Source organism: Hibiscus syriacus, unplaced genomic scaffold (assembly GCF_006381635.1).
Source record: "Hibiscus syriacus cultivar Baekdansim isolate YM2019G1 unplaced genomic scaffold, ASM638163v2 tig00112000_pilon, whole genome shotgun sequence".
NCBI lineage: Eukaryota > Viridiplantae > Streptophyta > Magnoliopsida > Malvales > Malvaceae > Hibiscus > Hibiscus syriacus.
Genome location: NW_024063235.1, coordinates 1,941,523 through 2,080,250, shown reverse-complemented (window position 1 = coordinate 2,080,250; position 138,728 = coordinate 1,941,523). Strand labels below are relative to the sequence as shown.

The following is a 138,728-nucleotide window of genomic DNA, read 5'->3' as shown; positions in this document are numbered from 1 at the left end:
GATGATATAAAGAAACTGATCCTGTGTAAATGTATTGTACTATGACACATAATTCTGTGCAAGTATACACAATCGATGAAAATAATACAGTAGTGAGTGAGTATTGTCTCTATATGGATTTGAGGTATTTCAATGGCAAGCTATAGCAAATAAGGGTTGTCACGAACTAAATCTAAAACTAACTAAATCTAAGTATAAATGTACAGTGGTATAAACAAATGAAAGTTTAGTTATGGCAGATGGTATGTATAAAGGATAATAGAATGTTGTGGCAAGGATTGTGTGAAGTGAAGTGAAATTATTGTGGCAAAAATTGATGAAATTGTAAAAGTGTGATGAGACAAGAATTTAAATGAATTGCAAAAGTATGCTAAAGCAGGAAAAATAAATTGAACTATGGGAAATGAGATAAGACTGACAACCTCACATAATCAAGCTCTCTAGAGGTAAATGATATTGATTTACTATGGCAATAATATTTATATATTAAGGATGATCTCTGCTTCTAGAGTATGTTACGCAAACATGATTTGCTGAAAATGCTCCTAAACTTTTTCAAGAAAGGATACTGATAAAACTAATGCTACAACAATACCTCTCAGTGTGAACTGCAACACTAGCCTATCGATTGAGTCCTATCCCTTTTAGATGAATAAAACCCTCTCTTTATCTCTAAGGCAGGTTAGAACCTCCACATCTTGATTTGGATCCCTTGCTCACATAGATCTAACCTAGCTCTCTCGATACTAGGTATCTATACTTAGAAAATGGAAATCTCTTAAAAGCTCTTACAAGACTAAACATATTATGCTACAGCAAATGACAATCTCTCAAAAGCTCTTACAATGCTACAATGCATAAAGATAAAAACAGTGAGAAAAACAACATTCAAACATAAAAAACATCCAAACCATCCATTAACATAAAATAAAATCATCCAACATAAATCCAACACCAAATAATGTAATACATGGTATGGCTAAGTTCATCCAAGAATATTCAAGTTTAGTACAAGCCAAACTAGATAGAAAATAAAGCACAAGGAGAAGAAAAACTCCCAAATAAGTTGCTGACGTGACTTAGCTCCACCACCATACACCACCTTAGCAAGCTAGCCTCTCTCTAGGTCTAGCTGGTATCTCCTTGAAGCCCGGCTATGGAGGACACCACGAAAATGGATGAAAAAGGAAGAAGGAAATGGAAATGTGCAACTTCCTTTCTCTTAGGTCACCTCCCCAAAAGCTCTCTCCAAAGTTGCTCAAAATGTAGGGTACCTTGGTATTTATAGAGACAATATTTATAGGGTTTTGGGTCCAAAATTCCCTTTGTACCTAAGGTGACATCCTTCTCACATGAATAGGCAGTTATTGTGGCAGGTGGTCCTAAAAATTACAGCATAGGTGGTGAGTCACGTGCGGCTTGATAACTGGACAAAGATATTTTAGCTATTTTATCTTTTCTACTCCAGAGTCTGCTGTCCATCTTACACTACGACAAGTCTTTTAGCTTTTCATCTCCATAATGCTACAACATCCGTTTCTCCAGCATGCTACAACATCTCTTTCTCCAGAATGCCTCAACATCCACATCTTCTCCTTAAGCTTTCATCACCTGCACAACACCACAAAAGCAATACCTTTCCCTCAGCAACACCAGTTTTCAATAAATTTATGCCGCAACAAGACTTTACAACCAAATACAATCTACATTACCTAAATGCACTCTAAATGTTATGACAAGGGCTTTGAAATAAACAATAACCTAAGTAAAAAGACAAAAAATATAGTTTTTTTTACAGGAAAACAGAACCAAAACCTACACCTAACTCAGGGCGATATGATCATGCTAGAGTACAAGAAGGAGTTCCTTAGATTGAGCATATATACGCCAGAGCTCGTTTCAACTGAGGCTCATTGTTGTAGGAGGTTTAAGTAGGGCCTCCACTTGGATATCCTCACTTATTTGGCAACCGACCCTCATCGTGTCTTTTTAGTGCTGACTCGCTAGGCAAAAGCAGTTGATAGGATTATGTGTAGGAAGGCTTAGGCGACGAGCAACTTAGTGGGCCAGAGCCGGAGGCTTTGGAGACTGCTAGGCCATCTCAGTCATCAACAAAGTGGGCCAGTGCCCCTAGTTCAGGGAGACTGCCATTGGGATCATTTAGAGGAATGAATTAAAGTTCAGACTATGGAGGTAGGTCTGACTCTTATAGGATACCCTTATCATCAACTTTTGGATCGAGCACCAACATATCAGAGTGGGCACCAGCTCACCCAGTGTGCTCAAATTGTGAGCGGAGACACCCTAGAGAGTGTTATTGAGCGACTAAAGCTTGTTTTAGTTGTTGGTCCTTAGACCACTTTGTAAGAGACTGTCTTAGAGCTTAGAGTTCAGCCCCAACGTCATCGCAGAGATCTGTGCCATCTGTTCAGTGAAGTCGAGGGTCTTCGAGGGATGGCAGATTTGCCTTCGTGTAGTTCAGTAGGGGTACCTTCATATCAGAGAATGGCCAAAATCCTAGAGTAGCCTTACAGTAGTATGTCGTGCAAGCCCAACAGGGGTGTGATGCGACTGATGTGATATCAACTATATTCACAGTCTTATCAATTCCTGTTATTGCGTTAATAGATTCGGGTTCCACACACTCTTACGTTTTCTATGACTTTTTCTGAGAGAGAAAGATTCTAACTGAGGATTTAAGATAGGGGTCAGAGTGTCTATTTCCCTAGGATTAGACATTTTGGTCGACGAGGTTCACCGCCGTTGCCCTATGGAGCTTCCGGGTAAGGTATTCTTAACTTTCTTGATGGAACTACTATTTTGGGAGTTTAATGTGTTCTTTGGCATGGATTGAATTACAGAGCATGAAATGAGTTTAAGGTGCAATGTGAGACAACTTAAACTTTAAAAGGATGATACGATCAAAGTAATGATGACCAGTAAGAGATTGGGTTGCACTACCAAGGTTGTTTCCGCCATCAGGGCTCAGAGATTGTTGAATCAAAGATGCGAAGCCTTCTTGGATCATGTGGTGGACATGCGAGCTTTTGTTATGACGCTTGAGGATATTCGTACCGTGTGAGAGTTCTCTGATGTATTCCCAAAGGAATTACCGGGGTTGCCACCTGACTGCGAGGTTGAGTTCAATATAGATTGTCAGGTTCGACTCTGGTGTCCATTGCACCATATTGTATGGCACCAATGGAGTTAAATAATTAAAATCAAGAGTTATTAGAAAGGTTTTTATTTGACCGAGAATTTTACGTTAGGGAACATCGATCTTTTTTGTTAAGAAAAAAGATGGGTAGAGTTTAATCAACTATTGATAGCTGAATAAGTTGACCATCAAGAACCGCTACATTCTCTCTCGGATAAATGATATATTTGAAGAACTTAAGGGTATATGTGTGTTTTCTAAGATAGACTTGAGGTCAGGATATTATCAGTTAAAAGTCAAGGATGCCGACACAGCCAAAATAGCCTTTAGGATGACGTACAACCACTGCGAGTTTCTTGTGATGTCATTTGGACTTACCAATGCCTTGGCAACATTCATGGATTTGATGAATCATGTTTTCCATCACTATTTAGATCAGTTTATGGAGGTCTTCATCGATGACATTCTTGTGTACTCTCAGGCCAAAGAAGAGCATGATCAGTACATCCGTATTGTCTTGTAGACACTTCGAGAGCGTCAGTTATATGCTAAGTTCGGGAAGTAATAATTTTGGTTGACTGAGGTTGTATTTTTAGGTCATTTGGTAGCAGTTGATGGCATCTGAGTAGACCCCTAAAAGATTAAATCAGTGTTAGAATGAGAACCACCTAAGAATGTCACCGAGGTGTGCAGTTTCTTAGGCCTAGTAGGGTACTATCAACGTTTCATCCAAAGTTTCCCAATGATTATGGCACTATTGACCAAGTTACTTCAAAAGGTTGTTCCTTTCATATGAACGAGAAGCCCTAAGAGAGTTTTGATCGGTTGGAAGAAATCCTCATGCAAGCCCTCGTTTCGACTCAATCAGATTCAGGTAAAGACTTCACCATTTTTAGTGATGCGTCACTTAAAGGTTTGGGATGCGTTTTGATGCAAGAAGGGAAAGTAGTGGTTTTTGTAATGAAAATTTAGAGGCACTACTTGTTTGAGGAGAAGTGTCACATCTTTACAGATCACAAGAGCCTTAAGTATCAGTTTACTCAGAAGGAGTTGAACTTGAGGCAGCGAAGGTGGGTAGATCTACTGAAGGATATGATCAACTATCATCCGGGTAAAGCGAACGTTGTTGTAGATTCTTTGAGGATGAAGATTGTGGTAGAGTTGTGAGCTTTACTTACACATCTAAGTTTAACTGATTCAGGTTGTTTGTTAGCCGAGTTGCGAGTTGAACTAAAATTAGTTGGTGAAGTTAATAGATTACAAGGTTCAGATGACTGATTGAAGGCCCAAGTAGAATAAGTCTTCAGAGGTGAGGCCCCAGGTTATGAGTTGCACGATGAGAGCGTGATATAACTTAGAGAATGATTGTGAATGCCAGCGAACAGGCAGCTTCATGATAATATCCTTCATGAAGCGGGTTGTAACCCTATTTTCGTCTATCCAGGTAGCAACAAAATGTATCAAGAGCTCCTACCATTGTATTGGTGGCCCGACATGAAGAGGGAAGTATCCAAATTTGTTGCCAAGGCTTAGTATGCCAGCAAGTCAAGATGGAACACCAGGTTCCCTTAGGATTACTACAACCAGTTTAAATATTATAGTGGAAATAAGAGATAGTAACCATGGACTTTGTAATCAGTCTACTGATAACAAGATTCAGGAATGATGAAGTATGGGTTATCGTGGATCAATTGACGAAATCCACTCATTTTATTTCGGTTCGGATAGATTTCATATGAGAGAGATTGACTCAATTATGCATATGTAAGATTATGATGCCGCATGGTGTTTCTATCTCAATCGTATCTGACAAAGATCCATATTTCACCTCCTGATTTTGGAAAGCACTACATAAAGCCTTGGGTACTAAACTGCACTTTAGCACCACTTTGAATCCTCAGACAGACCGACAATCTGAGCATGTTATTAAGATATTAGAAGATATGCTTAGGTGTACTATTTTAGATTTAAAGAGTAGTTGGGAAGATCATTTACCCTTGGTGGAGTTCGCAGTGGGAGACAAGATATTTCTCAAGGTTTCCCCATGGAAAAAGGTCATCCAGTTTGGATACAAGGGTAAATTGACTCCATGATTCATCGAACCATACGAGGTATTAGAGAGAGTTGGACCATTTGATGCAAGCACATTTTCACCTACAAAGGGAGTACTCTTGAACATCTTTATATTGAATTTACTATATATAAGTTATATACTATATGTTTTTATAATACATTTCATGATAAGAATTCTTGTTATGTAGTTAAAGAATAACTTAGTATGAACACAACATGCACATTGATATTTAAGCATGTTAGGATAGTCTTATAATCATATTAAGCATGATTATCATATATACATCAAGGCAGCATCATTATAATTCATTTCATTAGTTCATATGCATTCATATTAGCTCTTAAGCTTCATGCATTATCTTACACATATTTTGAGATGATATAATTAGCTCATGACCTTCAAACATAGCTCAAATCACCATAATCATATATGACAGCAAGGTATTTAGCTCATAACATCCTAATATCATAGACTTACCTTGTTTTCTTGCACATATAGGTACATTGGAGTGTGATTAATGATGAGGTAGCTTGGTGGATGATTTGGACGTCATATGCAGCTCACAAATAGCTCACAAAGTACAAGGCAACTCATGGAACACTAAGGAAAGCTCGATTCAGCTGGAGGAGCTTAAGGCTAGCTAAACTCAGCTAGTTGGACTATTTGGAGCTGAGTTGCCAAAAGTGATGTCAAAGGTAGCTGAATGTAGTTGAACATGTTGTTATGGAGCTCATAAGGATTCGGCTAGGAAGCTTGTTCACAAACAGCCCATGCTTGCTAACTAGCTCCACACTCAAGCTAGCTTGGAAGGAGACACATGCACGCCCAAGATGGAGCACATTACCAGCCATAATTCCATGCACAAGGATTCACCACAAGGTTCCCTAGAACACCCATGTGCATGCCATATGACCAGCCCCCATATGCCTTGCATATGGTCTCATTTAGGCGGTAAGATGAAGAGTCCTCTCCCTATTCGGCCAAGTATCATCTCCCATCCAATTTGGCACATAAAGGCACACAAGAGCTATTCGACCAAGGGTTATTACCCTCCATTTAAACTGAAGCATCATCTCTATTTGTAATTAAATTATGTCTCTATAAAAAGGCACAAGGCTGGTCGAATTCCCTTGTAATCATTCGGCCATGCCTCTCCATTTCCTATAAATAGGAAAACATATATCATTTGTATTCAGACCTTTTTGATTAATATAAGTGAGATTATTCTCTTCCTTAAGTCCTGGTGACTTTTATCGACTTATCAAGTATTTTATACTTGTAGCGTCAACCCCTTTCTTTTCACCTTGATACTTATGGTTCCTAGTTCATATAACTAGTGAGTCAAAGTACTTAATAACACCCCTTGAAGAAGTAATATAAAGTATGGGTCTTTGCTCTCTATAGCATTGGTTCTTCTTTGAGTCTTCTTTAAGATATTATCCTCACAACCATCCTTTTGTTTCATCAGCCATAATAATAGCCATATCAACCATCTTCCGCTTCCATCTCTCATTTTAAACAGCCCACCTATTCACCATACGTCTACCACCCTTAACCCTCTCTTTTTGAGCCATTCACTTGTACAGGTTGTTTTGCTTCCTTCCTAGATCCACAATCAATTGTTAAGGTACAAATGCCTTATATCACCAGTGGTTACCGATTGGCTTTGCCTCCAAAGATTGAGCATATACACATTGTGTTTCACATGTCCAAGCTTAATAGATATTGATCCGATCAGTTTGACATTATACCCCTTGATTAAGTTGAAGTGAGGTAAGACCTGACTTATGAGGAAAAACCAATCAGAATCCTTGTCAAAGACGTCAAGGAACTGAGGAACAAGAGATACCATTAGTGAAGGTTTTTGGAGAAACCATGGCATACATGAGGCGATATGGGAACCCGAGGAAGATATGCAGCTTCAGTATCCGCACCTCTTTTATTCAGGTAAATTTCAAGGATGAAATTTCTTCTTAGGAGGGGAGGGTTGTAACGCTCCGAAATACATGTTAGGAGTTTTCGGCTTATTCAAATGGACCTTAGAATAAATTCCCCTTGGCTTTGTGTAGTGTGACCCAAGAAGATTTGATTTGGGCTTGAGATGAACCTAATAAGAATTACAACAAGTGTTTTTAATCTTGACCCAAATATGAAGGGACTAGGGGAATAATTCCCTCATTTTTTCAAAACTAAAGTTGAATTCCCAATTAATGGGATGATATCATATCTGCCACTTCTCCTCTTTTTCATCCTTTGTTTGTCTATTCTTCTCCATATCTTCATCTTTTTTCCTCTCCAAGATTCAAGCAAAAGCTTTGAACTTTAAGGATTCCAAGCACCCTTTGAAACTACTAAGGTAAGAACTGCAATTTTTATCTCTCAAGCTTCCATTCAAGGACCTATTTGTAAGATTTGGCTTAGTTTTTCCAAAGTTGGTTTTAGTGGGGTATGAACCTTGAGGTTTTAATCCATTTTTTGGGAGTTTTGACAAAGTTAATTTTTAGTTCTCCCTTAAGCTTTAAAATGAGTTAACAACTCATTATACTTGTTTTGATTATTGTAAGAGAAGGGTGAGAGCTATAAGATAAGAGGCAAGGAGAAACTAACTATTAGGTATTCAAGGTCATTTTCCAGTCACCTAGCATCAAAGTAACACAATTCTAACTTGAACATACCTCATGTAGGTTATTGTATGTGCATATATGGTTATTTAGTTCATGAAAGCATGCTAGAGTAAATTCATGGTAAATTTCGTATTTGATGTTTGTAAGCATGAAAGATGATGCATTTTCACCTTTAAGATATCAAATAAGATTTTAATAAGCTTTGGTAGTCTTAGGGGAGTAAATAGGTGAGATTTAGATGGAATTTTGTACCCAAAACAGGGCACTCCAAACCATCGGTATCGATATTGTAGGAACAATACCAAATATGTTCTTCGTATAGGTAAAAACAAGGTAATTTGTGAGGGTAAGTATCGATGTCCTTCAAGGATAATCGATACCTGAGGTTTAATATTGTTACTCAAAGGGTGGTATCGCTACCAGTGAAAATTTTAGGATTCCATAATACCATTTTTGTACCGATACTCATGCAAATATCGATATCAAGGGTAGAGTATGTATACTCCCCATAGAAGTATCGATACGAAGGTATTTTTCAGAACATCTAAGCTATTATTGGTATCAATACTTTGGGTGAGTATCGATACCCAATGGTCAGTATCGATACCGCTGACACAATATCGGTACCATCACTGATTTTTGGGCATTTTGGATTAATCAATTTGGGTGTATGGGTTTGGGTGTTTCAAGGTTAAACAAGCTTTATGTATCCGAATACAAGTAGGAACAAATAAAATAACTAATTACACACTTAGAAATCAAGTAAGTTAAGTGACATAAGATTTTTTTGTATGACACTCGGGAAACAGTCAAGACACCCGAGTTACCCTAGCATTATGATGATCATCCTCTATTTGTGAAATATCTGGATTTTATCTGATAAGTTATGCATCTGATGCACGTAAAATTCTGGATTGTACTACAATGCTCGTTTAGGTTTGATATGTGAGCTTTCGATGCACGTAAAATTTTAGTCCCCATCCAACCCCTTAGGTATTCGAGATAGACTAGGGCTCTAAGTTCCATTGCACGTAAAATCCCAGTTTTTACTAGTAGCTATCACGTTCTAGATAGGTTGGTATGTTGTCTGATATGCATACAAAATTCTTTTGACCACATCACTGGGTCTATCTCATGTTTGTTTGTACAGTTTACATGTTTATGACTTTACACACCGACATGTTCATGTAATGGATACATGTAGTATTGCATAGTTATTTTCATGGAACTGAGCTTGTGAGCTCAGCATATGGAATGTGTTTCTGTGCACAGGTCTGTAGAGGATTGACGAGGAGCCTATTGTACCAGTACATTCCAGATCAGTCATTTCAGAGTATGTCTTGAGTCTATTAGAGGGTATGTATTTATGTGGACATTGCATTATTTGAGTCATAACTCTATTTTGATTTAAACTCAGTGGATGTATTTGTACTACTTGGGAAACTCCCTTATTTTTGTAACTTGGATTATGATCTTTTGTTTAAGTCATGATGAACGATTATTGATGTTTTATAAATGTTTTTAAAGAAATTTTAGGGTTGACTATTTCGGTGGTTCCGTGTGGCATCATAATCCATGGATCTTCAGGTCAAACTGGAATAGGGTGTTACACCAAAACTAGTTAATTAAGTAACATAAAAAAGTAATATTTAAAAATTCTTTTCACATTCGATTTTAGGTAGCAACTGATAACCCCATAAAAGGATATATTTTTTGCATTTTTAATTAAGTTATTGGATGTCTGAAAGACCATTTCATTGCATATATTTACATTTAGAATCATGTTGTTGCATTTGGTGGTAATATTTTACTGCAACATTTTATTACTGAAACTGGTATTGCTTTAAGGAAAAGGTTGTGTTTTACTGATGATGTGCAGGTACTTGAAACTGATAGGAAAGTGGAGAACTATTGAGTTGTAAAAGAGTTGAAGAAATGCTACAACATTTCTAGAAGGCACCTAGGCGCAGAAAAGACAAAATGGTTGAAAATATTTTGTATCCAAGCTGTCTAGCCACACGTGAATGCTCTGTTTAGCTGTCCATAACCACATACCAGCCTAACATACCCCTCAAATGAATAGAATAATATCATAGGGTATAAATGGAATTTTGGGAACACAACCCTAAAAAGTCCCTTAGTCTAAATAGTTAAAGATACCCTAAATTTAAAAAGAGCTTTTTGGAAGAAAGAATTAAATAAGCAAAAGAGGAAGACGACTACACAAGTTTCCATTTTTATTCATTTTCCTTCCCTTTCATTGTGTCTTACATAGTCGAGTTCAAGGGGATAGCAGGTAGGCCTGCAAGAGAGGCCAAGTTGCTAAGGCAGTTCAAGGTGGTGGTTCAAGCACACAGCATCTACTCACGTGTTGGGAGTTCTCTTCTCCCTTTATACTTTTATTTATATATTTTGATTATGGGTTTGTAATGGAACAGATGATGATGAATTATTTGAGCCCCACCATGAACTAACTTATTTGGTGTGGGTTTGTTTGGATGATTTTATTTTGTTTATAATGAATGAGTTATGTTTTCTATGTTTACTTGCTTGCTTTGTTCATTGTGCAAAATTTTAAATAGTTAGACTTGTAAGAGCTTTCGAGAGTTAGCCATTTTCTAAGTTTTATACTTAATATCGAGAGAGTTAGGCTAGATCAACGTGAATAATAGATGTAAGTTGGGAAGCAAGGCTCTAACCTGCCTTAGAGATAAGGAAGAGTTTCAACAACTAAAAGGGGGTAAGACTTAGTCGACAAAAACTTGTTACAGCTAAAAACTTATTATAGCTTACCCTGAGAGGTATTGTTGTAGCATTTTCACTATCATGTTCCTTATTAGAGATAGCCTAGGAGCAATATAGCAAACCTTGTTGAGTAGTAAAATCATGGAAAATGTAAATCATTCTAGAGACAAGGTATAACACCCCATCCCCATATCTTACCCGAATCTGAGTCTGAGGTGTCACATTGACTTTTCAAATGCTTTTCTTTACAAAATGGCTAAAATTTAAGTCCATAATTCAAGAAAGTGGCTACTTTATATTAATTTAAAGAAAAATCATTCGATTTTGTAAAACATATCAGAGCATATTAAACTTAATTCTCTTAGTACATGCCAACTAAATATAACAAGGTACACATGATTAAAATTCTTTTCTGATCTGAACTTCGTAAAGTAGTGACTGGCCTGTCTTGCTCTTCTTAGCTTATCTTCTCGCTTTCCAACCTACGTGTGAAACATTCACATGCTAAGTCGATGACTTAGTGAGGCATGAAACATGTATAATCTGAAATCTCTAAATTCAATAATGCATAAACATTTCACAATTCCTATAAAAATATAATGCAACATCATATACCAATTTAGACAACCAATTTATACATGCACACATATAATCATATCATATAGCATAATATACCATTTCTTGTTCATATAATCATTTATTTTACCTCACTCCGCTTATATCACATTCTCTTGTTATCCTTTGAATCATGCCCTTTTACATAATTCTTAATTATATAATCTCTATACCATAGTCATCTATCTTATCTCTTATTTCCATATGATTTTTTTACCATATAACCCATATACTCTTATTACATATTCTAGTTCATATTCTTGTGTATTAATTCTTTATATTCTATTAGTTTATTTTTCACATAATTTGCCATATAAATACATTATCATAACTTATCACAACTAAATTCCTATAATATTCTCATATGACTTCATTTCCTAGATCATTGTACTATGTTTTATCTCACTTAAAATTAAACCAATTTTAGATCATCATTTCATTGAAACATATGGGATTTTGTATACAACTTATTCTGTACATATTTCCTATTTGATGTACTATTTATTTATCTCAATTAATTTATCTAAATTCTCATTTCCTAGGATAATTCTATTATACTAGTTCACCTACAAAGTATATTCTTACCATACGATCATAATTATTCTACTCATATAATCCTATAGTCCATCATTTTATTACATATACCTATACTTGTAGAATTCATAACATTTCACATGTAATTACTTGAAACATATCATATAAGTTCATTATAGTCTCTTATATTCCAACATATCAAACAATCATAATTTTTAACATAGATAATAACATATACAATACATGCAACCAATACACTCATAATCAAGTACACATTTGAGAATTGAGGTACGCGAGTACATTGAAGTTGTGCACGAATATTTTCACTACAGCTCAAATAAATTCCCACTAGGGGCACTGAAAATTTGTCCCGAAGGACCACTGATAATCCCTCGACTCTTGGCATGCCAATTATACCTACAACTTTCAATTCGCTTAACATGGGCATTATCTTTTATGATAATTCATTTCACTTATTTCACATAACATTTTCACATGCACCAGTAATCACTTAGCTTATTTTCGCATAACTCATGTCACATATTCATATCACATAAGCACATAGTTCATTTCCATTTAATTCATATTCCTTATATGATCACATAACCTAATTCGCATAATCTCTTATGTTCCTATCATATAACTTATATAACATTTTCTTAAATCTTATAGGTTATTTCACTTTCTTATGAAATCATTTATATCATATAGTTTATACTTTGTTCTCTTATTTTCACATATATCATGTATCATATATGATCACCTGTCACATGTTCCTTCCATTCCTTATATCTCTATTGTTATATATATATAATATCACATAAATTCAACACATTAACATGTATTAACACAATCATATAATATATATAATCATATATGTTCATATCAAACACATGCTCATATTCATGAATTCATGCATACTACTATAGGAAATAGACTCATCGCAGGTCTTATTTCCATTCATCATCATATAACAACTAATATGCACTCACCTTAACCTTGCTTGATTCTAGCACTCTCTCTCTCTCGATCATTTTTACTTCTCGATCATTTTTACTTCTTCGATTGCTCCGGAACAGGATTATATTCAGTATCTACATAATCATACATGGATCCATATCAGTATTCTAATTTATACTCTAATCTTTCATTCCCTAGACTAAAAGAAAGGCTACTTTCATCTCTTAATTAAGGTAGGTATCGGTACACTCTACGGTGTATCGATGCATGCCTTAACTTGTGTATCGATGCACTACCTATGCATCGGTACACAAATTACATTCATTGTTTTCATCTTAAGGGGGTGTATCGATGTACTCCCTATGTATCAATGCACTTATTGCATTCGATGTTTTTATTTCGTTTGAGAGTACATCGGTACCCATTTAATGTGTACCAATACACACAACCTAGAAATTACATTTTGGGCACGAAAATCACTTCACTTTCAGCTCAACACTTCATATTTCACCTCCTTTTATATTCCTAACTTTCATACACATACTTAAACTCATTTCTACTCAATAATCACTTCTTTAAACTCAAAATCCTATCCTTTATATGGCATTCAAGAATCACACTCAATTTCCAACATGTTCTAAATCCAATTATAACACTTCATATTCTTAATTCCACTAATGACAAGTCAAATTTGGTCTTGAAATCTAATTAATACATTTTTATCAAAATTTCACTTATTCCCCTCTTTTCTTTAATTCTATCTAACTCTCTTATCCTTGAATTTTAAGGTAACTTAAGCTTTTCTTAAGCTTAAGTATAATCTAAAGAACAAAACCCAACCTAAATTTCAACTAATAATAAACTAATAAGAAATCTCACATTTTCCTTAGACCTTCACGTATGAAGAAGAGAAGAGGAGAAGAGAACTCTGGAAGCTTAGATTTTTGCTTCCCACCATATCCACGTTGGTTAATATATAACGATAACATAATTAATTATTTCCTTACAAATGACCATCTTATCCCTCTATTCCTCCTTCCTTGCAATTCAATCTTACACAAAGAAATTACAATTAAAATCCTGAACTTTTTACTTATTTTAAAATTAAGCACCAAGTTTCCAAAATTTATATTTTAGTCACTGACCCGGTTATTGAGATTTTACAAATCTCTCCTCCTTTTAAGAAAATTCGTCCTCGAATTTTCAGTTTACCTTTGATAAGAACATATCTGCTAATGTTCTTATGTTGCTTTCTTCACTTTATCCCTTACACAATTGCAATTAATGATTTGCCTTCAATTTCTAAATAACTCAATCCATTTCTATATTTTCTCTTCTTTGATTATACACTTAGTTTTGACCGTTGAAAATCCATATCATGTCATTTATCATTTAGACAGTAACATCCGTTCTTATCACTCAAAATCATGAATCAATCAATCAATTTCCTCATCCATCTCTAATTACCAAACTTTTATTCTATCCTCAATTCCGACTATCTCTACTTGATCAAGAAACGCACCATAAACTTTTATCATAATGATTAAGATATATACCTTACTACAATCAAACAATCTTTTCTTATCACCTTACATATTTTTCTTACTTCTAATCAAACTTATAATCTACACGTCAATATAACTCTTATCTTACGTGATACTTTATACTCTATAATTTTTATTCTTTCTCCATTTTTACTTTCATAATCAAAATCTCCTTATAACATAACTAAACTATATCTTCCACCCGTGTTCTCATACTCTTTTCATTTCACTTATATTTATCTCTGATCACCAATCTTTATCATATTTTAAAACTTTGATAGTTAGCATTACTTGCATAAACCTTATTCTTTGCAAAATCCTTATTCAAATCATAATACACATATCCCTTTTTATCATCTTAAACTTTTCTATCAATCTTTAACTTCCTTCACTCTTCAAATCTTCTTACCATATAGATCATATCTTTTCTTCCTGTTTCAATACTCTTTTATACTCATCTCTGATTATCAATCTTTATCGCATCTTCATAACTTTGATATTTAACTTTACTTATATATAACCTCATTATTTATCGTCTCTTGTACTTGTAATTCCTTCCTTAAAGCTCCCTTTTAAACATATAAATACTTATTTCCTTGCTTACATCATATCAATATGATCATAATACACAACCACATCCAGACCTACATTATACTTAGTTAGCTTACCTGACATCATCTTCCAATCCTTTAACTTTAATACACTTACTATCATATAACTTTGTTAGTCAGTATCAATTCTTCTAGTCTAAAGCGTAAATCTTCATCGAACCATTCATATACACTATTTCCAGTCAAAATTAATCTGCCCATAATTTAATCAACTTATCAAACCCACATTCTTACTCATACACAATACATTTTTTTTAATTCAAATCAACTTTCCAACTTCTTTTGTCTTACCAACTGATCAAAGTTGTACCCATTCTTAAACTCTTCTATACCATATCTACATCATTTTTTCTCTCTTCAAATCAATTGACTACTATTCATTCAACTTATCAAACTGCACTCTTATCCATACACATTACAATTCACTTGTTTTAAATTCATAAGTTATGTATTCACATTTCTGATAAACTTAGCACCGAGATACTTATTATCAAACTTTTCCAAACTAATAACCACATCACTGAATCTTTTATCCTTCTCATGATAACACCTATTCATTATACTTCAACTCTTCCACATGGTAATTAATTAATTTCTCCACTTTAAAACAATGGAGACTCTTTAACGTTCTTATGGTGACACTTGTTCACCATATTCTATCTTATCCACGTAATAACAAAACTACTCCATATCACTTTTCTGATTCAAAACTGTGAAGACCTTCTATCACTATTCTGATATGATTTCAACTTTATGAAATCAATCTTTGATCTTACGAGGCACTTCTTGAGGTGTCCGCTCTTCATCCTTCTTGGACAGGGCATGTGAATTTCTATCACCATTAGGTTTATCACCTCTCATTATCATACTTCTATTATAACGTAATAATCTAATTTTATTAGCAAGACAACACACTCCTTACACTATCATATCAAAAAAATTTACTTTGAGTTGGTATGTACACATTTTAAAGCTCTTTTACCTTTGGTTTATGCCTAGAATCTGCTAAACCTTAGCTCTGATACCATTAAATATAACACCCATAACCCGTATCCGACCCGAATCCGAGTCCGAGGTTTCACATTGCCTTTTCAAACATTTTTCTTTACAAAATGGCTAAAATTTAAGTTCATAATTCAAGAAAGTGACTACTTTATATTAATTTAAAGAAAAATCATTCGATTTTATAAAACATATCAGATCATATTCAACTTAATTCTCTTAGTACATGCCAACTAAATATAACAAGGTACACATGATTAAAATTCTTTTATGATCTGAACTTCGTAAATGAGTGGTTGCTTAGCTTATCTTCTCGCTTTCCAACCTACGTGTGAAACATTCACATGCTAAGTCGATGACTTAGTGAGGCATGAAACATGTATAATCTGAACTCTCTAAATTCAATAATGCATAAACATTTCACAATTCCTATAAAAATATAATGCAACATCATATACCAATTTAGACAACCAATTTATACATGCACACATATAATCATATCATATAGCATAATATATTGTTTCATGTTCATATAATCATTTATTTTACCTCACTCAGCTTATATCACATTCTTCTGTTATCCTTTGAATCATCCCCTTTTACATAATTCTTAATCATATAATCTCTATACCATAGTCATCTATCTTATCTCTTATTTCCACATGCTTTTATTTACCATATAACCCATATACTCTTGTTACATATTCTAGTTCATATTCTTGTGTACTAATTCTTTCTATTCTATTAGTTCATTTTCACATAATTTGCCACATAAACACATTATCATAACTTATCACAACTAATTCCTATAATATTCTCATATGATTTCATTTCCTAGATCATTGTACTATATTTTATCTCACTTAAGAATTAAACCAGTTTTAGATCATCATTTCATTGAAACATATGGGATTTCCTATACAACTTATTTCTGTACATATTTCCTATTTGATGTACTATTTATTTATCTCAAATAATTTATCTAAATTCTCATTTCCTAGTATAATTTTATTATACTAGTTCACCTACAAAGTATATTCTCACCATACGATCATAATTATTCTATTCATATAATCCTATAGTCCATCATTTTATTACATATACATATACTTATGGAATTCATAACATTTCGCATGTAATTACTTGAAACATATCATATAAGTTCATTATAGTCTCTTATATTCCAACATATAAAACAATCATAATTTTTAACTTAGATAATAACATATACAATATATACAACTAATACACTCATATTCAAGTACACAATTACATAACAATCATATCAAGTTTATTTCTATTATCTCTTTATTAGCCCATGTACACATTTGATAATCTGAGGTACGCGAGTACACTGAGGTTGTACACGAATGCTATCACCACAACTCGAATAAATTCCCACTAGGGGCACTGAAAATTTGTCCCAAGGACCACTATGTCCCGATGGAGCACTATGTCCCGAAGGACCACTGATAATCCCTCGACTCTTGGCATGCTAATTATACCTACAACTCTCAATTCACATAACATGGGCATTATCTTTTATGATAATTCATTTCACTTATTTAACATAACATTTTCACATGCATTAGTAATCGCTTAGCTTATTTTCGCATAACTCATGTCACATATTCATATCACATAAACACATAGTTCATTTCCATTTAATTCATATTCCTCATATGATCATATAACTCAATTCGCATAATTGCTTATGTTCCTATCATATAACTTATATAACATTTTCATATGATCTCATAGCTTATTTCACTTTCTTATGAAATCATTTATATCATATAGTTTATACTTTGTTCTCATATTTTCACATATATCATGTATCATATATGATCGCCTGTCACATGTTCCTTCAATTCCTTATATCTCTATTGTTATATATATATATATATATATCACATAAATTCAACACATTAACATGTATTCACACAATCATATAACATATATAATCACATATGTTCATATCAAACACATGCTCATGTTCATGAATTCATGCATACTACTATAGGAAATAGACTCATTGCAAGTCTTATTTCCATTCATCATCATATAATAACTAATATGCACTCATCTTAACCTTGCTTGATTCTAGCACTTTCTCTCTCTCGATCGTTTCTACTTTTTTGGTTGCTTAGGAACAGGATTATATTCAATATCTACATAATCATACATGGATCGATATCAGTATTTTAATTGATATACTCTAATCTTTCATTCCCTAGACTAAAAAAAAGGCTACTTTCATCTCTTAATTAAGATATGTATCGGTACACTCTACAGTGTATTGATGCATCCCTTAACGTGTGTATCGATGCACTACCTATGCATCAGTACACAAATTACATTCGATGTTTTCATCTTAAGGGGGTGTATCGATGCACTCCATATGTATCGATGCACTTATTGCATTCGATGTTTTTATTTCGTTTGAGAGTGCATCGGTACCCTTGAATGTGTACCAATACACACAACCTAGAAATTACATTTTGAGCACGAAAATCACTTTACTTTCAGCTCAACACTTCATATTTCACCTCCTTTTATATTCCTATCTTTCATACACATACTTAAACTCATTTCTACTCAATAATCACTTCTTTAAACTCAAAATCTTATCATTTATATGGCATTCAAGAATCACACTCAATTTCCAACATGTTCTAAATCCAATTCTAACACTTCATACTTCTTAATTCCACTAATGACAAGTCAAATTTGGTCTTAAAATCTAATTAATACCTTTTTATGAAAATTTCACTTATTCCCCTCTTTTCTTTAATTCCATCTAACTATCTTATCCTTGAATTTTAAGGTAACTTAAGCTTTCCTTAAGCTTAAGTATAATCTAAAGAACAAAACCCAACTTAAATTTCAACTAATAAGAAATCTCATATTTGCCTTAGACCTTCACGTATCTAGAAGAGAAGAGGAGAAGAGAACTCTGGAAGCTTAGATTTTTGCTTCCCACCATATCCACGTTGGTTAATATATAACCATAACATAATTTAATTATTTCCTTACAAATGACCATCTTATCCCTATATTCCTCCTTCCTTGCAATCCAATCCTACACAAAGAAATTACAATTAAAACCTTGAACTTTTTACTTATTTCAAAATTAAGCACCAAGTTTCCAAAATTTACATTTTAGTCTCTGACCCGGTTATTGGGATGTTACACAAGGTATAAGATTCCTTAGCAAAACCATCCATTTATCCCCATTGTAGCTTGTTTGTGTGAGGTTGTCAAATTATCTTACTTCATACTCCAATGTTTAGTGTTACTTTGCTATTGCATTCTTACTGTTTTGTCATAACATTTTGCTTCATATTTCAATACTTTGCCATAACATTCTTTCTCAGTTGTTCATACCATTATATATTTATACTTAGTTAATTATAATTAAGTGCATAAGCTAACTTGAAGTCCGTGCAATCCATGTGTAGAAAATACTCACTCACTACTATGTTACTTGTTCGATTGTGTATGTTAGCACAGATTTATGTTCTATAGCATAGTACATTCACACAAGCAATGAGTTTTTGGCGATGTTGCCGGGGATTGACAATTGGTATTTTAAGTTTAGTGATGAGACTATTTTATTTTCTTTTTTGTATACACTAACTTGTTAATTTTGTTTACTTTTTGTAGGTGTTGTGTTATTGTATGCCCTGAAGAAAAGTTGAGGAACTATTATTTCCTTTGGTACCTGAAATCGAACACCTTTTTCGACAAATAAGACGTGCTCATAGCCGTGGACGGTGTTCCAAACCGAGGAGGGCAACAAGTTGAGAACCATGCAAATGAAAATACTGCAGCAAATTGAAATGGTGGAATTATACCTCGACCAAGAGCTTTTCGAGATCAATTAGCTCTTATATTGGATTATCTCAACTTTGGGATTATAGTGCCCAATATTCATGTAGCCCGGTTTGAGATTAAATAGGTCATGTTCAACATGTTAAATTCAATAGGACTGTTTAGTGGCATGCCTTATGAAGATGCAAGGTAACACAGTCGTACGTTGTTGGAGGTTTGAGACTATTTCAGGCACTAAGGAGTGTATGAGGATGTCTTGAAGCTCAAGCTATTTCCTTATTCATTGCGTGACCGAGAAAGGGTTTGTCTTAGTGGAGTTCCATCTTGCTCGATGTAATCTTGGCCAAACATGTATGAGTTCTTTTTAGTAGACTTCTTATCCTAGGTTTAGTTTGAACTTGAGTACTTTTAGGAGCATTTAGGATTATATTTGTTTATTTTTTGCATATTTTTCATATTGAGAATTTAGTGGGTTGTCTAGGGCTGAATTTGAATTTTATTGCTGTAAAACGATTACACTGATGTTGTAGCATTGTATGAGATGCTGAGTGGATACTACTACAACCGATGAATCACCAGACAGTTTGGAGAACCTTCTGGATGAGACAGCTGGCTCGGGCAGCTATTAATGGGCTGGAAACCACCTGAAACGTGGAGGCATTTCATTATAGAATGAAAATTTCCTCAGGCCTATAAATGTGAGTACTTTGCAAGCTGAAAAAGAGGATTTTTTGAACCATTACAAAGTACCATTCTTCACGTTATCCCGTCGTACCAGGGATTGCAGCATCTTTAGGAAAGATTGTTGAGTAGCATCGACAGTTAGTAGATCACCATTCGAAGTTTACTTGTAATACCCCAAATTTTGGTTAGTGATCAAAATATAAATTTTGAAAGTTTAGTGGTCAAAGCATAAAGTTTAGAAAAATTAAGGACCAAAAGGGTAATTTTCTAAAAGTTCATGGACCAAAAGTGTAATTTTAAAAAGTTAGGTGTTTTGAACCCATAAATGAATAGTTCAACCCCAAGAATGACGTTTTGGTAGGAATCAGATTTTTTATCCGAAATTTATGTTAAAAGCTATAAAGTGTTAAAGTTAGGTAAAAATTCGGTTAATCGGATCGAATAGAAATTTTGAGAAAATTTCAAGGATATTAAACTAAGCTTAGAAATATTATTTTTCACATTTTAAAATGATGGAAAATAATATGAACCATTAGATTTGAGAATTTATTTTCATGTTCAATTTGGACCGTTAGATGAAAATGGCAAGATTGAAATTCTTGGAAAGTTGCATGGATAAAGTTGTCAAGGGTATAATATTTTGTTCATACTTAACTTTGGAAGATGATAACCAACATATGGCTTGGTATGGATGTAATTATCAAGTTTCATTAAAGGTAAAATTGTCATTTCATAATTAAATGAATTTTAAATTCATTTAAGCTTAATAAATGACAAATTAACATGAAATTAACTATAAATTTCATGAAAATTAGGCCTTCTTCAACATCCATTTCGTGCTCCTCATAACCTAGGTAAGAGAAATTTTATTTTTCATTTTTGAGCAATTTCCTTTGGATTTTGGATCGAACCATGAAATAGAATATTGTTCTATTCCAAGAGCTCTATCATTTGGTACCATTATTGCATGCTAATCTTGCTTGAATGTTAAGTTCCCAAATTTTAGGGTTTATGTTCATGTTATGGTTTTATGAATTGTGGATGAATTTTGAGGATGTTGAGGTTATAGAATCATGTCCAAGCTTGTTTGATGATCAAAACACCTAGAAATGCTATATTTGATTTTTAGCCTAAACCCAAAATTAGGGGAAGTTTATGATTCAATGAAATTGAGTTAGGGGTTTGATTTTATAAGTTTTAAAATGTTGAATAGATGTTGATTTCATGCTCGAACCAAATTGAAATCAAGTGAAATAATGAAACCTTACCCTCTTAACATTCGGCCTAAGCTTTTGTAAGTGAGAAAAATTATGGAAAATTGTACAAGGGTTAGAAATGATGTAAGAATGATCTTACAAGCTTTAGAAAGATATTTGGACCAATTTGTAATTTTGAAAAGTTAGGGTACCTATTCAATAATTTTAAAATTTGATAATTATTCAATATATGAAGTACTATTCTGAAATTAATGTTAGAGTGATGAATTTAGTGTTAGAATGTGAAATTTGACTATTTTGGGAAGTTGTCAAAGTTTGAGTGATGAATGGAAAATATTGAGAAAGTTAGTAACTTAAGTGGTAATGCTGAAATTTTTGAGGTATTGGGCTGAAAATTAGATGTTGGAAATTTAATTAAGTTGTTTGAGACTTGAATTGAAATAAAAGGGAAAAGGACTATTTAGAATAAAATGGAAAAGTTAAGATGAATTCTAAAAGAATTCATAAGTAGTAGTTAAAATGGAAAGTTGAAAAAGGTTGTGTGAAGTATGGGTGAATTTGGATAAAAAGGGACTTGAATGGTTAACTTGAAAGTGTTAGAGTCAACATTTATGTTTTGACATGGAATTAATATCGAATAACCATCAAAAGATCTTTAGGAATTTATTTTCTTTTGTGTGTCTATGTTAGTGAGATTTTAATATGTGGTTTGAAATGAACATGTTTTGTAAATGAAGTTCATTTAGATTGTTTGCTTGAAATCAAGATCAAATAATGTTAAAGCTAAGGAGAGGTTAAGGATGAAAAGTGAATTTCTAAGGAAAGTTGCAAGCTAAGAACTCCAGATGAGTGCATATTTAATTTGTATTTATGATATCATGCAAACATTAGCTTACGATGAGCCAGTGACGGAGTTACTATGGTAAGAAGTGACTCCTAAATGTTATGAATTTTTTTTATTAATGCTGAAAATATAAGTTAGTGAAATATTCCCAGATTTGTATTCTGAATAGTAATTTTAGAAAATCACAATAAGTTATATAGAAATTATTAGGGGTTGATTTTTATGTCGTTGGATTTGTATATCAGTCTAGTTTTATTGAGTAGAAATAGATACTGATTTCAAGAAGTATAAAAAATATATGAATTTTTAATCGAGGATAGGTTAGAAAACAGGGCAACATATTCTGCTCAAAACAGCTTATGTAAGTCAATTTTGAAAATTCACTAAAATTGTACAAGATGAACTAAAAGGAGTACCTTATGTGGTAAGATTCATATTCGAGTATAGTTTCCAGTGTTATAAATGAAATAATTTTTAATCATGTAGATTAATACATAATAATATGTCTTTGAAGATAGTGCAAACTGCCAGAATATGAAATAAAATTTATATTGTGGTAAACTATGTATGTTATGATACTCTTATGATATATATTATCGTAGAATGTTTGAAATGAGTCAATGTTATTACATTTTCATGATAAATTATGATATTTATAAAACAAGAAAATATTATGTTTATATGTTTAAAAGAGAATGTAATAATAAGTAATTACAGTTATTTATTTAATTATTCTGATCATGGACGACTTATGATACGTCAACCTCATATTATTTTAAAGTATGTTTTTATTTTCATTATGGATTATTTCCATGATATTTCTATAAAGTTTTATGAATCATTTAGGGTATGAACTTCCCATCATGTTATGATATGAAAAGTTGGTTATGTTGAGATATAGATTTCTTTGATAATTCTATAACATATAATAATTAATGGAAAACCCCATTGTATGTTGCATTGAGAGTCGTAGGTACAATTGGCATGCCATGAGGTGGAGTGATTATGATTATGATATGGTACGTTTGTTTACATTATGTATAGAATCATTGGTGCAAGTGATATATGATTGCACTTGGAGTGCATAGTCTAATTTTGATGATAGGACTGAAGTGCTTATTGTGCACACTCGTCTGACTCAAGTACCTTGCATTCTCATAAAGTATAGAACTATCTATTTGATGCTTCTATCTATTTGATGCTTGAATCTATTATGGATTTGGATGTTTAAATATTATACGATGATTTTACATGATTATATTATTTTATTAAAGTGATTAAATTTGGATAAATTTTAAAAGTTCAAATTTGTACTAAGTTTTCAACCATTGAATATATGTAAAATTATGTGACATCTTTGACTCGTATCTGGGTACGTATTCATGTTAAAGGTGTTACATTACTATTTGAGAGAGGGGGTGACTTTGGATGTTTTTAAACTTTGTGGATGTTATTTTGGATTGATTACTTTATGTTTTGAATTGCTACTACTTTTATGTGCTATTTGCACCATGATTACTATTAGAAATAGTAGTGATTAAAAGTATGGTTTTTCAATTATTTTCTAGAAATAGAGTTGATTGATTTGCTATGCACTTTTGATAGCATTGGTATTGTTTAGTGGCAGTGTGTATGTTGAAGAGCATACATCCAATTATTTTGCTTTGTTAATACTTTGAATCCTTTAATTAATGAAAGTTGATTAGAGTAATTCAAAGGGTTTTAATCATTGTTGATTGTATAGAGGTAGTATGCTTTGCCTACTTAAAGTAAGATTTACATTATATCATTCCATGCAATTTAATTGTTGACTAGACGCTCTCTTCAGTGCTGTAGCATGACCTGGTTTCTCATACTTTGATTTTTACCTCATTTAAATATCATCTCTATATACCATAATTTCTTTGATACTTGAATCTAATGAAAAACATTTTGCTCCTTGTGGATATGATACTCATAACTTTTTAAGCTGCCACTTATTACCTGGGTATTGGTGTATTTAGCTATAGCATTTAGTACGCATCAAGTTTTTATGGGATTGAACTTTTTGATGTTTAGGGACTAGATTTTATGGGACCTTATCCATATTCTTGTGGCAACCATTTTATTTTTAGTTGTTGTCGATTGTGTCTCCAAGTGGGTGGAAGCTATAGCTTTACCAACCAGCAATACTAAAGAAGTGTTGTGATTCATGCACAAAAATATTTTCACTCACTTTTGAACATCCCGAGCATTTATCAGTAATGAATGATCTCAATTCATTGGAACACAGGTTGTTGGAGCATTGAACTGTTATAGCGTGAAGCATAAGATCTTTACAACATATTATCCTCAAACTAATGGCCAACCCGAAGTATCCAATCAGGAAATTAAACAAATCCTTGAGAAAGTTGTGAATTCTTCTAGAAATGATTGGTCACAACGCCTTGAAAAAGCACTATGGGCTTATAGGACCGCTTATAAGACTCTGTTGGGGATGTCTCCTTATCATCTTGTTTATGGAAAAGGTTTTCATTTGCTGGGGGAGCTGGAGCATAAGGCTATATGGGCAATGAAGAAGTTAAATTTTGAACTAGATGCTACAAGCGAAAAACGAATGCTAGAGCTTAATGAGCTAGAAGAGTTCCGAAACAACACCTATGAGAGTTCACGCATTTACAAAGATAAAAGTAAAAGGTAGTATGACTAACACATTTTTCCATAGTAATTTATCACTAGACAACAAGTTCTGTTATTTAATTCTCGATTGAAGCTATTTCTAGGGAAGTTGCGATCTCTTAGTCTGGTCCTTTTGAAGTACTAGAAGTTTTCCCTCATAGCGTTGTGTTAATAAAAAAACATGGTGGATAGGAACATATTTAAAGTTAATGGGCAGCGTTTAAATCATTAGTGCCAGCAATAAGGCCCTAATAATGTTTCAATCACACTAAGCGATCCTCAACTTTTTTAATTCCTTTTCATTTTAAATAAGTCACCTTCTTTGACATTTATTTTTCTTAGTTCTTTTAATTTTTTTGTTCATGATTTTCCTGTTGCATTCATAATCTCTCTCGCACTCTCAAATTGATCTTCGCTTAAACACTTGTTGAACTGGTGATCATTCAACGATGTTCTTGATGCTACAGCAGTAGTCAGCTTGGCACATTTCCTTTATGGTAAAAGTAATTGTGAGCTATACACCATTTCTACCCACTAATTTTTAACCATCCACCTTAGCTAATCATAGTCGTCTAATCAAAAATAATATCTCTCCACCCTTGAATTTTAAATTTTAAATCCTATCTTTATCCCATCTTTCATGATACTCATTTAAACATATTTAATCTACCTTTTTTACTTTCACTTACTTTCCTTTTCTATGACTCTTCGATAACTCCTCCCTCACCCAACCTCTGTCATGGTACCAAAGAAGAGAGCAAGCATGAAGCCATCTGGCCGCACACCCACACCACCACGGTCACCATCGACGCTAAAAGATGTTATTCAGCCTGAAGATGTGCTGAAATTTATGGTCGATGAGCAGCGACGATGGTATCAAGAGGATTTTTTCGACTGTGATTTTTATTTCAAGCAGGGTTTCGATTTCTCCAATGAGGAAGAGCCCCAAGTATTTTATTACCTTTCTCAAATGATTACAAAGAGGGGTTGATAAAAATTTTTGCAATCACCAAGATGATATAAACTAGCAGGTTGTTTGGGAGTTTTACAACAATCTCACTAATTGAACCAAATGGCTGGTGTTCGTTCATGAGAAAATGGTCCACTAGCTGGAAAAACCAATAAATGCTCTGTTGCAAATCGCTGATGAGTCGTGTGAGCATTCTGTATTCATTGAAAACTTGACTGAAGAAGCTTTAGAGCAATTTGGGAGAGAAGTGTGTTTGCCCGGGAAATCATGGACAAGATTAACTATCAGTGTTTGCACTATCAAGAGACTAGATCTCCATCGTGATGCTAGGGTATGGTTCATTTTTCTCCAAACTAGATTAATGCCCACTATGGATTTTTATTCCATTAATAATGATAGGATCTTACTACTTCATTCTATCTTGTCGAGTAGGAAATTTATGTTGGAAAGATTATATCTTCTGAAATGTTTGTGTGTGCTCAGAAGACATTAGGATATTTATATTTCCCCTCCTTAATCTCTGCACTGTGCTATCAAGCACAAGTGAGTCCATTGTCTTCTGATCAGATCATAGAGAATCGTAGCCCTATTACCCCTACTGATGTTATGTGAACATTGCTGAAGTAAGGGCTAGACCCTAATATAGCTCATGACGAGCCATCTGCTCTCATTGTTATAACATAATTCCCGCCTCTGAATGACCAAATACTTGTAGACTTGAATTGTGCTATAATATTTATTAGTGCGAAAAAGGATAACATTATGGAGTTACTAAGAAACACTCTTCAAAATCAATCCCAAATGCATAATACATAGGTCCAATATAGGGAATATGCAGAAGTAGGGATCTAGCAACTAAAATGATGTTTCCCAAGTTATTTACAGAAGTGAATGAATGTTCCTGACCTTTCTAACAAAGATTATAGAAGATTTGATACCTCCATCCATGCCTAATGCTGGGAATAGTTCGACGAGTATTGACAGTGCTGAAGTTACCCAACATGGTGGCGATAAAGTGGCGATGGCAACTGTCACTAAATCGTTTGAAGCCGAGGAAGAATTTGAGGGTGAAGATAATGAAAGAGAAAGTGAAAAAGAGGTTGAGTAAAAAAGTCTACTGAAGTTCTTACAGTGGTATTTGAAGATACATATATTGTTGAGGAAGAAGAGAATTTGAGCAGTCAATAGTCTAAAGAGAAATCCAGTAAGGAAGACGACGCTCCAGCGGAGCAAGCTGCTATACATTTGTTGGATTTGAATGAGGACAAAGTTGAGGAAGCTGCTACAACTTCTGAAGAATCTGAATTATACGCAACTAGGGTTATAAGAAAGGTAAATGCCACAGTAGAATAAAGAGCTGTTGGGAGTCTGCCTGAGAATATTTTTGGTACATTGGCCACCTCCACTAAGAGACAAGTGCAAGAAGTGAAAGTACCAACTTGTGCCTTTATAGCAAATGCCGAGTTAGATGATACATTATCCATCACTCCAGTCTCTGATGTTGCTATGGTGATAGCCACGTTAACGTCGGCCAATTAGAAAATGAAGAGTTTGGTGAAGGCCAAAACAATAACAAAGTGTCTCTGTCCCAACATTCTGAGCCTAAGAAAGAGCTCAAGGAAACCCACTTAGAGGAGTTTTACTTCCCTTTCTCATGTTTTAGTTTATTGTGTTAATTTTGTTTTTGTTTTTGTTATTCTATATTTCATTTGTGTTTTTTTGTTCCATGCATTAAGGATAATTGATCCCTTGGGGTATGTTGTTTGTTATGAATTTAAGCATTGTATTTAGGAATGTAGCTTTGCATATAGGAATTGCATTTGTAATGCCATAGGTTGACTTTGTAAAAATCAATGAAGCTTTTAAAGAATTTTAGTAATTCCCGATGATGAGAACTATTTAGTATGAAATGCCATAGGGATGCTGTAGAATCATATTGAAATTAGGATCCTTAGGAATAATCTTCATACTTTAGGTGTATGTCTTCAATATTTAGATAGGTTATAATTTTTTAAGCTGTAAATTTTTTATCTTTATTAGATTCTATAACAATTTTTTTAAAAGAAGAGAGCTTTAGGAAATAAGTTGGGTAATGCTGGTAATAGTTCCAACATAGTTTAGGGAATAAGTTGGGTGATATTGGTAATAGCTCCAACATAGTGTGAGAAATACGTTGGAAATCCAATATTGGTAGAGGAATATTGCTATAACATTGAACATCTTTAACAGAGTAGGTACAAATTTTTCTAACTTAACTAAGTATTGATTAGATACACTTAAATTGCACACACTAAACACTAGGGATTCTGATTTTGATTGGATGAAATTGAATTCCCTAATTCAAGAATATATCCATGCTATATAACATTGGTTGAGGATTGAAAAAGAAACATACATGTTGAGTTGATTTCATGAAGTCATTTTGTGGTGTTGCTGTCGGTTAGTATATTTCATGCATTTTTGCTTGAGGGTAAGCAAACATCTAGGTTTGGGGTTGTGAAAACTCTCCAAAAAAGGTTATCTTTAGTAGTCTTTTATCCTAGGTTTAGTTTGAACTTGAGTATTTTTAGGAGCATTTTAGGATTATATTTGTTTATTTTTGCATATTAAGAATTTAGTGGGTTGTCTAGGCCTGAATTTGAATTTTATTGCTGCAAAACGGTTACATTGATACTGTACCATTGCATGAGATGCTGAGGTGATGCTAGAACAACCAATAAATCACCAGACGGTTAGGAGAACCTTCTAGATGAGATAGATGGCTTGGGCAACTGCCAATGGGCTAGAAACTACCTAAAACGTGGAGGTATTTCATTGGAGAATTAAAATTTCCTCAAGCCTATAAATGGGAGTACTTTGCAAGCTAAAAAAGAGGATTTTCGTAACCATTACAAAGTACCATTCTTCATGTTATCCCATCGTACACCATGAAAGCTTAAACCCCTGTCAAAGATTGTTACAATTTCAGAGAGCTCACTGAGTAGCATCGACAGTCACCAAATCACCATTTGAAGCTTACAGATTGAGAGAGGGGTGAGTTTGGATGCTTTTAAACTTTGTGGATGATATTTTGGATTGATTACTATATGTTTTGTATTGCTACTACTTTTATGTGCTATTTTCTTCATGATTATTATTAGAAATAATATTGATTAAAAGTATGGGTTTTCAATTATTTTCTAGAAATAGAGGTCCTTGATTTGTTGTGCACTTTTGATAGCATTGGTATTGTTTAGTGGTAATTTGTATATTAAAGAGTATACTTCCAATTGTTTTGCTTTGTTAATACTTTGAATCCTTTAATTAATGAAATTTTATTACAGTAATTCAAAGGGTTTTAATCATTGTTGATCACATAGAGGTAGTATGCTTTGCCTACTTAAAGTAATATTTGCATTATATCATTCCATGCAATTTGATTGTTTATTAGACATTATCTTCAGTGTTGTAGCATGACCTAATTTCTAATACTTTGATTTCTACCTTATTTAAATAGCATATCTATCTACCCAAAATTTCGTTGATACTTAGACTCTAATGAAAAACTATTCACTCTATGTGGATACGATACTCATAGCTCTTTGAGCTACAACTTACTTGGGCTTTAGTGTATACTTGCACTTTTGCTACAACATTTAACACGTATCACTGATGACGAGTCAATGTATGAGTGTTGGGATTGATAGAAAGGATTTCTCCGCAAGGGTACCAACCATAGGTTCCAAAAATGGACACAAGTTGTGAAGTTTGATAATGGTGTGAATGCTCCTGCAAGGATGATGTTAGATGCTTCAGCAAGTGACACTTTGCTAGACAAGTCACCCGAAGAATCTGAGAACATTTAAGTTAGATGTTAAGGACTCCGTCTTAGCTTAATTGTCGACAATCACGAACATGTTGAAAAATCTCTAGTGTTATAGTGAGGTGAAAGAAGTAACGGTGGCTAGTTCTATATATATATTATGTTGTGGAATTCATTATGTGAGTGAATGTACTGATAATCATGAATCTGCCAATTATGTGGGAACTTCAATAAAAACAACAACACTACCCCTATTCAAACACCTACAATCTAGGATGGCGTCATCATCCAAATTTTTAATGGTGTATCAAGGATCAAACAATGCAAGAAATTTAACACGTCAACAAAATGTGTCTGAACCTCCAAGGTTTCAGTAAAATATGACGTGGAAAAATGCCAACAAGGGTTAAGCATCTTCCTCAACTATAAACTTGTTGGAAGCTACATTCCAAGATTTTATGGCAACTACAAAGGATCTGTTGCAAGACTATTCAACATCAATTAAGAACTAAGAAGCATTACTGTAAAGCCATAGCTTATCCTTGAGAGACTTAAAAACTCTAGTGGGCAAAATTGTTATAGTATTACATGCACACCTACAAGGTAGTCTCCTAAGTGATACTAAAGTCCCTGAGACTGATGGAAATGAGTAATGCAGTGCCCTCACGTTGAGGAGTGGTACCTAGCTTAATAGAGGAGATAAGTTTAGGGGGAAATAGGTAGACGACCCCAGCCCTAACTCTGTGTAAGAAGAATATGAGGTGCAAAAGAATAAACCTTCGGAGAATGAAGATAATGAAGGATCTGAGTGAACCTACTGATGAAAGAGAGAAAAATTCTACAACAAAGTTATACCCTCACTGGTAGAAGAAGAAGATAGACCCCTACCACCCTTCCCGCAAAGATTAAAGAAGAAAAATCAAGAACTTCAATTCAAGAAGTTTGTAGATATCCTTGATTAGCTATACACAATCTCCCCTTCTTGGAGGCTATTGATCAGATGCCCACCTATGCAAAAATTCTTTCAGGATATTGTTACGAAGAAGAGGAAGGTTGAGAAGTATGAAATAGTTTTTATAGCAAAAGAGTATTCCTTTGCGCTAAGCAAGCTGCCACCCAAGAGAAAAGATCCTGGAAGCTTCATCATTCCTAGTTCTATAGGTGATAATTGTATGGGGAGAGCCCTGTGTGATCTTGGATCAAGTGTGAACTTAATGCTCAGTATTTCTGAAGATTATAATGGAAAATGCAAGACCGACCACCATTATTTTACGACTAGTCGACCAATACCACGTCCGACCCAAAGGAAAATTTTATAATGTGGTGGTTAAGGTGACAGGTTTTTGTTCCTAGCTGATTACTTCATCCTTGATTGTGAAGTCGATGAAAATGCACCCATCATTTTTGGACGACCATTCCTAATCAATGGTCGAATTTTAATCCATAGTGAGAATGGTGTATTCACTATACGAGTGGCTGATCAAAGTGTGACTATTAATGCCTTCAATACACTTAGATATATGGATAATTTCGTTTAGTGTTAATGTGTATTAGACATGGACTTGATGGTAGAAAAGAAAGCTATAGAATTTTGCTAAAGAAATTTCATGCAAATTGAGGTATATGAGAAGATCAATGAAAAAGGTAGTAAGGAGCTCAATGAATTCCCAGTGGAGGTACAACAGTCTAGCTTACTCGTAGCTAGAACAAGTACATAATTTGAACCCTTAGATTTTGATGAATTTATTCCTCCACAACCTTTGCTACAGTATACACCCACTTTATAGTTAAAGCCTTTGCCGTTGTTCTTAAATATGTGTATTTGGGTAGTTATGAAACTTTGCATGTGATAATATCTTTAGTCTTAAATTTGAGGAAGAATATAGCTTGATAAATGTGTTATCTGATTATAAGAAAGCTTTAGATTGGACTATGGTTGACTTAGATGGTATAAGCCCTACTACTTACATGCAAAAAATTATGCTTGATGAAGCCCAAACAAAACTTAACATGGTCAAGAGGAAAGTGGTAATAAAGAAGATCATAAAATGGCTCGATGCAATGTGTGCCCAAGAAAATAGGCATGACCATGGTGAGCAACAAGGACAATGAACTCTTACCTACTAGAACCATCACAGGGTGGAGGATATGCATGGAATATCAAAAGCTCAACAAGGTAATTAAGAAGAATCATTTCCCCTTCATTTCATCAATCAAATGTTGGATCGATTTGCGGGCAAGTCCTTTTATTGCGCCCTTGATGGATACTCAGGGTATAACTAGATTGCTATAGCACCAGATGATCAAGAAAAGACAACATTCACTTGCCCATATAGTACTTATGCCTTTAGAAGGATGTCATTCGGGCTTTGCAATGCTCCAACAACTTTTCAAAGGTATATGTTGGTCATTTTCTCGAACACGGTAAAAGGCTTTTTAGGAATATTTATGGATGACTTTTCCATCTCGGGCGATGATTTCGAACAATGCCTTGGCAATTTAGCAAAGGTACTGAAGAGATGCTAAGAAGTCTACCTAGTATTGAACTAGGAGAAGTGTCACATCATGGTAACTGAAGACATTGTGCTACGCCACAAGTTCTCGTACAAAGGGATATAGGTAGATAGGGCTAAAATTAAACTGATAGAGAAACTACCTCCTCCTACCTCAGTGAATGGCATAAGAAGCTTCTTAGGGAATGTGGGGTTCTCTAGGATATTCATAAAAGACATCTCCAAAATCTCCAAGACTTTGTGTATTTTGCTATAACAGAATCAACCTTTAATTATTTACAAGGATTGCTACAATGCATTCAAAGAGCTGAAGGATATACTCATCTCAGCACACATAGTTGTTCCACTAGATTGGACAACTCCTTTCAAGATGATGTGCAATGTGAGGGACGGGACTATATTGTGGGAGAAGTGCTTGGGCAGAGGCGAGGTAAAATCTTTCATGTAATTTATTATGTTATCTGCACCTTAAATAAAGCACAATTTAACTACACAAACACTGAGAAAGAATTTCTTATTGTAGTATTTGTTTTTGATAAGTTTAGGGATACTTGATAGGCACTAAAGTTATTGTTCATACTGATTATTCAACTATCAAGTACTTAGCGACCAAGAAGGATGCCAAACCTGGACTTATTAGGTGGATACTTCTCTTGCATGAATTTAACTTAGAGGTTAAGGATAGGAAATGAATTGAAAACCAAGTTGTTAATCATCTCTCTAGGCTAGAAAACAAAGTTGCATATGACATAAATGTAGAAAACAAGAAGAATTCCCTGGCGAAAAAAACTTATTTTTCGCAGTAATTCCATGGTATGCTAACATAATTAAATTTCTTGTTAGTGGTGTTTCGCGAGCCTTGTTTGTTCAATCAATATATTGATCAAATGATTCAAAGTTGTATCCCCGAAGATGAGCAAAATGAGATCTTATTCCATTGCCAAAACGCCACATCTGAAGGCCATTTTAGAGGAGTTAGGACTGCTGCAAAGGTCTTTCAATATGGATTCTATTGGCCCGCACTTTTCAATTATGTGCACTAGTTCTGCAAAGCTTGTGATTGAAATGTCATTGGAAAATATCCTAGAAGTGAAACTCTTTGATGTATGGGAATAGATTTCATGGTACCTTTCCCAACTTCCTTTGGTGATCTTTACATCCTCCTAGTAGTGAACTATATAAAGACTAAGGAACGACTCCAAGGCTGTTTTTAAATTCCTTTATAAGAACATCTTCATGAGGTTTGGAGCACCTAGAGCCTTCATAAGTGATGAAGGCACCCATTTCAACAACAAGTTAATTGCTAAGGCATTGCAGTGATATAGGAGTGAAACACAAGATTGCTATAGATACCACCCATAAACCAACAAACATATTGAAGTCTCTGATCGAGAGATTAAGCAGAACCTTGAGAAGGTGGTGAACCACAAGAGAAAGGACTGGTTTCCAGACTTAGATGAAGCACTATGGGCGAATCGCACAACATTCAAGCGTGCCATTTTCCTGTGGAGCTAGAGTATAAAGCTTATTGGGCAATCAAAAAACTTAACTTTGATGCTCAGCTAGCAAGTGAGAAGATTGCTAGAGCTGAATGAGATAGAGGAATTTAGAGTTCAAGCCTACAAGAATGCTCGTTTTATACAAGGAGAAAATAAAGAGGTGGCACGACAGACGTCTTTTGCCATGACATTTTCATGAATACCAATAAGTCTTCCTCTACAATTCAAGGCTCAAGTTATTCACAGGCAAACTCAAGTCAAGATGATTCAGGCATTTTGAAGTACATCATGTTTACCCTCACGGAGCTGTTGACATCAAGAACCTCGACGATGGTATTTTTAAGGTCAACGGCCAAAGCTTGAAAGCCTATACTAGAGCCCCAATTCTACTAGACAAGTCCTCCCTCATCCTCCATGATGCTTGAGAGTTTTCACTCACCTATTCTTTCTATATTTTGCTACAACAATTTTATTTTACAAATATATTCATAAATAAATTATACATTTTCAATGTCTTTTTATTGATTTTTTATTTGTATAATTTTGTTTTATCTTTTTTTAGTTACTTGGACAGGTGGCGGCTTGGGGGCAAGGGATGAAGTAAAGCTTTCCCTCTTTTCAACTTTTAATTTTATTACCATAAATCAATCATCTTTTATTTTCTCTTTCCATCTTTTTACTTTATCATTAACTCACCATTATTTTTTTATCTTCCTAAAAACTACTCAAATATCACGTCGCCTTCTTTAAACCACTCACTCTTTTTCTTTAACTTCTCTTGCACCCTTTCTTTCCCATTATTTTGTTTATTCATTCATTTCTTTCTTTTCATTTTATTTTTCATACAACCGCCATAGCCACCACCTTAAAGTTTTCTTTCCTTATTATCTTAGAGCAGTCATGGTACATTTCAAGCAAGTCACTGATGTTTCTTCTTCTTCCCAAACGTCACAGTAAATCCGGATAGACAAATTTAAATATGAGGTTTCCAAGGAACGTTTCCCAAATATCATGACCCATAATATCTACTTCGAGCAAAGATTTGTCTTTTCGACGGCTAAAGAAGAGGGTTTTGCTCCAGAGGTGACAAACGTAGTGACTAAGCACGTGCGGCAATGGTTTGCCCAACACCCGGAAGAGGTCACTACAACATTGGTAACAGAATTTTATGCACATCTTGTTGATCCTTCTTAGCATGCTATCTTGGTGAGAGGGGAGAAGATACGATTTACTCCATCGACCATTAACATTTTCTTTAATTTAAAAAGGTCACGATCAATACTCCTCCTTCTTCAAGACTGTCGATGTCATAACCTATGAAGTAATTCTTGAAGATTTATGCTTTCAATGGTCCAAGTGGAAAAGAGACACCCCAAGAAACTAACTGTAGAGATTTGATGATAAAACCCCTAAGCCAAACTATGAAATCATTTCTTAAAGACGAGATTGATGCTAACCTCGCACCACACCACTATTTCACTGTATTACATGCTTCTTCTCCACTCGATTATTGTGGGCTGCTTAATTAACATTAGCAAGATCGTAATGGAATAAGTATATGCTTGTTTGAAGAGGAAAAAAAGCCCTCTAATTCTCCCAAGCCTCATCACAATATTGTGTAGAATGAAAAAGGTCTTTAAATACCCATTTTAGGAAATCGTCCTGGGAAAAAGTAGGCTCACCAATGATAAGATTCTGGAACTGATGAGATTTAACGAGGATGGCCCCAAGGAGACGCTTGAGAGGGGAATAAGATAATTATCGTAGCAAGAATGGTTGTCGTATTGGAATCCTCCCGGAAGACCAAGGAACAAGTGGAGAACCTGTCCAGCAATCTTCAAACCCTTCTTTATCTATGTGATAGTAGTTGTGATAGGCTGACTCCCCTTGTAGCAGTGAAAAAAAATTGAATCTTAAGGAAATGAGAGTAGTTTACTTGTGCTTAAAGGTTGAATAAATTGCTATGACAGGATAATGAACTTTCTTAGATTTTTTTCTAACTCTTCTAAGTATAGATTGGATACAATTATGCACACACATGTAAAAGATCTTGTCCTAAGGTAAAATTCTTGAAATCTCCACTTGTTTAGCATGTTGAAGCTAATATTTTCGAGGGCTGAATTTTAAAACATGCAACTATCTTGATCTAAAATTTGTTATAGCATTATTACTATTAGTTATTATTAATTGCTAGAGAATAAGTAACAACTTAAGTTTAGGGTTGTGATAACCCCATAAAAATACTATATTTTTTCCTTTTTACTTAATTCTGAAAACCCATTTTTATTGTATATAGTTGCATTTAGGTCCATGTAGTTGCATTTGGTGGTAATGTTTGGCTGCAACATTTTATTACTAAAACTGGTGATGCTTTAAGGGAAAGGTCATGTTTTGCTAACGATGTGCAAGTACTTAAAACTGAACGGAAAGTAGAGAACTATTGATTTGTAGAAGAGTTGAAGAAATGCTACATCATTTCTGGACGACTCCTAGGCGTAGAAAAGGACAAAAAGGCTGATGATATTTTTTCCAAGCAGTCCAGCCACACGTGAATACTCTGCCCAGCTGTCCTTGTGAGGACCACACGCTAGCCTAACTTACCCCTCACGTGAATGGAATGATATCATATGGTACAAATGGAATTTTGGGCACACAATCCTAAAAAAGTCCCTTATTATAAATAGTTAAAGATACTCTAAATTTGAGGATAATTTTTTTTGGAGGAAATAGTAAGATAAGAAAGTTAGGAAGATAGCTACACAAGTTTCCATTTTTTCTTTCTTTTCTTTTCCTTTCGTGGTGTCTTCCATAGCCGAGATCAAGGGGATAACAACTAGGCCTTCGAGAGAAGTCAAGTTGCTAAGGCAGTTCAAGCTCACGACAACAGCTCACCTATTGGGAGTTCTCTTCTCTCCCTTTTATGCTTTCATTTCTATATTTTGATTATGGGTTTGTAATGGAACAGATGATGATGATGGATGATTTGAGCCCCACCATGAACTAACTTATTTGGTGTAGGTTTGTTTGGATGATTTTATTTTATTTTTTGAATGAATGGGTTATGTTTTCTATGTTTACTTGCGTGCTTTGTTCATTGTGCAAATGTTTAAATACTTAGACTTGTAAGAGCTTTCAAGAGTTAGCCATTTTCTAAGTTTGATGCATAATATAGAGAGAGTTTGGCTGGATCAATGTGAGCAATAAAGTTAAGTAGTGGTTTCAACAACTAAAAAGGGTAAGACTTGGTTAATAGGAACTTGTTGTTGTTTACGCTGAGAGGTATTGTCATATCATTTTCAATATCATGTTACTTACTAGAGATAGCATAGGAACACTTTAGCATACCCTGTCAAGCAACAAAATCATGAAAATGTAAATCATTCTAGAGACAAGGTATAGGATCCCTTAGTAAACCCATCCATTTATCCCCATTGTAGCTTGTTTGTGAGAGGTTGTCAAGTTATTTTACTATAGCATTCTTACTATTTTGTCATAACATTTTGCTTCACGCTTCAATACTTTGCCACAACATTCTTCCTTAATTGTTCATATCGTTATATATCTATACTTAATTAATTATAATTAAGAGCATAAGCTAACTTGAAGTCCCTCCAATCTCTGTGTAGATGATACTCACTCACTACTATATTACTTGTTCGATTGTGTACTCTTGCATAGATTTATGTGCCATTACATAGTACATTCACACATGCAACATCAACCTAGCAATTCAATATTGTTTCATATAAAAGAATGAAACTACCTAATTTAAAATTTCATTTAGATAGCCAATAAATTATAAATTTAATAAATTACTTACCATACAAAGTACTATTTATATCTAGTATTACCCATTATAAGTTATCATGTTTAATTATACAACCCAATTTAAAACATATTTATACCAGAGCAAACATAATATATAAAATATACATGTCAGCTATAAATGACAAAAACATCGAATGATATCATACTGATACTGGGGTGCTGATCTAATCCTTAAAGATGATGTCGAGCCTGACTCCTTACTTCGTATGTTTTTTTTATCTACTCTTGAAACAATTACACGCTAAGTATTCACTTAGTGAGGCATATATAAACTAAAGTAAGACAATTAAATATATAAAAATATCATAAGAATCAAAGTACTATAATTATCATATAAAATATAAGAACATATAAAATTGACTTATTAAAGTCATTTTTTTCATCATATAACCTGGAAAAATAACATTTCATATATAGGGCATACAATGCCAAATCGAAGTACTTAGTTAAATATTTACTTTAATTTGAATCGTATAACATGTACTTTTTACATATTCAAATCATAGCCCAATGTATTATGAATCAGAATGCATGATATGTGAGTCTATGATGAGTGTACACATGTTGCACATTTAGTGCCATATAACCAATTTGCACATATAGTGCCATTTAGAATATACAAGTACTATAAAAACACAACATCATTGTATCAATAACAAGGAATACATTGCACCATATATTATTTTGTGCCATTAATGTATCTTGAAAGTACGTTATGCACCATGTACTATTTCGTGCTACGTACTAATACTCCACCTCATGGCATGTTAACTATACCAAGAATCTGAATATGCATACATTGGGATTTTCAAAACAATGTCATATACTGTTCATTTATCAAGTATCGACATATAAAACGTATCAAGATATCATATATGAGTGCATTGGGCAATTCACACCCAAAATCATCCACAATTTATTTAGTAAAATACCATATAAAACTACATTGGGCAATTCATGCCCAAAATCATTTGCATACCATTTTGTAAAATAGTATGAAAATAAATCAAAATACGATTTAAATTATTTTATTTCCAATTCATTCGAGGTTGACTCATCGCAAGTCTTCATCATATATAATAATAATAATAATAATAATAATAATAATAATAATAATAAAAAAAACATAAAACAAAAATGCACTCACCTGGTGCCTCACTAGTAAACCTTACTATCAATTTAAGCTTTACTCTTGACTTTTTCATTTGCTTTAATCTTCCTTGTATTTCGATCTCGATCACGATCTACACAAGCATAGCATACCAACACATATAATTCAAAGCATATGTTAATATCATTCTAACATAGGTAAATATTGGGAATAAAATTCCTAAAAATTATTTTGATACTAATCCGATACTAATTTCATATAACAACGTCAATGTTGACCTTAATACTTCAAAATGAAATTTCAAATCCTTTACTATTCATAACCTTCACATGGCATTTCCAAATCTCATATTTCAATTATTAAAATGAATTCTTTTATAAGTCATCTCAACATTTCCAAAATATTCAAAATGATCTCTTTCCATTTAACTTTAATTCAAGTTTCCAATAACATAATCACACAATCTAACATTTATTTCAAGCATAATACATCAGCTTTTGAATAGTTGTCATTTAAATACCAAATTTCCTATGTTATACGAAAAGGTCCCTGTAGCTTTACAAACTTCCTAATTGATCCAAACAACATTCTAAAGCTTGTAGAATCATTCACAAATCATTTATAGCATTAAGGAAAGTTTTCCATAATTTTCCCTATATTTCTCCTAATGGATGACTGTCAAGGATTAGGATTTCAATGATTTCGAACTTGATTCAAGCATGAATTCAACCTTTAAACATCATTCCCAAGCTTTTACAATCATTCCTATATCAAAATCAATCCAATTTCAATCTTCTGCATAAAACCCTAATATAGCCAAACCTTATAACTAATTACAAGTGTTTTCAATCATCATACAAGCATGGAAATGATTCTACAACATCAACTACATCAAAATCCATCCATAAAACGTCAAAATCAAACCTCACCTTCATCCACCCTATTCATGATATTAAGTTTCCAAGCAAGGAAAGCATGAATAAATTATACCAAATAATAGAGAATTTTATGTAGGTAAATTTTATGTTTCATGCTTTCATCCAAAAACCTAATAAATTGGCTTAAAAATGAGAAAGAAAAATTTTCTCCCCCACCTATTGAGGTCACGACAACTTGGAGAAGATGAAGAGAGATTTTTTTCTTAATTAAAAATCTAGGTACATTTTTCATTTAAGGACTAAAATAAATTAAAAATTTATTAAATGAGAAATGACAATTCTACCTTTAAAATTCCATGATAATTACCATGCCAGTTGTCCATATCATCATTCAAAGTCAAATATGAAGAAATATATTCATATTTTCCAACTTTGCCCTTGTACTTTTCCAAAAATTACAATCTTACCATTTTAATCTAACGATCCTGATTTAACATGGAAAATAATCTTAAATCCAATTATCCATGTTAAATGTTACTATTTTAAAATATGGAAATGACATTTTTAACCTGATATAAATGATCAATCATGTAGTTAATCATAATATTAAAGAGTACAAATCTTATAAAATTTAAAACCAAAGCCGATAAAAACTCATCGAAGCTTCAACCCAATAATTACCAACCCATATGATATATATGGTTATCCAATTTCTTTGTTACTGATTGTCGAGGGAGCCTAATTTCATCAAACCCATTAATTATTTAACCCATTACATGCTTTGTGAGCCCATTTTTTTGTTAAATTAAAATAAGGGTAAATTAGATTGTTCCTCATTGTATTTTATTCTCTCTCCTATTTTTTTATTCACTAGATTTTACTCTCTTTCTCCTATTTTACTCACTAAATTTTACAGATTGAATTATTCTGCTCACTCACATATTCTCTCTATAACATTGAGATGACATGTCATTTTTTATTATTTTTTGAATTGCCATATGGATTTTTATTATTTTTATTAATATAATTTTAATGTATTTTCATTAAATTTTCATTCCATCGGCCACCCTCTGTCGCCCGTTATCTCAAGCAGTTTTCATTGTTTTTTGTTCCAAAATCAACCATTTTTGTTTAAACTAGAAGCAAAGTAAAAGAAAAATCTCAACCCACAACCATCGTGACTATAAAACCACCACCCACCATTTCACTCATCTCACTCTCTCAACCACCTTCAATGCACTTCCACCAAACCAATAACACATCAAAATATCATTTTAATCCCTCGTTGTAAAATCAAACATTAACCCAAATATTGAACCAAACACACAATATCATAGCCATTAATAACAATAAAAAGAGTAAAAATGAAAAAAAATGAAGAACAAAAGAAAGAGAGATAGACAAAAGTGAGAACACCACCATATCTTGATTTGACGTTGATCTAATGGTAGAGGAAGACGTTGGGAAATAAAAAAAACTGAAGAACTTTAGCTTATCCATCGACTTTGAGATTTTTGTTGTTGATGAAAATGACATTGGATTCATTTTTGTGAGGTGAAAAATAGTTTGTACAAAAATTTTAGGATTTAACGGTCACTATCAACAATGGTGGCCATAATGAAAAATGATGTGGTGACTAGCAACAACAGCCAGTCAGATTATTTGCAAATTAGAAAGAAAATGAAAAGAAAAAGGAAAAAAAGAATTTTATAAAGGAGACACTTCGTTTTTGCAAAAAGAAGAATGCTAATCATGTTGTGATCACGATTTGAGTGATCAATCATTGGGTAAAGCAGAAGACAAACTGTTGTTATTATGATCTCTCTCTCTCTCTCAGGTTTCCTTGATAGCTTTCAAGAAATCGTTGATTTGCTTTCCTAGGTAGAAACCATTCTTCAATGTTGTTTTTATTTTAAGAAATTGCCAGTTTAAGGATTGGGTTGAATTTCATTAGTTTTCCTCGCTATTTATATTTTTCTTCTGCATCTAACCAAGCTGCAGTTTTTTCTTTTTTGGTCGAGTAATTTCCATTTCATATGAACCAAACACAGGATGATTACTAGGCGTTGCTTTTGTAGCTTTGCCCCACGGCCTTGGTTGTTTGTGGGTTTAGGCAACCCTGGCGATATATATAAAGGAACTAGACACAATGTACGACACATTTACTTAACCAGGTATCTCATGATCCTCTCTTAGCACTTTTAATTACATTTTAACTTCTTGGTTCACTTGAAACAGGTGGGTTTTGAAATGATCGATGCATTTGCTGAAACTCAAGGGATAGAAATGAATAGCCTTAACTACAAGGCTATCTTTGGGCAAGGCCCGTCATCTTCTTCATTTTTAAAGAAAATATTTTTTTTTATTTTTTATGTAGTTTAATGAATGTGCAATCTCATTGCTCTTTGGCGACCTTATTATTTCAGGTTTTGTGGGTGATGCACCTCTTCTTCTGGCTAAGCCTCAAACATATATGAACTTGAGTGGTGAATCTGTGAGTGATCTCGAAATTTTATTTCTTATTTTGCGTGTTTAAAGCTTTTCAGTTCATGCAATTATCCGTCTCTTGATATCATAATACATAACTGTTTAACATTGAATGAACTTATTGGTACTGTTGATTTCATTCTACTTGTTGCATAATTGATATATATGTATAAACAATAGAAAAATGCATTCATCCTATGGAAATAGTTCGTAACTTATAAAACATGGTCGGAATTGGGGATAACCCACTGAACAATCTTGATTTAGTATAGAGATGGAAGGCTTGCTGGTTGATTGGTTGTTGTTTGATTCATTTGGCATATTTAGCTTTCAACTTTGCATAAAATTTTTTTTTGGATATTTTCAGTCTTTCATGAATATCTAGTTCTTCTTTTTCTTCTTCCTCTTCCTCTTAAGGAGCGGCTATCTTATTGAGTTGTGGTCCTCACGTCTGGTGCAACACTATGCCCCTGGACCTGTGCCTCTTCTATAATCATTGAGCTTGATGAAACTAAAAATGATTCAACTAGTAAAATATCATTTGGAGGCATAGGAGTTATTCCATTATGTTGTTGAATAAATTAGAGTCCCTACAATCTAGACGTGGGCCCTAAAACTACTGATGTTAATCATTAGCAATACTCTAGAAGTTAAGCTGGAAAGGGCTAACAAGAAACATTCAACTCTTTCTAGAAGTGGTGCAACACTTATGGTTTAAACATTTAAAAGATGTAATTTGAGGGCTTAATTGTTTAGAAATATATATCCCCCGGCGCAGCAATGTTAGGGGAACTGAAATGTCTTATATTCCTTTTAAATCTGTGTGGCGAGGATGTCCGTTTCGTATCACTTTTTTAAGGATAAGTGTCATTATTTTGTGCTTAAATATTGAAATACATGTCTGAAGTTCCATCAATGGACATCACACTTGATATAACTTTATTTTTTGTCATTTAATTGTAGACTGGAGCCCTTGCAGCTTATTAAGCTACCTCTTAATCGAGTGATTGTGGTAATTTTTCCATTTCCTGACGTATCTCTCCAAGATTTTGATTGTTCTTTTCAGCTTTGTTTATCATGAAAAGAAATAAGTGATAGCATCTTATAGTTGCTCTTGTATAATGTTTTCTGTTTTAGTTTCATGATGACATGGACGTACCATGTGGAGTGCTTCGTCTTAAAGACAAAGGAGGTCGTGGAAGCCATAATGGGTATGGATGGAGAATATTATGCACTTTGCCTGAAGAAAACCTTTATATGAAGTTGCATTGAATTTGTTGAGTTTTCTTCTTACCGCTTTACAAAATGCTTTGCTACTGCATGAGCGAAGTTTCAACCTCGACTAATTTTGCAAAACGTTTGCTTCCCAGCACAAATGATTAAAAGAAAGGAACAAAAGGGGGAAAATAATTTGGTTTGCATTATATAGTAATAGCATTCGGTGGAATGTGAAGTTAAGAAAATAATAAAAAGAATATTTACTTTTTGAATGAAATAATCTCATCGTTTGAAATGTGATTAGAACATATGTTCCTGTTGGGGGTATTTATCTCCACTGCTGTTGCTTTTTGCATGCATTCCTTTTTATTTTGCTACTTGCTAAAATCTCCATAAGCATGACTCTTGAGGATTTGTTTCTAACATTCAATGCAATGATCATTATTAGAGTTTGCTAGTGAATCTAAACATTCTAAGTTTTTAACTAGTTTATTCACTAAGAAGTATCCATGTTTTTTTTTGCATCAAAAGGTTTATTAACCATAACAGCCAGTTTTTTATATTCCAAGAAAATAGAAATATCATAATTTCATTGTATGAACACAATGTTCTTGGATATTGGAACATTATTCTAGTAAACATGGAAGCATTTTGAAAAACTATATTGTTTGAGGAAAGAAAAATACAAAGGAAAAGAGAACTAGAATTCCTAGCGTGTATGCCACTTTATTGGTTTATGACTTCCAAAGATGTGGGTTACTCTTGTTTTTTGGATTACATATTTGAAGCTTGCTCTATTTTAAGCTATTTTCCATAATTATTCATTGTTGCTTATTTTAATAGGCTGAAGAGTGTAATCTATCATTTTCGGGGAAACAACGAGTTTGCACGGCTACGAATTGGTGGGCTTGAAGTCCAATATTATTTTATTGTATTCCTAGATGCTTCATTTCTTCGTTGAGTAGCTTAATCATATGGTATTTTGTTAGGTATTGGTAAGCCGACTGGCCAGATGGATCCTAAGGCATTTTTACTGCAAAAGTTTAATGCATCAGCTCCAGAACGAGTAAGATTTGGCATAGCATTCGTTCATGTTTGTTCGTAATTTTCATTTTCAATTCAGATCTTGTTTTTCAAAAGGTTTTGATATAATGCTTGATTTGCTTTAAAAATTTACCAAAATATAATCAACAGTCTAAATTTAGTACAATCAAGCCATGGGGGTTAAGGATAGAGAATATTTCCCTCAAAATTTTGTATAGCTGGAAAAATATTAAAGTCAAAAAATTATGAATAAAATTAAATGTCCTAGCTGCAGACAATGAACTAGTATAATTATATAAGCAAACATTTTTTTTCCGGTTTTCCCTTTGTTCGTGTATATCTTTCTTTTATCATTCCTTGTTCCCTGCGAGTCACCACAACCGGAGAGTACGAAGTAACTACCCAGATATCCCTTGTTGATGCCTTATTTGGCAGCATATACAAAATCGAGTCTTTTAGGCCAGCTTGCTCTTTATTTAATCCAGTTACAACGAGCCTAAGATGGCACGTTATGGCCATTTTTGGCCCTAGAAGGGTGGTTCTGAATATAATTGAGTGGTTCTCAACAATAAGCGGTAGGGCATTTAGGCCTCTGATTCAATGTTGTGGGCGTGGGGGCCATTTCATTCCCAATATATATATATATATATATAGATGAGGGAGAAGAAAAGAGCAAAATCATATAAAACTGCCTATATTCATTTTCCTTTTCTTACCCTCCTTCCCCCTTTATATCATGCCTGATGGCTATTCTAGAAATGTCATGTGGCTCCTAGGAAATCATGACTAACAATAAAAAACTTTTATGTCTAGTAGAGTCTATTGATAGTTTATTGAAATTGACCTGTGTTATTTAGACTTAAATCAAATGCTATAAATGTTGAAGGTATTTATAATTCTTGGTTAAGTTTGAAAGATTATAACAAAAGCTTTATTTTTTCGTTCGTGCTGTCAAGTATAGAACACTTTATGAAGAAACTATAACCAAATATCTTTCTTGATCAGATCCCTGACTTTGGCAGAAGGGAAAGAAAACTCTAAAAATATAGGTTCACTCCAAGAATTATGAACACCAGAACAAAAATCTAATAAGAGAAAATTCTATGTATGTGATTAACTTTTGAGCATCAATTTAAAGGGCAAGTATTTGATTATAATTTAAACAAGAATCAAGTATATTTAGTTGAAATACATCTCCAATACATACCAGTTGTATCAAGGAGCACTTAAGCACCTCACATATCAAACAAAGTGCCATGCATCCATTCAGGTGAGGCATTTTTTGTCAGGGCATATTTTTCTTGCGAGGTGAAAAGTTCAGAAAGGTTGTGTTGGAATAAACTCTTCAATGTTTATCAACTTGAATATTATGTTTTAGCTTATTAGACATGATACATGCAATTTTCTTTGTCCTGTATATGTGTTATTCGTCTTCTAAAGGTTATTGTCTTCATGTGTCTGAGCATTTTTCTTGCACCACATTCCTCATCTAGACAACGGCCCTAGTACCTAAAGTGCAGTTTGCATCCTTGAAAACACAATACTTCTTGATATTCAAGTGTTCTTTTCCTCGTTCATTGAGAAATGTATATCTGAAACTAATGAAGGAAAAAAGTAATAGCTTAATGACATTGCACCCTGTTAATTTGCAAGTATGTATTCCTTCTTGACATGTAGAAAGGGGAGAAACTGTTCACATACGCAGGATTCAAATGGATTTACATTAGCCTAGGTTTGTTCTAGTGTTGCTTCTAAATTTGTATTGTAACATATTTTAACATGTTTTAAGTTTGAATCGTTCCACCTGTTATTGCTCGACTTCCTAATCTTTTAATTTCCCATCCGGTTTCTTAAAGGTGCTACTTTTAGGAATATGGTATTGTTTAAAGTTGGGAACTGAACTCTATCTTCGAACTCTAGCATTTATAAGTGATATTACTTCCCCCCCCTTTTATACTGTTGAACAAGATTGATACCGCTTTGCGAGAGGGAGTTGAAGGATTGAAACTTCTTTTATTGAAAGGGTTGACAGAGGGTTCAAGACGGTTCAACACTGAACAAAAGTACAAGCATATAAGATTGCAAACTATGCCGAACTGAAGAATGTCGGAGCCTTCGTTGTATGATCATTTTAAGGGAGCCCTGGCCGTAGCTTTATGAAATATTTTAATTTTGGCTTGATTGTAAAGAGAAATGATTACAAAGATAGCAATGGGATGCAAGTGAAATGCGATTGTAAAGAATCGGACTGAATTTTGATCCATTATTCTCATTTCTTTCAATTTGATCTTGGATAACGTCTGTCGTCGGAGAGAACACCCATAATCCCTGCCTTGTAGGGAAAGTCATGTCCTACAAAACGCTAAGATTACCTTGCGTTGGGAGCAGAGAGTTGATTTTTATGTCGATTATTCTTATAATAAATTAAAATTTTAATTAAGATTATATTTTTTGAATTCCTTTAGTATACTTGATTTCACTATAAAATAAAATAGTTAAATTATATATATTTTTACAAATTTATGAGAATCGTATTGTATATATTTACTAAAATTTAGTGCTCTAATTTTTTTAATAATAAATTACAATTTGATATATACAGATGTCTTTTTCTCACTTGAAAGTATTTTATTTTTGAAACATCATTTTTGTTCCATCCCCATCCTGGATCTACATGTTTCTGGTTCTATACTAACCATAAAGTTTCTAATTGTGTCCGCGCTTCAAATAATAAGTGATATAGACTGAATTAATTGTGGGTTTTAGTGCGAGTTGGCTTGCAGTTGAAAGTTGACACCCGAAAGCGGAACCCTAGAAACCTTATTCCCTCGGTGTTCATCTGCAAAATTGCAGGTAATCTGAGGGGAAATCAATTTCAATTTCCCTAAACTGAAGAAGAAGAAGCTGAGCGAGAGAGACCTTCCTTGCAGTTATTATCAAATCATGTGGACGAATGTTTTTAGACTCGTACGTCGCTTCTTCGTTTCTCTTTTAATTTCCATGCTTTTTTTTAAATTTCTTTTCTCCTGATCGAACTAGGGTTTTTGTTTGTGCTGTTGAACTCAATAATTCATTTGCAAACTAGAGAATAATTCCTGATCGAACTAGTTTGAAGTTCGACTAACCTTGCACTGGTTAAGGATTGCATTCTAGCCAACTTATTTGCGGACTGGCAGTTAGGTTTTTTTCTCCTCTCTCAATTTTGTTTTACTTTATTTGTTTAATCATTTGTATTGAAAAATGCTTTGCAAAATTTTGAAGGTGATAAAGAAACTTTAAGTTACATTAAAGGATTGGTAATCCACCCGTCCCGCTAATCCCGCTAATATTAGGATTATATACTTCATTTAACAGGGATTGATCATGCTGCACCATTTTAGGCATTTTTATGATGTTGATGCGAATTTTGTATTTGCCAAAGATTCTGAATTTTAATACCCAGAAGATTAAATCATTTCTTTAACATTGAACATGGGCTCTTTCTACAGGGAGGTCTCAGTCAAGTGTCATGGTTCCAGTTTCTTCCGGTTGAATCTGATTTAAATTCGCTCCCTGATAAAAGGTTAGTACCCAGGGCGTCTATTTTCTCTTATCTTTCTATGCATCTCTTGGAGCTTTTAAGAAGTAAATTATCAGAGTTACTGTGTAACCAACCAGTTATTTATAATTTGCGAATTGAGGTTGCACAGAATAAAAGTAGAGCAGAAAGATGCTGCTACATTGTTAGTTCTCTCATCCCATCTGCAGCTACAGAAGGAGGGATTTCTTAGTGCATGGACCAATTCCTTTGTCGGTCCCTGGGATCCATCTCAAGGTCTGCATAATCCAGGTTAGGTCCAATCTTGCTTTTTCACAATGAACTTTTCTGTGGTTTAACTTTGAAAGAAAGATATAAGATTCACTGTTTTTTTATCTAATGGAGTTGTTTTGATGCATATAGATGAGAAAATTAAGCTATGGCTTTTCATTCCAGGACGTCATGCATCTGTTGTGGACTCTGCACAATCTGCAGTGTCCAGGTTAAGAGGTATCACATAGCCCTGAGTTTCTATTGTTGTTTGTTCTTTTCTTTTCTTTAGTTATATGTATTCAACACTTATCTATTAGGGAATTTGTAGACAGAACTAAGTTTCCTTTTTTGTCCACATGGCACTTTTGCTTATGCTGTATTTACAATATTTTTTTGATAACGAGGCCTCGTTAAAACCCCCTTCATAACCACTGTTGTACAAAAATACATCAGCGGACATTGGAAGGAGGAAAAGAGTGCCTCAAATGTTATTCCAGTTCATACGATAGCCGGCTATTAGAAACACCACTCCCACTACAACCACACAATACTGAACTACTACCCTATACCCGCCTTAGCCAAGCAGTCTGCCTCCCAATTCACATACCTTTTTACAAACCTTATAATAACACTATGCTTGAAAACAACACTTACAATTTTCTTAACTAGATGTGAAAATACGGTAGGACACACTTCTGGATTCTTAATCCAATTTACTGCATTTGTTGAGTCAATCTCTACAATTAGTCGACCCTTGCCACACCACTCTGAATCTAAAAACAAAACTAAACAGCTTGGATGGCCTTCAATTCAGCTAAAATAGGGGGACCTGGACCATCTGGACCCAAAAATGAGCCCAAAACCTTACTCACTTCATTTATTAGTATTCCCCCAATATCGTTGCTTTCCCAATCTATTTTTACTGCCCCATCCACATTAATTTTAAAGAAACCCATGGGAGGGGGACTCCACGAGACCGGTGAAAGATTAATCTTCATGGACAAGTTACTTGAATCAGCCAGCCTCGGGTCACCAACAAGGCAATCAAAGAGAAGTGGAAAATTAAGAAATTTCGCCAAAATCCACGCCACCACTCTATATCTAGATGAAAAGAACAAATGATTAAGATCAATGTTTCCGTTCTTGAAAATTACATGGTTCTAACACTTCCAAACTGCCTAAATGATAGCTCCCGGAATAAAATTCCAGATTATAGACTTTGGAACAAGGTTTTCCCAAGACGATAAGAAGATATTAGGATGCTCTGGAAGGACTGTGGATAGGTTCCACAATCTAAGAAACACCCCTAAAGGCCCCACACAATAGAACACGAAACAAAATAGGTGAGAAACTGTCTTTTGATGCAAACCACATAGCGAGCATAAAATGTTCTCTATCCCAGTAACACCACGCTTTAAAAGTTTAGATTTAATAGCCAATTTTTGATGCAAAACCTACCACATAAACGCCTCCACTCTTGGTGTGGCATAACCGATCCAAACCAACTTTGACCAAATCAGATATCCAATAGACCATTCTGACAGTAATTTAACACATGATTTTAACGAATAAACGCCTTCCCCATTCCCCGTCCATACACATTGATCATTCGCATCATTATGAATACTCACATTGCTTAAAAACGATAGTAATTCCCACCCACTGCTCTACTTCCCAGTCCAATAAATTTCTTCGAAACTGTATATCCCAACACCAACCCCCTGCATTATGAAAACCAAACTCGGATATTTTACCCTTTATTAAAGGAAAGGGAGAACAATCTCTGAAATTTCAACCTAAGCGAGACATTGCAATCCACCTATCAGACCAAAACATGAAATCATTCCCCTTTCCAACTTGTAATTGAAAATGATTCCTAAAACAATGACCAAAAGCATCATTCGCCCCGCAGTTATTAACCACTCCTCTCCAAATCCAAGATGACTTGTAAGATATCCCGTTGTCCATCAAACTTAATCTATTATCCAAATTATACTTACAGCGCACCAATTTCTTCTACCAAGACTCTTTTTTCGTAGCAAACTTCTATGCCCATTTTCCCAGGAGAGCCGTATTCATAGAGATTAGATCAATTATACCCAGACCCCCTTGACCTTTAGGTCTGCGCACAATCTGCCAATTCACCCAATGGATACGATTATTTTGAGATGAACCACCCCATAAGAAGTTTGCCATAATATAATTCAGTTTCCTCAGAATCTTATTCGGCATTCTAAACAACGACATAAAATAAATTGGCAAAGCGCTTAAAACCGACTTCACCAACATGCCCTCCCTGCCAGAGAAAGAGTATTTGCTTTCCAACCCGTCAATTTCTGGTAACATCTCTGGATTATTGGATCCCACAACGTAATCGAATTTTTTCGTCGAGCCAAGGGGAAGACCAAGGTATTCCGTTGGAAAGAATCTAACCGAGCATCCAATCGAGTCTGCCCACGCTTTGATGCACGATTCATCAACATTAATACAAAAAATTCTGCTCTTAGACAAATTTAGTTGAAGCCTCGAACACAATTAAAAAATGGTCAATACTCTCTTCACATTCTTCAGTTGCCCTTCCGAAGCACCACAGAAAATTAACATATCATCGCGAACTACAAATGAGACAACAGGAATGCCATATCCGTACCTCTGATCTGAAACCCACTGAAGAGACCCATCTTCACCGCTTTAGTCAGCATCAAACTAACATCTCACCCACTAAATTAAACAAAAGCGGTGATAACAGACACCCTTGGCGTAACCCCCTAAACATCTTAAATTTTTCAGTCGGGGAGCCGTTAACTAAGATGGAGATTAAAGCTGAAGATAAACACTTTAAAATCCAAGAACGCCATTGCTGCCCAAACCCCATATATTCCATAACCTTCAACAAAATCGACCTATCTATTGAATCGTAAGCTCTTTTTAAATCCACTTTAAAAGCAACACCTTTCAGCCCTTTTCTTCTCCAAAAATCAATCCCTTCATTTGCTATAAAGAAGCAATCAAGAATCTACCTTCCTGGTACAAATGCAAATTGAGTCGGACCTATAAGAGAATCTATGCAAGTCCTCAGTCTTCTTGAGAGCACCTTCGACAAAATTTTGTAAAGTCCGCCAAATAAACTAATAGGCCGATAATCTTCCAAACTCTCCGGATTCAATTTTTTGGGTATCAATGAAATAAATGAATGATTCACTTCTTTCAATGCACTATTTTTTACTTATCTGTTTATTTTGTTGAAGTTGTTGCTTCTGGACTTTGGTTGGCTCCTGGTGATTCAGAAGAGGTTGCTGCTGCCCTTTCTCAGGCTTTAAGGAATCGTATTGAAAGGTTTGTTTTATCCCTTGAATAAATCTTGGATAAGTTTTGACTAGACCTGCCCTCATCAAACTAGGATTTGGACGTGATTTTTGGGACCTTGGCCTAGTATTTAGTTAATAGATTTTTTATTTCAATTTAATTTGGATTTTTGGTTGGGTTATGTATTCTGGTGAGTATTATTTGTATTGTACTGGTTTTGTTATAAGTATTTCATTAATAAATTTTTGAGGCAATCTTTTCCTCCTTCCAATGTCCGTCAAGCTACATATGTAGTTTAAAGGTTATGAAAGGATTTTTTAACGAGGCCTCCCATATTTTTATAAAAAAATCGGAAAATGTGTTATTAATTAATGCCATAAAATATTTTTTTGATGTTTTTTAATAGTCAAACAAACTTTTGGGCCTGATGGATCAGGCTGAGCCTTGGGAAAGAAAATTTTCTAGTCAACTGTGATTGGCTTGCTTGGCCCAGTCCATGGACTGGTCTAGTCCTGATCATGTCTAATTTAAACTTTACAGGGCACTTTTGGGACTCTCCTACATGAGATTTGGTGATGTATTTTCAAGGTTTCATCCTCCACAAATTGAAGAATCTATCAGGTATGTTTATATCTATTGTCAATTGGTGGTACTGGTAATTTAATTTGAACAAGTAGATATTGTGCTGCTAAAAAGACCATTGTTATTGTTAATCTGTAGTACTTGAGGCCTATGATGTTTGCTCCCCCTCTTCCATGACTTAGAATGCATCCTTTTCTTGTGGTTGTTCTGGCTTTTGCACTACCGTTTTTAGGAATGTCATTGCCACCAATTAGAGGAAGAAGCGGACTGCCACTTGTTTGCTATTCTTCATGGAATCAGAATGGGGTTCTAAGGGGCGTTTGATTTTGGAAAGTGATTGTATTAATGCCTTGGAATAGTTAAAAAATTCTGGCTCTTGTCCTACCTCTTCGAGTGTATTGTGAAGGAAATTAGCTCTATTGTGTTGGATTGTAATGTGATTTTAGGGCACATCCAGGGAAGTGCTAAGTGGGAGGCGGATAAGCTAGCGAAATTAGTCATTAGTTAACTTGTTTCTCTCTTGTATTGTGGGTTTGATTTTGTATCTAGTTGTTTCTGTTTTTGGCTTGGTGTCTGTTCCTAGCTAGGTTATGTCTCTTCTTTGTTGTATTTGATTTGCTTCTCTAATAAAATTTGAGGTACTCTTTCCTCCTTCCAATGTTCGTTGTAATACTGTAATGTATTTCAATGGATATGAAGGGAGTTGTTAACGAGACCTCCCAGTCTTATAAAGAAAAGGCCCAGCGACAAAAGTGTCTTTAAAGAGATAAATCGAATAAAGTGAGTGAAAATATACAAGCCTCATTTAAATATGCTGAGTAGAAGTGTTTGAATACAACTACAATTACTCCTAGATAAGGTTCCATCCTATTTAGAAAATAAAAGATAAGAGTTATAGTTAATCTAAACTACTAAATCAAATAGGATGAGTTATAGTTAATCTAAACCGCTAAATCAAATAGGATGAGTTATAGTTAATCTAAACTACTAAATCAAATAGGATAGAGTTCTAGTTAATCTAGTCTACTAAATCAAATAATTTACTGCTATTTCCCACGGTAATATTCTACACTCCTCAAGCTGAGAATATGTTGAATATTCCCAGTTTGGATGAAAAATCATTTAGAACCGGTCTGGAAGAGCTTTAGTAAGGATATCGTCCAATTGATGCACTTTAGGAACATAGTTGTGTTGAACTACTCCATTGCTGACTTTTTCCGAGATAAAATGCCTATCTATCTCCAACCCTTGTTGTAAGGCTTAAAGTTATAAGAAGCCGCTGGACTTTTTTCGATAAATAAGTTGGGCCCCTTTTCCACATCCAATCTAGATCTCCAACCCAAGATTTTCATCAAGATTTCCCTTTGACCAACAGAAAATATTATTGACTGTTCAAATTTAACAGCCGTACACTTAATAATTAACCATCTTTTTCTTTAACCGTTTGGTGTAGTTGCCTTGCCACATGTTTTAGGATGTGGCGTGGTAATTCTGTTGTTGAATTGTGTTAATAAATGTAATCAAATTATCATATTTAAAAGTCAAATTATCATATTTTGTCTATCGAAGGATAATGGTGGGTTGGGAATTATCAATCTTTTTTTTATAAGAATTGGAGGTCTCATTAAAAACTCCCTTCATAATCGTCGAAATATTAATCAATATAACAACAAACATTGGAAGGAGGAAAAGAATACCTCATATTTTATTAGAGAATAAAACAAGTACAAATGGTGAAAATTACACCCAAGATAATGATATACATCAGCCCAAAAATCAGAAACCTAGAGTCGAGATTTATCACAGCAAAATAAGACCATTAACCATAAAGCTACCGTCTAAACTTAAACAACATATCAACCTATCCCTTTATTTGCTAACTCGTCTGCCTCCCAATTAGCACTTCTCTGACATAGTCGAAAGATCACCTCGTAGCCCATAGCCACGGACAAAATGTCCTTTACAAATGGCTCATAACATGTTGGACAAGAAACTGGGTTCTTTATCCACTCTATGGCGTTTTTACAATCATTCTCTAAAATCAAATGACCTTTAGCTCCCCATGTTGATGACCAGAAGAATGATTTTTTTTTTTGATAGAAGTTGGAGGTCTCATTAAAAACTCCCTTCGTATTCGTTCACATACTAAAAGTATGTTAACGAACATTGGAAGGAAGAAAAGAGTACCTCAAATTTTATTAATATAATACCCGATACAAAAGACACTACGGAATATCCTCTCATGGTGATGTACACCATTACAACAAAAACCTTAACCTCATAAAACCTCATCCAAAGCCAGTCAAATCACCTTACTACTAATTACACCACCAACAGTAGTAAGAAAACAACGCGACAGAACATAATACAAAATGAAAGCAACACCTACAACCATATAGACTAAAATAAAACCACAAATGAAGAGACGAGATCTAATGAGACTTGTATTCTTCAGGAGCCCAAGAGTTTGGTTTGAATGAAGGTTCTATCTCATGCACCATGACCTTGAAGAAATTGTCACCAACCTTCAATTCAACCATCGAATCAATTCTTGCATCAGCCTTTGTTAGGACTTGAATTTTAGCCCGATCAAAGGATGATGGAGATTGACAACTTTCGTCGATAGCCAATAAAAGACCCCACTTATCAGCAATGTTCTTGAAAGTATTCCAATTCCATGCGTGAAAAGGAACACCCTCGCAAACTAGCCATACTCGACGACACTCCATTACCAAACTCTCTGACCAAGCTTCTACTATGGAGAACCACTCTGCGAGAATCTTTGATTTGTCGTTCTTTAGACTTCTCAATGAAACATTGTCTTCGAAAATCATTAAAAGCGCATTACCAGCAGCTCTCATTAATGTGAAGCCAGTGAGACCCTTCGATTGCATTTGTCTAGCGAGATGACCAATTTTAACAAAGTCCTTGCACCACCCCACTAGACAATTGCTCAACACCTGGAGTTTTTCTTCATCTATAACACCTTCAACTTTATAATGATTCTTACTCGAAACATCTTCCATCCCAGACTTGCGAAGAATACTTGTCGATGACTTTCTCCAATATGAATGACGAGGTTTTAATTTAGCGAAAGAAACACCAATTTTGCTGCCCGTCGATACTAAAGCCATTCATTTTAGAGATCGTTCTCCTTGCTTCTTCGAATGATGCGAAGCGAATAAAACCAAAACAAACTCCTTTTGAATTCCTTTTATTTGGAATAAAAGCATCAAGTACCCGGCCATGAGAGCAAAATAAAGATCCAAACCTCTTCCAATGGTTCTTCTCTGGTAAATTATCAATAAATAACGTGAAACATCCAGACTTGTCATTGATGCAATCCTTTGTGGTGGACTCCCCAGATCCATCTTGGACAGCAACTGCGGTAGACTTTTCAACATAACACCCAGATTTATCATGCACATGAATACTTGGAGACGCTCCAGGAGCTGGATTTGGCGCAGGCAAAACCGGAGGAACAGGATGACAGCTATAAATGTCCACTGCAACAGAATCAGTACCCATTCCTTTTTTAACAACCAGATTTTTCTTTGCCATCTCAATGTGCAAAAGAGACTTCAACTTGGCATCAAAAACCATCTCCTGAAGGGTATCTTTGGCAGCAACAGCAAATTTTGCAATAGAGAATAGAGCGAAACCCTTGGGCTCTTTTCCCTTGAAGCTCACTTGCGAAGCTTCAAAACCTGGAAGCCATCTCAGCAAGTTTTGCAGCTCTCTCTCTTTGACATCTGTAGGCAGACCCGAAATGAAGATGGTACGAACCTTGTCATGATGAGAATGATGATTAGGCAAAGAAGGCGAGGCTGCAGAGGACGGAGGAGCTATGACCGGAGGTCTCTTCTGGTTACACGGGAGGATTCCTTCACCCGACATTAGAGGAAATCTCAGTTACTTAACTTAAAATCCCTGTCGCGCGCCCGGCGATGGGAATGTTTGACTGGCCGGCGAAGAAGAGAAGGATGGTAGGGATAAAGAGAGTCGGACAGGAAGGTCCTGAGCCTTCGAAAAGGAGGAACAACGTAAACTTCCTTCTACCAAACCCTCAGACTTAAACGGGATCGTGAAAATCAGATACTGCCTTCAACAAAACTCTCAGACGTGGATTAGATCGGGGGAATCGCTTAGCAGAACCTTGGCTTGTTCTTATAAGACGAACCGGTCAAAGGCAGACTCACGGGGAATGGCAGCAAGACTGAACGCCAGGACAGAAAAGGAAAAGATCGCAAGTGAAAGACGAGCCCGAAGGTCATACGATGAACTGACGACGGCCGACGGCAAAAACGGTAAATAACGGCGATCATATCTGCGCCAAAGAAAGACTTTCTCGAAAATCCAAACTCAAAAAAGAAAACAGAGTGAGGAGACGATCTTCCTGATGAAAAATGGCGGCGAACGGATGACGGAAAGTGGCGGTGGACGGCGGATGTCGGACGGCAGACGGCGGATGTCGAACGACAGACGGCGGTTGGAGGACAATGATGAAAGATGTGGGCGAGCGGCGATGGAAAAAGATGAGATGAAATGATGGATGAAAAATAAAAGACGCCTTGAACAGTTTTGATAGCTTTATCAATCCAGTTTTGATAGCTTTATCAATCTTAATCATATGAACCGAGCTCTACTAGTGAAATGGGATTGGAAATTTGCTAATGAGAAAGAGACATGGTGGAACAGGGTGGTGTGTAGCATATACAACATAGATTATAGGTCTATCTCGATGGACAATGTTCTGACCTCACAAGCCTTTTGGTTATGGAGAGGAGTGGTCAACAATTACCTTAAGAATGATGTTTTTGGATTATGTTTATGCAATCATCTTCTAGTACAAGTTTGTAATGGGGAGTTAATTCTCTTTTGGCATGATATTTGGTTATGTAGTATCCCTTTGAAAATTCAATTCCCTAGAATATTCGCTCTCTGTTAACGAAGGTGGGAAAATTGACTTTAAAAACCACTCCTTTCCTTCCTTTTTTCCTCCAATAATCAATAGATTCATTGGCCAAAAAAACACAATCCAGCAGTTGCCTACCTAGAATAAAGGCGAACTGCGATGGGCTAATCAAATCTTTAATCACCGAAACCAGTCTTCTCGATAAGATTTTGGAGATAATTTTGTACAGGCTACCAACTAGACTTATAGGTTTGTAATCTTCAATGCCTTTAGGATTTAATTTCTTAGGGATCAAAGTAATAAAAGCATGATTGACCCCATGCTTCCAACTCCTTCCTCTGTGAAAGTCATCCACAAACTTCAAAAGATGGTCCTTCATAATAGGCCATAATTTCTTAAAAAAACCCATCGTGAAACCGTCTGGACCCGGGGCTTTAGAACTGTCCGAATGAAACACTGCTTCCCAAACTTCCTGTTCTGAAAACTCCACCTCCAGACCACTCTTCTGTTCCTCTGATAATTTTACAAAATTAAGATTAATGTCCTCTACCTCTAGCGTAGCTTGTGAACTGTAATTTGCTTAAAATACTAAAAGAAGTTTTTCAGCCTATCCGGATCAGAAATCTCTTCATCAGACACTTTCAAAGCCAAAATTGCCTTCATTTTGTTCTCTTAGTAGCTGTTAAATGGAAAAACCTCGTATTCCTATCCCCTTCCATGTTCCACTTCAGTCTTGATCTTTGTAACAAAATACTCTCTTCCTTCCTATGCAACTTCCACAGCTCGTTCCTAGACAGAATCAACAGATCCCGTTCTTGGATGGAAATCCCTCCTCCTTGTAACTTCAGTTCCAGACCATTTATCTTGCTTTCTAGCTCAGAAATATCTTCAGAAATCCCTTGAGAGTCGAATTTGGCCTATTCCTGATATTTTGTTTAGTTCCTCGAAGTAAAGTAAATAAACCCCCTCGACCAATAGTATTCTTCACATTAGATAATGAATTTTCAACCAACTCCACAAACCCTTCTTCCTCTAACAAGTAGTTGAATAATCGAAAAGGCTTAGGTCCCCAATTGTTACATTCTTCTACTAACATTACGAGATTATGGTCCGAAAGGGATTTGGGAAGCATTTTCTAGACCACGTTAGGAAACTGATTTAGGAATGAACCACTAAAAATAAACCGATCCAACCTTACCCTAGTCGAGACTCTCTATTATTGCACCAAGTGTATCTTCCCCCAACTAACGGTAAATCCATAAGATTCAATTGTTGAACAAAGGATCTAAACTAATCCAAGGAATGCCAATTTTGTGCAACTCCACACTTCTCTGTATCCAAATAAGCATTAAAATCCCCCCTATGCAAACTGGCAGATTCAATCTCAGTACAAAACACAATAGCTCCCTAAAGAATTCCTCTTTATCCTCCTCTACTGTCGGACCATAAACATTAATTAGAACATAATCAAAGTTGTACAACTTTAACTTCCCTGTTAATGCTATGAATCTGCTCTGATTATATTCTGCACTAACCTCAAAAAAATCCTCATTCCACAAACTTATCAAACCACCTGTAGAACCCTCACTGGAATAAAGATATGACCTTTCAATAGATTACCCCCTAACCTCCTCCATAGACCACTATTACAAACATTCAGTTTTGATTCCTGTAGAAATAGGATGAACGGCTTCTCTCTATTAATAAGTCTGTCCACTGCTCTGATTTTTTCTCTCCTCCCAAGACCTCTAATATTCCATGTGATCACTTTTATCTTTGACATTTGAAATGAAAATTCTAAATTCCCGTACCAACCCGAAAAACCTTCAATATCTCCTTGAAGACCCCTTCATCTCCATCTTAAAAATCTCCTCTAATAATTTTTGCCCCTCTTTAAAGGTGATCCCCAATAGTTCACAAACCTCCCTAGTAGCAGCAGCTTCATTCCTTGCTTTAACTGAAGAATGGGATGACTGAGATACCTCCTTGACTTGTTCCAATGAATCTCTGACCAAACTTCTCCAAACCCTTCTATACACTCTATCATAAAAGTTGATAGACACTTCAGTATCCGAACATGCACTTCCTGAACTACGTGGAGCAATTCTCAACTTTCTCCGATTAACCAGACTTTTAGACCGAGGAATAGACTGATCCTGATGTTCAGTAGAAAGAAGATGAATCTCATTTGCTTTGAACTGATCAACCCTCACAGGATCTGCAATACATCCCTCTTGGTGCTCCTTACTCCTAATCCTTCCTCTCGAACTTGAGAAGCTTTCCTCAATGAAGTTACACAGATTGTCCTCCATGACCTTTTTCATCTTCTTTAAACCTTCCGATTGAATTACTGAAAATTTGCTCCTCTCTCCATCATTATGAATCTGTAAATTGGTAATGCTATCCCCTTCCAGACTTTTCGTGCCAACATACTTTTCTTTACTCATTGCAGCACCTGTGTGCTTGGAAGAACTTCCTTCTCCCCCTGTAAATTATCTTTCATCACCCTAACCTCCCTCTCCTTAGCAGCAAGCAACTGATTTTCAAAAATGGCATTGGGCTGTAAGATAAACTTATCCCCAACCCATTTTAAATTAAATGCAGGCCCATTAGGAACCAATTTTTTAATTGATGCTAAAGCAGCCTCATTGTCCTCAGATTGAACAAAGTCTATCGAGTCAATTTTATCTCTCAAACCTAGGCCCACGTGATTATCATTCTGACTTGTCCTAATTTCCAAGAAACCTGACAGCCCACAATCAGAATTATCTGTTGTTGACTTACCGGATTATTGGACATGTCCCCCACTGACTCCATTCACTCCACTGTTATGCCCATAATTCAGCCAAGAAATAACTTTACGCCTAGCATCCTCTGTGAACTCATCCCTATTTGCATCCAGAGTAGGACGACTGCCATCTCCCTCGTCAGACATGACATAACCACTGTTTCTTTTTTTTGAAAATTTCTCCATCTTCTTCCTTCCCGCTTCTACTACTGGTGTATTCAAAACAGACCCCAATGAGGTCTTAACCTTGAACGATCTTCCATATGAGCCTATCGTGACCATTTCAGGAACATCATAAGGACTTTCCATCCTGAGCAAAACTTTCGCCAACGAGAGGTCCGATCTGCTCTCTTGATCTTCATTAAAATATAAAAACTGACCCCACTTCTCAGTAAGTTTTCTTAAGAGGGCTGACGGAACACCCTCCTTATTCAAAACTGGAGCCAACTAGTCTAAGCACATGAACAACTCTTCCTTTTTATTCGTCCATACCTTAGAGAACTCCTCTACCGAATTGAAAGTAATGATGCATGCATTCCATGCGTAACCCCATCTCAACAACTGAACTTCCATGCCCGCTATCTCCAAAGCTTCCTTCAACAAATCATGGTTAAAAGAAGATTTCATAATCCCTGTTAGTGAACGTTTAACCCATTCCGAATTGGCTAATGGAATATGCATCTCCCAAACGTTCCTCACACCAGTTGCATTCTTCTTGTTAGCCTCCAATTTTGCTCTTCACCTTTTGATGCTTAGCAATTCCTACTGAGACTCTTCTCCCATCGATCCACTTCCCATTCACTAACTGGTTTGCCTTATTTCTACTTTCCTCACCAGCAAATTGGACAAATGCAAAAGTAGTGACTTATAATTTGGTTTTTCTAAAAAACGGGGGATGAAAATCCTCAGAATCTGACCAAAAGGACTAAAATAATTCCTTAACACCCCTTGTGTCACACTCTTACTAAGATTATCAATGAACATTGTCCATTCCTCATCGATTTTCATGTAGTTATTTAGGATTGTTCACTTTATTTTGCCACATTCATTAATATGGAACTTTATCCCTGCGGCAGTTTTATGGTCGTTATGGAAATGCATAAATCATTTAACTTTTGAGAAGCGGAAATTAGATCCAACTCAACTTTTTTTCCTAACAAGATATAGATTAGCAGCATGGTTATCTACAAAGTTTCTCAATCTTCCTATCTCGTTGGATTGTCTTATTGGGGATCCATCCTTTGTTGATTCTTGTAAGAGTTGCAAGAAAATAGCTTAGTCATCCCCCTCTTAGACTCCCCCTCCCTCGAGTTTTTTTAAAAGTAATGTTTATGGTGCGGTGATCAGGGATTAGAAAAATAGTGGTATTGGAGGTATACTTTGGGACTCTGACAGCACCCTGCTAGGTAGGGTTGAGCAACGAAACCGAGAAAACGAAAAACCGACACGAACCGAGTAAAACGGTTCGGTTCGGTTTGGCTTTAAACGGTTTGGTTTTCGGTTCGGTTTAAAGGCTTCATTTTTTTGATTCGGTTCGGTTCGGGTTTTCCATATGGAACCCATTTGTTCCATATTGAACCGAATAGGCAATTTTTGTAAAAAAAATTATAGTTTCAAGTGATTTTTTATTGAAAAACCGATAAACCGAATCGAAAAACCCGAACCGTTAAAAAACCGAACCGAACCGAAAAAACCGGTTTCGTTTTTTCGGTTTTTTAACTATTCGGTTTCGGTTTAAATATTTGAAAACCCGTTTATTTCGGTTCGGTTCAATTTTTGGTAAAAAAACCGAACCGAACCGAATACACCCCTACTGCTAGGGACCTTTTCTGGTTTGTTATTCTTCCTGGAATTAAAATGGGGTTCTAAGGGGCATTTGATTTTGGAAAGTGATTGTATTATTGCCTTGGAATGGTTAAAAAATCTTGGCTCTTGTCCCGCCTCGTGAAGGAAATTTTCTCTATTGTGTTGGATCGTAATGTGATTTTAAGGCACATCCAGAGAAGTGCTAACTGGGAGGCGAATAAGCTAGCAAAATCAGGCATTGGTTATCTTGTTTCTCTTGTATTGTGGGTTTGGTTTTGTATCTAGTTTTTTATTTTTGGCTCGGTGTCTGTTCCTCGCTAGGTTCTTTCTCTTCTTTGTTGTACTGAATTTTCTTCTCTAATAAAATTTGAGGTACAATATTCCTCCTTCCAATGTTTGTTGTAATACTGTAATGTATGTCGATGGATATGAAGGGGTTCTAACAAGACCTCCAATTTTTATAAAAAAATATTTAAAAATCAAATTTGTTCTTTATAGTTTTAACACAACAAATGAACATTTCTCCTAGACCCTAAAATTGTAATCGCACTTCTCTACTTTCGTCAGGCCATTTCATCAAAGCCAAGGCCATCAAACAAAACTTCTCTTCCTCAACCAACTAGTTTTATTTTTTGTAGAAAATTTCTCATTGGCCTTTAAAAGAAGATCAAATTTTAACCCTTTTACTCACCGAATCTTTATTGTTCACCTTTGGATCGAATTATTTGCAGATCTTGGAAGGTACATAAAACTTATTGGTCAGTTGAATTATCTTATTTTGACCTTGGTTTTTAAGGGCGCAAGGTGCACCGAGGTGCAAAAGGTCCCTAGATCCTAGGTGTAGGCGCGTGCCTTTCGTATGCGAGGTGCACTGTTTGTAATAAATAATATATATCAAATGTAAACTATATTTTGTACTCAAAATAACATGATAAATAATTTTATTGTTCTATAAAGATCAAAATAGCTAATACCATTACACTATCAAATGACAACAAACAAACATAAAAATATGTACCGAGTGAATTTTTTGTAAGATGTGTGTTTTTAATAGTAAAATATAATAATTTATTAAAATAGTAATATCTTAAAAAAATTCTAAAAGCGCAAAGGCGCTGCGCCCTGTGCTCGGTGACTAAAGTCTCGAGTCATGTGCCTCTTGTAAATCGCCTCTCCTCATCCCAGGCGGGAGCCATCTTCATCGGGCGCACCTTTTAAAACCAAGATAGTGACACGTCATGATACTGCTTATTCGGTAAGTGTGCGGAGTCTGTTTGTTATCACCCGCTGTTGATCAGTGGAAAGCATTGGAAAAAATTATGCATTATTTGAAAAGAGCTCTTGGATGTGGAATTCTATATGGAAATCATGATTATACCAGGATCAAATGTTTTTAGATTCCAATTGTGCAGGATGTAAGGAAGATAGGAGAGCTACTTCAGGATATTGTCTGTTTGTTGGAGGAAACTTGATTTCATGAAAGAGTAAGAAACAAAATGTGGTCTCATGATGCGGTGCAAAAGTTGAATATTGAGCTATGACCAAGTCTGTGTGTGAAATCATATGGGTATATCAACTTCTCAATGAAGTAGGAATTAAGGTTTCAATACCTGCAAAGCTATGGTGTGATAATCAAGTTGTGCTTCACATTGCTTCTAATCTAGTTTTTCTTGAACAAACAAAATATATTGAGGTTGCTTGTCATTTCATTCTCGAAAAGATTCAGTAAGGTTTGGTTACTACCGGCTAGGTGAAAACTAGATTACATCTAGGAGATATTTTAACAAAAGCTCTTAACGGTTCCGGATTGATTATCTATATAACAAGTTGAGCACAGTATGGAGAGAGAATGTCTAGGAGAAAGAATAGAAGTGAGAGTGAGAGAGAAAATTTGAATGTTTCTTTGTCTTCCGGTGAGGAATGGATGTCGTGCTATGACCAAGTCTGTGTGTGAAATCATATGGGTATATCAACTTCTCAATGAAGTAGGAATTAAGGTTTCAATACCTGCAAAGCTATGGTGTGATAATCAAGTTGTGCTTCACATTGCTTCTAATCTAGTTTTTCTTGAACAAACAAAATAGATTGAGGTTGCTTGTCATTTCATTCTCGAAAAGATTCAGTAAGGTTTGGTTACTACCGGCTAGGTGAAAACTAGATTACATCTAGGAGATATTTTAACAAAAGCTCTTAACGGTTCCGGATTGATCTATATAACAAGTTGAGCACAGTATGGAGAGAGAATGTCTAGGAGAAAGAATAGAAGTGAGAGTGAGAGAGAAAATTTGAATGTTTCTTTGTCTTCCGGTGAGGAATGGATGTCGTTTGTTGACTATCTGAGTAAAAGGGTGTCTAGGAGAGCTGTCAAGGAACTTTTTCAACACCATTGTCGTGTATTAAGGGTTTACATTCCGATCGGATCCATGAAACTAAAGTATAGGAACCATACTTTTTTTATAAGAATTGAATGCCTCATTAAAAAACCCCTTCTTGATTAATGGAGCTTGTATGGAAGCTCCTTAATTAGCGGAAGGAGGAAAAGAGTGCCTTAGAACTTCATTAAAGAAAATAAGAATTACACCCTAGAAAAAGATAAGCTAAAGCATCTAACCCCCCCAAAAAAATTCTAAGTTTAACAACTATATCTCTAACAATAAAAGCGTACACAACTGAGAATGAATCAACATTGTTAATCCAGTCTACTGCTACCCTACTATCACTCTCAACAATCAGCCGATCATTAACCATCCCGTGGAAAGAGGCAAAGAAAGAAAAAATCCCTTTGAATAGCTTTAAGTTCCATCAATGTCGAAGGTCCCGAACCCGCAGACTCCTGAAAAGATCCTAAGATTGCACCTGAATGATCCCTTAAAATACCTCCAAGACCACTTTTCTTCCAATCACTGCTAGTGGCAGCATCCACATTCAATTTTATGCACAAGACTTCAGGAAATTGTAGGACGAATAAGAATCCCCTATTGAAGGATCAGAAATTAAAGAGTCCTTAGGAATAGAAATATCCTTATGCTTAGCTAGGAACCAAGTAGCAAGCCTAACTCTTGCTAAGAAGAATAGTTATGTCTGATTAAGATTCCCCCCTTCAAAAACAATAAAATTTCTGATTTTCCAAATGGTCAAAATAATAGCCCCAGGAATGAAAGTCCATATAGCAGAATTTGATTTCAACTCGTCCCAAGCTAGGAGCAGTTTTAGCATCTGCATGAAAAATAGAACTGAACCTCCAAAATTTTAAAAATTTGTTCCATAGGGACCACACTACTGAACAAGTAAAGAATAAATGCGAGGAAGACTCCACCTTTTTACAAAGAGGACATAAATCATCCTCAATGCCTTGAACTCCTCTTTTTACCAATTCGGTTTTAACAAGTTTTTGAAGCACAATTTGCCACACTAATGATTCAACTCTTGGGGGTACCAATCCTCTCCAAACGATATTCTTCCAGAACCGAACCTCTTCTGAACCTGTTACACACCTCTTAACACAAGAACTGACTATATAAACACCATCCCCACTGCCTTTCCAAATCAAGCCATCACTGAAATCTTTAGACAAAGAAACAAAAGAAATGATGCTCATCAAATTACACCATTGTTCAAGCTCCCAATCATTTAAATTCCTTCTTGCTTTAACATCCCAAATCCAGCCCGATGGATGATAATCCCCAAACTCACATAACTTGCTGTATTTATTAGTTGAAATCAAAAACAGTCTTGGAAAAAGAACCTGTAACGGTACATGGATTGATGGGAAGAGTCTTTGTTGGGGTTGCGAAATATAAGAGTAAGAGGGCTATGTTAGTAGTTGGGAATACGTCCAAGTTGTTACTGAGAAGTTGAATAGGGGTGAGGATGGTAAGACGAGAGAAGAAACAGTTTCTTTGAACATATTAAGGGATGGAAGATTGTATAAGGATGTATTGGTTTCGAATGAATGGAAAAGGAATGAAAAAATTCCTATGGATAAAAGAGATGGATGTTCGAGAAGGGATGTAGGGGTGAACAATGTATGGGAGATGCACATCCCCTCGGGTGATTCGGATTGGGTAAAACGTTCTCTTACAGGGATTGTTAAACCATTATTTGAGTTGGGGCTGGTTCAAAAGGGATTGGAAAGTGATGGGATAAAGGTGAAAGTTACCAGATGGGGTTATGCATGGAAATCATGCATGGTTACCTTTGGTTCGGTTAAAGAGCTTGAAGAAACGTGGTCGAAGAAGGAGTTAATGTTCTGGTTCGATTGGTTGGAACCCCTTATGAATGATGAAGGTATTCCAATGGCTTTCTGCTCGGTGGAATTATATGGCATTCCATTGTTATGTTGGAATGCTTCCTTTTTGGAGAAAATGGTTGGAAGATGGGGAAACTGATGTTTTTTCTGGATAGCACGTTGAATAGGTTGGATTTGTCGGTGGCAAGTGCTGTTGAGGGTGGGAAGCCCCTTTGATGTATCGGTGCTTTTGGGAGATCATACAAGAGAATGAGTGCGAGAGGTAGAGAGATTTAGAGAAATTCCGAAAAAGTCCAACGTCTCCAATGAGGAATGGACTATGTTCATTGATAATCTTAGCAAGAGAGTTACGAGAGGTGGTTTAAGGGATCTTTTTAGTCCTTATGGTCATATTATGAGAATTTTTACCCCACGTTTTTTAGAGAAACCAAACTATATAAGTCTTCAACCTTTGCATTTGTCCAATTTGCTGATGAAGAAAGTAGAAAGAAGGCAATTCAGTATACTCATGGTAAGTGGATTGATGGGTGAAGGATCTCAGTAGGGATTGCTAAATATCAAAAGACTATGAGGAAGGAAGCTGTTGAAGGGAAGAGGATGATGGGAAACAAGTCAGATAAACAGGAAAAAACACAAATCGAGAAGAAAGCTGTATCGGTGAGAAGCTTGAAGGATGAAAGATCTTATAAGGATGTTGTGAATAATGACCTTAATGCGAGAAGAGAACAAGTTTCAGAGGAGAAAATGAAGGGTACAAAACAGGATGCAAGTGGTGTTAGGAACGTATGGGAGATGCATATTCCGGGGAACCATTCAGAGTGGGTTAAGCGATCATTAACAGGGATAATGAAACATTCCTATGATCAAGATTCGATAAAGGAAGCTTTAAAGATCGAGGGAGTGGGAGTTGAGATATCGAAATGGGGTTATGCATGGAATGCCTGCATCATTACATTCAATACGATTGAGGAGCTTACATACGTATGGAAGAATAAGAAAGAAGAATTATGCTTATGTTTTGATTGGTTGGCTCCAATTTTGAATGATGATGGAGTTCCATTGGCCCTTTGCCAGGTAGAGATGTACGGAGTGCCTCTATTGTGCTGGAATGAAGAATTCATGGAAAAACTCACTGGGAAATGGGGAAAATACATTTGTTTTAATGAAGAATCAAAGAGCAGATTGGATTTATCAGTGGCAAAAAGTACTGCCAAGAGTGGAAAGTCCATTTGATGTCCCTGATACGATTACTATTGGTTCTTATGGCAGATCGTTCAAAGTTAAGTTATCCTTGGGTTCTGTTTTGAAAAAACCAGAAGAATTGGTGGGGAAGACGGAGGAGAAATTTTCAAAAATATTGCACAGTGATTATGTCATGTCTGTGCAGGGGGATGGGCAACGTCCTACTCTGGCAGCAGCTAGTAACTAGGAGTTATCAGAGGAAACCAAGCATAAAGTCTTATCTTGGCTGAATAATAAACAAAATAGTGGAGTGAATGGAGTCAATAGGGGACAAGTCCCATCGAGTAAGTCAATTGAAGAAATTGCTAATAGTGGGCTGTCAGTTTTTATGGAAAATATGAGTAATCAGAATAGGAATCACGTGGGGCTGGGATTAAGGGAAACTTTTGAACCAGAGAATAAAGCCCAATCAGATGAAATTGGAGTTGATTTTTCACCAATAAGGAAAATTATCCCTACTGGGCCTGCATTTTATTCCTAAGTGGGTTGGGGAGAAGAATGGTACTGGTAGATTTATGCCCCAGCCCAACACCATTTCAGTTAATCATAGAGAAGTTGCAGAGGAGGGTGCAGTTACGTTGGTGAAAGAAAAGACAGGGGGAGAGAAAGAAATGTCAAATAGTGAACAGGATGTTGATATGGATAAAGAGCAACATGTTGGCTTGAAGAGTCGAGAGGAGAATGAAGCAGCTAATACACTAAATTCTAATGATTTTGAGAAAGACAAACTCTCTGTCTAACAGAGGACTGGTTCAAAGAAGAATAAAAGGATAAAGGATGATAAACAGATTGGTCTGATTGAGGGTAGCTCTTCCAGCTCGTGTGTAAGGTAGAAAAATGTAGTTAATCAAGTTGGAACTAGTTATGAGTCAATTATGGGTGGTCAGTTCAAAAGAAAGGAGAATAGTTTGTCCTTTTCCAAAATTCTTGTTCAGCGTCCTTATCGGGCAAAAAGCCTAAATAATCAGAGGAGACTAAAATTTGCTCCATGACGTTCAGGTAGTGTGTGCTCAGAGAGGGAAGTGTCAATCAGTTTTTTTGATAGAGTTTATAGAAGGGTGTATAGAAGTATGGTCAGGGATTCTTTGGAACAAGACAGATCATCCTCAAAGTCTTCACACTCTTCTGTTAAAGCTTTGAATGAAGCTGCTGCTACTAGAGAAGTTTGCAACATGTTAGGGATTAATTTGAAGGGGGGCAACATTTGTTAAAAGAGGAGATTATGAAGATGGAAAGGAAGGGGTCTAGGAAAGAAAGGGAGTAATTTAGTCTTCCTTTTCAGGGGTTTTAAGATTTAATATTCTAATGTCAAATCTTAAAGTTATTTCATGGAACATAAGGGGTTTAGGGAGAAAGGAAAAAGTAAGAGCAATAACCCGTCTTGTATAGGGAAATCGATTGTTATTTCTACAGAGACGAAATTGAATCAATGTTTAATGGGTTAAGAAGGAGATTAGGGGGTAAGATGCTTCAAGGACAAAGTTTTTATCCGGTTGATGGGTCAGCAGGAGGGTTGATGTGTTTATGGAATGAAACTTTTTTTCAAGTTACAAGGGAAGGAAAGAACAACAGATTTGTGGCAATCTCAGGAATGTTCAAATTGTATAAATTTGAGTGTATTAATTAATGTGTATGGATCGTCAGTGGAGGAAGAAAAGGAGTTCTTTAGGGAGCTGTTGAATTTTGTTACAAATTTAAACCTACCAGTATGCATAGGGGGTGATTTGAATGCTTATCTTAATCCATCTGAGAAATATGGAGTTGCACAGAATTGGCATGCTCTAGATCTGCTCAGATCCTTTGTTCAACAAACAAACCTCATTGATCTCCCTTTATCAGGAGGTATGTACACTTGGTGCAACAATAGTCTCCTACGTGGGTAAGACGATCGTTTTCTGGTTAGTAACAATTTTTTACAGGGGTTCCCTAAATTGGTACAACGAATTCTACCCAAATCACTCTCTGTTCATAACCCTATTGTGCTGGAAGAAGATGGGCAGAACTGGGGTCCCAAACCTTTTAGATGTTTTAACTATCTATTAAAGGAAGAAGGTTTTGATGATTTGGTTGAAAATTCCTTGGCTGATTTGAAGAAGGGATGTAGGGGAATTTTTAATTTATTAAAAGGTACTAAAATGAAAATAAGGAGTTGGTCCAGCAGTAAATATATGGGGATCTCAGAGTCTATTTCAGAAATTGATTCCAAAATAAATGACTTGGAATTGAAATCACAAGGTGCTGCCTTTTCTCCTCAAGATAGAGTATGGAGACTGTACAGAATAGAGGAGAGCATTTGGCGCCAGAAGTCTAGAGTGAGGTGTGTCAAAGAGGGAGACAAGAATACGAGGTATTTCCATTTAAGTGCCTTGAACAGAAACAGATTAAATGCTATTAATGCTTTGAAGGTGGATGGTGTAGAATTGACAGATACAGTTCACATTAAGTCTCATGTCTCGGATTATTTCAAAAAAGCTTATAATACGATTAATACGTTGGAAGTGGGAGAATTTGAACTTATTTTCCAAAGCTATCTGCTGTGCAAAGCGATCGTCTTGAGGAGATTTTTACAGAACAAGAAGTTTGGGAAGCAATTTCTTCATCAGCTAGTGATAAAGCCCCTAGACCAGATGGTTTTACTATGGGATTTTTCAAGAAGTATTGGCCTATGTTAAAGGAGCAGATCATGAAGTTTGTCTTTGACTTTTATAATGGAAGAAAATGGGACCATGGGGTTAATCATGCATTCATATCCCTAATCCCTAAGAAACTTAATCCATAAAGTTTAGAAGACTACAGGCCAATTAGCCTTGTTGGCAGTTTATACAAGATCATTTCTAAAGTTCTATCCAAAAGATTGGTTTCTTGTATAAAAGATTTGGTTAGCCCTCATCAGTTCGCATTTATTCCTGGTAGGCAACTACTAGATTGTGCATTCCTAGCTAATGAAGGTATAGATTATTGGAGGAAGCAAGGTAGGAAGGGGGTAGTCTTCAAAATTGATTTTCGAAGAGCCTATGATACGGTTGAATGGTCGATTCTTCTTAAAGTAATGAAAGCTATGGGTTTTGGAGAGAAATGGGTTTCTTGAATTGAATATTGTCTATCTTCTGCCTCAATTTCGGTTTTAGTTAATAGTTCTACTGAGGAGTTCCCAATGACAAAAGGGTTAAGACAAGGCTGCAGTCTTTCCCCTTTGCTGTTTAATCTAATTGGTGAACTCCTACATCTAATGGTGATTAAAGCTTCTGATTTGGGACTTTTCCAGGGGTTTGATATTGGTATATCAGTTAATCCTTTCCTTTTGACTCACCTACAGTTCGCTGATGACTTGATTTTGTTCTGCCATGACTCTCTTACTAACATCCAGAACATCAAAAGAGTGCTCAGGATTTTCAGTTTAATGACAGGGTAGCATTTAAACCTAACTAAGAGTAAACCATTTGGTATAAATGTTGAAGTTGATACCTGAAATGAATAGGCGAATGATATTGGATGCTCAGTGGGTTGTTTTCCTATGGATTATCTTGGTTTACCTATAGGTGCAAAGAAAAACTCTGAAGTACTTTGGGAGTTGGTTCTACAGAATTTTAACAATAAGTTAGCTGGTTGGAAGGCTGCTTCACTGTCAATGGCGGGCAGACTAATGCTTATAAAATCGGTATTATCATCATTACCGATTTTTTTCTTATCCATTTTCAAAATCCCGATCAAAGTAAGGAAGAAAGTTAATACATTGATGGCTAACTTTATTAGGGGGGAAAGCTCAAACAAAAATCGAATGCACTGGGTTAATTGGCAGGCAGTTTGTAAACTCTGAAGTACTTTGGGAGTTGGTTCTACATTTTAACAATAAGTTAGCTGGTTGAAGGCTGCTTCACTGTCAATGGCGGGCAGACTAATGCTTATAAAATCGGTATTATCATCATTACCGATTTTTCTTATCCTTTTTAAAATCCCGATCAAAGTAAGGATAAAGTTAATACATTGATGCTAACTTTATTAGGGGGGAAAGCTCAAACAAAATCGAATGCACTGGGTAATTGGCAGGCAGTTTGTAAACCTTTGAAAGATGGTGGCTTGGGAATTTTGAATTTGAATATCACAAATAGGGCTTTGTTGGGTAAATGGGTGTGGAAATTTGCAAATGAGAAAGATTTACTTTGGAAAAGGATGATATGCAGCAAACACAATGCTAGTACTTTATCTCTGTCAATTAGCAACGTTGTTTTGACGCAAGATTCCTGGATTTGGAAAGGGATTGTGAACAATTATTTGAAAGATGATGACATTGGAGGATGTTTGAGATGTCATACTAAGATTCAATTGGGAAATGGCAAGTCTATTTCGTTTTGGAATGATGGTTGGGTCAATGACCTACCCTTGAAGATTCAATTTCCCAGGATATTTGCATTATCAAACAATAAAAGGGGTAAGGTGGCAGATTTTGGTTGCTTTGATGTAAATGGATGGGTGTGGAATGTTCAAACAAGAAGCTTATGTGATTGGGAATTGGACCAATGATTGAACTAATGGCAACACTAAAGTGTTTTAATTTATCTGATTCAGTGGAGGATTTTCTTTCTTGGTATGGGAAAGGGGATGGTCTGTTCTCGGTGAAATCCTGCAGGGTGGCTCTATCAAATAGTCAAGGAGGTGGTTTTTCTTGGAAAAGATTGGTTTGGTCAGGTTTCGCTCCTCCTAGAGTAGAAACCTTCCTTTGGCAAATCATACACAAGACATTGGCAGTCAGAAATGAGCTGAAGAAAAGGGGGGTTCCTATGGAATACACATTATGTCCACTATGTAAAAAGAATGAAGAAACAGTCCATCATTTTTTTATCATGTTCAGTTGCAGGGGATATTTGGAACAGATTGTTGAAGATTTGGGACATCTATACAGCTTTGCCTAATGCCACAAGTTTGCTAAGTTCATGGTCTGATTAAACAAAAACTCACCACATATGGAAATTCATTCCGGGAGTAGTTCTTTGGTCTATTTGGAAAGCAAGGAATTCAGTTGTGTTTGATAATTCTAGCCTTGATATAACCTCTCTTTTTTTCCTAATAAGATTTAGGTTGGCTAAATGGTTTCTAGCTAAGTTTCCCAATATCTAAATACAAGTTGAATTGGTTGTAGGGGACCCCTCTCTAGCAGACAGGTTTGGTTATCAGAATACTCATAGGAGTTTGAAACAAAGTTGGCAGCCTCCCCTAACAGATTTTTATAAATTTAATGTTGATGGGGCTGTCAAGTCTGATGGGATGGCTGGAGGAATTGGAGGTATTTTGAGAGACTGTAATAGTATCATTCTATCGACTTTCTCTGTTAGTATTGGTTTAGGCCCTCCTCCGTTGGTTGAACTAAAAGCTATTAAGAAAGGCTTAGACTCTTTTCTATCATCAGATTGGGCTGTAAAGGGAAGACTGATCCTAGAAAGTGACTGTAAATCTGCAGTAGACTGGATTTTGCTGCCTAAATCTGTTCCTAGTTTCTTCAGTTCACTTGTTGAGGATATTGTGTCCTTAGTTCAAGAGGGCGGTTATTATTCGATGGATTCCTAGGGGATGTAATTGGGAAGCAGATAAATTAGCTAAGGATGGGATTGGTTGATTGTAAGGGTATTTATATAGGTTGTTTTAAGATTGTAGTTTTATTCTGTTGCCCTAAATGTATTGGTGTACTTTATTGTAATAGTTTCTCTATTCAATAAACTAAAGCACTCTTTTCCTCCTTCCGCTAGTTACTCTTTCCTAGAGTTAACTAAGAGGGAGGTTTTTAATGAGGCCTATTATTCCTATAAAAAAAAAGGTCTTATAGGATGCCAGTGGTACAGTCAGAATTAATTTCAGTGAGGGGATCGAAAAACAGTGCCGGTGATGGTGCAGCTTTCGGCGAGGATGAAGAAGGTAGAGAAGTTGGGGTGGTTGAAAGAAGTGATATGGCAGCAAAGGAAACACGTCTAAGGGTTGACAAGTGGCTTGATGGGATTGGGGTAGCTGGAAATTCTGGCGGCTGGAGAAGATTGATGTCAACACAACAGGAAAATCATGGGGAACATAATGAGAGAAAGGTGTCAGATTTTTTTGACTTTAGTAGGGACTTTAGAGGGGACTTTGAGGTGATTGGTCTAAGGGGAAATTTAAATTTAGGGGGTAGTGGTCAAGCCCAGTCCGATAAAACTAGTGAGCCCTTCTCTCCCATAGGAAAAATAATTCCATCTGGGCCTGCTGTTAATTTACAGATTATGGGCTTTGGGAAGTATATGGCTGGTATAGAGGAACATATAAGTGAGCTGGAGGGTATGGGTAAGGTGGGAGATAATGGAGTTAAGGAATTAGGAAAAGTTGGTATTACTTGTAGTTCGACAGATAAGGGGAGTGGATCAGGGAAAAAATATGTAGCATTAGTTTCTTCACAGGGGCATTTGGGAGAAAAATCATTGAAGGCAACTTCATGTTCTTAGTGCAATGGATCAACTAGAGATGTTGTAAGGAACAACAGTAAAGATAAGAGATATGAGAGAGTTTATAGGAGAACAGGGAGAGTTAAAGACAAATGCCAATCTGAAGTGGGGGGTAGGACTTTTATAGTTTTAGAAGAGGATGAATAAATTAATGCTGCATGGGAAATGGGAAATCTCTTAGGTATATCTTTTGGGGTAGGGAAGCGGTGGCTGAAAAATTAGCTAAAATGAGGAAAAGGTGTGGGGAGGAGGAAGGTCGGTAGAATTTTCTTCATCCGAAAGGGGTGGTATTGTATTAATGTTAAAATTTTCTTGTTTGTCTTGGAATGTGTGATGTTTAGGGAGGAAGGAGAAGGTGAGGGCGGTTAGGAGAAAGATAGGGGAAAAGAAGCCGTTAGTGGTATTCCTGCAGGAAACCAAAATGCAATTGATGAACCAATCGTTGTTGAGGAGAGTGGGAGGGAGTTTCTTAAAAGCTAGTGTGGTTGCTCCTTCAGTGGGGACTGCAAGGGGTTATTTATTCTGTGGAATGAAGAGAAGATTGATGTTGTGGACCAAGTTGTGAATAGGAGATTTGTTGCGGTTTTAGGAAAATTTAATGACTCAGGTATTAAATGATGGTTTGTTAATGTCTATGGTCCTACAATTGAAGTGGAGAAGGAAGGTTTTTTTACTAAGTGTTGTCGTTTGTTGAACAAGTTGTTGGACCTATTTGTGTAGGAGGAGATTTCAACTCTTATTTGATTCCTGAAGAGAATCTAGGTATGAATCAGAATTTTCATTCAATGAAGGTTTTTTCGGATTTTATTCAAATGTCGGATTTGATTGATCTTCCTATGATTGGGGGTACGTTCACCTGGGGAAATAATAGAGAGGAACAATCAGTTGTGAGGTTGGATAAGTTTCTGGTGGATTTGGTGTTTTTAAATTTGTTTCCGAGAATTTCTCAAATATTACTACCACGTTCTATTTCTGACCATAATCCTTTTTTGTTGGAGAATGTTTTGTTTGATTGGGGGCCTCGGCCTTTTAAGTTATTTAATTATTTGTTGGAGGATGTTAGCTTCCAGGAAATGATAAAAGTTAAGATTGGGGAGTTGAAGAGGAGGAAGAGGCGCAGAGGAATTTTTTGGTTATTGAAACATATTAAGGTGGCTATTAAAGAATGGTCTGGAAGTAAGCATTTTGGAATCTCAAAAGGAATAACAGAGTTGGAAAATTTAATACATGAGATGGATTTGGCGAGGCAGAAGAGTGCAAAATCGGTGGATTTCAATCGGATCGTTATAGCAAAGAATAAATTATGGAAGCTTTACCAAAGAGATGAACGAATATGGCATCAGAAATCGAGGTGTAAATGGTTTTTGGAAGGGGATCCTAATTCTCGGTTCTTCCATCAATGTGCAGCAAACAGGGGTAGGGTAAATTCTACTCTTTTCTTGAAGATTAATGGGGTGGAATGTTCAAATCCTGAAGAAATTAAAGCCCATATTCAAGATCATTTTAAAGAGGCTTATAATTCAAGGAAAACGTTAGAGGCAGTGGAGATTAATGTGGACTTTGTTAAGATTTTTCCATATATGGCTAAGAGGTTGGAAGTGGAATTTACAGAGGAGGAAATATGGGGCATTGTGTCTGAGGCGGATCCGAATAAAGCCCCTGGGCCAGACGGGATAAATTTGGGATTCTTCAAAAAAATTTGGACTTATATTAAGGAGGAGGTAATGAGATTTTGCAGGGATTTTTTTGCTGGAAAACAATGGGAGAGAGGAATTAATCATTCTTTTATTACGTTGATTCCTAAGAAAGTGGGTCTTGATTGCATTGATGATTTTTGTCCCATTATTCACGTTTGGGGTCTTTATAAAATCTTATCGAAGACGTTAGCTAGAAGACTTAGAGGGTGCATGGAGTATTTAATAGGGTCTTCACAGTTCGCATTTATTCCGGGAAGAAAAATTCTGGATTGTTCTTTCATGGCTAATGAGGGTATTGATTATTGGAGGAAAAAAGGTTTAGTCGGTGTTGCATTCAAAGTTGATTTTAGGAGAGCATAGGATTCGGTTGACTACTCTTTGCTTATAAAGGTCATGGAACTAATGGGGTTTGGTGAAAAGTGGATTTCATGGATTCGAAAGTGTATTTCAACTACTTCGGTTTCTGTTCTTGTAAACGGTTCACCCACGGAGGAGTTTAAAACATCTAAAGGTCTTCGTCAAGAGTGTTCCCTATCACCCCTGTTTTTTAACCTAGTGGGAGAGCTTCTTAGCCATATGTTGTCAAAAGCGGTGAATTTGGGGGGGTTTGCTGGTTTTACCATAGGAAATCATGGGCAAGCTTTTAATCTTTCCCATTTAGAATTTGCTGATGATCTGTTGATATTTTGTGGAGCTTCGATCAATCAATTGAAGAATGTTAGGACGATATTGTTGATTTTTGAATCATTATCGGGTATCGAGATAAATTTGGTTAAAAATAAGATTTTTGGGATTAATGTGGAGGAGGGGTGTAAAAGGAATGGATTGATTCTATTGGTTGATCAGTAGGTTCTTTCCCATCCGATTATTTGGGTATTCCTCTAGGTGCTAAGAGAAATTCAGCAGCCTTGTGGGAACCAGTGGTGAGGAGATTTAAATCTAAATTATCCGGATGGAAAGCTTCGTCGCTTTCGTTGGCTGGCAGAACCGTGCTTATTAAGTCGGTGTTGAGCTCTGTGCCTATTTATTTTTTGTCCATTTTTAAAATTCCTGCCTCAATTTTGAGAGTTTTAATTCTATTATGGCAAGATTTCTGTGGGGAGGGTCGGGTGAGAGGAAAAAGATATATTGGGTGAAGTGGTCTTCTGTGTGTTTGCCTAAGAATTGTGGTGGGCTGGGGATCCCTAATCTACAGCTAGTTAATAGAGCTTTATTAGGCAAATGAATTTGGAAATTTTCTACTGAAAAAGGATTTTGGATGGAAACAGCTGATCTGCTGTAAATATAAATTGGACTGTAATGATTTGTTTTTTAGGGTGGTTCCAACCCAAGCTTCTTGGTTATGGAAGAATGTTGCCCAAACTTGGATGGTAATGGATGCGCTTGGTGAGGTAGCTCGGAATAAATTGGTTTTGAATGTCGAGGATGGGAAATCTATTTCATTTTGGCATGATGTATGGATTGATAGAGTGTCGCTTAAGGTTAGGTTTCCTAGACTGCATTCTTTATCAGTGAATAAAGTGGGGAAAATTTCAGATTTTGGTTCCTTTTGCTCTGAAAAGTGGATTTGGGATATAAAATGAAGGAATTTGGCAGATTGGGAAGTGGATATATGGATTGAATTTATGACGTTATTGGATTCTGTTAATGTAGATCACAGTCGTATGGATTACTTATTTTGCAAAGGTTGTGGTGATGGGGTATATTTGGTTAGGTCATGTTTGAAGGGTTGGTTCGAGATAGTGGGGGTTGAACAAGTTTGGAGTCTGATGGTGTGGAGTGGCCTGGTTCCTCCTAGGGTAGAATCTTTCCTATGACAGGTTTTAAACAAAAAGTTGGTTGTGAAGTGCGAGTTAGTGAAGAGAAAGGTTCCAGGTTTAGTTGATTCGTTGTGCCCGTTTTGTGGGTCCTTTCCTGAAACGATTTCACATCTATTTTTTACATGTAATGTTTCCTGGTTGTGTAAATTCTTAAGTATTTGGAATGTTCAATCATGTTTACATTTTGGCCCTGATTTTTTCCTGCAAGTTTGGTGGGGATTGGTTTTGAACTCTGATATTTGGAAAGTTATTCTCGGGGATGTTTTGTGGTCTATTTGGAAGTACAGAAACAAGATAGTGTTTGAAGGTGGGTCTTTGGATCATATATCAATCTGTTTTTCCTAGCTAGATACAGACTGCTGGCATGGTACACTGCAAAATACAAAGAGTTTTCGGGGTTCTTCGATTGTCTTATGGGGGATCCTTCAGTTGCAGATAGATGTGGAAGTTAGGGGAATAAGGTGGTCAATAGGGTTTGGTGGGTTTCGCCTCCTGAAGGTTTCTTCAAATTAAATGTGGATGGTGCTGTCACGGATGATTGGATGAAAGGTGGCATAGGAGGGAGATTCAAGGGGTTCTACGTTGGCTTCATTCTCTGAGGTTGTAGGTAAAGGGCCTCCTACAACTGTTGAAATGTTGGCCATTATTAAGGGTTTGATTCTTTTCTTTGATTCTCAATGGGGTTGCAAAGGAAGTCTTACTGTTGAGTGTGATAGTCTTGTTGTGGTTAATTTTTTTTTATAGAAGTTGGAGGTCTCATTAAAAACTCCCTTCGTATTCGTTCACATATTAAGAAGTATGTTAACGAACATTGGAAGGAAGAAAAAAGTACCTCAAAGTTTATTAATAATAATACCCAATACAAAAGATTACACGTAATAACCTCCTATGGTGAAATACACCATTACAACAAACACCTTAGCCTCATATAACCTCATCCAAAGTCATAGACTAATCACCTTATCTCTAATTACACCTCCAGCAAAAGGATTAAAACAAGCGACAATCCAATACCAAACTCTCTGACCAAGCTTCGACTAAGGAGAACCACTCTGCGAGAGTATCTGATTTCTCGTTCTTCACGCTTCTCAATGAAGCAATCTTCGAAAATCATTAATACTACATTTCCAGCAGCTCTAATTAAGGAGAAGCCAGTGAGGCCCTTCGCATGCATTTGTGGTTAATTGGATTAAGAATTTGGGGGGTTGTCCGAATCAGCTGTGTTTGTTGTTGAATGGAATTTTAGAGGTTATTAGGGATAAAGATAAGTTGGCTAAAGAAGGCATTGGATGAGAGGGGTTGTGTGTAGGCCCTATGGTGTAGTTATGTGGGGTTTTGTTTCGTTTGGTTTTTGTGGTTGAATGTTTCTGATGTAATCTAAGTTGTCATTTTCAATGGTTCAATAAAATTTATGACACTCTTTTCCTCCTTCCAATGCTCGACGAAACTTTCATATTTCGTTGAGTATGAAGGGGTTTTTTAATGAGGTCTCCCTATTCTTTCCAAAAAAAAAAAAACAAGTTGAGCACAGTTAATATCTATGCTCCAACTTGGGGGGAGTGTTACAAATTTGTAGGCTGAATTTTACTTGTATAAATACCCATAATGTTGATAATATAAGAGAAAGTATTGTATTTCAGAATTATACAAGTTAATAACAGATGAAGAGAAAAGCCGCAAAAATGTTGTTTCATAACTTAGCTGCTAGCTGTAGTTTTCTTCTGGCTATTCTTCACTTATGTAATAATAATTTCTTTTATTACTTTGCAGGAGAGCACAGCCTACAATTGAGTTCATCTTTGCTGCTACAGAAGAATCTATTTTTGTACATGCTATAATATCCTCAAAGTTCGTGAAATTTGGAATCTTACGCTTCTAGCAGTTTGCAGTTTAGTTTTATGATTTTCCCTTCAATATGTTCTTATACCTATTTTAACTTGATATGAGAAAGTTTGGAGCATACTTCTAATATACCAGTTACCTGCTTCCTGGGATTGCTCTTCTCTATTGCATATTTTGAAAGTGACTTTGAAAAGGTTTGCTAGTGCTTCTGTATGTGTAAGAGTGAGAGAGATGTCATCTTGTATGATTTGTTAGTTAAATTTCCTGTTTTTTTTTTAATACTAGGCTATCCATTATTTCAACCTGATTTTAAAAGGTCAGTTATGCAGATTTTGCTGCATTGAGAACCTTTGTGATTGTGTTCATTCTAATGTTTGGTTATAGTGATAATCTCCCCTCATGGAATGTGTGGAAGGCTCACAGGATGTTGTCCGAACGATCTTGTCAAGCAAGTCTATCTCAGGTGGTCTTTATTTATAATCTGTTCATTTGTACTTTTCGTACCCTCTATAATGATCGTGCATGGATTAATATTTTCCTTCTGCTGTTAATTTTTTTCTTTTCAGCAACTCTGGAAAAAATAGTCCACCATATCATACTTCTCAAAGTTCTGTTTGCCAGTTGAGGGACCAAAACTGCTATGTCAAAGTTAGTTTTGGATGCTCAAAATATAGAAGTGATAAGTCACTGAACCCAAATCCTGATCATATCAGGAATTTACACAAGCACCAGTCTACTGACGCTTATACAATGGGAAGAAGAGAGCATAAGGGATCAGCAGATCCCTTGTCAGTACATGAGAAAACATTTATCTATCCACCTGAGACTGTGCTTGTCCCTGTTTTGCAAATATCCTTTGCTAGATCCTCTTTGAGAAGGTATGTTCGAATTCTGTGGTAATTCATTTGCTGCCAGTATTGATTTGTGTGCAATGAACTAGCTTTAGAAATGGCAAGGCCAACTTTCTCAAGCAGGTGGTATCTAGCTTTTTGTGATATTTAAAGCAGCATCCTTTTAAGACATTTCATACTGTTTTTTTGGTTAAGCATCTTTGTAAAGATGAACTGATGATACCATACTACTTTTTCCTCTTTGTAAACTTATTTGTGTGACACACTTGCAAAAGCTTATATGTGAACTTGCAGATTCTGGTTACAAAACTGGATAGGACCTTCATTGGCTGGTTCATCCTTTTTTAGGCATTGGTTAGTATTCTCTCCCCCCCTCTTTATCTCTCTTCCCTTCCTACCCTCGTATTTTCTTATTTGTCTGTTAACTCTCATGCTTTACCTTCTTGTAGTTCTCATTTAGGTATTTAAGCATAAAAACTTGAACCAATAAATTCACAACCAAAAGAAATTAAATGATTCATAAAAGTTCCTTTGTATCTGCTCTAGCCAAATTTAATACCAGGCTGATTAAGGTAAGCCACAAACAGGATAGCACAATTGAACAAATATAAGAAATGGCCAACAGCTTCCTATTCTGTGCACAATATCACAATCAAGGTGCACCTACACATTCACGTAAACATTGGACAGGCAGGACTCTAAATTTCACTTATTTAAGCATAAGAACTGTGAACTAATAAATTCAGTCAAAAGAAAAAGCTATGCCAAAAAATGCATGGAATGTCCGTTCTAGATGAAGAAATTAAATGATTCATAAAAGCTCCTTGGTATTTTCTGTAGAAAATTTAATTCCTATTTTGAGAATGATTAAGGTAAGCCACAAACAGGATAGCACAATTGAACAAATATAAGAAATGACCAACGGATTCCTATTCTGTGCGCAATACCACAATTAGGGTGCACCTACACATTCACGTAAACATTGGACAGGCAGGACTGTAAATTTCACTTATTTAAGTGGAGGAGAATTACATACGCTATCCTGACATTAATGACTTGCCTGTTCATTACTTCATGCCACAATTGAAAAGCATTTTTTGCACATAGTTGTTTTATGGATGCATATCATTTTGGTTGGTTGTGGTAATGAAAAATTCTCTTCTTTTCCATTTTCCTTGCAATATAGGTATATGTGTTGAAAATAGGGCTAATGTAAAGTGAAGTAAAAGGAATTAAGTGGCGAAATAAATCAAATGACAAAGGTAAGGAAAAATGAAATACTTCACTGTCGTATATTCATTAAAAATAGGTTACAAGTTTAATAAATATATACAATAGGTGAGAACAAGTATTTAATTTAAACTAAACTAATTAGTAGTTATCCTTATCTATCTAACTTTCTAAGAATTAGTGTTATATTAAAATACTAACTAGGAGAGTTTCTCGGCGTGAGCTTAGAGATATTTTTTCGTCTCAGGGAACTGTGGAGAGAGTTTTCATCCCGAAAGAAACTAAAAACCCAAAATATAGATTTTCCACTTTCGCTTTTGTTCAGTTTGAGAGGGAATCTGGTTTGAGGAGAGCAATTGATATGTTAAATGATTCACTGATAGATGGGAGAAGGATTTCAGTTGGTGTTGCAAAATACAATGAAGTTCGTCCAAGGAATGTGGCCAAGAATAGTCCAGTTCAGTTGGGTCCAGTTTCGATTACATCAGGTCCTTCAAAGTTGAAAGAGGCTGATTTTTCCAGTAGGAGTGTTAGGGATGACAGATCGTACAAAGAGGCTTTACTGACTGAGGATATGAGGAACAATACTTTGGGGTATAGGGAGACACATTCTGTTGGGAATCAAAGGGAGAAAGCATTGAAGAATGTTATGGAAATGCATATTCCCTCTGAGAATCGGAACTGGGTCAAAAGATCTTTAACAGGGATTTTTAAGCTCTCTTTAGATATTAAGTCAGTTCAGGAGTTCTTCATTACTAATGGTTACGAAGTTCAGATTGTTGGTTGGGGTTATGCCCGTAATTCCTGTGTTATCATTTTCAAATCTCTCGAAGAAATGATGGAGGCATGGACAAAGAAGAGAGATGTAATAAACTTTTGTTTTGATAGATTAGCACCTTTACTGAATGAAGAAGGTGTTCCAATGGCTTATTGTCAGCTTGAGTTAAGTGGGGTTCCTCTGTTATGTTGGGATGAATCCTTCTTGGAACGAGCTACTGGAAGATGGGGAAGTATGGTAGAAATCCATGAGTCCACTAAGAACAGGGAGGATCTCTCGTTTGTGAGGATTCTTTTGCGAGTTGCAAGTCCTTTCGATGTTCCAGAATTCACTAATTTTGGATCCTATGGCAGATCGTATCGGATTAAGATCAAAGTTGGAGAGGGCTGGGAAGATGCAAATCCTTTTTTCAAATTTTTTCCGGTGATCGGTGCAGATGGGAAACAGTATGGCGAGTTGGGGTCTGAGGAAGGTAGAGTCGGGGAGAAGTCAGAATATGAGGAAAGTTCAGTCAAATCAGCAGAGATGTTCAGACAGAAGGTTGACTTGTGGAATGATGATGGTGTCTCTTTCGGCACAGCACAGTCTGATGGGGAAATGGACTTTCCAAGACTTTCTAAACATGGGAAAGGCATTAAAAGAGGGTTGTCAGGTGTTCAGAATGGTGGGAATACCATAGTAGGTGAGTTTGCAGGTTTGGGCATCAGAAATTCAAATATTTCGGCTAATGGGCCGGAGGCCTTATCTGTTGACAATGAGCTGACTGGATCGGAGGCATCAAAGTTTTTTCCTTCTGGGCCAGGATATACAATTAACAAATTTGGTAAACTGGTTAAAAACAGGGGAATTATAGAGGCTAGCAGTGTTAAAAACAAGAATAAAGGGACCAGTTGCATTTCAGCTTCGTCTGCCAGTGTAGATATTGAGGTTCCTGATCCTAATTTTTCGCTGATAGTTCCTAACTCGAATTGTTTGAAGAGCCAGTTAATAAATAAAGCGATGGTGGTGCATAGAAGCTCGCTATCCACAAAAAATGAGCCTCTACAGAGAAGGAGAATGGTCAGTTACAGCAAAATTTATAGGAGGGAGAGAATACATTGGCATGGGGAGATTCATAAGGAAACTAATGGTACAGAGGTTGTTCCAGTTCAAAACAAAGTTTGTGATCAGGTCTGCACGCCAATACAAAAGATTTCTACAGCAGCAGAGCTTAATTCTCCAGGCAGAGAGGAGACAAATTTAGTAGAGAAAGCTGGGATTAGTAGTCTCGATGGAGAGCCAGAGGGTTGTGTTACGGACAGTCATTTGATTAATTCCAAATCAGGATTTTGCAAAAGAAGGGCAAGAAGATCATTGGTAAGAGAAGCTCTAGAACATGTCGATATTTCTACAGCCTCTTCTACAGAATTTTCAGAGCTTTTAGATGAAGCAGTAGCCACATGGCAAGTGAGTCAGATTTTGGGGGTCTCTTTTACTAAGGGGAAGGAAGCTTTTCTGGACAAAATAATTAAATTAGAACAGGGCTTGAATTTGGCCAGTTGAGTTGCCATAGTGGGGAAGTCAGGTTCTCAAGAAATTTTAATGAAAGACAAATTAGCAATAATTTCATGGAATGTTAGGGGCTTGGGGAAAAGAGAAAAACATAAAGCAGTCCAGAGATTGGTCTCTAGCTCATATCCTTCTTTTCTTTGGTTACAAGAAACTAAAGTAGAGAAGGTTCAAAGGTCTTTTCTGAGAAGGAATGGACTGAATAATCTTCAGAGTGTTATTGAATCTCCAGCTATTGGTTCTTCAGGGGGCTTATTATGTTGTTGGGATGACAATGTGTTTGAGATGGAAAATCACTGCATTAACAGAAGATTCATTGCTGTTGTAGGGAAATTCAGGCTGAATCAATTCAGAAGTGTCCTCATTAATGTTTATGGGCCTTCAGTGGAGGAAGAAAAGAGAGTTTTTTGAAGAACTCAGTGTGTTCATCTCTGGACAGAACCTGCCGGTTTGTGTTGGAGGAGATTTTAATGTTTATTTGTGTGAAGATGAGAAGGTGGGTAAAGCACAGAATAGGTTCTCTATGAGGATTTTCTCTCAGTTTATTCAGTCTTTAGGTTTGATTAATCTGCCTTTGAATGGGGGAAGGTTCACTTGGTGTAATAACCAAGATGATCCAACTTTTGTTAGATTGGACAGATTTTTGGTGGATGGTCAATTTTTAGCTACTTTTCCTGAGATTTCTCAGTCTCTTATTCCTAATCCATTTCAGATCACAATGCTATTTTATTGAAAGATGAAGATATTGATTGGGGGAAAAGACCGTTTAGACTCTTTAATTATCTGATGGAGGAAGACGGCTTTGAGGATATGGTCAGACATTCTATCACAGATTGTAAGAAGACTGGGAGAAAAGGTGGGATCTTAAGTATTTTGAAGAACTCTAAAGCTGCCATCAAGAAATGGTCAGGGAAGAAGAATCAATTTCCGGGAGTAGCAATATCAGATTTGGAAAAGAAAATTCAGAAGCTTGAGGAAGACGCCCAGCAACTGAATAACAGCTCTGTTCAGGGGATTGCTAAAGAGCTTAGTGTTTGTAGAGCAGAGTTATGGAGACTTCACAGAATTGAGGAGCAGATTTGGCTTCAAAATTCTAGGAAGAAGTGGCTTAATGATGGGGACCGAAACACAAGATTCTTTCATACTTGTGCTTCAGTTAGGAGGAAACGAAATGCTCTGAATGCTTTAATTGTTGATGGGAATACTACTCACGATCCAACTGTTATCAAAGCCAAGGTCAAAGATCATTTTTTCAAAATTTATAATGATCGGTCTACTTTAGAAGTTGAAGATATTGGTTTGGTTTTCCCCAGAATTTCTTTCGAACAGAATATGCTTTTAGAGAAGGAGTTTTCCGAGGAGGAGGTTTGGGAAATTCTAAAGTCTTGTGATAGTAATAAAGCTTCGGGGCCCGATGGATTGAATTTGGGTTTTTTTAAAAGGTTTTGGTCTGTTCTTAAGGGGAATATTATGCAGTTTTTTCACAGATTTTTTGTGGGGAAAGAATGGGAACATGGTATTAACCATACTTTTATTACCCTTATTCCTAAGGAATCTAACATTGGAAGTCTTGATGATTATAGACCTATAAGCCTAGTAGGAGGAGTGTATAAGATATTATCCAAGTGTCTTTCAAGGAGGCTTAGAAGTTGTATAGGAGATCTTATAAGCCCGACTCAATTCGCTTTTATTCCCGGTAGACAAATTTTGGACTGCTCACTCATTGCTAACGAGGGTATTGATTATTGGAGGAAGAAAGGGCTAAAGGGTTGTGTGTTTAAAGTTGATTTCAAAAAGGCATACGATACGGTTGACTGGCCTATCTTGTTCAAGGTGATGGAAAAAATGGGTTTCGGTTTCACATGGATAAGTTGGATTAGGAGATGTGTTTCTACAGCTTCAATCTCAGTGTTAGTTAATGGGATTCCATCCGAGGAGTTTCCAATGGCCAAGGGTCTTAGACAGGGATGTTCACTCTCGCCTTTACTTTTTAACCTAGTGGGGGAATTATTGAATCTTTTAATTCGAAGAGCTGTTTCGGAGGGTTTATTTGCTGGTTTGACAGTTGGCAAGGAGGAGGGGTCTTTTAATCTTTCACACTTGCAGTTTGCGGATGACTTAATTATTTTCTGTAGAGCTTCGAAGACTCAAATTATGAATGTGAAGAGGGTGCTTAGAGTATTTGAGGTTATGTCAGGGCTGCAACTAAACCTGAAGAAAAGCAGACTCTTCGGGATTATTATATCCCAACAGGAGGTTAAAACTTGGGCAGATTCTATCAGTTGTTTGGTGGGAAACTTCCCATCTAATTATCTAGGCCTCCCTCTAGGTGCTACTAGGAATTCCTCTGTTATCTGGGAACCAGTGGTACAGAATTTTCACTCTAAATTAGCAGGTTGGAAGGCTGCTACTCTTTCTTTAGCAGGGAGACTGGTTTTGATCAAATCCGTTCTGTCCTCACTACCTACGTATTTTTTTGTCTATTTTTAAGATTCCAGCTTCTATCCTCAAGACTCTCAATTCTATTATGTCTAATTTCTTATGGGGAGGGGGCAATGGTATTAAGAAGATACACTGGGTTAAATGGGATGATGTCTGCAAATCAAAGACTGAGGGAGGCTTGGGAGTTCGGAATCTGATTTTTATGAACAGAGCATTGCTAGGGAAATGGTCTTGGAGGTTTGCAAATGAGAGAAATTCTGTTTGGAGGAATTTTATTTGTAGCAAATACAACATTGACTCTTCTAGACTATTGTTTGACAGCAAGATTCCTTCTCAATCCTCCTGGTTGTGGAGATCAGTGGTTAATAACCATTTCAAACAAGACTCATTTGGTTGTAAGTTCCGTAGTTTGTGCAAGTTTTATGTCGGAAATGGTAAGCATGTTCGATTTTGGCAAGATAGTTGGGTTGCTGATTTTCCGTTTCAGATTCTATTTCCTAGACTGTTTTCACTGTCAACTAATAAATTCGGTAAACTTTGTGAGTTCGGGGAATTTCTTTCTTCGGGTTGGATTTGGGATGTTAAAGTTCGAAGAAATTTAAACGATTGGGAGCTTGAACAATGGTGCAACTTGGTGAGCATCATTTCTTCTTTCTCTCTATCTATTGATTCTAGCGATGGATTGATCTGGAAAGGCAGTGGGGATGGGGTTTATACAGTCGGTTCTTGTGTTAAGAGTTGTGCTTCAATTTCAGAAGAGTCTCATTTCTGGAACAAGATTGTTTGGAGAGGATTGGTTCCCCCTAGAGTTGAAACATTAGTTTGGCAAATTGTGCTTCAAAAAATTGCAGTTAAATCCGAATTGGTTAAAAGAGGAGTTCAAGGTATTGAGGATGGCTTATGCCCTCTTTTTAAAATGGTTGAAGAATCTTCTTCGCATCTATTCTTCTCCTGTTCGGTTGCGTGGTCTTTGTGGAATAAATTTCTAAATTTTTGGAGATTTAGTTCTGTGTTTTCTGCAGAAGCAAAAAATTTTCTTCTTGCTTGGGATGAGTTGAAATCTAATTCGGCAATTTGGACTTTCATTCCTGGGGCTGTTATTTGGACAATCTGGAAATTCAGGAATTACATAGTTTTTGAGGGGGGAAGCTCGATCAGACTGAATTATTCTTCTTAACAAGAGTTAGGCTGGCCTCTTGGTATTTAGCAAAGAATAAGAATGTTTCTATTCCTAAGGACTCCTTAATCTCTGATCCTTCTATAGGGGATTCTTACTCGTCCTACAATTTCTTGAAGTCTTCCATAACCCCTTGGTTACCTCCCCTACGGGTTTCATCAAGTTGAATGTGGATGCAGCAATTAGTTGTGATTGGGAAAAATCAGGTCTGGGTGGTCTTATGAGGGATCATTCTGGTGCAATCCTTGGTTCTTTTCAGGAACCGGATGGTTCTGGACCTCCAACATTGAAGGAACTTAAAGCTATCCAAAGGGGTATCTCTTTCTTTACCTCTGTCCTAGGGAGGGTTAAAGATAGGTTGATCATAGAGAGTGATAGCAGAGTTGCAGTAGACTGGATCAATAAGGTTGTCCCATGTCCAGCTGTTTATGGTTTCATTGTTAGAGATATTGAATAGTGTCTTAAAACCGTCGGGGGGGTTGTTAGATGGATTGCAAGGACAGCTAATATGGATGCTGATGCTCTAGCAAAGGCTGGTATAGGTTGATTATTATGTTGTTGACTTCTATAGTTCGGTTTTAAGGCTCAAGAATTGTTGTAAGGGTACTACTTGGATTTTTCTTTCCAAGGTTGTAATTCTTATTTTCTTCAATGAAATTATAAGGCACTCTTTTCCTCCTTCCCATGATTAAGAAGCTTCTTTACAAGCTCCATTAATCAAGAAGGAGGTTTTTAAAGAGACCTTCAATTCTTATAAAAAAAAAAATACTAACTAATTATCCTTATCTATCGCATAACCTACACTCCCCCTCAAATTGGGGAGTAATGTTGAAAAGTCCCAACTTGGATATAATCTCATTAAAGGTAATTCTTGGAAGTGCTTTGGTGATAATATCTGCTAACTGATTCTTCTTTAAAACATAATTAAGTTTCACCGTTCCACCATTCACCTTTTCAGAGATGAAATGTCTATCAATCTCCACATACTTCATTCGGTCATGATGAACTGGATTCTTTGCAATACTTATTGCAGATTTACTGTCACTTTGAAGTTCAAACCATTTGTTGGCGCATAACCCCAGCTTAGTTAACATTCTTTGAAGCCAAATTCCTTCGCAAATTCCAAGTGCCATTGCTCTAAATTCTGTCTCTGCACTACTTCGAGACACCACCGCCTGTTTTTTACTTCTCCAAGTAACCAGATTTCCCCAAACAAATGAACAATAACCAGTTGTAGATCTTTTATCCGTTAATTCACCTGCCCAGCTTGAATTCGAAAAAACTCCTACTGTTCTATCATCACCCTTTCTAAAAATTAACCTATGTCCTGGTGTCATTTTCAAGTATATTAGAATTTTATTCACAGTCTCTAAATGTTCTTCTCTTGGATCATTCATATATTGACTCACTATACTGACAGGGAACACAATATCAGGTTTAGTAAGTGATAAATAAATTAGTTTACCTACTAGCCTTTGATATTGTTCTTTGTTCACAGGACTTCCCAATTCTTCTCTCCTTAGCTTAAGATTTGCTTCCATGGGTGTTTCTGCCGGCTTACATCCTTTCATTCCAGTTTCTGATAGAAGATCAAGGATATATTTTCTTTGATTGATCACTATTCCTTCTTTTGACCTCGCAACCTCCATGCCTAAAAAATATAGTAAAGTTCCCAAGTCTTTGGTTTCGAACTCTTTCGCCAGTAGCTTTTTCAATCTTTCTATCTCCATACAATCATCACATGTTAGAATGATATCATCCACATAGACAATCAAAATTGCCTTTTTGTTGTTTGAAGCTGTTTTGACAAATAAAGTGTGATCCTACTGACATTGCTTGTAACCATCCTGGATAATCACCTTTGTAAATCTGTCAAACCAAGCTCTTAGAGATTGCTTAAGTCCATACAAGGACTTTAGTAATCTACATGCTATTCCTGTATTACTCTTCACACCCGGTGGAATTCCCATATATACTTCATTTTCCAAGTTTACGTTTAGAAATGTGTTTTTGATGTCTAACTGATGAAGCACTCAATTCTCATTAACTGCTAATGACAGTAACACTCTCACAGTGTTTAGTTTTGCTATCGGAGCAAACGTTTCATGATAATCAACTCCAAAAGATTGAGTGAATCCTTTCGCCACTAATCTCGCCTTATATCTTTCAATGCTACCATCAACTTTGTATTTTACCGTGAATACCTATTTGCAGCCGACTGGTTTTTTATCTTTCGGAAGATCAACTATAATTCAAGTATTGTTGTTTTCCAGTTCTTTTAATTCCTCTTCTACTGCCTTTTTCCACTTGGGATCTTTCAATGTTTCTTTCACCGTATCTGGAACATTAATGCTATCTACACTTGCTGTAAAATTCTTAAAACAAGGTGTTAGCTTTCCATATGCAACAAATCTCTCAATTGGATAATTTCCGCATTTTCTTACTCCTTTCCTTTGAGCAATCGACAAAATATCATCAATTAAAGGATTTAATTCAGTGGAAGAATTCTGATTACCTTCTTCATTCTCCAAAAGATTCTCATTCGGTTCCGATTCATGACAGTGTCCATGCTGTGTGGGAGACTCGGGATAAGGTTCAGGGATTGATTTAGAAATTGGTTTTTTTCGTCTCTTGTAAATCTGCAACTCGGATTGAGGTATTTGAGGCAAAGTGATATGCTGATCATGCCGAGGTAAATGTGTTTCGGTGGACTGGTTTGGCAAGGATACGTTTTCTTGGTTCGGTAGTGTTTGGTCTGGCTGTAGCGATTTTGTAGGCTTATTCGACTGGTTTAACTGGTTTGACGGTGTTGGTTGATCAAAAATAGCTGGCTGCAAATCAAGTGACAATCGTTGTGAGTCAACAAACTGATATTCATTATATGACTCCCTCTGAATAGCAGTTTTAAGGAAAAAAGGTGTTTTTTCAAAGAAAGTAACGTCCATAGCAATAGAGAATTTCTTTGTACGAGGATAATAACACCGAAAGCCCTTTTGAGTCGTTGAATAACCCAGAAACACACACTGAAATGCTCGAGGATCTAATTTGGACCTGAAAGAAACATTGTTATGAACGAACACAGTACAACCAAAAACTCTAAGGGGTAACAATGAAGTCATTGGCTTAAAATTGGGAAAAAACTGAAGAAAAACATCTCTCGGACACTTAAATTGTAACAGTTTACTAGGGAGACGGTTAATCAAATAAGCGGCAGTGAAAAGGGCTTCCCCAAAAATAGTTGGGAATATTTGTGGAAAAAAATAGAGATCGAGTAACCTCAAGAAGATGCTTGTTTTTTCGCTCAGCAATCCCAATTTGTTGAGGATAATTGACACACGTAGTAAGATGAACAATCCCGGTTTCCTAAAAGAAAGAACCCAAAACATTGGCAAAATACTCACTACCATTGTCAGAATGAAACATTTGGATTGAACATTGAAATTGGGTTTCAACCATCTTATGGAATCGTTTAAATATTTCACAAGCTTTAGATTTGGTTTTCATGAGAAAGGTCCAGGTAGTACGAGTGTGATCATCTATAAATGAAATAAACCACTAAAACCCATGTAAATATGCGACCCGAGATGGTCCCCAAATATCACTATGGATCATGGTAAATGGTTTGGACGGTTTATATGGAGAAGGTAGATAAACACTCTTAGTTTGTTTAGCAAGTGGACAAATATCACAAGAAAAAGATTTCAGACTTTTATTGACAAACAAATGTGGAAACAATTTTGCAAGATAAAAGAAACTGAGATGTCCTAAACGAAAATGCAATAACATAACATCGGTTGAAGGTTCAAGTAAAGGAAATTGTTGTATAACATTGAAGGAAGTAGATGGGTGGGAAAATAAAGTTGCTGGAAGTAGGTAAAGACCCCCATAAAGCCTAGCACTGCCAATCACTTTCCCCGAGCTGGAATCCTGAAATTCACAAAAATCAGAGTTAAATTTTGTGGTACAACATAAATCGACAGACAACTTGCTAATGGAGATAAGATTGCAAGTGAGATTGGGAACATAAAGAACATGAGATAACAAAATGTCCTGATTTGGAAATGTAGGAATGAGGTGATTTTTCAGAATGGGAAGGTTGATCCAGTGTTGTTGTTCTTCATTACACGTTTCAGAACTGTTTCTTGGTTTGAAACATCAGTTAAGGATGTTCACTTTCATTTCGATTCTTTGATGGGTGATTTAAAACTTGCAGATCAACTTGGCAATTCGCATAAGAAGAATCTTCCTTCTTCCAGGTGGAGTCCTCCTCCGGAAGGGTTTTTAAAAGTAAACGTTGATGGTGCAATGGTTAAAGATTGGGATAAGGGTGGTATAGGTGGCTTGATTAGGGATTGCAGCGGGTTGGTGCTTGGGTCATTTTCAGAGAAGGTTGGGGGAGGTCCTCCTTTACTCGCGGAGCTTTTGGCTATTAATAGAGGGTTGATTCTTATTGAGGAAGTTGAAACTGATTTCTTTTCAAAACAGAGGATTATTTTGGAATCAGACTCTTCTAATGCTCTGAAGTGGATTAATAATCCGATCCATAGTTCTACTTTGTTCCAATCCTTGGTAACGGATATAGCTTCTGCTGTGGAGAGGAAGGGTATTATCACAAGGCACATCTCGAGAGCAGCTAATTGGGAAGCTGATGAATTAGCTAAAGCTGGCATAGGCTGATTTTAGTTGTGTAACTGTTTAGGTGTTGTCTTGGTTGGTAATATTAAAAGTGTATTAGGGTGTTTTATGCTTTCAGAATTATGGTAGTTTTGTTGTGTAAGAAGTTGTTGTTGAGATGTGGAGGTGTTTTATTCTTCCTATTAATAAAAGTTAGAGGCACTCTTTCCCTCCTTCCAATGTCCTTCATGTTATGTTTGTAACATGGAGGATAAGAAGGGGGGTTTTAATGAGGCCTTATTCTATCAAAAAAAAAATGTCCTGATTTATACGAATAGATCCATGACCGGCAACACCAGATAAAGAACCATCAGCTGTTCGAATATGAGAGATAGACGAGTCGGCATGAAAAGTGTGAAAGAGCCGAAGATCACCTGTCATCTGATCACTTGCACCAGAATCCACAATCCAAGTAGGAGTGGTAGATGTATTAGCCAAAGTAGCAGCAGGAATTCTACCTGCAGGTACTGATTGGGAATGAGTGTTTAACTGACTAAAAAACTGCTGCAACTCTTCCATTTGTTTTTTAGTAAACGAACTTCCTTGTAAATCAGTATTCACAACACAACTTCCTTGAGTATCACGTTGTTGATGTTGTTTTGAAGACTTCCCATCAGTAGGCTTGCCATGTAATTTTCAACAGGAATCCCGCTGATGGCCAACCTTCTCACAGTAGTCACACCAAGGTCTCCCCTTCTTTGGCCGAGTAGTAGTTTGAGAGTGAGTGAGCAATGCAAACCCTTCAGCGGGCTGCGAATCAGGAAGCATAATGGTACGTCGACTTTCTTCGCGTCGTACTGCAGAAAATATTTCCCGGATTGAAGGAAGAGGTTTGAGTCCTAATACTCATCCTCGGACTTCATCAAGATCCCGATGCAAACCGGACAAAAACTGGAATATCCGGCAATGTTCAACAATCTTCTTGAATAGAGCGGCATCTTCTACACACCTCCATTCATGGGATTCGAACAAATCAAGTAGCTGCCATAGGCGCGACATTAGAGTAAAATACTGAGTCACGGTCATGTTGTCTTGTTTGAGATTGGCAAGTTGACATTCGATCCCAAATAAAGCAGCAGAATTTTCCAGATTCAAATACATCGCCTTTGCAGCACTCTAAATTTCAGCCGTTGTTTCATATAGCAGAAAGTTTTCCCCCACAGCAGGAATCATGGAATTGATGAGCCATGACATAATCATGGTATTCTCACTTAGCCAAAGTAGCAGCAGATATTGTTGTTTGCGCCGACCGGTTATATAAAGGCGGACAGATTGGGACCAAGCGATATAATTGTCACCATTCAATCGGTGACAGGTGATAGAGGCTGAAGAAACATCAAAAAGGTTTGAATGGGGTGAATTAACAAGGAATTCCGAAGTGACCTCCGATGAAGAAGTGGAATTCATGATCGACGGCTAGATTTAGGGTAAAAACAAATCGGCTAGATTTAGGTGAAGGATCGGTCACCTAACTAATACCATGTTGAAAATAGGGCTAATGTAAAGTGAAGTAAAAGGAATTAAGTGACGAAATAAATCAAATGACAAAGGTAAGGAAAAATGAAAAACTTCACTGTCGTATATTCATTAAAAACAGGTTACAAGTTTAATAAATATATACAGTAGGTGAGAACAAGTATTTAATTTAAACTAAACTACTTAGTAATTATCCTTATCTATCAAACTTTCTAAGAATTAGTTAAGTAAAAGGAATTAAGTGACGAAATAAATCAAATGAAAAAGGTAAGGAAAAATGAAAAACTTCACTGTCGTATATTCATTAAAAATAGGTTTCAAGTTTAATAAATATATACAGTAGGTGAGAACAAGTATTTAATTTAAACTAAACTACTTAGTAATTATCCTTATCTATCTAACTTTCTAAGAATTAGTGTTATATTAAAATACTAACTAATTATCCTTATCTATCGCATAACCTACAATATGAATGCAATAAATGCTGCATTCTTTACCTATTGTCTCTAAAGGGACTTGCAGGCACCCCTATATAAAATGCATTCATCACAAAACATCCAGACTTGACTGTTTTAGTGATATGGTGAATCATTATCCACAATGACTAAAAATATATGAACCATTATTGACCTTGGTTGCAAGTAATTTGTAGCTTTTCTTTAATTCAGTTTAGTTCATTGAATCGTCATGATCCTCTTATCATATTATTAATTTTTGCAGTGATGGCAATATAAATTTCCTGGAAAAATCCTGGGTTGATTTCAGTGGAATACTCTCACAGCATTGCTATAACAGCAGCAGCAATAGTAATAATAGTAGCATAAGTTCTATAAGTAGTAGTTCCAGTGAAAGTGTGACCACAGGTGCTCGTGACATAGAGGCAGATGCAGATTCATCATGTAGACAGTCAGGCTTATCTTCTAATGATCAGATGGTGACTGATCACCTCAAACTGGTCTCTTTCATATATATTTTAACTTTTTATTAGTTTTTACTTGCTGTTGATGAATTCATACATGTGTCAATTCTGGATAGGAGAGTTTCATGCATGCAATCATAAAATATCCACCTGAAGATGAACTAACAAATATCTTCTTCTGTAAACTTGGTAAAAGAGAGTAATGGAAAAACCTGTATAGACTATACTTGTGTGTTCATCTTTTATTTGTCAATAAATCCATCTTATTGGGAAAAGTCCACTTTCCGTGGTAAGTTAAAATTTGGATGGAGAGTACTGCAATGTTCTTCTGAGTTGATTAAAAAAATTAGGTTTTAGATTTTCTCCTGAATTGTAATAGCTTGATATCTTTTCACTTGTATAGGGGACTGAAATCAGCTCCCTTTGTTGCATATATTAGTGAGGAAATAACAATGACTGTGTATGGCTTTTGAATGTGAAGCCATCTTGACTATTTGAATTTAAAAGTCAATAACATGTTCGTTAGTTTTATTCTTTTCAAATTCATAAAATTATGTTCGTTCACTGAAATTAATAGTTATGTAGGGTTCCAAGCGTCCTCGAATTGGGATGACAGGGTCATATGGTCAAGCAGGTACGAATGCTCCAACTGGAGACACATAAGTCTATTATTGATTCCATGGAAGTTAACAGGTCAGTGATTGCAGGTGTTGGAAATGATCAAATTGGTTCTAATTGGGATTGGGATGACGACGACAGAGGAATTGTCATGGATATCCAATCTCTTCTCTCTGAATTTGGAGACTTTGGCGACTTCTTCGAAAATGATGTCCTGCCATTTGGGGAGGTATTGTCTTATCATTCCATATATGCTGTTATAAATGCTGCATTTTATTCGGTGTTTGTACCATTTTGGCTTGAACATCTCGGAGTTATTTAGAGGAAGAGTTAGATTTTCTATCAAGATTTTCAAAATTTACAAGGAATTTCAAAAGGGGATTTGAATGACCCAAATTATTTATTTATTTATTTATTTTTATAGAAAGGGAGGTCTCATTAAAACCCCCCTTCATTTCCATTGAAATACAAAAAAGTCTATCAATGAACATTGGAAGGAGGAAAGGAGTGCCTCAAATATATTACTAAACTGACAAAAATACAACCAATCCAAAGTACCAGCCAGACCAATACAACAAGAACCCTAAGAACAAAACAAAAACAACCATGGACAACTACATCCAGACCAGGACAGAAACCTGAGATTCAAATACAACCAGAAAACTACAACAAGACCGATTAATCAATTCCTAATTTCGCTAAATGATCTGCCTCCCAGTTTGTACTCCTCTAAACGTGCTTGAGCACCATACTCCGATCCGAAACGATAGCACCTATCTCCTTCACTAACTCAGCAAACAAACCCGGGTAAGTTCTGGGGAATTTTACCCACTCCACAACATTAGAGAATCACATTCCACTATTAATCTGCCCTTAGAACTCCATTCCGATCCAAAAAATAAATTCAAACCCACCTTTAAAGCCAACAGTTCTGCTAAAATATGAGGACCAAACCCCACTTTCTCTGAGAATGAACTCAGAATCAAACCCTTTGAATCACGTAGGAGACCTCCTATACCACCTCTTGACCAGTCCTTATTCATCGCTCCAGCAACATTAACTTTAAAAATATCTTTCGGAGGAGGCAACCAAACCGAGGGAGCTGTTCGGACCTTTCAACTAAATTGCCAAAGAAGGGTCACCTACCAAGCAATCAAAAGGAACACTAACCTTGGGAAACTTCGCACTAAACCAGGCAACCAACCTATATCTCGAGATGAAAAATAGCTGACAAGGATCAACCTTTTCCTTATAGAAAACTACAGCGTTTCTTAGCTTCCAAACCGACCACCATACTTCCCCTGGAACTAAGGACCAGATTTCCGAGTGAGGCACTAATTCCACCCATTAATCTAAAAATTCTGAAGGATCACTAGGCAAAGCACTAGAAACCTTCCAAAACCGCATGAAGCTACCCCAAAGATCCTAAACAATTCTGCAGTTCACTAAAAGGTGAGGTACCGTCTCCAACTCCACTCCACAAAGGGGGCAAAGAGCATCCACCACGCCTATAACCCCACGCTTCAGAAGTTCAGCTCTCACCGCTAATTTATTATGCACAACTTGCCACACAAAAGACTCCACTCTTAGAGGAACAACTCTAAGCCAAACTTTCTTTGCCCAAACAACATTAGAATCAGACTGATCATGCAACAACTTTAAACAAGATCTCACAGAGTAAACCCTTCCCTATTCCCAGACCATAAGCAACAATCGTCCTTAAACCCTGAAGAAAAATTGCTTAGCAATGAATTAAGCTCTACCCACTATTCTATCTCCCAATCATCGAGATTTCTTCTCATCTTCACATCCCAAACCCAGCCTGACTGATGGAAGCTTATAAAATCTGCAATCTTCCCTTCCTTATTTGAAGGTAGAGCAAATAACCTCGAAAATTTCACATTTAGAGGTAAACTACCCAACCAAGAGTCCCTCCAGAAACTAATTGATTCCCCACTACCAACTTGAATTTGCAAATGCTTTCGAAAACACTCCCAAACTCGTCCTCCTTGCCACAAATTTTAAGTATTCCTCTCCAAATCCATGAAGCCTTATACGATGGGACAGAATCCAAAACAAGCGTATTGGGATCCAAGTCATATTTGTTGCACACCATCCTTTTCCACCATGAATCCTTATCCACAGCAAACTTCTATGCCTACTTCCCTAAAAGGGCCCTGCTCATCAAATTAAGGTTCGTAATTCCCAAACCACCCAAAGATTTTGGTTGACAAACATTCAACCAAACCCAATGGATCCTCCTTTTAGCTTCCGAATCAAATTCAACCTGAAGAGATGGTTTTTCAAAATTCAACAAATTCTTCTTTCATTCATTGACATGGTCCTCCCATAAAAAAATTAACTAAATATCATTTTATTCAACTCTAATATACATTTTTCTTATTTTATATCTATGAACATTGATATATATTTACAGAACTAGTGATAACCATATTGTATATCTTTTAATGTCTATATATGTATTATTTTAATATCAATATTTTTGTAATCATTTTTATCTCATGAAATTCCAATAAATTTAAAAATATTTATCCGAACAAAATAATTACAGAGACCATCATTTAAAATACATTTTAAAATATCTTATGGAGGAGTTGGATTTTGTCCCAAATCAAAGATTTATCGTGGAATCAGACTCATCTAACGCTCTGAAGTGGATCCAGAATCCGGGTTTAAGCCCCCCTATGCATCTATCCTTGGTGAAGGATATAGTTTCGAGTTTGACCGGAAAAGATATTATATTTAGGCATATTTTGAGGGCGGCAAATTGGGAAGCTGACAAACTAGCTAAAGATGGGATAGGGTGATTTTTGGGTTATATGATCGTGCTGAGTAGTAGGAATTGTATTTTCCTGTTTGTTAGGTGGTTTGTTTTAAGTCTTTTGTTCTTCAGTTGAAAGTTTAGGAGTTTGTTCAGTCTTTGTAATTTGGCTCTTGTGAATAAAAGTTTCATGGCACTCTTTTCCTCCTTTGTTCCGTCATGTTACCTTCATAACATGGCAGGGCTTGAAGGAGGTTTTAATGAGGCCTACTTTCTATAAAAAAAAAAGAGGATTTTTTTTATAAGAAGTGCAGGCCTCGTTAAAACTCCCTTCATGATTAAAGGTTTATCAATAGAAGGCGGAAAAGAGTGCCTCAAAATTCATTAATAACTGAAAATTTACATAATGTTTGAATCAACCAAGCCCCCTTACAAAGAATAACTCGAAACACTCAAACAACCTATCCTAAACTCAACAACAAAAATAATGAATACCAGCCTTAGCTAAGTTATCAGCCTCTATATTAGCTGTTCTATCAACCCATTTGATTACACCCTCCAATTCTCTTAACATGACAACAATATCCTTCACTAGATTTAGATAAACAACAGGACATCTATCTAAATTTTTTACTCAATCCACTGCTAGTTTACTATCAGATTCAACAATCCACCGATTCTTGAACCTCTGAAGAATAGAATCAAAGAAAATTAAACCCCTCTTAATGGCTAAAAGCTCCATAAAAGTAGGACCTGGACCCGCAACCTCTTGGAAAGAACCCTTCATCTCGCCAACCTCATTCCTTAATAAACCACCTATACCACTCTTTCGCCAATCTCCACAAACAGTTGCATCCACATTCAATTTTAGAAAACCCTTTGGAGGAGGAACCCAAGACACGATTTTATGAAACGAATTTCTGGAAGAAGAGCAAAAATCTCCAATAGAGGGATCACTAATGAGAGAGTCCTTAGTAATGGCAACTTCCTTGAACTTAGCTAAGAACCAAAATCTAGCCTGAATCTAGCCATGAAAAATAGCTCAATCTGATCTAAGCTCCTTTCTTCAAACACAATGGCATTTCTGAATTTCCAAATAGTCCAAAGAACTACTCTCGGAATAAAGGACCAAATAGAAGAATAAGGCACCAAATCATTCCAGCTAGTAAAAAACTTTGAGCATTATCATGAAGAACCGAACTTAGTTTCCAAAAATGCATAAACTTATTCCATAGGGACCACGCCACCATGCAGGAGAAAAATAAATGGGAGGCAGATTCAAAGTCTCTTTTACAAAAAGGACAAGAAATGTCAATAATCCCCGAAACCCCTCGTTTTTGTAATTCAATCTTTACTACCAATTTTTGGTGCGCTACCTGCCACATAAAAGTTTCTACTCTTGGAGGCACCAACCCCCTCCAAATAAATTTCATCCAAAAAATTTCATCAGCCGAAACATGATAACAAAGCTTCATACAAGAGTTGACAGAAAAAATACCTTCCCCATTCCCTCTCCATAGCAAACCATCTCTAGACTTCAAGAGGGAATTTGAGCGTCTCAATTTTCCTCTTGGAAAGCCCACCTGAAAGGTGGCTAATCAAAATTCCTCCAAATCTCTCACTCTACTCCCCATGTCTCCTATAAAATGAAAAACTCAATATTTATATTTAATTACTGTATATGTTTTAATATTTTCAATAAAGCTATACGTTTTACTTGCCTAATGATACCCATATTGAATCTTTGCTTTTCTTTATATTTTCTACCTGTAATATCATTCTTCTTTTATAATAATCTTTTTTTTTAGTCTTGTCCAATTCCAATATTCATTCTAAAAAATCTTTACCATAACAATACAATTGTAACTTTTGTTTTTTTGAGCTGATGCATAAAAAATGTCTTCCTTTCAAAATCCCCCATCCAAATGCACTCTTTGTTTACAGAAGGGGAGTTTTCAAATGGTGTATGTGGAATTCATATACATTTGTTGAGCACTTTGGTTCAAGCCTTCAAACTGTGCATATGAACTGGATAGAACGGAAAGTTCTTTTCCAGGGAATTTTATGAATGTATTTTTTCTATTATCACCTCTTTCTTTCACTGGTAGTGTCCTGCATTTAGTCTTTAGTCTTGTCATTTGCACATTCTTTGCCTCAACATGATCAAGCCTTAATTGATCTCATTATTGTCTTTCATTTCTGAAGCCCCCAGGAACTGCAGAGTCATCGGCTATTATGTTTGGTACTTCAGATTGTGGAGACATAGGAAGCAGTCCGGTTGGGGCAATGGATACTTCAGATCAGATGCTTTTGCCTGCAGGTCTTCCTTCCTTTGATAACTTTAATCCACCTCTTCCGGTTTCCACAGAGGAATTTTTGAGCAAAAGTCAAGAGATCACAAACAGTGCTGTGACATCTGGTCCATCAAACCAAACTCCAGCTTCTTCCACTGGTGAGTTTGATCATTTAATGAAAGCTGAAGCGCTAATGACTTTTGCAGTTGAATATGGTGCAGTAAAAACGCCTGCAAGTGATTCCTCATCAATTTTCAGAAACCCTTATCTCCCAAAGTCTCATAAAACGGAGAATTCTAATTCGAGCCAAAATAATTACAAATATGCTGCAACATCACCCTCTTTTCCGTGCTTTAGTGGATTGGATGAGAAGACTGGCATGTCTATGAATTTGAAGGCTCACCCTGGAGGGCTCAATTCCAATGCCATGCTCCAACTGAAGAAATATTATACTCATGTGGAAACAAGGGCAGAGAGATTTGGTAGGAGGTTGCTCACGCATAATGATAGCAATGCTACAAATGAGATGTCGGGAACATCTCAGTTTTGTAATTTTTATTCAATCAATTCAGATAATTCTGCTGGCAGGAAAATGTCACAAGGCATATTTGGCGGAGAGCGTATCCTTCAATCTATGAGAACTGTGCTAGGAACTGATGTGGAATGTGCTATGTTCCAAGCTTCGATGTTAAGGATGCGACACATACTATTGCCTCCCACTAGTCCTGCAACTATTAACTTGAGTAGGCCTACTACTAGTTCTGTTTTAAACCAGCTTCCTGATGAACCTAGTACCATGACAGACAATCTATCTAGCCGGTATGAGGTGAACAAGAAAGAATGTATACCTTTCAAAAGTGCTGGTGATATTGATGGAATAATGCTAGATGGGCATCTTAATGCTCCTGTAGGAGTATGGCGTCCTATTGGAGCTACAAAAATTTCAAAGCTTGCTACTCCAAGTACTGAAGCTAATCCATCATTAACCCATAATTTATTTAATGAGGAAAGTATGCCATCTTACGGGCAAAGTCAACCACTTCAGGAACTTCTTGATGGCATTCCATTATTGGTCCAGCAAGCTACTTCCTTTGTTGATTTGCCGTTGGATGCTGGTGATGGCTACTGTCCTTACAGCTGGCTTGCATTACAAGAGCATTGGAGGCGAGGATTTTGTTGTGGGCCTTCTATGGTTCATGCAGGTTGTGGAGGGACTTTGGCTTCTTGTCATTCCCTGGACATTGCTGGTGTGGAGTTAGTAGATCCACTTTCTGCTAATGTGAGCTTCTCATCATATTCCAGATTACTAATTACACTAATTTCTATGGGTCCTATAACACTTGGGAGTGAATCCCCTGAGATCTTGTTGATAATTACAAGTTAAATCATTTTGAAGTCTTACATTTCGTTGTCAAACCCTGTGTGTGTAGAATTATTGGACCAGAGAACTTTGACATTTTATCATGTAATTAGTCTCATGCGAAGAATGTTTTCTTTCAGATTCATGCTTCTTCCGTAATCAGTTTGCTTCATTCTGACATAAAGTCAGCCTTAAAATCTGCATTTGGTAGTTTGGATGGTCCTTTGTCTGTCACTGACTGGTGCAGAGGTCGCAGTCAATCAGGTGATGTTGGAGCCTCTGCTGATGGATCATCAACAGAGTCCAATATAAGTGAATGCCGAGACTCTTCAAGTACCGTAACTCTCTCTGTGGGGGAAGCAATAAGTCCATCGCAAACTTCTGTTGGTGGATCATCTTTCCATAAAGGTATGTTTACATTCTATTACGCTATATCTATGGGAGTCCTGAAGAAACTTGACATGCCAAATGGGTTTTCCTCATTGATGCAGTTATTGGTGCAATAGATGGAGGTAAAGTTGATGAGACCAACCAAAGGAGATTGAACCAAGAAACCTCTGGTTCTGAGTTAGAGCAACAACAATGCAGTTGGCTAAGACCAACAGTTTTTGTTCTCCCATCACCTGCAATACTTGTTGGGTACATGTCCTCCATTTGTTATTTCACATGCAACAAGTTGCTAAAGTCAATGGCAAATGGCCTAAAACCTATATAATATATATATATAAAATTTCAACAATTCTGCGGTTCCTTTGCATTGCTACTAGAATGTGTGTAACTCAGTCGTTAGAGTTGCTCTGAAAAGTTCATATTTTGATTTCTAATTTTAATAGACATAAATAGAACCCTTTGGTATAAACTTCTTGTATAAAATAAAAAGTATAGAGAAGACAGAATACAGAGTACTTGTTAATAGGGATTAAGGGAAAGAGAATATCGGTCGTTGACTCTTATCTTCACCTTTCTCCTATTCATGGGTTGCATGATAGTTAGTTTATAGAGAGGCGGTAACTTTACTTCTGGAGGTGCATGAAATTTTATTTTCTAAATCTGATTGTTTAGTTGCTTTAGACTGGATTAATAATCCAGTTTCTTGTACATTTTTGTTTAAAGCAATGGTGAATGACATTACTAATATTGTGTTAAATAGGGGGGTGGTCTTTAGGCATATTAATAGGGGCCAATTGCAAGGCAGATGAGTTTGCCAAATTGGAAATTGGTTAGGTTAGACGAGGGGGTATAATGTAGGGATTGGTTAGGAGTTATGTACTAGGTTGTTATGTTGTTCGGTGGTAGGTGATGTATGGTTGTACTTGGTCTTTTGTACTTTTGTTTTATCTGGTTTTAGTAATAAAATTTATGGCACTCTTTCTCTCCATCCAATGTCCGCTGAGCTACCTTTGTAATTTGGCGGTTATGAAAGGAGTTTTTAACGAGGCCATCTTTTCTATATAAAAAAAAAGTCTAAACAGGAAAGAGAACGTTAAGCATTTCACTGCTAACTACTTGGAAACCCTTTGATTCGCTAAGTTGATATGGAATTGCCCGAGGAAAAGAAACATTGCTGAAATCTATTACAATAACATATCAGTTAAGATGAGAGTAGATCAACTGAATTGTCAATATATATAACTTACTGTTTTATAATGTCAATTACACGCATAACATGACATTACTGGCAGTTGATAGTTTGGACAGTTATTGCATGTGATGATGAATGTAGGGTATACATGTGAGCCAAGTAGGCCATATTTAAAATGACGTTGATACGTTAGTCAGACTTTGCGGTTTGCTCTTGTTATATCATGACATTCGATCATATAAGTGAAAATGATGATTTGTAGGTACCAGGATGATTGGCTTAAAACTTCAGGAAACTCATTGCAGCTGTGGGAAAAGGCTCCTCTTGAACCATATGCTCTAGCAAAACCTGTAAGATTCTTCGCATGGTTTGCTGCAGCTAAAAAAAAGACTATTTATTTGGCTGATCTGATTTTAGAAACTGCTTTCTGTTCATAATCTAAACTTTTTGCTTGCAGATAAATTATACTGTTATATGCCCCGATATTGATCCCCTTACTTCTGCTGCTGCAGATTTTTTCCAACAACTCGGAATTGGTGAGTATGAGATTTTGATGCATTTTTTGTTTTCTTAAGTTTGAATTCTTTCAATTTAATATGAAGGTTATTGCTTAATAATTCAATTTAGCTAGAGTATTCTGTTTTTGATGCATACCTAGAGAGAAAGAAAAGGTCATTTGTTTCTTTCAGTATGGCTCTATCAATCCATGGAGATTAGGTAAGGAGGCATAATCTCATAGCAATTCACTTTAGCTGGAGTAATGTACTTCTGATGCAAACCTGTGAGAAGAAAAGGTTTTTTTTTATAAAAGTTGGAGGTCTCATTAAAAAACCCCTTCATGCTTTTCAGATTACTGTCATGCATCCGAAAAGTAGTGGAAGGAGAAAAGAGTACCTCGGATTTTATTACCATCTTAAATCCATACAACAAGTTGAAATACAATATCGTCTTTCAAACTCTCCTAATAAGAAACGGACCACATTCAAACTGAGTTTAAAAAAGACCTCCCCATAAAGAACAAACTTTTCTACCCTATTCTTTTTTTTTTTTTGCTAGTTCGTCCGCTTTAGCGTTAACACTCCTCCTAACACAACAAAGTACGACTGCCCTTAACAATTTTTGCAATGCCTCTAACCAATTCCATAAATGGTAGCGGGCATAGTATAAGATCTTTTATCCATCCTACTGCTATCCTGCTGTTGCTCTCCACAATCAATTTGTTCCTCTTGCTAACTTCCATGTCTAAGAACGTTATGATACCTTGTTTGATGGCTAATAATTCTGCCAAAATAGGCGGTCCTTGCCCAACAGCCTTAGAGAACGTAGCTAGACAGTGCTCGCTCTGATCCTTATATAAACTGCAATACCCCCTCCTTCCCAAGAGTTCTTTGTAGCTCCGTCCACATTTACCTCGATGAACCCAGGCAGTGGTAGAGACCAAATCTCAATCACCGTATCTTGGATAGCAGCTCCTATCACGTTGTCAACCAGCAAAGGGTCACTTATTGTAGAAATCAGAGTAATCCTCTGTATTTTCTTATTAATTCAATAGGACATATTTCATCTTTATATTTACAAATTATATCTCTAAATTAGGAAACTCTATGTTAGGAAATATACTAATCGTAAGAGATATGATACCATAAAATAAGGGATTGTAAAAAATAATATTTACAGAATCCCTTAACTCAAGGGATGGTAACAACTCATATATTTCTATAATTCCTACACTTGCCCTCAAGCTGGAGAATATACATTGTATAATCCTAACTTGAATAGGAATTTATTGAAAACAGGCTTTGGCAAAGCCTTAGTAAGAATGTCTGCAATTTGTCCTTCTGAAGGAATGTATGAAAGGGTGGCTATCTTTTTGTTGACTTGATCAACAATAAAATGCCTATCAATCTCAACATGCTTTGTTCGGTCTTGTTGAACTGGGCTCTTGGAAATCTGAATGGCAGATTGATTATCACACAAAACTTCAAAGTGATCATCCTAATTAGTGTCAAGTTCTTTTAGTAGTTTAAGTAGCCAAATTCCTTCGCATACTCCCAATGCTAGTGCTTTAAATTCAGCTTCAACACTACTTCTTGAAACGACAGATTGTTTCTTCTCCAAGTTGTAAGGTTACCCCAAACAAAAGTGAAGTAGCCACTAGTGGATCTTCTTTCAGTAAGATCTCCGGCCCAACTAGAGTCTGTAAAATCTTAAAAATTATGTCTTGTGTCTTCTTAAACATTAAGCAATTTCCCGGAGTTTTCTTCAAGTACTTGAGAATTCTATTTGCTGCTGCCATATGCTCTTCAGTAGGATTAGTCATGTGTTAACTTATCACATTTATGGGAAAGGCTATATATGGCCTTGTCAAGGATAAGTAAATTAGTTTCCCAACTAATTTTTGAAATTTCTCTCTGTCTACTAAGGACCCATCTTCTTTGTTGAATCTCAAGTTTGCCTCCATTGGTGTTTCAGCCGGCTTACAACCAAGAAAACCAGTTTCTTTGTGTAAATCAAGTACGTACTTTCTTTGGTTGATCACAAGTCTTTTTGATCTTGCCACCTCCATTCCTAGGAAATACCTTAGCTTTCCTAAGTCCTTGGTTTCGAATTCCCTATTTAACAACTTCTTCAAATTGCTAATCTCTTCCTCATCATCTCCGGTAAGAATTATGTCATCCACGTACACAATTAGGATAGCTTTCTTATTTGTAGAAGTTACCTTGAAGAAAAAAGTATGATTGGCTAGGGACTGCTTGTAGTCGTTTTTAAGAATGACTTTAGTGAACCTCTCGAACCAAGCTATGGGTGATTGTTTTAACTCGTATAGAGACTTGTTGAGCTTGCAAACCTTGTTGCTACCTTCAACAGACTTTAAGTCAGGTGGCAATTTCATATAGACTTTCCTCTAGCTTGCCATTAAGAAATGCATGTTTTACATCAAGTTGGTGTAATTGCCAATCGCAATTTATAGCCAAACTTAGGAGTAGTCGAACAGTGTTAAGCTTTGCCACATGTGCAAAAGTTTCTGTGAAATCTATTTCATATGTTTGCGTAAAGCATCTAGCCACTAGTCTAGCTTTGTATCATTGGAAACTACCATTGTTGTTATACTTTACAGCAAAGATTCATTTACAGCCAACAACCTTTTTTCCTTGAGGAAGGTCTGTAACGGTCCAAGTAGCACTTTTCTCTAGTGCACAAATTTCCTTTTCAACAACCGTTCTCCATTTTGGATCTTTTAGAACTTCAACTATGCTTGTGGGAACTATCCAAGGTTGCTGTAAATGCTTGAAAAGAAGACATCAATGAATTATAACAAGCAAATTTTCCAATAGAATGCTTGGTGCACTGTCTAACCCCTTTTCTAATAGCAAAAGGTAAGTCATCTAGAGTAGGAAAAGTAGACTTACTGATTTCTTCTTCTATTTCAGCAGCTGGACCCAAATTCAATTCTCGGCAAGAATCAGATTGCATAACAGCCTCAGGGATATGTATTCCATTCAATCTGGTTGGTTCTCATTTTGGCGATGATAGCTCCCACTGACTTCACTGTGAACGAACCGTCCCCATTCCCTGACCAAGATAACCAATTTGTCTCTGTTATTAATGGCTTGGTAAGCCCTTCACAGTTCGCATTTATTCTGAGTAGACAACTGCTAGATTGTGCTCTTTTGGCGAATGAAGGTATTGACTATTGGAAAAAATTAGGGAGAAAAGGACTGATTTACGTAGGGCTTATGATTCGGTTGAGTGGCCTATCTTATTCAGAATATTGAAGGTTATGGGTTTTGGGGAAAAATAGATCTCATGGATTGAGAATTGTGTTTCTTCTGCCTCTATTTCGGTGTTAATTAATGGTTCTCCTACTGAGGAATTCCGCATTAGTAAAGGGTTGAGGTAAGGGTGCAGTCTATCCCCTCCTGTTCAATTTAGTGGGGGAATTGTTAAATCTTATGTTGACTAAGGCTGCCGATATAGGACTTTTTCAAGGGTTCAGCATTGGTAGGGTTGGGAATTCCTTTCATTTGACATATTTGCAGTTTGCAGATGATTTAATCCTTTTTTGCAGAGATTCTCCAATGCAGATTTTGAACATTAGGAGAGTATTGAGGGTTTTCGGTGTTATGTCTGGGTTGCATTTAAACCTGACTAAGAGTTTGTTATTTGGGGTTAATATAGAAGTTGACATGATTAAAGATTGGGCTATGAAAGCGAGTTGTGGAGTGGGATCGTTTTCAATGTCTTATCTTGGTTTATCGATTGGCACTAGGAAAAATTCAAAGGGGATGTGGGATCCAGTTTTTCAGAATTTTAATAAGAGACTAGCCAGGTTGGAAAGCTAAATCGTTATCGTTGGCGGGTAGACTGGTTCTGGTTAAATCTGTGTTATCATCCTTGCCGATCTTTTTTCTCTCTATTTTCAAGATTCCTCTCAAAGTGACTCAAAAGTTGAACTCTTTGATGGCTAACTTCCTTTGGGGTGAAGACCATGATAAGAAACGAATTCACTGGGTTAATTGGAAATCGGTTTGTCAACCTTTCGATGAGGGTGGTTTGGGAATCCTTGACTTAAGGTTGATAAATAGTCTTACTTGGGAAATGGGTGTGGAAATATGCTAATGAGAAAAATAGTTTATGGAAACAGTTAATATGCTGCAAAAACAACGTTAGTACCCTGTCTTTCAATTTCAAATGCGGCTTCACCTTCAGATTCTTGGATTTGGAGAGGTATCCTTAGTAACTATGCGAAGAACGATCAGATTGGTGACTGTTTAAGAGAATTCTAAGATCCAAGTGGGAAATGGTCGATCGATTGCTTTTTGGACTGAGGTTTGGATTACTAATTTGCCTTTAAAAAATCAGTTCCCCAGAATTTTTGCGTTGTCAACGAATACATGGGGGAAGATATCAAAGTTTGGTGGGTATGAAGATAATGCTTGGGTTTGGAACATACAACTTAGAAGTAACTTGTGTGATTGGGAATTGGACCAGTGGATCGCTTTAATGTCGTTAATTAACAAGATTTTGTTGTCATGTTCTGTGGAGGATTTTCTGGGATGGTCGGGAAAGGGGGATGGCATGTTCTCGGTCAGATCTTACATACAGTCGTTATATGGCAGCTCTGAAGGGAGTTTGAGTGGAAGAAGTGGGTTTGGGATGGTTTGGCCCTGCCGAGGGTTCAAACCTTTTTATGGCAGATTTGTCATAAGAAGTTAGCAGTTAGAGTGGAATTGAAGAAAAGGGGGATTCCTTTAACGGATGTTCTTTGTCCTTTATGCTATTCCCATGATGAATCTATAGCTCACTTGTTCTTATCGTGCTTTGTTGCTTCGAAATTGTGGTGTAAATTTCTAAGGTTATGGGATATCTCTACTGCTCTGCCTCATGATCCTTCTTCTATTCTTTGCTCATGGTCGAATCTTAAACATAATTCTATTATTTGGAGGTTCATTGCGGCTATCATTTTCTGGTCAATTTGGAAGGCAAGGAATCTGGTGGTTTTTAAAAATGGAGAGTGTGACAGTATTGTTTTGTTCTTTATCACTAGATTTAGATTAGCGAAATGGTTCTTAGCTAAACACCCTTCGGTTCGGATTCAGACAGATCTTCTAGTAGGGGATCCTACGCGGGCTGATCAATTTTACATAAGTACTAGTACTAAGAAGGTTATTGGCTGGTCTCCTCCACCATCGGATATGTTCAAACTCAATGTTGATGGGGCAGTGATTGGAGATGGGATGCAAGGTGGTATTGGTGGTGTTTTGAGTGACTCTTTCAGCAGCTCTTTAGCTTCTTTCTCTTCTGCAGTAGGGCCTGATCTTCCTATTTTGACTGAACTGGAAGCTATTAAAGAAGGATTGTTTTTTTCCTACTCTTCCGTTTGGGCTAAGAAGGGAAAACTTATTATTGAGAGTGATTGCAAATGTGCAGTGGATTGGATTTTAAAGCTACAACCTGCCCCTACTTTTTTCACTAATTTGGTAGAGGAAATTGGAGCTCTTGTTACTGCTAAGGGCGTCGTTCTTAGATGGATTCCTAGGAGTTGTAATGTGGAGGCTGACAGGTTAGCTAAGCAGGGGATTGGTTGAGTGTTGCAGGCTTATTGTTGGACGGTTTTGTGTTTTTCCTTTGGGTTTTGTAATGGCTAAATCCTTGTAATAGTTTTGGTAATGTGGTAAACAGGACTCATCCTCTGATCTAGGGTTCTGCTTTGTCGGTTTAGATTAAGTGTCTGTATTTGTTTTTGGCGTGTTTTGGTTATGGGTGTTGTAGGTTTCTTTGTGTTAGATGGGGGTGTTGTCCTGGTTGTTTCTTATGTATTTTATGTTGTTGAATAAATACCTAAGGCACTCTTTTCCTCCTTCCTATGATTAAGGAGCTTTACCCAAGCTCCATTAATCACGAAGGGGGTTTTTAACGAGGCCTTCAATTCTTATAAAAAAATGTCCTCCCATTGTGAGACTTCCCAATCCTGTAGCCTCCTGCGAAGTTGGATATTCCAGTCCCAACCCCACCCTTCTTTTGTTCCAAAATCCGAAATTCTTCCACTCTTATTCCACGACAACGCGTATATCCTTGGGAACCTCTCCTTCAAGGGTGCATTTGTTAACCAAACATCATCCCAAAACAAAATTGATTCACCATTACCCACTTGTGCTCTGAAATTACTCCTTAGGCAGTTTTCAATCTCGTCATTCTTGTAGAAAGAATTAATGACATCCCTCCATAACCAAAAAGCCGGTGGTGACCGAAACTTCTTAGGGAGCATAACCCCACTCCCTAAGTTGTATTTAGAACAGATTAGCCTCTTCCATGTGCTATCCCCTTCGCTCGTAAACTTCCACACCCATTTGCCTAGTAATGCACGGTTTAGAAAATCAAGATTTAGGACCTCTAAACCTCCCTCGTCCTTTGATTGGCAAACCTTGGACCAGCTTACCCAATGAATGCTTCTTCTCTCATCGGATCCCCTCCACAAGAAATTGGCCATTAAGGAACTTAACTTTTTGTGTATTGTTATTGGCATCTTGAACATTGATAGGAAATATAGGGGAAGAGAGTTCAGCACTGATTTAACTAATACTAACCTGCCAGGTATGGATAGGCAACTCTATTTCCAACTCAACAATCGGTCTTGAAACTTCTTAACAACTGGTTCCCACAAAGAGTATGAATTATTCATTGCACCGAGGGGAAGGCCTAAGTATTCGGTAGGAAAATCGCTTGTCAAACATCCAATTGAAGCTGCCCAATATTCCAGCACCTCATTCTCCATGTTGATTCCACATGGCTTGCTTTTCTTCAAGTTTAGTTGTAGTCCCAGGCTATCTCAAAAACTCGTAGTATCCTTTTGATGTTCTTGATTTTGACCCAGAGAGGCATCACAAAATATTATCAAATCATCGACGAATTAGAGATGCGAAAGCATGAAAGGGTGCTCCCTTTTGCCGATTTCAAAGCCTCTAAACAGCCCCACTTCCACTGCTCTATTCAACATTTGATTGAGTAGTTCCCCTATCAAATTGAACAACAAAGGTGACAGGGAGCAAACTTGTCTAAGTCCGCGAATTATGTCAAAGCTTTTTGTAGGTGAACTGTTGACCAAAACGGATAACGAAGCTGTTGAAATGCATCTCGATATCCAGGATATCCATCTGTCCCCAAAACCCATTTCCTTCAAGATTCTCAATACTAGATTCCAGTCGACAGTGTCGTAGGCTTTTTTAAAATCAATTTTAAACACCACTCCCTTCAATCCCCTTCTACGCACTTCATCAATTCCTTCGTTTGCCATAAAAGAGCAATCCAGAATCTGTCTCCCCTGTATAAACGCAAACTGAGACTTACCAATGATCGAGTCGATGCAAGCTCTAGGCCGTCTTGATAAGCCTTTGGATAGAATCTGATTTTGGTGGGAAGCACAAGCTCGTAATTCTTGATTGGAAGAAATGAAAAGTTTTGGAGCTGTGTTGACTTTGCCCAGATGTTTGATCCTTTTCTCCTTAGATGAGCTGAATCTCTCTGTCCTTTGATCTAAATAGAATTATCTTTTAATAAGGATGTCTTCATTATTTGCTCATCTTTATGGACGGTTATGAAGGGGGGTTTTAATGAGACCTCCCTTTCTTATAAAAAAAATGTTATTGGCTTTTCACAACTTGTAACGGCTGGGTTCACTCAAAACTCTGGTTTATGGTGATGGTAAATGGGGCAGACAGCCTATGAGTTCCCTGTAACTTCCGTCCAATTAATACTAGTGAAAATATTGACGTCAATTATCAATATAGCTTGTTTTATGTTCTAGTTATCATTTTATATATGTGAAGTGAAAGTGTGGTTATTGATAGTTTGATCTTATTGTTTATTTTTTCTTAGTATATGAGACATGCAAACTGGGAACTCACTCCCCTCAGAGTTTGGGAAATCAGATGGAGATTGATTCGGGAAAATGGTTTTCTTCTGGTTTTGTCCTACTTGATTGCCCCCAATCAATGAAGATAGAAAGTAGTAATGCATCTCTCCTGGGATCGATAAGTGATTTTTTTCTCTCTCTGTCAAATGGTTGGGACTTGACCTGCTATCTCAAATCTCTTTCTAAGGCCCTTAAAGCTTTGAAAATTGGTCAATTTTTGTTCGCAAACCAAAAGGAAGGAATAAGCAGCCCTTGTATGGTAAGCATGATGTTCCTTGTATGTCTTTTACGGAAGTAGTTTTCTCTGGTCATGTTCTTTGTTTGATGACGATTGACCATATTTACCTCTGCACAGAGGGTAAACAAAAAATCTGCTCTCTTCATTTCTCCAATTTGTTAATTATGAGAAATGAATGTGATAAATTCATTATTCTAGGCACAATAGTTCAGTTACCTTAAATGATACATCTGTGTATTATCTTTGGGTTTTTGTTTTTCTTACTGTCAAAATCCATATCAATATTAGTTCTACTTTGCAAAGTGCATGGTTTTCATTCTGAAAAGATACATACTGTTTTTTCACTGTAACTATGTGCTTTTTTATGTATTCCTTGTTATTTTAGAGCATATGGTGTTTAGGCGAGACCCTATTTTGGTTTTCCTTTACTTGATGGTACATGTAATGTGCAAGCTTCTTCATGTTACTGAATTTTACTTTTATTGGCATTTTTATGGCATTCAATTATGTTTATGTTATTTATATCAATCTTAGCAGGTTGGAGGATTTAGAATACACTTTTATTTTGGTATATGTTCATATTTGAAAAGCCTCATATCTGAAAAACTATTTTGCCTGCAATGATTTCACATGTTTTCCCCTAGTATTATAACTTTTCCCATTAAAAGATGATCGAGTATCTTGTTACGATTTAAGGGTACAACATAAATTTCTGCATTATCTACCCCTCAAGTGCAGCTCAGATAGAAGTTAAGTTTCAGAGTTATAGTTTCAATGAAGTTATATTATATACCATTGCCATCTCACCCTGTAATACATAAATTAAGATAAATTGTTTAATTAAATACGAAATCCACTCTTCAGCAGAGTTCTTGTTGTGGTGCATGATCCTCTCTGATTTAAACATTCCATTTTCAGATTGCCTCATAAACTTCCTTAGTATTACTAATGTGACCAAACCATGTTGTCATTACCTATTGTGTTGGTTTCTTGTATTTAGGTAATATATGTGGTTTGCCCCTTCCCAGAGCCTACGGCAGTCCTAAAAACTGTCATTGAATCTTCTATTGCTGTTGGATCAAATATTCTGCCTTCAGATAGGGATAGGAGGTCACAGCTGCACAGTCAGGTGGGGAAGGCATTAAGCAGCTCAGCAGCTGCGGATGAAACATCAATATCAAATATTCCTGTAGTTTCTGGGTTTAGTGTTCCAAAAGTGGTTCTTCAGATCGTAACAGTGGATGCCATTTTTAGGGTTACAAGTCCACCTTTTAATGAACTTGTCATTCTTAAGGAGATGGCTTTCACTGTATACAACAAAGCTCGGCGAATTTCACGAGGATCCATGAATGATCTAGCCTTGTCATCATCATTATCTAGTAGGTCTCATTCTGTCTTAACTCATGTGACATCTATTCCAGCAATGTGGAAGGATTCTGTCGGTTCTCGAATCCCAGGGTCTTCTATTCCTAGAGAGGGTGAAATTGATTCCAGCTTGAGGGGTGGTACTTGGGAAAATTCATGGCAAACAAGGACAGGAGGATTAAGTTGTGACCCAAATAGAAATGGGGATTTCATCTATCCCGATGAGGTCCGTTACATGTTTGAGCCCCTTTTTATTCTTGCAGAGTCTGGTTCTTTAGAGCATGGAGTTTCACCTACATCTTTTGGTAATTCAACCTCTGAAACTTCAAAGATAGTCACAGATGAAAGTAGTGGTGGCTTCATGCAGACTGCAAATTCAGTAGGAAGTACTGATCCGGGGTCAGCCTCTCAGCTTGCTGGATTGGAGTCTGATGGTCTTGATTCTAGTAACCAAAAGACCCCTAGCTTACACTGTTGCTATGGATGGACAGAAGATTGGCGGTGGCTGGTGTGCATCTGGACAGATGCAAGGGGGGAATTGCTTGACTGCAACATATTCCCTTTTGGTGGAATTAGTGGTAGACAGGACACAAAAGGTCTACTGTGCCTTTTTGTACAAGTTCTGCAGCAAGGCTGTCAAATACTTCAGGCATGTGCTTCATCTGATACTGGTGTTGTCAAGCCCAGAGACTTTGTGATCACACGCATTGGAAGTTTCTATGAGCTTGAATATCTTGGTACATCAGTCTGGTTCCATTTTAATTTTTGTTTTGTCTTCCCTCTTAGCATTTCAGGCTATCTTGTGCAATATCATTGAATGAATAGGCCATTTTATGCATATGTTGCTTCTGAATTTGATAATTCCGCTGCTTTTTGTATGTTGTTTTTATACTTGCAATTATAATATGATTAGCCTATTAGTCACAAGCCTATGCTGTATGCTAATATACTATTTTGTTTTCTTCTGTTTACCTGGCATTAATACTTTTTTTTTTTTTTGCATTGTGACTAAAGAGTGGCAAAAAGCCATCTATTCAGTTGGTGGATCTGAGGTGAAGAAGTGGCCTCTTCAGTTGCGCAGATCTGTTCCTGATGGCATGCCTGCTAGCACAAACGGAACTTCATTGGATCAGCAAGAGATGAGTTTGATTCAGGATAGAACATTGCCTTCCTCGCCTAGTCCACTGTACAGTTCGCACACAAAGGCTAGCTTTATGAAAGGTAATTTAGGACAACCAGCTGCAGGAAAGCAGCTTTTGAGTAGACAAACATTAGTTGACAACTCTAGGGGATTGCTTCAGTGGGTGCAGAGTATCAGTTTTGTTTCAGTTTCAGTTGACCATTCTTTACATCTAGTGTTGCAAGCAGATTCAGTGTCTCCTGGTGAGCTATTAGTCACCCTTTTGGTTATTTCTCTTGTTCACACTGTAAATGATGCTTTAATGTTTTTATTTCCCTTTCACAACACTACAGTGAATTGTACCTGTCTTGTTCACCATAGTCTCTTACTCATTCTAGTCCTCTTACTATTGAGCATTTTGCAATCCAGTAAAATTGGTAACTGTTAATCATTAACTGTGCTGATGCAAGACCTGGCAGGATTTTATCCACCCTTTATTGACTAACTCCTACTTCTAGGCAAATAATGGGGATTAAAAAATAGAAAAAGAACGAGGCTTGAAAGAGGAAAAAATTGTTAAAAGGAGGGTGGATGTTTGTCCTTCCATCCCACACTGTCGATGCAATTCAATTGGATGGGAACTAGATCTAGTGCCAGCGAACAACATTCCTACAGAATAGTCCTATATCATTGGGTACCGTTCAGAGGGATGGATTCTGATCTGGCTCTACAGAACTTGTAGGCTGGAGTCGGATCATGCTGAGCCTGTTGACTTCTCATCCGGGAACTAACCATGTTCACTTTTACATTTAAAAAAAGTGAATGCTATCTATTTGTAGTTATGTATTATTATTATTTTTTTTATAGGAAATAGGCCTCATTAAAAACCCCCTTCATATCCTACATGTTATAACAGTAACATGAAGGACATAGGAAGGAGGAAAATAGTTATGTATTATTTGTTAATAATACTTGTATTTACTAAGACCATTTCATCGTGTACCAGGAACTCATGGTGGCAGTGGTCCGGGTCAGTCAGGCTACATAGAAGGGTTCACTCCCGTAAGATCTCTTGGTTCAACATCTGCTTCTTACATGTTAATCCCATCGCCCAGTATGAGGTTCCTACCTCCAACACCTCTTCAACTGCCAATATGTCTAACTGCGGAGTCACCACCGCTTGCTCATCTTCTTCACAGCAAGGGCTCTGCGATCCCTCTTTCAACTGGTTTTGTGGTGTCAAAGGCTGTACCGTCTCTGAGGAAAGACTGCAAAAATTACCCAAAAGAGGAATGGCCTTCGGTTCTTTCTGTGAGTCTCATTGATTATTATGGAGGTAATAAGGTTGCCCAAGATAAAGTAATCAGAGGAATTACAAAGCAGGCAGGAAGGACTCCAAGCTCTGAAACTAGAGATTTTGAAGTTGATAACCATTTGATTTTGGCATCTATTGCAGCAGAGCTTCATGCTCTGTCATGGATGACAGTTAGCCCTGGATTTTTAGATCGCCGAACTGCACTGCCGTTTCACACTGATATGGTTTTGAGACTCGGAAGATTGCTTCATTTTGCAGAGAAAGAGCTCTGTCGGAAACCCGATAAGTCCCAAGTTTAGGACATAGCAAAAACAATGCACCCTCATTTTATGCATGCTTGGTCTGTGTCCATACCTCACCCACTGTAAAACTACAAAGTATATCATGTGAGATGTTTGCAGTCTGCTTGTATGACAAATTGGTCCCCAGAAAAGAAGGGAAGGAACAAAAAAAAAGCCAGTGAGATGCATCAGTTACGGTAGTGACTAGCAATGAAAGAGAATGTAAACTAGTTTTGGACTGTTATTACCGTTATAGACTCTGGTTGAAAATGTTGCAACATGTTATAGGTGTAGGAAATTTCAGTCAATTTGGTGTCCTAATGATCAATTTTGCTTCTTGTTTCTTTTTATAATCCAAGTAGTATCCAACTCTATTAATTTCTTCATGCTAGGGATATAATTGAGTTCTCAGTTGGAGTTCTAGTTCGACATGAAATTGGAGCTCAAAATCGAATAGTGGAGCTAAAAACAAATGACCTTTAATCAATGTTTTTGGACATTATTTACTAACTCAATTAAGCTGCCATAGAAGGCGACACTTTGAAAGAAAACTAGGCTAAAGACTATGAATTCTTATATGTATTAATATGAAATCTTTAAAAATGGTGGTGTATTACGTCAATTAATAACATATATTACGAGTGAATCAAGTACTACTACAATTAAAGAACATTAAAGATATTATATTATTATAAAAGTTTATGAGTTTGCAATGAACGCTATTCACTGATATGTCTTTTAAATTCACACACTGATTGTACACTAGCTATACATTGATGTACCAATATGAAGTTGGTCTAGTGGGGTGGTACACTATATTTTAAGCAAGATCAAGGATTCGAATCCTAACGATTGCTAATGGAGTAAATTGGTTTGGGAGGGTCAGTCTTGTTTCAATAATATCCGATTTGGATTAGTTGATCAATAGATTTGGTACTAACGGTTATACAAAAAAACTAGCTATAAATGATCATGAAATTATGATAAAATAATATTTTTAGTCATTTAACTTTTGAAATTATAAAATTAACATTAGAATTAAGATTTTGTTAAAAATGGAAGTATTGAACCTTAATTATCGTTAAGGGATGATGTGACATTCTAAATTAATCAAAAAATATTTTATTTGACCCTCAATTATGATTCAAATTTTATTTTTGATATTTTTAAATATATTTTTAATTAATAATTTCAAAAAAGTTAAAAAATAACTTTTAAAAATATATTGAATTTTACAAATTATTTTTTCAAATTGTAAAGATATTTTTAAAATTATAATTAAATTTATCAAACAAAAGTTGAATGATTGAATCACTTCACTTTATGATAATTGAAATTGTTCGATCTCAAAAATTAAAAATGACAAATTTTATAAGTCTAATAATAAATGAATAAAAATATTTATAAAAATTTTGATGAATAAAAAATCATAGAGTTATAATTTTAAAAAATACTTTTATAATTTTAAAAGAATTATAAATTTTTATATTTTTTAAAAACTATTTTTTAATATTATTATTTAAAAATATTAAAAATAAAATTTAGTTACAATTAAGAGGTCAAATAAGATTTACTTTATTAATTTAATATGTCACTTCATTCTTTTAATGACAATTAAAGATGACAGTATCTATTTTATAAAAAAAATAAAGTTTAATGTATATTTTATAACTTTTGAAAGATTAATATCTAAAATGATTATTTTAACATAGATTAGTGACTATTTTAAAATTTTACCCTAGACCCCATCAACTGGTCTCAACGGTTAAAGGGGGTGTTGTTCTCATGTCTTGAGTTTGAAGAGTTGTGTATGCATAGCATATATGTTGTCAATAATTAAGAAAAATTCTTAACAAATATTATCTTGTAATCATTTAGACTACTAAATTTGTATATGCAATCATGTTAAGTTGTGATTAGTTGATTAGCTGATTAGTTAGAAGTTTGTTAAGTCTGTTATTGAATAGTTGGTGGTATATAAACAGTTGTAAACTTAGAGTTCATTTAATATGAAAAATGATGAAATATTCTTAAATCTCCTTGTTTTAATATGGTATTAAAGTTGATTTCTAGATTCGTTTTTATGATTTCATGATCCTGTTGAAGGTTTCTGTCCGTGTTCTTCGATATATTTCCATAATTGATTCATTTTCTTGGTTGTCTACCTCTAAAACTATGTTTGTTCCTTCAATCAGTATTCTTTCCAATTTTAATTTTGTTCCACCCTTGTACACTCGTAGTGGGCCTCTGATGTTAGGTTCATCATTGTTTAGCTCAACAATCCCTAGTCTATCCCGCTACGGTTCATCAGTTGATCTCTCATTTTTCCCTTTCCTCTATTTTTGCTCTTTTCTGAATCTCTGTGAATCATGTTGCTAGAATACGAAGTATAATTGATACAAATAGTCCTCTTTTCTTACATCCATCCAATACACCAAGCACCTTGGTTGTTTCACATCAATTGATTGGGTCCGAGAATCATAACATGTGGAGTTGCACCATGCAAACTACTCTCTTAGGGATCCTGTCAAAAGAAAGACTAAGAACCTCAGTTGCATAGTCAATGGGATTGTTGTAATTCCATAGTCCTATCTTGTATCCTTAATATTATGAGCAAGGAGTTATCGACTGGAATCATGTTCGCTTCAAGCGCTGTCTTAGTTTAGGAAGATTTTAAGGAATGCTTCAACAAGGTAGATGGAGCAAGATTTTTTTTCTCTTCACCGTGAAATTGCTGCTCAGATGCAAGGTGATTCCTTGATATTTAGTTATTTCAATCGATTGAAGTTTTTATAGGATGAGCATGAAGCCCTAGTCCCTTTTGCCTGTCTCAATGTGAAGACGCTCAACAGAATATGAAGCATATTCTACCTTAGAAATTATTTCGGTTTTTGATGGGATTGAATAAGTCATAATCAGCAGTTCGGAGTTAGATTCTACTCATGCAGCAATTGTCATCATTAACCAAGCATACTCGATGATCATTCAAGAGGAATCACATCAGGTATACACAAGAGGTGTTAGTCTAGTATCTGAATCATCAGTCATATTCACCAATACTGTCTCGAGACGTCAATTTAATTGAGCTTGTGATCATTAAAAAACCAGAGATCATAAGAAAGAGTCGTGTTATCGACTTACTAGTTTTTCACCTGACTACAAATTCAACAAAAAGAAAGGACCATATACAACGATGGCAATTGATTCTGGTGTTGTTCGAGCAATTCCTAGTTCAGCTCCAGTTTTCACACAAAAGTAACATGTTTAAATTTTGGGGTTGTTGAGCAAGAAATCATCGTTTAAGCCTGCGGCTAATACGACATGTATTGTTTCTCAATGTTCCTCGGTAGAGAAATTGATTGACTTGATCTTGGATACATAAGCTAGGGATCATGTATTATTTGATTTTCCATCATGAATGATCTTGTTTCGTGTCCATCTAGCTTTCAATTTATCCATTTGCCAAACGGTAATACCTCTTCAATCACACATACTAGTTCTCAGCAACTTAATTACAATCATGTTTTGTTTGTTCCAAACTTTAACCACAATCTTATCTCAATTTTTAAGTTGACTCGAGATCTTGGATGCGCTATCATTTTCTACACAGATTTTTGTGTTATGCATGGCCTCTCCGCTAGAAGGGTGAGGCGGATTGCTAAGCTGACTGATGATCTCTATTTGTTTCTCGGGTCATACCCTCTGTCCTTATTGGATACTCTAATACTTAAAAAGATTGCTTTTTGTTTAACATAGAAAGTAAAAGCTTCTTTGTCAATAAGGATGTCTGTAACATCCCAAATTATGGGTTAGTGACCAAATTGTAAAGTTTTAGAATTTGATGACTAAAGTAGAAGAATGAAGTAGTTCAATGATTATTGGATATATATGATGAAGGTTATTTAGTAATTATTAAAGGAAATAAAGGGTAAAATGGTCATTTGATCATTTAAAAAAATAAAATAAAATAAAAATAGAATTACATACACGTGGAAAGGGAGAGAATTCTCCAGAATTCTCTTCTCCTTTCTTCTTCTTCTTCACGTGGAAGCCAAGAGCAAAGGTAAGTTTGATTTAGCTTTTGATTTCTTGAAAGTTTTAAGTTGGATTTGAGTCTTTGAGGGTTATATAAGCTTAAGGAAAGCTTATATAAGTTTAAAACACCAAAGAGATAGAATTAGAAAGGAATTTCTATTAAGGGTTTATAAATGAACTTTTGTTATAGAAAGGTTTTTGAAGTTCTAAAGTTGGATTTGACTTGTCATCAGCTTAATTAAGAAGTATTAAGTGTTAGAATTGGATTTGAAACATGTGGAAAATAGGGTATGATTCTTGAAATTCCTAAAGAGGAGAGGATATTAAGGTTAAAGATGAGATAAATGAATATTAATGAGTTTAATTATGTATATGAAAGTTAGGAATATGAAAGGGGTTAAAATATGAAGGATTTAATCCAAAATTAATGAGTTTTCGGGTTAAAAAAGAGGATTCTGGGCAGAGTGCATCGATGCACATTCATAGTGCATCGATGCATCAAGGTTAAAACCCAGAAATTGGTTGAAGGTGTATCGATGCATTGGTAGTGCATCGATGCACTCTTTTAAGATAAAAACATCGAATGCAATTAATGCATCGATGCATAAGGAGTGCATCGATGCATCCCAGTAATAATACAACATCGAATGCATTTTATGCACCGATGCATCAGTGGTGCATCGATGCATACCTTCATTAAAAAATGAAATTGACTTTTCTCTTAGTCTAAATAGTGAACCATTAGAATATATTAGTTATAATACTGATATAGATCCATGTGTGATTATGTAGATACTAAAAGTAAGCTTCTTCCGGAACAATCGAAGGATTAGGATTGATTCAAATCAAAGCAAAGCTAAGGTGAGTGCAATTTAAATTGTACTTATGTACCAAATAAACATTGGCTTGCGATGAGCCAGTGATGGAGTCACTATGGTAAGAAGGGACTCCTAAAAATGTTATTTGAATTTTTAATTCTTATGTTTGCATGAGTGCATGAAAATGGGTACATATGTTATATGTATTGCATATGTTACATGAATTGAATGAATATATGTTAGTGTGATAAGCTATGTGAACTGGTTTAAATAGTATATGTGATTTTATAAGTTTATAATATAAATATGTGATATAAGACATAAGTTAAAGAACTATATGATATTAGATAAGATAAACATATGCTATTATAATTGACTATAGGATCACGAACTATGTAAAAATAGCAAGGACTTATGTGATAGCAAGAGAAAATGATATAAAATAGATGATATAGATATAAATGATAAGTTAAACGACATAGACATATGTGATTATATGAAAAATAATATAAGTTATGTGATTTATGAACATGTGGATATAGGTCTAGTTGAAGATATAATAACAAGATATAAATTACACGAGTTAAATATATGAGAATTAGTATAACCAACTTATGAGATGAAATGAAAAGTGAGACAAGTTAAATAACATTGACCTATAGGACAATATGAAAATAATATATAAATTAGGAGACATTGACAGAAGTGATTATATGAACATGTAAGATAAGCTATATGGGAAGAGTTATGGGCTTAAATGAACATATAATATATGAGTCATATAGTAAAGATCTATGAAGCTATAGGAAGATGTTATGGGAGTTATGTGATGATAAGTTATAAGAATATATAAAGGTAACAAGTTATGTGAAATTGAATTAAGTAAATATATGAAACTAGGATATAAATAATGTGAGATAAGTTATAGGGCATTGATATACGAACTATATGAAAGTATGTACATGAATATATGTATAAGTTTATATGTTATTCTATGTGATATATGATGTATATATGAACATATGTGAATAAGATATGACATGTGTGTTTACAGAAAAATGAGAAAAATATAATCCATATGAAATGATCTACGTGATTACATGTAATACGTGATTACATGCACTTGAGATAAAGGTTATATGATATGAGATATATGTTCACACATACATATGGTATGTGACAGAAGAAAAGGAACAAGTGATATGAAACATAAGAATAATGCCCATAGTATATGATATGAGAGCTATAGGTATAGTTGGCATGCCAAGAGTCGAGGGTTCTACGTGGTCCTTCGGGACATGTATGTAATTATGTGGAACCTATATGTAGTACTTCGGTACACTTATTGGAGCCATTGTATTATGTATGTGGTTCTTAAGGAGTAGTCCTTCGGGACATAGTGGTCCTACGAGACATATACAGTGGTCCTACGGGACGAATACTGAACTAAGGTTCGGTGCCCCATGAGGGAATTGATACGAGCTGTGGTGACAGCATTAGTGCACAACCTCAATGTACTCACATACCTCTATTCTCAATAATATACATGAGCAATTGAAATACAAACTTTAAAGTGAAAGTGGTACAAGAAGGTAAGTTTCGTATGTGCATGATATGATTATATGTTATCGTGTAATAGATACATGCATATTGAAATGTCATGATCAAATGTTTAGAATACATATTCATCGGATGAAATGGGTATTGATTGAAAAATGTATGATATATGATAGATGTTAATGATGATAGTATTTGTACAGGTATGTGTTTTGTTATATGAATGTTCTATGGTTTTATTATATGTTTATATGCCTCACTAAGTCAACGACTTAGCGTGTGATTGTTTCACACGTAGGTTTCGAGAAGAGTAAGAGCATATGGAGCAAGACAGGTCAGTTTCCTTACCAAATGTCAGATCAGAAAAGAGGTGATAATACGTTTTAATAAATAAAGTTTAGTTGGCATGTAATCAAAAGAATATTGTTAAGCTCTGAATTTTGTAAACGTTTTGAATAAGTTCAATGTTATAAAAGTTTTTAAATTACTCACTATTTATATGAATAAATTTGAAAAGACAATGTGACACTTCGGACTTGTATCCGGGTCGGATACGGGTTGGGGGTGTTACAATGTTCTTTTCGGGAATACATTTTCCCTTTCATCTTCTCACTAATTCTAATATAAGCCTTTTTCATTATCAATCATATGCTTCTAATCCAAAGTTTTCGGTTATTCCAACCTACTTCTCCTTCACGTGTTGCTATACCTCAATCCTTAAGTGGTGCTTCTCCATCACAGGTTATTTTACCTGTTTACATCTGTTTTCTTTTTCCTAGTCGATTTCAACAGTGCTCATGTAGATCACTCTTCTTTCATCAAATCCTATCATTCCAGTCTCGATTATTTCTTAAAAACATTTTAGGATTCTTAACCACCCACTTGGTTACAAGATTTTGTTTTTTCTTACCATTTGTTTCCCTTCCAGTTAGCCCTCTTCCTCTTCTTCTTTTCATACACCTGTGTTCCTATGAATACACAATGTTTATTAATACCACATCCATTGCTGAACCTAATTTTTTTATGAAGCCATGACTAACCTTTCATGGAAACTGCAATACAAGAAGAAATTCAGGCATTAGAATCCAATAATACTTGGATTGTAGTTTCTTTATCCCGAGGAAAGTTTCCTATTAATTGCAGTGGATTATCGAGTCAATTGTGAAGCCTCTGATGAAGTGAAAAGGTACAAACTCGTTTGGTTTCTAAAGGATACAACCAGAAAAAAAGGATGACTATGTAGACTTTTTTTGTTGCCAAAATGATCACTATTCGCATGGTTCTTGCACTTGCTTTTTTCACTGTCGTATGTCAAATGGATGTCTATAACACTTTTGCAAGGGGACTTACATGAAAGGTCTTATGGATTTGTCACAAGTTTTTGCAGTTAAGGGGAGAGGATGGCATAGTTGCAAAAATCGTTGTATGGGTTAAAAGAACATCTAGACAATGAAATATTCAGTTAACAAAAGCATTATAGCAGTTGGTTATAATCAGAGTAAGCTTGATTATTCTTTAACCCAAGAGGCGAGGATAAGATACTGGTGAAGCTCATATACATTGATGATTTGAATAATTGTAACGATACTAGTATGGTTGCATAATTGAAGTACATTTTGAATAAAACTTTCAAAATGAAAAATTTAGAGGATTTGAGTATTTCATTGATATTGAAGTGTTGACCCAAAGAAGAAATTTTGCTAAATCAGAGAAAATATATTTTGAGCTGATTGGAGAAACTGGTTAGAAAAATGAAAAGTGTCTTTAACACCATTTGAATAGAATCTAAGACTCACTACTGCAGAAATGATAAAGTGACGCATCAGCCTGACAGTGATGAATTGTTTGATGGCAAGACATGTAACATCCTCAATACGGGTTAGTGACTAAATTGTAAAATTCAAAATTTGGTAAAAAGTAGAATAATGAATAGTTCAAGGATTTATATGAGAAATTTTGTGTAGGATTAAATGCAAAGGAGGAATTGAGGGACAAAATGGTCATTAGTGAAGGAAAAATTAAAGGGGGTTATGGTATTATATAAATCCACGTGGAAGGGAAGAGGAAACCAAGTGAGTTTCCAAAGTTCTCCTCATCTTCCTTCCTTTCCTACGTGAGAGCCAAGCAAAGGTGAGTTTTCTCGTTGGTTGATTTCTTGCTGAATTTAAGTTGTTTCTTGAACATTAGATGATAAGCTTAAGGAAAGCTTAAATTGTCTCAAAACAATAAGATGAAGTAGAAGAGATTAAAAAAGAGGGAATAAATGAAATCTTCGAAAAGGGTTTTAATGAAGTTTGGGACTAAATTTGACTTGTCATCAACCTAATTAGGAATATGAAGTGTTAGAATTGGATTTAGAATGATAATTTGAGTATGATTCTTGAGTTCTATGTAGAGAAGTGGATTTTTAAGTAAGGATGTATTGAATGAGTATAAAGTGAGTTAAGCATGTGTAGGTGAAGTTATATGTGAGGGGATGAAATATGCAGCTTTTGAGCTAAGTGAGTAATTTGCGTGCTCAAAATGTGAATTATGGGCTAGGGTGTATCGGTACATATTCAACATGTACCGATACATCAAGAGTAAAATGCAAAAAATATTCAAAGTGTACCGATACATAGGAATTCGCCCCTTAAATGAAAACTTTCGAATATAATTGTGTATCGATACATAGTAGTGTATCGATACATGTTAAGGAATGTACCGATACACTATAGAGTGTACAAATACCTACCTTAAATAAGAAATGAAATTAGCCTTTCTTTCAGTTTAAGAAATGAAATTAGAGTATACCAATTAGAATACTGATATGTATCAATGTATTTATGTAGATACTGAGCCTAAACAAGTTAAGAAGGAATCATTAAAGTGAATTTGGAACTTAGTGAGGCCAAGGTGAGTGCATAATATAGGATGAATTACTGGAAAAAGACTTGCGATAAGTGTTCCTAGGTTGATTTCATTGTATAATAGTTATGAACATGCATATATTATAGTCTTTTTAATATGCATAAGTCATATGTTACATATGATTCAATACATGTATACGACTCATGAGAATGTACTCAATTTATGTTATAGGATAAAGATGGAAGGTTATATGCACATGTGAATGTGATAGAAGAAAAGATATGTGATTACAAGAGAAATGACATAAGTATATGTTTATATGAAATATAATATAAATGCCCATGTTATTAATATGAGAGCTCTAGGTATAGTTGGCATGCCAAAAGTCGAGGGTTTCATAGTCCTTCGGGACATATCCATAGGTCCTTCAGGATAAAACTTCATATGCCACTCAGTGGGACTTATAAGAGATGTGGTGACAGCAGATGTGCACAACCTCTATGTACTTAATACCTTAAGTTCAGTATATACATGGGCCTATAAATAATGTGAAAAGTGTGTATTTCATATATATTATAGTATTTGTATTGATTATATGAATCATATGAATGAGATGGAATTCTGAATATTATGTTGCATTTCACATTAAAAGAAATGCCTTATTATAAGTTTATACCTCTAAGTCTATGACTTAGCGTGTAAGTGATTGACACGTAGGTAGAAAAGCAAGAAGACCATCTTAGCAGCAGAGCAGCATATCACATCTTGAGATCATCAGAAGCCCTTACACAGTATGTTTTTAGTAATATAGGGCTGGCATGTAAATTGAGTCATATATATGTAGGCTTGATCAAGTTTGTACTGTTTTGAACTTAAAGACGTAAAGATAGTTTTGTGTTAATAAAAGTTTAAATTTACTACAGTTTTTATAATGTACGTACTTTGAAAAGTCAATGTGACATCTTGGATTCGTATCCGGGTCGGTACGAGTTAGGGTGTTACATTTAATGTATCAGAGCTACGGTTTAATCGATTCTTGACATAAACCGAGCTAGAGTGTCTTAAAAAGTGTACATGCCAACAGTAGTAAAACTTCTGATCTAATAAGAGTAATGAGCATGTTGTTTAGCTAATAGAGATATTTCGTTATATTTTATTAGATGTCGGACAAGATAGCTCCCGAAGTGAAGAGGAGATGAAAGGCTAGCCAAAAGTAGTAATTCATCTACCCTGGCCAGGCAAGGTGAAGAACAAGCACCTTCTAGAGTGCCTGTACAAGACCAGGATGTTGGACGCAATCTTGACATGTTTCCAACATCCTGCCTCCTCAACACAGGAGAATGTTGCAAAGGAGTGAAGGGATTATGAGCCCCTGAGTTCAAAGGTGAAGTTGAGGAGGATCCTGTTACTGTGGACCTTTGGCTCATTATGTGAAGATCATTTAAAGGACTCCACTTTCTGATATGGAGAAGCTAGATGGAGTGGTCTCCTTGCTTCGTGGGCAAGCGAGAATTTTGATAATGTAACTTAAGGATGACTAGTGATCAGTGACCTGGTCTCTGTTCCTTGAAGAGTTTAGGCACAAATATATAGGAGATCAATTTATTAAGCAAATGAAGCAAGAATTCCTGAATTTGAAGCAAATGAACCACACGGTGTATGAGATGAGTGTGAGTTTAACAAATTGAGTCGTTTTGCGGCTGAATTGGTGCCTACAGAGAAGGATGCCTGCGAATAGTTCATGGAGGGCTTACGCCTGAGGTTGAAGGAGATGTTGATGTACTGAATTTGTCCATATTCCAAGAGTAGTAAATCGTGCCAAAGCTCTAAAGAGAGCTTAGAGTGAACGTTTGGGGAACAGAGAGTTCAACCATCCAGAAGAACTGGAGATTCATCAAGTTCTGCACTACCTAAGAGAGGTAGAGATTATGGCTTTTGATATCAAGCAAAAATCGATGAAATCCTCTACTAGAGGATAAAATCATGCAAGGCTAGACAGACTTAATCTGTAGGGTCTGATGGGTGAGAACACAGAGTCAAGTTAGGAAGTGTCAGATTTGTGAAGAAATCATAGCAGATTGCAGAGTTAAAACAGAGCTTGTTTCCGATATGGGGAAACAGACATTTCATGAGAGATTGTCCCTTGAGGGCCAGAGAGCCTGTTCCACAGGAGAGATCTGCTCAATGTACCAAGGGGACGAGGTAGGGTGGCAGAAGTCAACCTGAATCATCTATCAGTAGGAAGTTCGCTCCACTGCTAAAGTATATAACCTCAAACAAATGAAAACTGGGATGATCCAGAGATAATAGCAGGTACCTTTCTACTGTTTGATAAACGTGTTATGGTATTGATTGATCCGAGTCTACATATTCATACATTAGTAGTAGTTGAGAAATTAAACATTCAATTAGAACCTACTAGCAATGTGGTGATAGTGACGAATCTATTAGGGCATAGTGCTCGTGTAAATTTGGTACGTCGAGAGGTCCCATAATAGTTCAGGGAATTTAATTCCATACTATCTAATGGAATTACCCTTTAAAGAATTGAAGTGATGGAATGGACTGGTTATACCGCTATCATGCAATGTTGATTGTAGATTGAAGAGGGTAACATTAATCAGTTCAGATGGATTGGAAGTGGTAGTGTTCAGTGAAGATGGAATCCATTGGCAAATGTCATCTCGGTAATGTCAGTAAAGAGCTATGCTACAGGGATGTCAGGGTTTCATTGCTAATGTGGATACTAGAACCAAGGAGAAAGGTTAGAAGAAATCCCTATAGTCAAAGAGTTTCCTGATGTTTTTCTAACATAATTACAGGGGTTATCTCCGGATAGAGAAGTGGAATTTCAGATTGAAATAATGCCTGGAACTACACTATTGTCATGACACCATACAGAATGGCTCCAAAAGAGTTGCAAGAATTAAAGATACAGTTACAGGAGTTGTTGGACAAGGATTCATAAGACGAGTGTTTCGCCATGGGGAGCTCCAGTATTGTTTGTTAAAAAAGGTTGGGTCAATGTATCTGCATCGACTATAGGAAGCTCAATAAAGTAACTATTAAGAATAAGTATCCTCTCCCTAGGATCGATGATTTATTTGACCAGTTGAAAGGAGCTCGATTTTCTATAAGATTGATTTGCGATATGGATATCATCAGTTGAAGGTTCAGGAAAAAGATATTCCAAAGACCGCATTTAGAATGAGGTATGACCATTATGAGTTCTTTGATGCCTTTTGGAGTTACAAATGCACCAGCTGTCTTCATGGATCTAATGAATCGAATATCTAATCTTATCTGGACCAATTCGTATGGTTTTTATCGATGACATATTGTGTATTCAAGACGAAAGAAGATCATAATGTACACTTGAGAACATTTTGTAAATTCTACGAGACAAGAAGTGTATGCTAAGCTATCCAAATATAGTTTTGTTGAATGAAGTAATATTCCTCGACATGTGATTTCTGCGAAAGAATTCGAGTAGATCCTCAAAACGTAAATCTATTCTCAAATTGGAGGTTCCCAAGAATATATCTGAAGTTTGAAACTTTCTGGGACTTGCAGGTTATTATCGAAGGTTCGTTAAGAGCTTTTCAATGATCGTTTTACCTTAACTAAGCTAATGAAAAAGGGTGACATTTATGTGGACTCCTAAATGTCAAGAAAGTTTTGACATGTTGAAAAAGATTTTGACAAAAGCTAGTATTAGTTCAACCGGAGTCCAGTAAAACCTCTGTGTACAGTGCGTCCCAAAATGGTTTGGGATTGTATTAATACAAGAGGGTAAAGTGGTGGCGTATGGATCCAGGCAATTAAAACGCACGAGAAGAATTATCCTACATATGACCTAGAGATGGCTGTAGTGGTGTTCGCTCTTAAATCTGGCGTCACTACTTGAATGGCGAACGATGTTACTTGTATACGGATCATAAGAGTTGAAGTATCTGATGACTCAGAAGGAGTTAAATTTAGGCAAAGAAGATGGTGGAATTTCTAAAGACATGATATAGTAATCGATTCCATCCTGGAAAAGCAAATGTAGTGGCAGATGCTTTAAGTCGGAAGACGTTTGCATCCTTACGAGCCTCGATGCTAGGTTGTCATTGAATAATGATGGTGCCTTATGTGTGGAATTATCCCTTCGGCCATTTGGATAGACAGAGTCAAGGAATTGCAAGCTAGAGATGAAAAGTGTTTAAAAAGGTTACGACAAGTATAGAAAGGAGAGCTTACTAATTATGATATTAAAACGGATGGGAATCTATACTTTCAAGGGAGATTAGTAATTCCGGATAATGATGAGTTGAAGACTGATTTGTTAATGAAGCTCGTATAGCTCGTTAACGATGCACCCAGGTAAAAAATATGGATCTCAAAGTCGTTATTGGTGGACAGGAATGAAAGAAATATTAAATGGGAAAATGTAACGATGGATTTTTTAATGGGGTTGCCTTTGACTCCGAACAAAAGAGATTCAATATGGGTGATTGTAGACAGATTGACTAAGTCAGCTCATTTCATTCATGTGAGAATCGATTTCTCTATGGATAAATATGTTGAGCTTTATATTAGAGAGATTATATGACCACATTGTGTACCTATTTTCATTGTTTCTGATCGGGATCCTAGATTTACTTCGAGGTTTTGGAAGTCTTTACAGGAAGCATTGTGGACTCGATTGAATTTCAGCACAGCATTTCACCCTCAGACTGATAGACAATCTGAGCGGACTATCCAAATGCTAGAGGACATGTTACGAGCCTGTGTGATTGAATTCAAAGGATCGTGGGAAAAATATTTGTCACTTGTTGAATTTGCCTACAATAATAGTTACCAGTCAAGTATCAAAATGGCTCCTTATGAGGCTTTATACGGAAGAAAGTGTCGTATACCTTTGAACTGTACGAGCTCAAGATAGAGAAGTCCTGGGTCCTGAGTTGATTCAGGAAGTGGAAGAGAAAGTTCATGTGATCCAGAATAATTTGAAAGTAGCAATTGATAGACAGAAATCTATGCAGATCTAAAGAGAAAGGAAATTGAATTCCAAGTTAGAGATAAAGTATTTTTAAAAGTGTTTCCACGGAAGAAGGTGTTAAGGTTTGGTCGAAAGGAAAGTTGAGTCCCCGGGTATTGAACCATATGAGATTATAAAAGAGGGACCAGTGGCATACCTGTAACACCCCAACCCGTACACGACCCGGATACAAATCTGAGGTGTCCCATTGACTTTCCAATTGACTTTTTTTAAAGAAAACCGAAGAACTTTTAAACTTTCATTAAAAATATTATTACTTTATATAAGTTGACCAAATAAGACAAAAACCGATCAGAGCATTTATAACCAACCTATTTCTTACATGCCAACACATATACAAAAATACATACTATGACTTTACTTCTGATCTGATCGTTGAGTGGAGATATGTTGCTCTGCAAATTCCTATTCTTGATCCTCTTTCTCTTCAGATCTACGTGTAAAAACATTTACACGCTAAGTCATAGACTTAGTGAGACATAATTACATAATAAAGAATTACTAAAAAATAAACATGTAATCTATTATCCAAATGCAATTATACTATCTTATCATTATTTATCATACCACATATGAAACAATGTAAATCATAATAATACCATATTAAAATACAATCATACATACTCTTTATGTCCTGTTTAAGCCCATATACACTATTGAGAACTCTAGGTATACGAGTACTATAAGGTTGTGCACACATATGCTGTCACTACAACTCAATCAATGTCCCGAAGGACCTATCCATATGTTCCGAATAACATAGGTAACTGTCCATATGTTCCGGAGAACATAGGTAATCATGTCCATATGTTCCGAAGAACATAGGTAATCCTGTCCATATGTTCCAAAGAAAGAGTTGAAGGACTTAAGGTCAGAATTATGGAAGTTGCACAAGATAGAGGAGCAGATTTGGTTCCAGAATTCTAGATCCAAGTGGGTAGAAGATGGGGAGAAATACCAGATTCTTCCATACATGTGCTTCAGTAGGAGGAAACAAAATGCTTTGAATGCTATTAGTAGCAGGGTAATGTTATTCAAGATCAAATGTTATAAAGGCTGTCAAAGAACACTTCTTTAAGGCGTTTAATGACAAATCGACCTTAGAAGTGAGATTTTGGGTTGGATTTTTCCAGTTTCTAGTCAGCAGAGGTTAAGTTGGAGAAAGAATTTACTGAGGAGGAAATATGGGATACTTTAAAGTCTTGTAATAGCAAAAGCCCCGGGGCCAGATGGTTTAATTTGGGTTTTTTCAAGAGATATTGGCATGTACTTAAAGGAGAGATTATGAAGTTCTTCCTCAACTTCTATTCGGGGAAAGATTGGGATCATGGTATCAACCATACATTTATTACTATTATTCCTAAGGTCTCTAACAGTGTGATCTGATGATTATAGGCCTATAAGCTTAGTTGGTGGATTATATAAGATCCTCTCTAAGTGCCTATCGAGGAGATCGAGGAGTTGTATTTCAGACTTAATTAGCCCAACACAATTTGCCTTCACCCAAGGGAGACAAATATTGGATTGTCTTTAATGCGAATGAAGGAGTGGATTACTGGAGGAAAAATGGTCTTAAAGGTTGTGTTTTCAAGGCAGATTCAAGAAAGCTTATGATTCGGTTGATTGGGACATTTTGTTTTTAGTATGGAGAAAATGGGATTTGGTTCCAGGTGGATAGGTTGGATCAGAAAATGTGTAACCACTGCCTCAGTTTCTGTTTTAGTGAATAGAGTCCTACTGAGGAATTTCAATGGCTAAAAGACTTAGGCAGGGGTGTTCACTATCACCTTTGTTGTTTAATTTTATTGGAGAATTCTCAATCTACTAATTTTAAAGGTTGTGGCCAGGGACTATTTCTGGACTGGTTATAGGTAGGGATTCGGGTGCTTTCAAATTATCTCATCTACAGTTCGCGGATGATCTCATTATATTTTGTGGGGCATCTAAGATGCAGATTTAAAGTTAAGAGGGTGCTTAGAGTGTTTCAAGTAGTTTCTAGTTTACAACTCAACTTGAAGAAAAGTAAACTGTTTGATGTGAATTTGAATGAAGAAGATATTCAGCAGTGGGCTAATTCTATCGGATGTTCTGGGGTTGTTTCCCTCTGAATTTAGGATTGCCTTTGGGAGCTAGTAGAATACAGCACTTTGGAGTCCGGTGGTGAATAATTTTACAAATAAATTAGCTGGGTGGAAGGCTTCTTCACTGTCATTAGCAGGAAGGTTAGTTTTAATAAAGTCGGTTCTATGTTTCGCTCCCTACGTATTATTTATCTTTATTTAAGATACCAGCTTCGGTACTTAAATCTCTCAACTCCATTATGTCGAATTTATGGGGAGGGGGAATATGTAAAAATAAGATACATTGGGTATTATTATCTTTATTTAGTACCCTTCGTACTTAAATCTCTTTTACAAATAAATTCCTGGGTGGAGGTTCTTCATGTCATTAGCAGGGGGTTTTAATAAAGGGTTCTATGTTTCGCTCCCTACGTAATTTAAATATTTAAGATACCAGCTTCGGTTAACTCAACTCCATTATGTCGAATTTATGGGGAGGGGGAATATGTTAAGATACATTGGGTTAACTCGATTGTGGGCAAGTCAAAATTTGAGGGGGGTTTAGGTGTTCGAAATCTTATTTTCATGAATAGAGCTCTTTTAGCAAAATGGCCTTGGAGGTATGCTAATGAAAGGGGGTCTAATTGGAGGGAATTCATTCGTTCTAAATACAATATGGATCCATCTTGGTTAATGTTTGACAGCAAGTCCCACAAAGAGTATCTTGGATTTGGAGATCGGTGGTAAGAATCACTTTATAGGTTCTGGCAGGATAGTTGGGCTTTGGATTATCCTCTTCTAATTATTTTCCGCGATTATTTCCATTTCCACAAATAGAATGGGCAAACTGTTTGAATTTGGGAATTATAGCTCTTCGGGTGGAGTTGGGATGTGCAGTTTAGAAGAAATTTAAATGACTGGGAAGTAGAGCAGTGGGTGAATTTGATGAATGCTATTTCCTCTGTTTCTCTATCTATGGAGTTTGCTGATGGGGTGATTTGGAAAGGTTCTGGAGATGGTGTGTACACTGTTAAATCTGGCACTAAAATTTGTTCATCCATCAATTCGGATTCAGAAGAGGTATATTTTGGAAGAAGATTATTTGGAGGGGTCAGATTCCCTAGAGTGGAGTCCTTTATGTGGCAGGTGGTTTAGGGAAGCTGGCTGTTAGGACAGAACTTGTTAAAAGGGAATTCAAGGAATTGTAGACATTATGTGCTCTTTGCAAGAGGAGGAGGAGTCTTCCTCGCACTTGTTTTTCACTTGCTCAGTGGTGTGGTCGATTTGGAACAAATTTTTGAATTTCTCGAAGATTAAGTCTGTTTTTCATGTTAATGCTAAAAACTTCCTACTAGCTTGGGCTGATTTGAAGTCTACCTCTACAATTTGGTCTTTTATTCCTGGGGCAGTTCTGTGGACTACTTGGAAAGTTAGGAATCATATTGTGTTTGAAGGGGAAAGTTAGATTTGGCTGAGTAATTTTTCTTAGCAGGTTTAGACTAGCTCTTGGTTCTTGCTAAGTACAAAGAGGTTTCTATTCCTAAGGATTCTCTGATTTCAGATCCCTCTTTAGGGGATTTGTGCTCTCTCAATTCTAATCAGCTTGTAACTATATTGCCTTGGTCTCCTCCTCCTAAAGGTTTTGTAAAGTTAAATGTTGATGCTACTACTGCAAGAGATTGGAAGAAGAGTGGGATAAGTGGTGTGTTAAAGGACTCCTCGGGTTTGACTGTAAGTTCTTTCAAGGATCTACTGGTCCGGGTCCTCCAACCATAGTTGTAAATGCATGCCTGAGGCGCAAAGCGTAGAGGCACTGGACGGGGCTTTTTCAACACTGAAGCAAGGCACGTAGCCTAGGTGCAGCGAGGCGCGAGGCTTAGTCGAGGCGCAATTGAGGCGTGATGTGGGCTTAAAACCTTGTAATTATTACTGCAGGGCCTTTTCTTCTATGCATACATGGTCTGCAAAAATGAACGACCATTTTCGTTATGTTGTTTCAAACAAATAAGCTTTGTAATCGTTTTTGGTCCTTTCTTAACCTAAGTTTATTTATCTATCAGTATTTGATATTTTCTTTTCCGCTCATCAAAATTTGTGACAGTCTAAAAATTAAGCAAACCTATAATAGGAATGCATTGCGATTAACTGATGAAACTCGGAAAGAAATGGTACTTCTATGTATTAGCATAGATTAAAAAGAATGTTTAATTAACTTACTGATTAATAACTAAGTGAAGGATATAAATCTATGATTTAAAGTTTTGTGAGTATGTATACTTAAATTATTCGAATTTTACTAAAATAATTATATTTATTTATTTTGAAATCTAATTTAATTATTCTGAAATTTACATTATACTAATTTAAATAATAATATTTCACAGAACACAAATTTTAATATTAAATTTCAAAATAAACTTATCCTATCTTATCTTCATTTTAATTTTTTTAAAGAAAATATTTTATTATTATTTGAATTTGATTTGTCTTTTAAGGCTCTAACTACACGTAAGAGTCTTCTTTTCTTATTTTTCCTTCTCCTTTCTTATTTAAAACCCTCAATCTACTGTCAATCGGCCTTCTAATCCATACATATTAATCTATCGATCGTTCGCTTCCTCCTTTTCTTCGACTGGAGACTGCGACGTTGAACAAGAAAGTAGCAACAATTCGATTAATCGATTCACACATTCAATTCTTCCTGTAAGTGATTCTGTTCTTCGATTGATCTTTCGATTTATACTATTAACCATCTGTGTTGAAAGAATTTTGTTTTTCTGAATCAGATTCTCTTGATAATCACCACAATTCGTGCTTATGTGTTTGTTCTTGTTTTTTTTCTTTTCTTTTCTAAGTATACAGTTATTCGTAATTTCGTATGTGTCTGTTCTTGTTTTTTTTCCTTTTTTAAGTATGCAGTATTCGTTTGCGTATGAGTCTGTTCTTGATAATCACAGTTTCTCTTATTTAATTTTCTATTTCATTTTTCTTGCTTCTGGGACAATATTGCAGCTGTTAATCATCAATATTTTGCTTTTGGAAAATCTGATTTGACATTATGACTTCTAAAAATCAGTCATCAACTTCTTCAAAGCAAGATATAGCTTGGAAGTATTGCATTGACATGGGCAAAGGTAAAGTAAAATGTATGTTTTGTGACAAAATCACTTCCGAAGGTATTTATAGGGCTAAACAACATATAGTGGGTGGATACCGGAATAGTACAAGATGTCTAAAATGTCCAGCTCATGTACGCGAGGAGATTAGAGATACATGGAGAAAAAGTGTCAAAATAAAAAGACAGAAGTTTTATATGATTTTGATGATGTAGACAACTTTGGGGATGACGAGGATGATGAAGTTGGTACATGTGTTCGCAAAAGTGGTAATAGTACTAGTAAAGCATGAAAGAAGCAAAAGGGCATTAAAGGACCAATTGATATGTTTTTCACCCACCACCCGAACAAGTTGTGAAAACAGAAAAGATGGAAAATGAAGCAACCAAGCATCAAGAAGCATGTAAAAAACAACTACGGGAGAAAGCATGTATGGAGTTGTCAAACTGGTTCTTTGATGTTGGATTGGCGTTTAATGCAACAAATTATGATAGTTTTAAAGTAGCAATGGAAGCGGTGGCGCAATGTGAGATGGGTTTCAAACCTCCTACGTACCACAAAATCCGAGTTCCTTTTTTAACTAAAGCGGTTAAGGAAACCGATGAGATGGTGAAACAAGTACATCACGAGCATTGGCTAAATATGGTGCTCAATCATGTCAGATGGATGGAGAGACTCGGTTGCACACAAAGACATTATCAACTTTTTAGTCAATTCTCCAAAAGGGTCAGTTTTTATCAAATCAATTGATGCTTCAGACATTGTGAAGAACACCGAACAATTGTTTATTATGCTTGATGATATGGTTGAGGAGGTTGGTGAGAAGAATGTCGTTCAGGTGGTAACCGACAATGCTTCTGCATATGTAGCAGCAGGTGACGAAACGTCCACATTAAATTATTATATTTGTATATATTTATATAATTATATAAGACTTGAAGTTTTATACTATTTTAATTTTTATATCTTTATAGGACGTTTATTGATGGCGAAACGCCCACATTTATACTGGACTCCATGTGCTGCTCATTGTCTTGATTTGATGCTTGAAGACATAGGAAAGATTTCGAAAGTTCGTGTCACGTTGAAGAGAGCAATGGCCTTAAACGGGTTTATATATAGCCGTACAGGTGTTGTAAACATGATGAGGAAGTTTACGGGAAAAGAGAGTTGGTGAGACCCGCGATAACCAGATTTGCCACCGCTTACATCACTCTTCGTTCAATACAAGTTCAAAAGGCAAACCTTAGAAAGATGTTTACTTCTGATGAATAGAGGAAGAGTAAATAGAGGAAGAGTAAATACTCAAAAGAGCATGGCGGTAAAAGAGTCGCATCCATTGTTTTGATGCCTACCTTTTGGAGTACAATTGTGTATATCCTTAAGATGACGGGTCCTCTCGTAAAAGTGCTTAGGTTAGTTGATGGTGAAAAAAGGCCGGCCATGGGCTATGTATATGAGACCATGGATAGGGCAAAAGAAGCAATTGCAAACTCCTTTAATAATGTGGAGGACAAGTACAAAGATGTGTTTACAATTATTGACAAAAGGTGGGAATGTCAACTCCATCAACCATTACACGCGGCGGGTGTTATTTGAATCCTCAGTTATTATACTCAAATCCCCAAATTCAAGAAGATAAGGAGGTGATGATCGGGTTGCTTAAATGCATTGAGAGATCAGTGCCGAGTGTTGTTGATCAAGGTAAAATAGAGGACCAATTGTCACTTTATAGGAACGCCGAAGGTATATTTGGGATGGCAATATGCATACGTCAAAGAGAAGCAAAGTCACCAGGTTACTTTCTTTATACATATATAAAATATATAAATCAAATTTAATTTTGCTTGTTCTAAAACTTATTCTAAAATATATATTTACAACCGAGTGGTGGGCTTCTTTTGGCAATGATGCACCGGAATTAAAAAAGTTTGCCATCAAAGTCCTCAGCCTTACGTGTAGTGCAAGTGGTTGTGAGCGAAATTGGAGTATTTTTATCCTCGTAAGTAACTCATATATCATTTAAGAAACATCATAAGTAATGTTTTTGACTCTTGATTATTCTGTTATAATTTGGCAGCTTCATAACAAAAGAAGAAACCGACTTGCGCAAACTCAGCTCAATAATTAAGTCTATGTGAAATATAATCGAGCGTTAAAGCGACGTTATAATCATCGTGATGTTATTGATCCAATCTCTTTGGATGACATTGATGAAAGTAACGAATGGTTGCTTGGTAGAATGGATGAGGATGAAGAAGAAAATGAAGATTATGTGTTTGATGATGACGATTTGACATGGAAGGATGTTGGTATAGCTTCCGGAGCTTATGAGCGTGACCATAATACTAGAAGAAAGAACGTTGCTAGTTCAAGCTCGAAAGGAAAGGAAAAAGCTAGACCACACCTTGTAGATGAAGATGATGAAGATGATGAAGTTGTTATGCTAGAGGAGAATGACACTGAAGAAGAAGACATTGGGGATTGTGAGACGGATGAGGAGGAAGATTATGACATACCACTTGACGATGATGATGAGGATTAGTTTGATGTTTGATGATGATTATCAGTGACTTTATTTGATGTTTTGTTTTTGCATGTTGAATGTTTTTGTTAAACTTAGTACTTGATTATGCTTGTTGATAACTTTTATGACGTTAGGTTGGTATTTTGAATTTGAGAATAAACTCTATTGAAGCCTAATATTGGGTATCTATGATATTTGAGTTTGATTGCATTAATATATACATGTGTTACAATTTTTTGGATATCATGCGCCTCGCCTTCGTGAATCTCGCGCCTTTCATGCGCCTCGCGCCTCAAGGCTCCAGAACACTTTGCGCCTCGATGCGCCTTGAGCCTTTGATAACTTTGCCTCCAACTTATATGGAATTAAAAGCTATTCAGAAGGGTTTAATGTTCTATGCGAATTTACGAGAGAGGAAGGGTCGTCTCATTATCGAAAGCGACAGCAAGGTGGCTGCAGACTGGATTAAGGAAGTGGATTTAGTTCCTGATGTTTATGCTTTTTTGATTAGAGATATTGTTCACAGGCTTAACGTTTTAGAAGGTGTTGTTAAATGGGTTAATAGGACAGCAAACTTAGAGGCTGATGCCTTAGCTAAAGCAGGAATTGGATGATTATGTGTTTTTTTGATTGGATGTTTTATGTTGTTTCGAGCTTATTTGGTTTTGTAGGGGTGTATTAATGGTTGTATCTTATGGAATTGTATGGTTCAATAAAATCCTAAGGCACTCTTTTCCCCCTTCCGCTGATTAAGGAGATTACTTATAAGCTCCATTAATCAAGAGGGGGGTTTTTAACGAGGCCTGGAATTCTTATAAAAAAAAAAGTTGGCAAAAGAGGGAATTGGCTGAGTGGGGTTGTGTGTAGGCAAGTTGTGTTAGTTTCAGGGGGGTTTTGTAATGTAATGTTTCGTTGCAGTTAGGTGTTGTTTGTTTCCTATGTTGTATTATTATGGTTGTTCAATAATATTTTGAGACTCTTTTCCTGCTTCCAATGCCATACAAAATAGCCATATGTCGTAAGGTATGAAGGGGTTTTTTAATGAGGTCTCCCTCTCCTATAAAAAAAAGAATCATTAAGAATTAAGTGTGTGCACTTGTTGCAAAAAACAAAAATTGTGATAATGGGCATATGCTTTAGCAAAGAAGAGGGATAAAAGAACAAATGGCTTTGTGTCTTAACATTGTTATGAGTATATGCTGCAATAATGTCATCATAATATAGCTGAAATGTATATCCTTACCCTAAGTACTAGCAGAAATATGCTTATAACCTTTTAGGGATGTGCATCAAGTGCGTAAATT

At 36.0% G+C, this 138,728-nt stretch overlaps 2 protein-coding genes and 1 pseudogene across 3 annotated transcripts; all 3 read left to right on the top strand.

Annotated features, from left to right (window-relative positions):
- The first annotated feature begins 42,089 nt into the window (after positions 1-42,089).
- LOC120174056 lies at positions 42,090-46,657 on the top strand (annotated as a pseudogene).
- A 416-nt stretch (positions 46,658-47,073) lies between these two features.
- Positions 47,074-78,991, top strand: LOC120174054 (mediator of RNA polymerase II transcription subunit 13-like). Its single transcript, XM_039181035.1, has 7 exons — positions 47,074-47,420; positions 47,942-48,015; positions 48,143-48,282; positions 48,394-48,480; positions 51,492-51,579; positions 52,090-52,170; positions 78,883-78,991. The coding sequence occupies exons 1-7, from the start codon at positions 47,397-47,399 to the stop codon at positions 78,989-78,991; spliced, it is 603 nt and encodes a 200-aa protein (XP_039036966.1). The 5' UTR covers positions 47,074-47,396.
- Positions 78,992-79,308: 317 nt separating this feature from the next.
- Positions 79,309-115,437, top strand: LOC120174088 (mediator of RNA polymerase II transcription subunit 13-like). Of its 2 annotated transcripts, none has more exons than XM_039181061.1 (15): positions 79,309-79,417; positions 79,521-79,832; positions 80,100-80,159; positions 93,851-94,085; positions 94,635-94,683; positions 94,757-94,896; positions 99,655-101,022; positions 101,244-101,511; positions 101,595-101,742; positions 102,948-103,035; positions 103,143-103,221; positions 111,062-111,357; positions 112,337-113,438; positions 113,716-114,084; positions 114,828-115,437. In XM_039181061.1, exons 1-15 carry the CDS (start codon positions 79,359-79,361, stop codon positions 115,433-115,435), a joined length of 5,181 nt encoding a protein of 1,726 aa, XP_039036992.1. In that variant the 5' UTR covers positions 79,309-79,358; the 3' UTR covers positions 115,436-115,437. The 2 variants fall into 2 exon arrangements, with proteins under 2 accessions (XP_039036992.1, XP_039036991.1); XM_039181060.1 differs by having other exon boundaries at positions 114,825-115,437.
- Positions 115,438-138,728: the final 23,291 nt, after the last annotated feature.

What these genes read in the sequence shown, in the direction of transcription:
- LOC120174054 (XM_039181035.1), top strand. Translation starts at nt 47,397, where the DNA reads ATGTGGACGAATGTTTTTAGACTC. An exon ending in AATTCGCTCCCTGATAAAAG is followed by an intron (nt 48,016 to 48,142) that starts GTTAGTACCCAG and finishes GAGGTTGCACAG; the next exon opens with AATAAAAGTAGAGCAGAAAG. An exon ending in TGCAGTGTCCAGGTTAAGAG is followed by an intron (nt 48,481 to 51,491) that starts GTATCACATAGC and finishes ATTTTGTTGAAG; the next exon opens with TTGTTGCTTCTGGACTTTGG.
- LOC120174088 (XM_039181060.1), top strand. Translation starts at nt 79,359, where the DNA reads ATGTGTGGAAGGCTCACAGGATGTTGTCCGAACGATCTTGTCAAGCAA. An exon ending in GTCAAGCAAGTCTATCTCAG is followed by an intron (nt 79,418 to 79,520) that starts GTGGTCTTTATT and finishes TTTTCTTTTCAG; the next exon opens with CAACTCTGGAAAAAATAGTC. An exon ending in CATATGCTCTAGCAAAACCT is followed by an intron (nt 103,036 to 103,142) that starts GTAAGATTCTTC and finishes TTTTGCTTGCAG; the next exon opens with ATAAATTATACTGTTATATG.